This window comes from Lycium ferocissimum, unplaced genomic scaffold, assembly GCF_029784015.1.
Source record: "Lycium ferocissimum isolate CSIRO_LF1 unplaced genomic scaffold, AGI_CSIRO_Lferr_CH_V1 ctg473, whole genome shotgun sequence".
Classification (NCBI taxonomy): Eukaryota; Viridiplantae; Streptophyta; class Magnoliopsida; order Solanales; family Solanaceae; genus Lycium; species Lycium ferocissimum.
In genome coordinates this window covers 180,567-324,745 of record NW_026725757.1, presented here as the reverse complement: position 1 = coordinate 324,745, position 144,179 = coordinate 180,567, and the positions used below count along the sequence as shown (strand labels likewise).

The following is a 144,179-nucleotide window of genomic DNA, read 5'->3' as shown; positions in this document are numbered from 1 at the left end:
AGAAGTTATCACAAACCCAAAATATTGTAGGATTATCCTTTTGACATACTTTTTCTTGACTTTTGCAGAAAGTTTTATAGGTCCTTAGAGCTAGGACCTAACAATAAAAATCAAAACCAAAGTCTGATAATTCTTTCATGTTTTACAGACTGGTGTGTTATTTGCTACTTTTATATTTGCACGTTCTGTTGTCTTTTTTTCCGAACTAAAATATTGCTTGCTCCTGCATGTTTCAGTACAAAAGCAGAGATCTAAAAAAAATATAGTTCACTCCAGATTAGCAACAACAATAACAACATACAAGTATAATCACTCCAGATTAGCATGATTAGTAAATATAAGAAATTAAACGTCATTTAATATTGATAGAAGTTAGACGATATTAATGACATATAAATGATTGCAGATTTCTCTTTCCATATCCCGTTAGCAAGTTTTTCTCTCTTATTGTAACTTGAGAATAAGTTAATGCAAGCATACATTAAATGGCTTGCATATAATTAGTCTGTGTTTTTTATCCAGTTTGGAACCATTATCTAGGTTGATGTTTATCATATATATTCCATGGTGTATTGCATTTTTTTTTTCTTTAACTGCATTTATCTTATTATATGTTGCTATTACTGCCTATTATTATTGTTGTCTTGACACCTTCTCTTGAGCTGAAGGTCTATCGAAAACAGCTTCCCTACCTCCCAAGGTAAGGGTAAGATCTGCGTACGCTTTACCCTCCCCAGACCCCACCTTGTGGGATTATATTGGGTATGTTGTTGTTGGTGGTGGTGTATCGCATTTTTGTGCTTCTAAACATTCTTATAAATCTTATTGATATTCTTGATGTTGTTTATGTTGTACATGTGATGTTTACGGAGATGGAGATTCGAACGGTTGAACTAAATCTAAATGCATCTTAGCATAGAATAGATTTGATCATTGGCCTTTCTTGATCTTTTTTTCCACAACTCTATCAGCGGATTCCATTTGTGAGATGGGGAAAGAAGTCACTTCTAAAATCTCGGCGCTAGGGTTCGTGATATATCCTCATCAACCGGACGTTGTCTGCCACCTTTTGCAGCAAATTTTGAGAGCTCATTTGTATCTTCAAGGTAATTGTCCCTTTTTTTTTTTTTTTTTTGAGAAGGGAAGATAAAGAATTAGACAGAATTTCTATTCTGAATTGTTTTATGCACGTAGCATAGTGTAAATTTCAACCTCTTCCATGGATAATTCTAATATTGGGAGGTTTGTGTTTAGGTTGATATCGAAATACAAGCAATGTGACGTAGTATTTATTCATGAACTACTCTTTCAGCCCTATGATTTTGGGATTGATGGCCTGTTTGACATCGTTGAACCCATAGTCGACATATGAACAAAACATATTTTTTAACATCTATACATATCCTTTAAACTAAGGAAACTATCAACAAAGATGGAATAATGTGTGACCTACCCAAGAATGAAAGGACTAATCATAATTGGCAAATAAAATATGCTTCTTTCTCATTGAAGCACAAAGTTTTTCTAGATGCATGCTTGAAAATTTTCTATTTCTCTAAAAACATTAATTCAGATGGTGAAGTGTTTCTCTGTTTTTATCAAATGCTTTTATCACTTTAATAGCTATCTAGCTGAGATTTGAACTGTCTTAAAATTCTTTGTAATTATGACTCACACACCATCCATGTATTGGATAAAGAATATTCATTAATAAGTGAATTTTAGTATCTTGCTATCTCTTGATTGAGGTTCTTTCCATGACAACTTCAGTGGTACACTATACCATTGAAAAATGAAGCATTTGAAGCCAAACTTTGAATTTTGTTGGAATTCTTAAAAGGTTTAATGTAAGTCGATAATCGTTTAGGCATAGATTGCTGGATTGGCCAGAAGGCCGTCTTGAACAACCTTAAAAGGTTCTTCCTCTTTGCCTTTATTGAGCTCTTCTTTCTTTACTACGTAATCACCCCTTGTGTGGGATTGGATCATAGTCCTGGTAATGCATCATCCATTTCCAGAAGCTCGAAATGTGTCATCACAAGAAAAGGGTGATTCCATATTGTCTCCTAGAATATCTTCTTCGATTAATGAATACTTGGTCACTAATATAGGTATGTTCCAGAAGCAATCCATATAATGCTTTTCTTTTTCTTTTAATAATTGTGCGCATTTGTTTCCCTACATAAGCATCTTTTTACAATATAGTAAAATCAGATCTGAATCATTGCAAAGTTAATTTTAATGGATGAACTAACTAGATCAAATAGTAAATGTGTAGTAAATGAACTAAACTTACATAGGTTCAGAATCAGATATATACTGGTGACTTTTGCTTTAATGGTCATGGATGAGCTGGAATGCTTTCTAACGTGTGCCCTGATCAATGCAGTAATCTTCATACTGCAAAGAATATCATCGATCAATTTAGGCAAGTGGAACATAGTATGATTTAACCTTCTTAAGCATAACTGATTTGGTTATTCAAGTCCGAGAAGCATTTTTCACGTGTGTTTTTTGACCATTGAGAAAGCCACTGAAAATTCTACTTCTCATGCATATCTTTTTAACAAATATGATTGTGGTAAGTTTAATGCATCAAAGACCCAAATTCCTTTTCATTTCACCTGAATTGTGATGGTTAAGACTTAAGAGATGCCGATAAATTCAATTATTTCAGGGACCAGAGAGAAAATTCCAATTTTTGGTGATCGATTGAGAGATTTGAGAGGCATTAATTTTGCAAGGACGTATTGTATACTTCCACCGATGCAAATTCTATTTTTTTTTTATTCGATTGATGCAATTAATAGCTAGCAATAATTTCTGGAGTGTCTTAAAAATTCTTACTTTTTAAGTTGTTTCCAGCAACGTATGTTGCTAATTTAGTTAATGGTTTCTTTGTTACTTTTGTAACTCTTTTTCCAGTTTCTTTGATACATTTTAAACCTTCCAATTGCTAAACATTTTTGTTGGGCGTGACCAATTTTATTTGATATGATCGGGATTTTTTGGCTGACCTATAATCAACTTTCAATCCAGCAGTGATATAATTGTTGCTATTCTCTCAACTGAGTTCTTATCAAGTAAAAAGTAGTGATGATATGTGAAAAATCAGAACATAAAATGTGTTCTCTTGCAAGAACAGAATCAGCATCCACAGGAGCCATGCGCACGAAATGACAAAAGAGGCAAGTTTAATTGACTGTGGAAGTTGGTTTGCTATAAGATGATATGAAATTTTTATACAGCATGGTCAAATTGTACAGGAAAGATTGACGCACTAGCTTTCTGGAGAAAGAAGTGGGATTGATCCAATTAAGAAGCTGAAGAAATTTGGATACTATGCAGTAAACATTTGCAGGGAAGCAGAAGAGAGGCACACTACTTGGTCCGCCATGCGTCCTTAGTATCTATTGAATTTTTTTTTTTTTTTTTTTTTTGAAGTTCTGATAAAACTGAAACTTGTGTAGAAACCCAATTAACTATACTATCTTTAAGTGATATTTGATTATAATACTTATCTGTGATCTTAGGTAAGTGTATGTAGACATTTTGTGGAAGGACATGTCTCCCTCGACGCTAAATTACCAATTTTACTTGCTCAATTTGGGCCATTGGATGTGTCAATAGTTCTATGTTTTGTGACTGTGAAGAGGAACAATACTTTATGGTATATGTTTACATGTTTAAAAGTAATTAGGAGTTCTACATTTGGTTTTGTCGAAATAGACAGCTAAACACAAACATGAATGAATAGGAGGTGGAAAGAGGTCTAAGGTATACTATATATGGTTCTCTTTTGAATTATTGAGAAGAACAAAGGACAAAGAATGGAACTTGAAATCTGCATTATGAAGCATTTTCGTGTTTCAGTGAGAATATAGTTTCTCATTCTTTCTTTAGCTATTAAAATACAAGTCTATTTACTCTTTCACACTTCTTTAGGCTTTGAACGGTAGGTATTTTGAAAAACTGAGCCTCAACTTTTATGATCTATTTGGTTTTGTAATTCTCAAGTTCGGGCGAATACCCCAATTACCTTTAACTAATTGAGATTCAATTATAGTGCCAACTTATAAATGTCCATGTTGGGCCCTTGCTATGCACAGGCGTTCCACATCTAGTGATACTATGAGAATCGGTATTATATTCCTAAAAAAAATCGAAGTTGGTAAGACAACCTTCAAAACAATGAACTAATTGTGGAAATTCAATAGGCTATACAGAACAATTTTCAAGTTTCCTCGCAACTACGTGTAACCTCATATTATTGTCTTCGATCAAATATATCTTCTGCATCTCTGACTACCGTCATAGATCATCTTGGCTAAACCTTTAATTTTCGTATTTGTTTGCGTCGTTGTCTACGTCTCCGGTTGATCTCTTCAACTGGATCCACCCAATTCTTGTCTTCCTCTATAGCTCTTTTCCAACGATCCTTAAATATTTGTAGCTCATATGTAGACTGTCTTCTAATCTGCACCAATGAACACGAATCCAAAAAGGAAAAACTGATTACAATGAACACGAATTCGAAAAGGAAAACTGAAAGGAAATTAATCCATATATAGGAAATCTTGTTGCACACTCGGATAAAAGCAGCATCTCACCTCGGATCGCACATCAACAACGTGTTTCTGTAGGCCAAGAGAAAAGATAAACAGACAAACAGAGACAAGAATCAGCAAAACGTTTAACGTTGGAATCAAACTGCCTAAGCAAAGGAGAAATAGAATGTTATGCACCTTCGTAGACTCTTCAAGATTTGAACGCTGCACAAACATGAAGCAATATCAGTTTAAAGCAAATGAAAGGAATGCACACCTATAATATAAAATTAGACTACAATATAAAATTAGACTGAAATTTGAATAAATACCTATGTGTCATAGATTTGACTTCTAAACACCGACAGCGAAAACGATTTTTACACTATTAGTGCATTTTATCCCGTTCACAACAGGTGATTTACTTACAACTTTTCGATAACCAGATTAGCCGTTATTAGACGGTTACATTTCCGTGCATATCATTTTAACGTGTCGGAAAAAACTAGACACTGACAGCACCGCAAGTTCTCACTTGGGACAAAAGGAACTTTAGGAAATCCTTGGGGTAATGCACTAGGTGCCGGTAGCTAATCTAGTAGCTCCAGAAACATGTGTGCAATTAACAGATGCTCTAATAATAGATATAGTGCAGAACATTACCTTTTTCAACGATGGCCCTCCCAGAGTTTGAATGCCCTGGTGCACTATATATTCACTATCAACTACTCCAACATTTTTGGTTCGGTCTCCCTACAACAATTTCAAGTTTCGCATAAGCCAGAATCGTGAATGCACCCGCTACTTCCAAATAATAATGACAGCATTCTGAAAAAGTTCTTCTATTCTATAACATTAGCTTAAACGAATTCCAAGCAACTAGAGAAGTAGAGACAATATATATCATGCAATGCTCGAGTCTTATGGCATCACAATGATGTTTGGCAGTTAAGAACTTAAGGATTAGTTCGCAGTTCTGAAATGATATCCCTCACAAATCAAGTACAGACCCAACTTGTTGTGGGATGCCACGAACCAAAAACCTATGTTGCTCGAACTCTACATATATCCTGCCCGGTATGTGTCTGATCGTCCAAAAGCGATGCATTTTTGGAAGATCTGACATGTATTAGGCCGACATTGTTGGAGGGTCCGAACAAACATAACCAAAAACTATGATCTCATCGGTAAAAGCAGACATTTCATAAGCTAAACGTAAAGCAAACATGCGCATTCTTTTGGAGGAAGGAGGCTTTATTTTATAAGGAAAACCATATACTATGCAATTGACATCGAGGCTTCTAAATGGGCATGAAAACTATTACTCTTCTAGCAGAAAAAACCGAGTAACAAAGCATTTAAAGGAAAATTACAGGCCGACTCCATAAAATAATAAGTGAAATTAAAGTGAACCAAAACCCAAAAGCCATAAGTAAGTAATCTAACCTGTGCACAATAACCAAATTTCATGTCCATTCCCCATCCATGAACAAGATCATTCTGATAGGAAGAAGCAGTAATCAGGAATTTCATTGCAGTAATGAGGGAAAAAGAAAGCAGGTGACAAGCAAAGAGTGCCATATCATGAGATGTCAAAGTGTAAGTGAAACACAATCGTGCAAAGTCGTGGAGGATCCAAATAAAAATAAAAACACATCAACAAAAAAAGAGTGACCGAACTGACCACGAAATGCAACCAGACGAAGATGAGCAAATGCACAATTTCACGCTGATATTTTTAACTGTTGCGTAAGTTTCTAAGGAAAGCAAAGAAAGTTACGTCACCTCCCAGAGAACACTCCTTGGAAAATTAGGTTGGCTTACACAAAGATTGCTTTTTATCTCGACAAGAACTGTTTATTTCATAGTGCTATAACAAAAGCCTGAAAAATGAAAATTGGCATGTCCGCTCCGACGGAAACCGCATGTCTACCTGTATAAGATGCCAAACACAAGGCCAAGCAGATCTTGAAAAAACTGGAGCCATTCCTTCCACAAATCTGCAGATAAAGAGTGTTGATAATTACACATTCCGGAAGATTGTGAAACATCTCAAAAGATTTCATCAAATTCCAGAGACACTTGAAGCAAATTTTTTTAATCCAAATTGTTAAAAGATTTGCATTTATAGCATGAAAAATCTCGGCAATGTATAGATCAAGTGTATCACACTGGAAAACAGCCTCCCGCACCCATATTCCTAACCATCCCTGGGAGGAGAATAAGGATAGCTAGTCTAAGACAGTCATTAATTTAATTAATGTCAAGAAGAATGCAAAAATGCCCATGGCTAATAGCTTACCCAGTGCATGGAGGACCTTCGCTTTCACCTGAACATTTTGTACTACCTCTACTATCGTACACTCGTCTGCTTAAATAAGAAGTGCATTAATATTCGTCCAAAACATTCCAAACCATTGAATTTGAGGATTTGGGAGTATCACATCTCACCTGTGGAACCTTTTTCTCTTGCTTCTCATTGTGATTCTATGATGTATATCAGTTGAGTTCCGGTCCAAGGCTGGCTGCGAAATTTCCAATCCTTCTGATTTCACAATTTTTAGGTACCTGAATAAAAGAGAGGGTCCAGTAGGAAAAAGAAATTACCATCTGGCGAAAAGTTGATTAAATTTAAAAAAACAAAAGTTCACTGGGAGTAATGTAAAAGCTTGTATCAAATGTGTCTATCTTTCGTTTACATTTATCTAAGAAGACAAATTTAATGTAATGGTTTTACCTTCCAGGGTTGAAATTCTTCACACCTAAATCTTCATCCCAAAGGAAAATGTAGTCGTAGATTGAAACAACAGCAGGATGTAAGAACCGCTTCGCAAACCACCTGTCTCAAAAATTAAATCACACGACACAAATGGAATTTCGTAAACATACTAGCTGGACATACAGGTTCACATGATTTTTTTTTTTTGCATTAACAGAAGACCTAGACAGAATCATCGAGTGACAAAGCAATAATAAGTTAAAAGACAAGCTATATAAAATTCCCCCAAGGGATAATAGAAGTTCTGATTTCTATTACAGACACTTCAGGCTTCAGCTAATTGGAAATAATTGGCAATGTTCAATTGTTCATACCATTTCGTTTGGTTGTTTGCAACAATTTGAGTTGCTTTTTTACTCCATTCGAGGTCCCACCAGCCATCAACATGTCCGTCATAGTGGAACAAGACGACAGTAAAATTCTCTGAAAGAAACTGAAGTGAAGCAAATTAGCATCAGAAATGGTAGAACATCAGAAAAATTAGTAAACTACATTTTTTTCCCTAATGAAGACAAATAAAACGCTATACCTTTCGAACAAGAGTATCGACATTGCTCTTTTGTTTAATACCAACTGCCATTGCCAACAGGTTACGAGAACTAGAAACGTTAGCCTGAAAATGGGGACACAGAGGATGAAAGACAGAGAGAGGAAGAGAAAGTCTAGTTTTAATCCCATGTAACAATGATGATAACAGATACTAAAGGAGGTTGCTCTATTTAGTCGATGGTTAGGAGTAGAGAAACACCTCGGATTTTGAACTACTTGTCGACCAAAGAGGCTTTAACTCCAGATCTGTCTGTGCTTGGATAATACCACGAGGCAAACTGTTCAAACGTGTGATATCTACATCAGAATCCTGGATGAAAGAACAAAATGCATTAGAGCGACAATCGATATGAAGCGTTTTCAATGAATACTTTAGCTCTAGCAAGAACCGGAAGCTAATAAGTATCACTTCTCGTGCAGACAAATTACAAATGCAACAACAATTTACTCCCTCTGTCCTAACTGACACTTTTTCCTTTTTAGTCAGTCCCAAAAAGGACAACAAATTTCAATATTTAGTAACAATTTAGCTTTAAAATACCTACTTTACCCTTTATGAGATGATTTAAAGCCACACAAATATCTTTGTATTATTTTAGAACACACGTTTCAAAAGTCTTCCATTATTTCTTAAACTCCGTGCCCAATCAAACACCTTCAGCTAAGTTGGGACTGAGCGAGTATAGAACTTTCGCAATTCAAAAATACCTTCGTTGTTCAACGCAATAAGAAATACATAGAAAAGAACAGAAATGCAACTACCTTTGAAGAATAAAAGGGATCCAACTTCGAATCCATCTGAAAAGGTACACACGAAAAGATGATTGTCAGCAGAGTGGTCGGTTGTAACCGTTCTCAGGCAGAGAAGAATTAAAAAGTACTCATTATCTCTATTTTTTCACATTCAATCATCTAAATAAAAGGAAAAAATGTAACCTAACAACGGTAGCATCCTCATACCTCTGTCTGTTCATACTGATAATTCGTGGTCCTATACACAATAAACAACATAACTGTACATACAATCCCCATAAACGGTAGCTGTTTCACCTTTACTCCGCATGTTACCTGCAATTCCAATTCTCAAAAGTTCAACATACAATAAATTTGAATGTTTTCCAAAAGAGGGAATGGGTTATTCTGTGATATTAATTAGCCACTATTATGCATTCACATACCGCGTCAACCAAGACGTTCTTTTTCTTCATTGACGCCACCGTCATGACAGATGCCTTCATAGGTGACTGTGCTATGATATAACAGAATTGCTCATTACAAGCTGCAATAATTACAATTTGATATATACATTAGTGAAAAGATTAAACAGTGTTTAGGCAAAATAGCTGATTTACTCAAGGGGATTCAATATATACGACATGCTCCTTATTGTTTGACCAACATTTATCATTTATTGCCACCTGATTACCATATGGAGATAATTCAAATTGCACTCCTAATAGCCTTCGTTACTTGGTCTCGTTAATTGTCTGTAAGTGCAGAGCAAAGCAGTACTTCTCAGCACACTATAAAGAGACCAAAAGGCTTTATAATGGGTGCTATAGAAACATGAAGTACGTTACCCAAGCACACACCAAAGGAGGCCACTCCACCGACCATCATATGACAAGTCACATTTTGTATCGTTGTGGCATTGCTTGGCATTCTGCTTAAAGAGTACTAAAATTTCTAAATCAACTCCTCCTACAGAATAGCTGGTAATACCTCCAAGGGATAGATCCGTCCACATTAATGGAGGAGTAAGGATTTTCACTAAAGGGGGGAAAAATATTAAGAAGTAAACACATGAAGAAGCCAATGAGATCCAACATGTACTGTATATATACACATAAAAAATAATTATAACCTTATGTATCTCATATACACACTGTAATTTGACACCGAAGGGATGAGCCCCCTTTCTCCCACCCAGTAGCGGATGTAGCATGATAGGTGGGGGTTCAATTGAAATCCCAACTTTCGACAACAACAACAACATACCCAGTGAACTGGGGAACCCCAGCTTTCGACGCGGAGCATAAATTTATGTGTAAAGATTTATTAAAATTGCAATAAAAAGTAGACATGAAGTAACTTTTAAAATACAATGGGTTCAAACTAAGAATCTTAAAAGGTTGAACCCCTAGAAAATAAATTCTGGATCCGCCTCTGCTCCCCCCGCTCCACATAGTAGTTCAGAGTAGAAGGAGCTCTAAATTGGAATTCAATAGTCTAAGAAACGGTAATTGTGCTCACAGCTATCGGTGACATTGCGATAGCAAAGAGGTGCCGCTATCCCCTTCTATAAGGCTGGGCATAATACGAATAAAATACTTAGAACCAACAACTAGAATGACTCTCAAGCTTGGAAATGCCATGTTAGGCGCACCTATCAGAATTGAACCTTTAATGTCCTTGGCAGGGGTGGAGCCAGTAAGGTCCAAGGGGGGTTCTGAACCCCCTTCGGCGAAAAATTACACAATATATACAAGGTAAAAATTAATTTTTATGTATATATAGAGATGTTAAACCCCCTTGGCTTCTTCGTTTGTCTACTTCTTTATATTTTTGAACCCCTTTAATTAAAATTCTGGCTCCGCCACTGATCCTTGGAAGGCCTATTCAAGAAGCTTCTAAGGCCGAGGGGCGAATCCAAGATTTAAACTTGAATTCATACCTTTAAGGATTCTAACACTTTTTAACTCTAAACTGACTGTATTTCTAAAATTAAGGGTTCAGATCTAGTATCTATTACTCCTAGAATTTTAGTGAGTTTTACACAAATATCTATGGTCCGTGGTCGAAAATACTGGGCCAGTACCTAGACCTACAAGATAACTCATACACACGGGAATAAAAAAGAAAATCATATACAGAACTATCATCAAAAAGAGGAATCCAATTTCCAAAAAGGAGTTTGCATCAACATTGAACAAACTTATATTTTAGTTGTTAATTTTGGTAAATTTTGCATGCAGCCATTAAAAAGTATTTTGTTCAATTCACACTTACCACCTCGTTTTACTTGCATGCATACTCAGATTTGCAGAGGACACAAAAACAGATATACTCAATCAAAATTTTCAATCAATATCACTAAAAACTAACACTATTCCAAAAATCATCAAGAACCCAGAACTCAAAAAAAAAAAAAAATTAAATACATGAAGAAGAATAGTAATAACAAATATCCTCACCAACTTAGAAAGGAGAAAAAAATATAATTAATACTACCTATATAAAATATGGAAAGAAACGTAACCTATATAAGATAATAAAGGAACTGATGCTTGAACTGGATTCAAGAAACTTTAAAAATTCAAAATTTGGGAAGAATTAAATGAACAGCAAACGTTACTCGTGACTTTTCAAGATTAAAACTACAGAACCATAATTACACATTTAAATAACAATTAAATAGCACTCAAAATCAATAAATTTTGTCAGCTCATGCAACCAAAAGGCAAAAAAAAAAAAAAAATCAAACAGTTTCAGAAAAAAGAATACACCATAGAAGATAAGAAACAAATACCTCATAATTCAGATGAACCTTAGAAGTGTTTTGAGCATATACTAAAGCTTTTATATTTGAGTTTTTTGGAAGTGATAGGAATAACACTATTAGCTTAAAGAATAAAAAATAAGTTAGTATATCTATAATTATGTACAATGTGTGACTCTATATGGATGTAGCTGTATCAAAACACAATTATGGAGAGAACTGAGGGGGTGGGGTGGGGTGTTTGGTGGGGTAGGTGGGTGTTTCGGGGTAGGGGTATTTAGGGGGGTAGGTACAAGAAAAGGTCTTTGAGTTTGGACAGACAAAACTGTTGAAAGTGCCACGTTTAAGATGAGCTTTGTACACATGTTATCACTAGGAAAAACGCACCCCAAAAGTCCCCACCAGTTGCTTTGCTTTATTTTTTCTTTTTCAACTTCGTATTTTTTACATATAACGTATAGTTACAACTTTACACGTATTGACACACGGTATGGAATAACATATAAGCGATATACACAAGAAAGTGTTTATTAATACTGAAATCCACTTAGATACACAAGCTCTCTCCATGCTTATACATGGGCAAATACATACTTTATTATACCGATTCGATGTAATTCAATAACTTTAATTTAGTCCAAATATTATATATATATTAAGAAAATCATTAAATATGCACATACAAGATAAACTGTAAATTCAATAAACTAAACAGGTTGGGGTTTAGTGGCAAGTAAGTGGTCAGCATTGTCATGAGAATCCTTAATTAAGCTTCTAATCATGAATTCGTTTTTGCTTATCATCGCCTCATCTTTGTCCCCAGGACAAATTTACGGTAAAAGTTACGGATTTGATCGAACTCGGTAGTTTTGACTCAAGCTCTATATATATATATATATATATATTAAGAAATTATTAAATTGTGCAAATATTTAATTTCATATAATTCAAGTGATCAGCACATTCAGTAATTTCCACAACCCATAAAATTTAAGTCCTAAATATGTTGTTGTGACTGTCTTATATAGTAATAGACAGGTTCGAAATGTCAGGAAATGAATTTTCTTGACTTATAATTTAAATATATAATATGAAAACAACATTAACAATTAAATTTCACATGTCAATTTTATTTTTTTCTTCTAATTTTATTTTTATTTTTATACTAAATATAGTGCCATTAAAATCATGTCAATAAAAATAAAACAAATATTACGATATAGTGTAATCTTTAAATACATAAATATATATTCTTTGACAAATACACAGTAACAACATATTATTTGTAATTTCATAAGTGAAGTATGAGGAGAATAGTGTGTACTAGTCCTTATTTCTATCTTGTGGAGATAGAAGATTGTTCCGATAAAGCTTCAACTTAATAAAAGCAATTCAAAGCACTTTAAAAAAAAATACGAAAGTTAAAAAACCAGGACCGCATAACTATAATACGACATAGAATAAAAATAATAATTATGTGTGTATACTAGGAATATTAACAAGTTATGCACCTAGTACACGTGTTAGGGTCATCATGTTCAGTGTCACTGCTTTCTTTTTTCATCTTTTTCTTCTCCTTTTTCAGTACATTTTTTCTGCTTTTCTCTTTTTCTTTTAGGGGGCTCATTGAAAGCTCACAAACTTGAACCCTATAATCACATTAGCACGATATTTATTACTCTTCAACTTATTTAGAGATAAATTCTGTGATTAGCACGATATTTAGTACTCTTCAACTTATTTAGAGACAAATTCTCCCAACCAAGTCACTATCAAAAAAATAGGAATAAGAGATTCATCGCTAATCATGTGAGTTTAAATAGCTCATAGCTAACAAGTTTTTCGATACTTCATCATTAAATAAAATTAGCGATCAATTTTTAATGTTTAGCGATAAAGATTATATGTCGTTAACTTTTTATTATTATTTTGTTTTGTGGTGAGTGGTTTATAAAGATATTGGTTATGGTTTGGTTGGTAATCTCTTTAATTGACACGAATATTTCTTTTCAAAAAGGAAACAATTAATTAAGAAAACACAAAAAACAACAATAACAATGACTCTCATAGTCATACTTGATGTGAAAGTTCTCCGTGATTTGGTTGATTACCAAATATTTCTGTATTTGGTAGAAGGAATATTTGAATTACGATACAGGTTAGTTTTGCAACTAAACAACAATTGATTATAACTTAAATATTGCCATTATAAAATTAGAATATCTTTAGTCATTGTTCAAGATGATTTCATCTTTTAAACAACCCAATGTACGTAGTAGAATTAGGTTCAAATACCACTTAAAAGTTCAACTCATAATGTGATTCAAATTTTACTCTTTAAGTTCAAATCCTATGTCATCAATTGAATAAACATCGATGACAGGAGACGTGCCTTTTTTCTTTTTGAACTTGTTAATTTATTATTCTCTTTATTTCTTATCTAACTTTTACCAAATTCAAGTCATGTTACTTTTCTATTTATACGTTTGATTTGAAGACCAAAACTCATCAAAAAGAGTCTTTATTATACATTCCAATAATAGCCCACAAAAGAAAAAGGGAAAAGAGAGAGAAGATAGAGTGTGAACCTACAACAGCAAGAAGATGTCCAGCATAATTCCATGAGTAGGGAGAAAATATAGTGAACCACAATATTCTTAAAAACCTCAAATGAAAGTTGCATAGACAACAAAATATAAGATTATCATTTCAACCGTGTGAGTAAACAAAGCAAAGGCTAGATTAATATTTACTGGAGATAAAAGAATCTAAGGACTAGATCAATTAGCTAAAATGCAGAAGCAAGCACGTGGCTTTGCTGTCAAAATGCATACTTGATATATTAAGATCACGTTTACATAATTCATGTCGTAATTGAAGCATGCACATGTTTTATATTAGCATTATTTTTACTTGCTCTTTATGCTTGTATTTTGAGCATACATATGTTTTGACATGATCACCTGCTTCTATTTGGAAAAAGAGGAAAGATTAATTTTGAGGCAAATCCAAAATTTGAAGTTTATGTGGTTTGATGATTTTTTGCTTGTCACTGAATTTATAAGTTACTTATGATATTGGGTTTACTATTTATCATACATTTTTAATGTACTTCTCAACATATATATGTATATATAAAGTCCAGACCAAAGCTAGAGTTCTGCCACACCAATATCATATATCGCACATCTACCTTTGAAATTAGTCGTTGATTTGGGGTGTGTTTGGTATGAAGGAAAATATTTTCCTTGAAATCTACATTTACTTGGAAAACACCATGTTTTTTGTTTTTTTCTGGTGTTTGGTAAGTAAACAATAAAATATTATCTCAAGAGCATTTATATGTGTCTAGGAAAACACTATGGGGGGTGGGAGGGTAGGGAGTGGGGGTTAGGGGGTGGCGGGGGTGGGAGGGTAGGGAGTAGGGGTTAGGGGGTGGCGGGAGGTGGGATGGTCAAGGGGTGAGCGTTTGGGCACCGGATGGGTTGCAGAGGAGACAATGAACTTGACATGTCACTTATAAAACATATTTTCCCTACTTCTATTGAGGAAGTCATTCCTCATTCCTTTTAAGGAACTTGTTTTTCTAGAAAAATTTATTTCACCAACTACACATTAAAAAATCGAACAACATTTTCTCCATGCCAAACACACACTTGGCGTGTACTTCCTCACGAGGATTTTTTTATAAGCAACTAGGGGTGTCAATGGTATGATTCGGGCGGTTATTTTATAAGTTTTATATCATACCAATTTTTCGGTTTTTTTATTTTGTATAATCAAAATTAGACTTTTCGAAATCGTCCCATCATCTCGGTTTTTCTTTGGTATCGGTACAGTTCGGTTAATATTTTGGTATTTTATAAAAAAGCGTCGTATAAAAGTCACAAGTAGAAGTTGTACACGATAACGTGCATACTTGTATAAGACTTTGACAAATACTCTCTATACATTTTATTGTTTAAAAGATGAAGAATCAAGAAAGAATGAATCACAAAAAGAATATAGATTCATCCTACTAATATTAAATAAAGATAAAAAATTTAGATCACACGAGCGAGAACAAGTACTGAGTCTAGTAAATTCAGTATCCAATAAAGGAATTTAAATTATATGAGAGGAAATATATCTAATACCTTGTAGCTTCCTACTCAAGATCGTTGCAATACCTTGTAACTTAGTGGTTACTACTCGAGGTGCTAGAACTAATTTAGTTTCAATAGGGGTAACATAACAAGTTTCGGCGTTGGGACTTTAGTTTTAATTACTTGTTGCCAACTTGTAGTCATTTCCATCAACCCAGGCACAAGGCGAAAAATTTAATGTTTTATAAATTTAAAATTGATATATAAAATATATTTTACACATAAATGTATTCGGTACGGTTCGATATTTTTTTGATTTATTTTTCTAAAATAAAAAACCTACCAAATTTTTGGTACTGTTAAAAATTGATATAAAAACCGTCGGTTTTATTAAAAAATTCTAATAATCGATTCGGTACGATTCGGTTCAGTCAGTTAAGTCGGTTTTTACAAAACCATTAACATCCCTACACGCAACTGACTATAGATAGAAAGGTGCAAGAACATAAGTTTATCGTGCTATATATTTAAGTTATATATTTAATATATGTAATGCAGAGTTTGTTTTATAATGTTACACTATCAATATAAGTTTAATTGCTATAACTTACTTAATTTAAATCAGTGTTTTAAAAGGCGGACATTTTATATATGCCTCGGCGACACGTAAGTCTCGAGACATGGGGTGTAAGCCTCCTGGGTATTTAATTTTTAGTATTTCATAAAATAATATAATCACAATAAATATTTTTAAATAGGTAAAAATACATAAAAAATAAATAAAAGAAAATTGTAAATAAATGATATATATATATATATATATATATAGGTTTTGCTAACCTACAACATGAAGGTTGTATGATAGCAATGTACCCACTTTTTAATTCTCCAAAATGCCCTTAATATTTTATGCCATCACACTAATAGCAGTGACTTTTTTGTCTTTTGCCAAATTTTCCCAATTTCCTTGTCTGTTGTTTTGCTCCTACAGAATTCTCCCTCAAAATCTAAAGTTCCAAAAAGATCGAAAATTTTGGTGAAGAATATTTTTACCCATTTTAGTATTGCAAAATGCTTGAAATAAAGTCCATGATCTAATGAAATGAAAATAGGTATAAATTCTAGTTTCAAAGTCATTTTCCCCTTCCAGTGACATTGTTTTCGTCCACTATTATACCGATGGTGAATATGCTATTCTTCAATACTTTATTTTTGCCAACTTTACTACATTAATATATTCTTACTAATCCATGTTCCTCTTATCCGCCTATCGAAAGCAAAAGAAGATAGAAAAACGATCCATTTGTCAAATAGAAGACGCTGAATGATGATTCTTTAATTCTCTCTCTCTTCTCCTATGCAGTCATTTTCTGCCACAAACCAACGAAATTTTATGGCCACTGACCTATCGAAGATATTCAATGTAAACCCAAAAACATCATAAATTGATAAGATCAGATTGCTACACTCTTGCAGTAAAAATCAGAACAGAAGAAGAAATAAAATAGACAAAAGTCATAGATAGCCCCCTAAACTTCTACATTTTCATTGAAGTCTAAAGCGGGGTTGTCACTGACTCATTGCACCTAACCCTCTAAATTTGTACTCCATACGGTACTTTTTTTCACAATAATCGCAAAATTAAGAGAATGTATTACACTCTACGACGCGACAACTTTGGTCAATGAAAACGCGACACGTGACACTTTAGTTGAATAAATCAAAAATATATTTAAAAACTTTTTTTTTATTAACCCAAACACCCCCCCCCCCCCAACTAGATGCACTTCTTCTTCCCCACCGAACCCCATTCCCCCCTCCAGCAGCTGCCAACCCCCATTTCACCTTCTTCCCAACTACTAACCATTTTTTCCATCCCATTTCCCACCATTACGAGGAGCAAGAACGGACTTTCACTCGAAAAAAATAATTAATTTGTGTCAATCTTGCCGGAAAAAATGGAGCTTCGCCATAAATTTTTGAGACTTAAATCTGATACATATTCCTAATGAACAAAATACAAAGAAACTAAAAAAACAAAAAAAAAAAAAGATAGAAGAAGTCGAATTGAGAGAGATGACGGGAATGGAGGGGTGGTTAAATAGTTGGATGGAAGAATTGAGGAGGAAGACCGGTCCAGTTGTCTTCCTCCTTTTTTTAAGTTAATTTTTATGAATAAAATATAAAGAAACACTAAAAAAAAAAAAAAAAAAAAAAAAAAAGAGGAAGAAGAAGAAGAACTGAAGAAGACAAGAGTGGAGAAGACGAAGAGGGAAGGAGGGGAGGTGACTCAAGGGTGGCCAATGTTTTTTTTTTTTTCCTTCTTAAATTTAATTAAAGTCAAAAGGTGAGTTTTTAATCAAAAAAAGAAAAAGAAAATTAACATTTAAGAGTGGGCCACGCACCCAAGGAAAGTGTGCTTCATTTTTTTTACCACATCAGCAAAAAGTACCTAATGGATACAAATTCAAAAGAGTTTAGATCAAGAATAATGCGACAACCTCGGTTTAGGCCTCTGCGGTAAAAATGCCAAGAAAGTTTAGGAAATTTATCTATGACTTTTGCCAATAAAATATATCACAAAGAAAAATCGGATCACGGTCTTTCACTTCAGAAATATATATATATATATATATAGACACACACACATACACACAAAATTTCTTAAAACAATATTACTATCATACTATCATTTTATCTCCCTATAAGCATATAATCAATAAACTTTATAATTACCACGTTTTAAATAGCAAAATAATAAAATATGATAATTTTGATTCATTGGACAAAAGACCAATGACAAGTGAAAATGTACAATTCGGCTACGTATTTTTAAAAGAAATGTGAAGTGATATTTCACCCTCACGATGTTCTCAAATAGTAAATATGCAATCTTACGACTTGTTATTTGAGTTACACCCATTCTTCTTATTTCTATAAATGAATGTTAAAGAATTATGAGAGACAACAATTTTAATTATGGAATTTAACATATAATTTGTGTAAGAACGGTTAGGTGAGCCCCGAGCGTTGGGCATTAAGTGTAGCGCACAGTCGGGCGCTTAAGGCGTAAGCCTCACAGAAACTAAGTCCCGCATGTGAGCTCCGGGACGTTTTGCCAGTGCCTCGCCCCGAGGCGAGCCCCAGAGTAAGTCTCGAAACTGCCTTTTAAAACACTTATTTAAATTACTAATGAATGTTTGTTAAATAGAGTAGCCTTCAATTAGTTTTAAGTAATCTGATTGTGTAACCTACGCTTAAGTAAAGTTCTATACTTAATTATATTGGTACTTAAGAAGTTATTAGGGCATTACAGGATGTCATTAAGTCACGGGAGAGGAAAATGCTAAATTTTGACAGATAGGATTACAAGTTTAATAGACGTCTCAAATTCAAATTATAATTAATGACAATTGACTAGCCACCTTGTTCTATACTTCTATCTAGACGACGTTGCTTGTTATTGCTATATCTGTGGTTGGGATGTAGTCTCAACGTCTCTGTATTTGTATGGTTTGTTTTGTCCAACTCAATTTAAGTGTTACCATATAATTGATTGGGCGTAGAGTATGATAGACATAATTCTTTTCGAAGGTAATAATCAATATATGATATATGAAAATGCGAGATTGTATCTCATTATTAAATAGAGATCTCGAACTCGAACAATTCTTAATAAGAAGCGTATGCATAATAATACGGTGCGCGACACATAAATAGCCTTTGTTGGGGTTACTATTTCAGTTTTGTCCCCGTTAATCTAGCAGCTAAATTGATTTTGCAAAGAGAAATCATTCACGAATCACTTTTAAAGGCATAATTAGTTAGTCCATTGATATAATTTAAAAGAGCTTATAAAAAGGCCATATAGTGCAAATAATCTTGACCAAATCACCTTTAATTGATCTTTAATAGCGTGAATCTGAATTAATTGGCTCGATATATTTCAAATACGGATGATTAAACCCTAAAAAAAGAAAAAAAATGTCGAATGGATGAGAGAAATAACAGTGGTTGGGATAATTAATAGATATGAATTCACCTAATATATGTTTAGTTATAAGCTGGCAAGAGCAGCCACTATGATACTACTTGGGACAGTTTAGGAATGTCCTAGTTCCCAAACATACCTAAATCTTTATGCTAAACGCAGCCTTTACCAAGTGGTGTCTACGGAATTAATATATAATAATCTACACATGTGGACTACAATTTTTAAGTTCAAATATTCTGAATTATAGAAAGAAATTATACTTATATTGATCTCTGACATATAAAGATTCCACTTTTGAAACACGTTGAACAGGTGGGCTTACTCAGTGAGTAGAGTTTTGTTAAACTAATTAAATTGATTCGGAGATTCCCTTCTAAATTAACTAATTTAATCGAGGGTTACTTTCTTTAGTGTTATGTATTTTGTTTTTGTTCTTGTTCTTTCTATAATATAAACATATTGTGCTTGAAAGGATGTAACACAGTAAGCATTGACATAAAGTAAAGGATTAAAGTTAGTTATACACCGTGTTAGCATAAATATCCTTTATATTAGTTGTATATTTTATGAAAGTAAACTAGTTATCATTTTATCAAGATTACAAGTTAGTTTATATTAATTGTAAAAATTTATATATAATTATCCACACAAGTAATAATTAAATAAATATTTTTTGACGAAGTCATTACATAATAAAAGTATAAAACCTAAAGTCAATAATAAAATACAGACTACAGTATTTGTTAAATATTGTGTCTTATGGTTCGTTGCTTTCTTTGTAATTCAACTGGTCCAGAATCCCCTAGTTGTTCTTGGTTTTTGCAAATCTCGAATAACTTGATGGCAAGAATTACTGCAATTTTTAACTCTATGTAATTATAATTTTATTATTTCTCGAAATTTGAGATCCCTTTTTCTTTATCTTGGTTTTTTCTTTTGATCCTTCGTTAATATGGTAACAAAAGAAATTCCCGATGAATTAACTAGATTCAGTTGTATTACTTGTCTAGCTACCTTGGGATTCATTAACAAAACTGGGTCTATGCTTGTGTATTCGAGATAATACCTCATATGGTTACTCAATTATGACTAGTTCACCAGAGAAAGTTATTCAGTTTTGTTTTCTAACTAAAAATCACTCAACTATTGGTGTTTAACCTACAAGTCACTCAATATAATTAAGTGATTTTTTAATTAAATTTTATTGACATGAAATTTCTATTGAAAGCCAAAATTATAAAAAATAAAAAAGTAAACATTTTAACCATTTTATTGACCCGTTCCACTAAAAAAATATCGACCAAAACCTTTTATTTTACCCTCATTGCCTTCTAATTTCTCTTTTAACAAGAAAATTAAATGCATATTGGAATCAGAAAATTAGTATATGAAAAAAGGAACGATTTGATTCAACTTCATGTTATTTTCTTGCTTACAGTGGTTAATTGCTTAGTCTTGCGTCTTACTCTTTGTTATTAGACATTTTTGGTCAATAATGGAGGCTGTGTGATTTCCCGTCCACATATTCCCATTTTCATACTTTGTTATAATTATTTGCTGTCATGTATTTCTTCTTGTTAATTATCAGACTTTGTATTTCTTCTTCTTTTAAAATTCTTGTTAAAAGAGAAATCAGGAGGAAATGAGGGTAAAATAAAAGATCTTGATGAATATATTTTTAATGGGTTTGGTCAATAAAATGGTTAAAATGGATATTTTTTATTTCTTACCATTTTGATTTTAAATAAAATTTTCATGTCAATAAAATTTAATTAAAAAATTACTTAAATAGGTTGGGTGACTTTATAGGTAAAACATCAATACTTAAGTGACTTTTTGGTTAGAAAACAAAGATGAATGACTTTTTAAATGAACTAGTCAGAGTCCTAATTAGTTATCTTAGTCTTTATTATCGTTTATTAATAACTCGTGCGACGTCCTAAATTAATTATGAAAAAAACCTCAACATATTCGAAATAAAGTAATGCCTTGACTAAATAATAAAACGCTTAAATCAAAATCTTATAAAATAAAACACTTAAATCTAACGATAACAAGTTTCCAAACAAAACTTACTTCACGGCACTTTACAACCCCTAAAACAACAATCCAAACGTTTAGGTATACTTGATGTATTGAGCCTATATTATTATTCGCAGAAAAAGATATCAGATTCTATATAAAATATTGATGTTCCGAAATTTTGAGACATGACTAATCTTTAGTCAACGTATGAAAAAAACGTAAATTTCAAAACTTTAAAATTATACAAAGTGTCACAATCAGTGTTGCGCACCAAATAACAAGTTACTGACATATTTTGGAAGTCCTAAAAACTACAAGTCACTTCAACAATGGAACATAATTAAAATTTACAAAATGCAAGACATAATCAGGAAAGTAAACTTTATCTCTAATAATTTAAAGGCCTTTGTTCCTATTGAAAAACAAGAAACGTGAACTTAGAATGTCCACAACCACAATAATTATAGCAAATGATGGTAACCCCTATTGCGCACAAAATTAGTACACAATAGGAGTTAACGGCGGCCGTCACAACCCCTAAAACAACAATCCAAACGTTTAGGTATACTTGATGTATTGATTTTTTATATTATTATTCGCGAGAAAAAGATATCGATTCTATATAAAATATTAATGTTCCAAAGTTTTGAGCATGACGACGATCTTTAGTCGTATGAAAAAAACGTAAATTTCAAAACTTTAAAATTATACAAAGTGTCACAATCAGTGTTGCGCACCAAATAACAAGTTACTGACATATTTTGGAAGTCCTAAAAACTACAAGTCACTTCAACAATGGAACATAATTAAAATTTACAAAATGCAAGACATAATCAGGCAAGTAAACTTTATCTCTAATAGTTTAAAGGCCTTTGTTCCTATTGAAAAACAAGAAACGTGAACTTAGAATGTCCACAACCACAATAATTATAGCAAATGATGGTAACCCCTATTGCGCACAAAATTAGTACACAATAGGAGTTAACGGCGGCCGTCACAGTTAACTCCTATTGCGCACTAATTTTGTGGGCCAAAGGTACTTTTATAAAAAAAAAATTGTGGGCTATTTTGCATCAAAATCTCACTTTTGGGATCATTTAAGTTGCGAACTCGAACTAGTCATAGTTGAATGACTTAAAACATAGTTGAGTGACTTTCTGAGTGAATTAGTATGGTTAAGTGACTGTAAAAACTTACTCGCACCAGATGTTTACACCCGACCAATAGATAAATAACACGTGTCACTTCATTTAACTACAATTATTAGTACTTAACTATGGTTAAGTATCACGTGTTTTGAAAATGATTATTAAAATATATAATAATGTAAAGAATACTTAATAATTCTTGTAATTCTCTGTTATGTTCTAACGCTAACGTCAAGTAAATCGATCAAGGAATATGAATAAATTACATAAAACGAAGATGCAAAACCGTTCTACCCGTAGGCATACATTTCTATCAAATTATACAAATTGTACAACAAAACAAAGATGCAGTTTACTACTACGTATTATTGAGGAAAAGAAGAAAGAAATAAAAAAGAAGAGGAGGTAGACTACTTTTCCTTCCTGGCACTTTCGTGTACTCAATGAAAATATAAAGAAAATTCCACACTTCATATTATAATTTTGGTTGAGTTTTCCTTACTCTTTAGCAACAACTAATATCCCAAGCTTACCTGCAAAATGATTTATGTAGCACCCCGAGTTACCTGGATTCATTATATGCATTACAATTGATTACATTTTTAGAAATATTTTTTTTTACCATTCTTCAAATTCAAGTTTGATAATTGTCAAACTTGAATTTCAAGAATGGTAAAAAGAATATTTCTAAAAATGTAATCAATTGTAATGCATCTAATGAATCCAAGAAACTCGGGGTGTTTAATTTTTGTTCCTCAAATTGCTTGTTTCTAATTTTGCCCTTCGCTTAAAAAAGTGGCCGAAAATACCCCAAGGTTTTGTGTTCGAACCCCCGCTCAGTAAAAAAAATAAAGGATTTCGTAAGGGGAGGCTTTCGCGAAACCTCTGCCTTAAGGCCTAATATTTATCCAAAATTAAGATTATTCGGTGCAAAAGTTAGGTATTAAGGCAGAGGTTTGCCTTAAGGCATAATTTTGAACAAAAGTTTGCCTTAAGGCACACCTCTGCCTTAAGACCTAAATTTTGCCCGAATAGGCCTAATTTTTCTTGAAAACTCTGCCTTGTAAATTGTTTTTTCTTTTTGACTGAGTCGAAGTTCGAACCCAAAACCTCGGGATATTAGGCGAAGGGTCAAAATTAAAGACCAGCAATTTGAGGGGCAAAAATTAAAGACCACCCCAGAGTAACAGCAATCGTGCAAATTAGCCATTACAAATACCAAAGCAAGATTTAGAGACATTTCTTATGAATAACCAGAAGAATATAAATAATAACAACAATTAAAAAATAAGAATATTAGCCTTCAAAGAAATTTAATAATGAAACTAGGAAAAGTGAAGTCACTTAAGTGATACGAAACATTGATATCAAATCAAAATCCCTTTTTTCTCCCCTCTAATCAACCTAAAGCAAAAATCCAAAATTGCTACTATAAATATCGTTTTTCTTTCTTTATCTTTATAACCAAGCCACCATGAGGTCAATAATTCCATTTCTCTAAATTGATTCTGGTACACGACAAATGTCTTAGGACCAATAGAGTATGTTGAATTGACAATTATATTTTCCAATATAAAATACTCCCATCACAAAAAGTAATTAAAGTAAGAGCTACTATTTGCAGTAGGTGGAACAATTTTTTCAAAGGTAGGTGGAACATCAAATATAGAAATGTTTATTGATCAAGCAACTTAATCCTTCTTTCTTATTTTATTTTTGTTTGTAATTACAAGAAGCTATACTAACAAGATGATGTCATCATTTTAGCGACCTTCTTTTTAACTTGTTTGTTTAACTATCTTGCATATATTGTGAATTTATTCGTTCAACTAATCCAGATTCACATTGTAAGATTTATTAAGAAAAATAGTGTTTTATATCGGAATTTTTTTCATTTTCAAAGCTCCAATCTGAGTGGCCGAGAGTCCAGTGTTTTCAAAGGCGTCTCGTGGCAAGTCCCGAGGGGAGGCGTACTAAAAACACTCTGGAGTGCAAGTGAAAAGCGTAGATCCATAAGGCATATCTTTCTAGAATTTGGGCTGTAAGTCCTGGGCGTAAGGCCTAGGCGTAAAAGCATACGCCCCAAGTGTTAAATTTGATTTTTTTATTATTTTAAAGGTATTTTTGCTACTGATTATGACTTTTATTATTGATGTAATGATATTTATATTTCAAGTTATCATGTTTTCATGTTGTAGTGATTTTTCCTAAAATATATAAATAAAGAAAGCAACTCTTATAGAAAGTAACACTGTCATAAATAATTTTTTTTTTAGATGATTATGTCCCAAATTGATAGGATAGAAATTTCATATTATTATGTTCTTGAAGCAACTTTATCCATTTTTTTGCGATTGCTCTTACACTTGTTACACTTCTTCTACTTTGAAATATATTAATAAAAATCAGTGCAAATATTAATTGAGGGTGAGAAGCACTAATACTGTGGAGATTGATGATGAAGTGGATGAAGATTTCATTTTAAAGAGTGTCTAGGCTATTGTCAATTTTTGTGTTATTATCTTTCTCAAATAATAATTGTAATATTTTTTTTTATATTATTGGTGATTTATTTGAATTTATTTACAAGATTTTAATGAAAATTTTACTTTTGTTTATTTTTTAATCATAAAATTATAAAATTGACGATACATGAGACATAGGCTACGTAGATCCAAGGGATTTAAGCCCCGTGCATCGAGGCTTACGCCTCGCCCCGTGCTGCGTAAAACACTCCGCCTCACGCCACCTAATTTTAAAACACTGCCTGAGACACATCTAATTAAGAGTAATCTTTAGACGATCTAATTGTGTTGGAATGGCTTACTCAACAACTCATTTTGTGAGTGCAAGATTACTCTTGACTCCAGATTAAATCTTATGTTTGTGAAATTATAATAACTACCACATTTGAAAGCATGACTTAAGAGTATTTTTTTTTCCCTCTTGAAAGAAGATATTTTTTCTTCCTTAAAACTTGTTTTGTGTGAAGATCACATCCACATAAATCATGTGAGTTGATGAAAAACCACGAGTACATCTTGCCTTTTGTACAACGGATCAAGACTTTAGTTATTTTACTTGCTATTTTATGCTTAATTTTGGGCAAACATTGTTGTCATGATCACATGCCGGTATTTGACAAAAGACGAAAGGTTTTAGTACTTCGGATTGTACTTTTTGCAGTGAATGTGGGTTCCCTCTCCTGGCATTTACGGCAATATGCCTTGTTATAAGGGTAAAGGGTCAAATCAAATTTGCCTAGAATACCATTGTCCTTCATTAATAGTTGGATCACATATGTCCTCCTCGTTACTAGTCAAGATTAAATTTTCCCTTGAACTATGCGAAATGCATTAAATTTGCTTTTATTTTTAAACGGTGGAAGCTTAGCACACAGTGAGATCACGTGTCACGCAATTAAAAATTAAACTTTTAAAAAGGATGGTAAATAGAACCCTGAACTATGCGAAAGGGTTAAATTTGCCGCTGAACTATATGAGATGGAACAAATTTGACCCTTTGCCCTTGTTTTAATAACCTAAATAGTGTTGTAAAAATACATTTTTCCAGTTGAAGGCTAGCTTACTTGATAAGCTTTATCCTTTCCACAATTAAGGTCGAAGGTTAAAACTGCAGCAGTAGCATATCATCCTTTCTCTTTTCCAGTCTCCCCATCCTTAGATGTAAGAAAATGAAGTATTTCTGAAGTCTTTTTTAATTGTCAAGTTTGTCGTGTATACACCTAATTTATCTTTAGTTACTTTATATCTAGCAATTTATTATATTAATTTCTCTACGGTAAATGTTCACTTCATTTATTTGTCTTCTCCATCAAATTAGATTGTCTACGCTATATAGTCTGAAACAAACCTGCAATAACCAACACAACACAACACTAATGTATATTATAACCTTTGAGAACACAAATTACAACTGATAAAGGGAAACGATAAGCAAATAAAGGGAAACGATAAGCAATTAATGTGTAATACTCATTAATGAAAAACTGAGAAGAGGAAACCAGAAGGGGATGAGAAACTTAGAGAAAGGAGACGAGAGAGACAGACGGGGTTTTCTTCATAATACAAATAAACTCTTCTCTTTTTAATCCATCACCCTTTTAAGCATTTTGCTAATTGGCACTGGATCCCAAATAAAACTCTCCAACATTTTACTCTGCCCAAAAATACCAACTAAAGCAATTTCTAATCCATTGGCCCTTAAGGAATCAGTTTGGTTCACAACATAGCCAATGTACTTTACTTTCAGTAACAATGGAGTAATATGAAGTGGAAAGTGAAAAAATAATTATTTAATATTTTAAAATGACAAATGTTTTGAATTATTTTTAATAACGATGACAACTAAAAGGAATAGTATATTTCCTCCCTTAACACCATTTTGCAAAAGTCAATTCTAGTGTTAATTAAGAATATTCATGGGTATTCTTGGATGTCATAGCCACAGGGAAAGAGAATGCTACATGCTACACCTTGAAAATGGGATATAAGTTCTAGTATTCTTTTTCTTATCTAAAAGAATCTTTCCACGACCCTAGTTGGCTAGTCACCCAAAAAGAATCGCCATAGCCATTTCCAACTTGTACTTCCTTTTTTCTTCTTCTAACATTATCTGCTTATTAGAATTTGATATAGACCTAACATCATATGGTCAAAAAAATAGGACTAAAAGCCCAATGCTGTTGTAAGCAGTGTCCTAGTCCTAAGAAAAGATAAAAGGCTTAATGCATATGCAGCCCTCTAAACTTATTCTTTTTTTATTTATTTTGGCATCTCAACTAGGTGTTGTTCCTATTGAACCCCTGAACTCGTTCTCAAGTGTGTCTATCAAACCCTCTGAATTTGATTTTTATTAGAAGCAAAAATTAAATTGTGCTAATGAAGGTGAAGTAATATTTTAGACGTGTGGTAAGCTATTCTTTAAGCCATGGATGCGTTGATTTCTGCTGGTTCTGCTCTTACACTGCCAGCTTAACTAAGAACTTACTCTTTTTTTCCCTCTCAATTGCTGCTAATCTTAGCTAAAAGATGACATAATTAAATTAGAAAATATATGAGTGTGTTGATACATTGAAGATAGAATAGTAGTCAAGTCAGATTGTGTTTGATAGACACACTTGAGGACGAGTTCAGGGATTTAATAGGAACAACACTTAGTTAAACTGTCAAAATGAAAAAAAGGAATAAGTTCAGAGGCTGCATATGCATTAAGCCAAGATAAAAAAATACAGCAAGCATTGGCATAAAATAAGACTGTATCAAAGGACCATATATGTGATATGTCACTTGAGTCTTAAGTGGCAAATGACACTTCTTGAATCTGGCAATTCTTGGAGGACTAGTGGAGGAAATTAGTGCACCTCTTATATTAAAATATTTTAATATCTCAAAGTTAGTGCTTTTTCTTTTCTGCTTTCAAATAATATTGTTGTCACTTGTCACGGTAAGTCCTAAATAAAATAGCAATCTTAACATTTTTTAGCCAGCAAAACAATCTTCACCGGCTTAGACATAATCGCTTGTAATGTATACTTTAGTTTAAATAAGTGTATAATATATATCTGAAAATAAATTCACCAACCTAACTATAACAGTTTGACAAAAAGTAATTTAGTATAAAAAAACTGTTGGGCAGAACATCGCTTCGAATCAAGTGGCCTTCTCCATCTCGAGTATCCCATAAATTCATGGGTATTCACACAGAGATCAAGACATCAAATCTCGAAAATCCCGTAAATTCTCGAAATATTCACAAAGAGATCAAAGCATCAAATAATGCATTTATCAAACTGTCCGACGTTCTTGGAGATCAAATACATCACAAGGAGGTCATAATACGTTCGAGAAATACGCTACTAACGGCCCTCGAATTGTGAAGAAAAGTCAGGAGAGAAGAATCAAGGGAATAAGCAGAATTGTACCCACACTATTTATTACTCTAATAAAATATTCATGTTTCTTCAAAAAAAAAAAAAAAAAAAAAGAAGTGGTGATCTCCATGTTTTGAGTTTTTAGGATTTGTGTGCTCCATAATTGGAGCCCTTCAAGTTATACACTTCGTCACCCCTTTGTGAAAAATCGTTAGATATGAATATATTAAATATTTTTTTTTATTTTTATTTGTAGGAAACTCGTGTGTTGAAAATCTCTGATGATTAAATAAACCAAAATATTATACACAAGAGTCACTAGTATCTACTAAGTTTTACTTGTTATTGTATTTGAACATATGAATTTGAATCAATGACTCCAAGCAGTAATGCTTGTAATCGCCGCCGGTGTACATTCAGTATCCATAACACACAATTATACATTGATTATACTTACTGGGTAAATTTGTTAAACATAAGAACTACTGTTATTTTTTGCTGTAGACTTTATTAAGATATGGTATAAAACCAAAAAAATTGTGCGGATTGCCCTTCACATGGGCTGGTCTTTAATTTTTGTCTCTCAAATCGTTGGTCTTTAATTTTTACCCTACTTCTCATCTAATGAAAATTTATGGGCCAAAGTATTCTTATTCGCTGGTTTATGAAACCAGAGATTTAGGTTCGAACCCAGCAGAGTAAAATAAAAAAAAAATCGAAGGCAAGATTTTCATAGAAATTATGCCTATTCGGGGCAAAGTTAAGACTTAAGGCATAACTCTATAGTATATCCTACAGAACTATGACGAAAAAGACATACTGCAAAACTATGCACTGAGGCATAACTTTGCCCGAATAGACATAGTTTCTATTAAAATCTTGCCTTGTGAATTTGTTTGCTTTTTTTTTTTTTTTTTTTTACGTTGTTGGGGTTCGAACTCAGAATGTCATGAATATTTTTGGCCACTTTTTTATTACTTAAAGTGATAAAGGGCAAAAATTAAAGACCAGCATATACATTGATTATACACTTACTGGGTAAATTTGTTAAACATAAGAATTACTGTTATTTTTTGTTGTAGACTTTATTAAGCTACGGTACATTGTAAAAACAAAAAATTGTGGGGATTGCCCTTCATATGGACTGGTCTTTAATTTTTGTCCCTCAGCGGTCCGGTCTTTAATTTTTGCCGCACTTCTCATCTAATGAAAATTTGTATGCCAAAGTACCCTTATTTACTGATTTATGAAATCAAGATTCGGGTTCGAACCCAGTAGAGTAAAAAAGAAAAAATTCGCAAGGCAAGATTTTCATAGAAATTATGCCTATTCGGGGCAAAGTTATGCCTTAAGGCATAGTTTTATGGTATCCTACAGAACTATGACGAAAAGGACATACTATAAAACTATGCACTAAGGCATAACTTTGCCCGAATAGATATACTTTCTATTAAAATCTTGCCTTGTGAAATTGTTTTTTTTTTTTTTTACTTTACTGTGCTGGGGTTCGAACTCAGAATGTCATGGATATTTTCAGCCACTTTTTTATTACTTAAAGTCCCAAAGGACAAAAATTAAAGGCTAGCGTATACATTTATTATACACTTACTGGGTAAATTAAATTTGTTAAACATAAGAACTACTGTTATTTTTTGTTGTAGACTTTATTAAGATATGGTACATTGTAAAAACAAAAAAATTGTGCGGATTGCCCTTCATATGGACTGGTCTTTAATTTTTATCCCTCAGATCGCTGGTCTTTAATTTTTGCCTTACTTCTCATCTGATGAAAAATTGTGGGCCAAAGTACCATTATCTACTGGTTTCTGAAACCAGAGATTCGGGTTCAAACCCAGCAGAGTAAAAAAATAATAATTCGCAAGGCAAGATTTTCATAGAAATTATGCCTATTCGGGGCAAAGTTATGCCTTAAGACATAGCTTTACAGTATCCTACAGAACTATGACGGAAAAGACATACAACAAAACTATGCACTTGTACATAACTTTGCTCGAATAGACATAGTTTGTATTAAAATCTTGCCTTGTGTTTTTTTTTTTTTTTACGTTGTTGGGGTTCGAACTCAAAATGTCATGGATATTTTCGATCACTTTTTTATTATTTAAAGTGCCAAAGGACAAAAATTAAAGACCGGCGATTTGAGGGACAAATATTAGAACACACCCGAATAGGGCATTTGTTCGAATGACCCTTGTAAAAATCCATCAGTGTTAAAGAGGGTAAATCACAAGCCGTTCTGAGTCCAAACAAGGTAATGCAAGTAACCCACACATGCCCATCCCAGCCCACAAAAATACATGAGAGCAGCGAATGCTTTGTCTTCCAAAGAGCCCATTTTGGAATTCCATCATACTTTTGGGCTACTTTTTTGTTGGTGCTAGTACTTTTTTTTTTTTTTTTGTTAAATTTACTTGGCATAGCTTCCATTATTACTTATTTATGGAACATAACTAAACTTTTCAATAATTATATTTAGTAGCTAAAATATAACATATTTACTTCACATAGCTACCAGTTTTTTACCACTAATCTGATAACTTCCCACACCCCTAAATTTAAGCCAACAAAAACGTCTCTCTCTCCTATCCCACTAACTTCACGCCATTATTCACAATATCCCTTAATTTGCTCCAATTTCAAATCAGTTTTACAATTCTACAACTTCCTTTTTTTATCTCTAATTAACTACTCATTAATTTCACTCATGATTCAAATCTAATTCCCAAAAAAGGTAAGATTCTATACTGATTTTTTAATTTTCACCGTGTATTTAACCTATATTTTCGGAGTATTTTTTTTTTTCGTTTGAATCAGTAATGCAACTCTAAATAATTAATTATCAGTGTTTGTTCTTGGTTTTTTTGCTTAGATTCAAGTGAAATGGTTAAGAAAGCTTCTACTCCGATCAGAAATAGAGGTATAGAACCCGAATTTGAGATTCCTAATTTTTCTTTGGGAATTTCTCAACACAAAACTGCCATTGCAGGCTCTTATGCTGAGAATCGTTCAAAAAGAATTAACGATCCTAGGCGTTCGCCGATTATGTTGATTCGAAGAGTAAACAACAACAAAAAGTGAAAAAAGATTTCTCAAATGGAGAAACAAAAGAAGAGAAAGGTCATGACAATGTTGCTAATGTTAAGGGGAAAAAAATTGCTAAAGCCAAACATAATGTGGATGAGGATGATGATGCAGAGGTATATTTATCTTATATTTTCAAGATATTTAGTTCATTTTTTTTTCGTAGTTATTACGTATCCGTTAATTAACTAGATCTATATTTTATGTGCATTTTAAGTATATTTTCTCGTTATTTTTTTCACATGTTCCTTCAGTTAAGTCGTGTTTATTGTTCTTCACCATAACAGTAATTTTTAAGATTTTTAAGTATATTCGTGTGTATTTTGTTGACAGTTATTACAGATCTGTAATTTAGTCAATCACCAATATATGTCATTATATTTTCAAGTATATTCATATATATATTTATTGTTAAATTACATTATATTTTTTCATTGTCAATCATCGTTTTGTTTTATATTTGTATATATTTTTGGTTGATCTCTTTTTTAACCGATTGTGTTCACTATTTTTTGTCAATCACACGTGTTTTTTGGCATGTTGTTTGTGTATCTAAATTTTTGGTTACCAAGCACCCTCCGCTGTGGCACCATCTATGTGTAGATACACTAATGTTAATGTAATGCAAGATATTAGAGGCAAACTAATGCACTACGTATGGATATGTTTAGGGATTCTTGTTTTGGTAAATATCTCGAATGCAAAGATTTGGATGTACAAGCACAAATTTTTCTGAGCTTTATGGTCAAAGAACTTAGGGCAAGATATATAGGTGCTTTACATTTGAAATAAATGGTAAAGTTCTCGCGTTTCGGCCTTAGAGAATTTGCACTGATCACTGGGCTAGATTGTGTCTCTGATGAAAACGATTTTGTTTATGATAACTCAAAACCGAATAGGCTGATGGTTGAATATTTTGGTAGAAATGAGGAGAACCAACTGCCAGTTAAAAGACACGAGCTTATTGAGCGTTTCAACAAGACAGTTTGGGATGATGCAGTCAAGATGGCAATATTGTATTTCATAAATACGTGGGTACATTGTGGTGAGCCAAACTCAACAAATATACCAAGGATCCATTTTGATGTTGTAGAGGACGGGAGATATAATGAGTATCCTTGGGGTAAAGATTCGTTTAGAGAGTTGGTTGTAAGCATCGGGCAGAAATATGCTGATTTTAAAAGATATTATAGGATTCACGGGTTGCCACTTGCTATGCAAGTCTGGTTGTATGAATGTTGCTCGAAAGTCCCGTCCACCATTGCAGTTAAGACGGGGAATTTAGTTCCTAGAATTTTGAACTGGCGGACTACGGAAGGAAAACCAGAATTCAAGAGATTGATGGATGGCATGTTCAGAGACGACAAAAACCCGATAATCCAGTTTTTTAACAACCGAACAGCTTTACTTGTTTGTGTCCTTTACCATTTAACTCGTTTAAATTAGGTTGTTGTTCATGCTATATTTTGATTATATTTTGACTATATTGATGAAGTAAGTCATTTGTCATCAATATATTTTGACTATATTTTCCTCATATTTGTAGTATGTTACCAATGTAGATATATATATGGTGATGTAGTTTGTATATTTTGTTGTCCACAAGCCTTGTAGATTTGAGGAAGTAGTGCCAACACCCCATGAGTTGGAAATTCTTAATTTGCCTCCTGTTGCACATGATATACCAGACGTCAAACATGGGGTTGATGGTGTACATGGTACTGATTTGGTAGACGATGATTACGATGATTTTAGTACCACACCACCGCATCTGTCCAAAGGGCAAACAACAACAAAGAGTGCCAATCCCGATTCCCCGCGATGCAAGAAACGGATACGTATTCCCGTTTTCGTTTCTCCTTCCAGAAACAACCATCACGGAATGAATCTCGGATAAAAGGGACAAGGAAACCAGATGCACCTACAGGAACCGGAACAAATGAGTTTAAACTGATAAGGGAAGAGATTCAGATTTTCAAGAAAGAAGTAGGCGTTTTGTTTTCATTATGTTTTTGTTACTTCATATTTCTTGTGTCAAGTAATTAACAATTCTAATTCTTATTTTTGTGTTTCAAAACTGTAGGTCTTTGACTACATGGACAACAACTTCAAAAAGTTGTTAGATGCAATAAAGGGCAATCAAACACTAGATAAGGTAAAAATTAAAACTAAAAGTTATGTTCATTAAATACAAAATATAGCATTAACAAGTCGGTTTCCTTTTTTATTAATAAGATATTTTTTTTGAAGCTCGCTGATAGTAAAGCCCCGTCACATCAACATGATGTTGGCATACAACACTCACACGAGAAAAGCCAACGTCATCGTTCTGATAAGGGCACACCAACTGTCAACGACGTAGTCGAAGACAACATGGTAAATATGGAAATTATTAACTTTTTTAAGTTACTTTGATATATTTATTGGAAGACTTTATATTTTGTTTTTGAAAATTTTAAAGGTCGGAGACACAATGTTGCAAGCTAACTTACATACTGATGGTGGGATTTCTCAAGGCAATCAAAGTGGCGTTAAAGAAAGTTTTCAACCAAAGAGAATCAAGGTGGTGGTGCAACTTCCGCAGAGGAGTCATCCAGTTGGTACTCATTTTTTCTTTCACTTTGCTATATTTGCAAGATATTTTTCAAAAAAAAATATTGGAATTTTATTTGTGTTTAGTATTACCTATAGTGTATTTACATATATACTTTCACATAGTCATTTGTTAGTGTGTCCCATTTGCTGTATCTATTCGTGCTATATTTGTTATGATTGTGTTTATATATAATAGTAGTGCTATATTTGTTTCGGATTGATGTTTTAATAGTTGTTTTTCATATATATTTTTGCTATATTTTAATTGTATTTTTGATTATTACGTTCAAGGTCACTTATTCTGGTTTCTGTTGACTATATTTCAGATATATTTTTCATATATTTTGTATATATTTATATGAACCTGTTAACTTTTATAGCAGTGCTATGTATGTGTATATGTGTATTTGTTTTACTGATGCCTTTAAATTTAATTGAAGCATGTTTTTTATTGTTTTAGGTTGAGGCTGTTGGGTTGGCAGTTAATGATCCGGTTTCTGTTGTTGACGTGGATAAAGAAACCGGAGTTAAAAGTGATGCACAAACAGATGGAGTGCCCATAACACCAATCCATTTAAATTTTGATGTAAGTACTGAAATGTGGCTTTTAAGTGCCAATCACATTTTTTTTTATAAGCAATAATTGACAAAGACCAAAATGCGTTTTTTGTTTGTTTTTTATTTTTGAGGAATCTCAAAGAACTGGCGATATGGAGAATGCTAATGCTGAATTTACCGCATCAGAGGAAATGATAGCGGACTTGCTAGTCAATTGTCCTTTAGCATCTATTATTCCTCTCGGTCCTCCTCCGCACCACGCGATGATCAAGCCAATTTGTCAAGTTTAAGGACCCTCGTAATCCGGACGATAACCCGTAACGATCTCTCGGGATGATTCCCGATTCTCGTATACCAATCCAACTTGGAGTACAACCAACAACTGGACAAAGTTCAACTAATGAAACTGAACAGCAAGTTGGAGTACAACCGATCGTTGGACACAGTTCAAGTGATGAAACTGGACAACAAATTCCTGTTCAACCAAATGCGGGTCAAAGCTCAAGTGGTGAGACTGCACAAATTTTCGTACTTCGAAAAACAAATCATTGTCCACCTGTGGGCCGCCCGAGAAAGGAAACCAAGCAAATACAACCGTCCCCTCATCGTCACAATTTCAACTTTCACGGTTCTTCTGCCAAAAACATTAGTCCTTGCATTTATCAGAAAAAACACCCATTTGTTGAGCACCCTATCAATGCCCCGTTAGATACTTCGTTTCTTCAAGAATATCAAAAGTGACTTCAGAAGGATCTGTTGAAATCGCACGACAAAAAGTAATTATTTTCAAAACTTATTTTTTTAGTTTTACAGAAATCAATTCTTAATAAACTTAACGTATGTTCTTTCCATTGTTGATATACAGGAAACCAAAGGAAAATCATTACATAAAGAACAAGGAAGGACTAGATCCAGCGGATGCCGAACTTCGGTTGCATTTAGGAGTTATGTACTCGTATCCGACAAAAACTCGGTTCTACTTGTTATCTATGGATGGGCAAATTTGGACCGATGAGGTTTTGATGTCTTTCTCGCTTGTTATTTTAAGTTTTTTATGTTTTATAATAGTATTACAAGTGTGATGTATCTATAGTATATTTTTACTATATTTGACATATATATATAGATCACAATTTTGTACTTACATTAAGACTGTATTGTATTTTAAAAATATTTTCATCATTATATTTGCACTATATTTAATATAGAGACATTATTTTATTAGGGGTGTGGAGTACTGATTATGTATACAGAATTATATTCTTGCTATATTCAAGAGTATATTTCACTATATTTAATATATATACATCAATAGTTTTATTGAACATAGTATTGATTATAGTCACTGAATTGATGTTTTTACAACATATTGACGTTATTTTCTACTACCTACGCAAGAAGGGGAAGTATCACAATAACAACAATTATAGATTCACCACTGCCAGCTGTATTTTTCACACTTTAGTTGCTGAAATTTACAAATCTTGGGAAAATCCCGATTCATCCACATGCGTCGCCAGTAAGGAAGATAAGCTGTGTGAGTACATTAACGGCACAAAGCCGTTGGCTAATGTACCATGGTATATCGTTGACAACGTACTAATTCCTGTCAACGTAAAAGAGGAAAATCACTGGATTTTGGTTGTGATATCTTTCACTGACAGGTGTGCTCTCATACTTTGAAAAAATCATTCATTTTTCTACAAAATTTATATGTTTGTCTTTTTTGTATTTTTCCTTTTTACAAAAGTCCATCTACGTATACAACTCATACCGAGTCACAGGCATGATGCCGTCGTTAGAGCCGAATGAAAATGTTGGCTACTCTTGTCACGCATAGTCTACAAATGACAGATTTCTATGAGAAGAAGGCGGATATAGATTTTGCCACTCATCCTTGTTACGTAAATAGAGAAAGTACCGACAACTTTGACATTGTGAATGTAGACAATCTCCCGCAACAAGCTCCCGATAGCATGTAAGAATCTCTTCCAACAAAAAACACAATAAATACATCTATTTTTTTTTGGGTTTTGATCAAGAAAGTTTTTGATCATTTTTTTCAGGGATTGTGGTGTGTATGTGGCAGCCTTTGCTGAATACTTGAGCTCAAGTGAAGTCATCCCAACCGAATTCGATGCAAAGTGGCACCGTATGAGATACGGTGCCCTTTTATGCGACTATGCATGGGATAAGTCAAACAACAATGCATCAAGTGATAACGAGCAGCCTCCAAGACCAATTAGACCGGCCATTGATTACGATGCAGTTGATAAAGAGGATCTTGATTAGGCCACCAAGTCTTTTGTGTTTTTCATTTTCATGTTGAACAATAGCGTAGTTGGTTGCGACTTTTGTTGCTGTTTTTTCATTTTGGACATATCGTTTCATGTGTAGTAATGTTTTTTAGGATGATTAATGTTGAACACCACCTTATGGTTTTTATATTGTTGTTTCTTTCAAGTATGTTATTTTTTCAATGTATAAATTCCATTTTTCATTTTCTGTGAAATGTATTCATTTAACAAAGTAGTATATCTAACCAGTTAAATACAAATAAATATACATAAAATATATCTGAGATATATTCCATAAGTCCATTTTTTAATGTACAGTGTGTTACAAAAGTTAAAATTTCATCTAAATACACTTCAAATATATGAAAAAAATATATGAAATATAGTTAACAGTAAACCAGAATAAGATTTATCTACCAGATCAGACAAAATGCAACTAAAATATAGCCCAAATATATACGAAATACAAATATTAAAGCATAATTCCAAAACAAAAGGCCAAATCAGTTTACATAGAGTAGACTTTCCAAATCCCATTAAACCACCAATATAGCATAACATCTAAAATCCCAAATATGAAATACAATCATACTAAAATAACATAAATTTAAAGTAGAATTGTCTTAACAAATAAAATCAAAAGGACTTATTTATTCTTCTTATTGAGGGGCGGATTATCACACGAACGCCCGTTATGACATAGTTTACCAATCATCAACTCCCGTACCTCTTCTTTTTTCCAAATCCCATTAAACCACCAATATAGCATAACATCTAAAATCATCGTCAAATTTTTATTCTTCAATACCGATGTTCAACCGTGTGAAATACAATCATACTAAAATAATTCACTGTGTAAACATATTCGGTTGACGTTCAACCTCGAGAACCATTTAAATTTAAAGTAGAATTGTCTTAACAAGATTAAAATCAAAATACCCATTCGTTCGTATTGATTTGACTTATTTATTCTTCTTATCGGTGTTGTGAACCATTATCACTTCAAGGAAATCAAAAATATGAACGCACATCGTTATGACCAAGACGTCCACATTTCAACACCGCAAGCATTCGCTTTGAATAATCATCAACTCCCGTAATGGCTTGTCCCTCTTTATTTTTAATGTACAAGTTGCTTATAATTTTGTTGGTATGGAATATTAAGGCGGGAATTATAGATCGTAACAAGGCTTGGCCAAATTTGATTGGCATAACATGTGTTCCGATACTATATTTAACTTTTAGGAACATTCCGTCCATCGGTCGTGAACTGTGAAAAGACTCGGTGATCAATTTTCTTCTAGCACATCATATGTGTTGGAGCAACAATTCGTTACAAACCCTAGCCAAGTTGGCTTGAATAAGGTTTAATCTCTCTTTCGTAACAATATGTTAACCAATAAATGGATGAAATTCATAAAATTTTTTATTCTTCAAGTACCATATGATGGAAATATAGATAAATATACATTAGATATAGTAAAATATAGATTAAAATGATGTTGTTAACGTGTGGAAATCATGAATTTGGAATTCTTCTTCAAATCGATTTGAAACGGATTGTTTGAAGTGTTTTTGAGTTTTGTTTCATCATTCAGTCGTGTAAACATATTGATGTTGACGCTTCAACCTCGAGTTGAACCATCTAACCAATAAACAAGCATTAACGTTAGAAGGCGTTTTAATTACTCGTTGATGTTGTTAGCATGGTTGTAAAATATAGTAGTGATGGTACCATTTTTTTCTATTTGTGCAATTATACATTAGATACCAAACATTCTAATTCACTTCTTCAAGGAAATCAAAAATATGTAACTCTCATTCGTATTGATTTGTACTCATTTGATACTACGATTCTTATTCGATAGTCATTGTTGAAAATGTAGATACCATTTTTTCTATATAAAGCCATTAGACCATTTACCAAACATCTTCTAGGTACTTTTCAAGGAAATAAAAACATACTCTCCATCAATTTATCAAACTCAGTCTCCATCGTAATCTTCACCGATAAGTCCCTACAACAGAGGGCCGGAATATATAATCGAGGACTCAACATCTTTCCATCGCATTTAAGATATATACATTCTATATATATGAACATTTTTCATCCTATATATATATATGCCATATACAAGCCATGACCATTTATCATATTCCAAGGGATCATTTTAGGTATCGTTTTACCCGAATATCAACATTCCCAATCTTCTCCATCAATTTATAACACTCTAAGCTTCGCTTGAATAAAATATAGTAACTCAACACCCCGTTCCATGTATTACTTTGTCACATTTTTCCACAAATGCCATATACAAGCCAAATGAGGATACAGATATATATACACCTTAGAAACTCGCCTAGGTATTATGATACACACAATGTGTTTTTCGGACACGACACACATATTTTTCCTAACACCATAAGCTTGCTTGAACAGATGTTCAAAGAACCATCCAGGACTTATTATTCTCTTTAATCTATCACACCATACGCTAGTGGTAGGATATTACCTACAAAAGTTGTATATTTATAAGATAATCAACACATATTCTAACTGAATTTTGATCTCACAATGTGTTTTTAGCAACATTATTGTTAAAACAACAAAGATATATTTACAATATATTCACCACATATTTATGTATTTCAAATCATATATTATTCACAAATTAACACAAGCAATATATGCAGTATGTTTTTATTTTTTATTTGCAAATCAATAGCATATTGTTGTATTTATAAAAAAAAAAATTCATACAATAGAATTACACATACCTGCTCCATCCAAAGTACTTGCCGACACAAATGTACCATTATACGTTGATTTAAGGTGTGCACCATCCACTACAACTATTGGTCTACAACACTCGAACCCCTTTATGAATGCTTTGAGTGCTACAAACAAATACATAAACTCATTTTCGGTGATTTATGCATTTTAACAAGCGATCCAGATACGTTTTATCAAGGATGTATATATACGCCGCAACTTCTTGTATGAATCACTCGGGTCACCTCTCGAAATCTTTTATAGCCTTCTCTCTAGCTCTCCATGCCATCATATAAGAAACATCTACGCCAAATTCATTTTTGACATCGTCTTTTATATCCCTGTGTGTGACCTTCCTTTTATGGTTAGTTATTTTCGCCTTGACAACCGCTTCTCCAATAAACCAACTTGTTGCTTGTCGTTGCGAATACACCTTGTCCTTCAACGGGCATGTATGTTCGTCATCGAAAAATCTAACCCTGAACATTTCGTAATCCCCAATTCTCGACGCTCTGAACTTCCATTTACATTCCGGCGACCAACATGCCAGAGTATAGCTACATCATACAATGCAAATAGTACATACTATATCAATTAAATATAGTAGAAATATACAAAAAATATATCAGAAATATATTGCATCAGACTTTTTTTAATAAAAAATTTGGTTAAACAAGTTAACAAATCATCTAAATATAGTACAAATATAACAAAAATACATCTGCACTTTCGCTATCGTAATACATTTAGAAAGACATACCTTATAGCATTCGATCTCTCTCGTTTTGAAATTGAATCTTCCACGAATTGCATATTTCGTCATCACAATTTTCAAAGTTTCCTTATCCTGGTAAATTTGATCGACAAAAACTCCTTTCGCTTCCGGTTTCGAAATTACCAAATTGTTATCATTCTCAAACAAAAGAACAGCCTTTCCTGTAGAATCACAAACTTCCATACCATCCCGATTCTCGCTATATCCAATTTGCAGCACATCATCTCCAATAATACGATTACCAGCTGCATCATCTTCAACATCAAAATCATGAATACTAACGCACATTGGATACATCCCCAAAACTCGTTTTCTCTCTTAAGCTCAACGTACACACGAACTCCCATATCGTTGTGTATTTCAATTGGTTGAAAATCGCTTCAAAAAGATATTTTATTGAAATAGTTTTCCCGACAAGATCCACGCCTAATTGATTTGTAATCGTAGAAACTAACTCATCGTAATTGCAATTATCGTTGAATACAACAAGATCAATTTTTTAATTCACAAAACAGCTTTCCGATCGTTCCAAAACCGTAATGACGGATCAACGCAGTTACGCTAGTCATTATCCTGTTGTTTTCGAATACAACAATGTGTTATATTCAATTTAGCTGATAAAATTATATGTTGAATCTATGAATCTGAGTTTTCGTATATTCAAAAATTAAGAAAAGGCGAAAAAATAAAAAGGTTGCAGTGAAAACATTGTTACCTCAATTATGAACTCAACTTGATTTCGATATTTCAATAGATGAAATCAAATATATATTCGTCGTTCTAATCGAGCTCTGTTCACTGGTTTGATATTGTTATTTTTTTTAAAAATTTGATGAACTAATTGTTGAATCTTTTATTTTTTGTTAAAAATATGAATGTACTTTTTTTGAATTCAAATTTTTTTGAATTTGTTAGCTGTTTGAATGCGATATGGGATCAGATATGGAATGGGAGGATATTTGCGTGAATCGGGAACAATAAAACCGATTTTAATTAAAATTGGAATAAATTTTGTTTCCATAAATATAGCAATTTCAGTTAGCCCCGCGTCTGTATTTCCGCTATATTTGCACTATATTTTAGTATACCAGTCGACTAGCTAAATATAGAGAGATCTAGCTACGAATTGTAAATATATAACATGTAAGTTATAGGTTGTTAGAAGGAGCTGTCTTAGTTATGCCTTAAGGTAACCTATGCCGCATAAGGTAAATTTTTCCAAAAGCCTTGCCTTGCGAATTATTTTTTTATTTTTATGCCTGAACTGAGGTTCGAATTCAGAACCTCAAGGTATTGTAGGAGAAGGGCAAATATTAAGGACCAACAATTTGAGGGGTAAAAATTAAAGACCACACCGAATAAGGGGCACTCCTGCGAATGCCCCTAGTACTTCCCTGAATATGAATTTCAGAATTTAGAAAAGGCACACCCAGAGGTCTCCAAGAACAATGTTGAAACATGAGGTGTCCAAGAATAATGTTGAAATGTTTCAAGTCTTTGATAATCGTTTTGGCATGACTCGTCTGCCAGCAATATGAACCGTTAGACCATAATTAAGTGATATGTATCGTAATTTAAATTTTAGTTAAATAAAAATAATTAATTGGTGGGTGTTCACACGGATAAATATTTTTTTTTTAAAATATAAACATTTTTAAAAATAAATTTTCAAAAATAATTAAAAAAAGAGTTAACAATGTTTTGTGTCTTTTATACTTACAAAAATAATTAAAAAAGAAGTTAATCATGTTTTGTATCTTTTAGACATATGAATGGAGGACAATTAAAGAGTCAGTTTGGGCTCATTTAATGGGCCAATTTGGGCTGATTATTTGTGATGAGTCAACTTGGCTAGCTCAAATAAGCCATCTTTAAAATCACTCTAGCCCAAATCCACTAAAGCTTGAGGCGGATCAAATGAATTTCGACTAATTTTGCCACCCCTAAATCAGCCCAACAATTGTTGAGTTAGTTTGTAATAAGCGTCTTAAATTATAGAGATATGTATTCATCAAAGAGAGTAACTTTTCAGAAAAATCACCTCTTAAATTAATGAGATATGTATTCATCAAAGAGAGTGACTTTTTAGAATAATCACATCTGAAATTCTATAATATAAGGACTCTTTTGAAATAGTTGAAGTTAATATGCAGAGGCTTTACTAAATGCTGAAGAGAATTGCTTGTAACCCTCCTAAAGAGAATACGGGCAATAAGCCCGTCAACCGATTCTGGTTAATCGGTTCAAATCGGTAACCGGACCGGTAAAATTGAAATCGGTGGAATCGGTTTACCGGTTTCGATCAACCGTTTAATATATACTGGTTCGGTTTTAATTTTTTTGGGACAGGGACCGATTAAGTTAAACCGGTCATAATTAAAAAAAAAAATGTAGCCGTTGGACTGTGGGCTGGACCGTTGGCCAACGGTCCATTTGCAAAAATGGCCGTTGCCAAACGATTCCAAACCCTCATTTTGGCCCCCCCAACCCCCCAATTTTTTTTTTAACACTTTAACCCATCTCCCACCCCTATATAAACCCCTCTCCATTTTCATTTTAATCCACACCAATTCACTCTTCTCTTTCTCTCAATCTCTCAATTATAGTTACTTGGCAATAATTAGCCACTTTAAATTTCTCTCAATTAAATATTATAAAGTCTTATTATAGTTTCAATTATTAATTTTGCAATTATAATATTATTGGTGGAGTTGGTGATTTTGCAACAATCCGAAGTAACTTTGGTGGATTTACAATTCTAGCCGCCTTCACTTTATTGGAAATTAGTCCGGTAATTTGGTACCTTCGTTCCAACTCTATCTTTATTTTTCGCAATTTAATTTACGCAATTTAATTCTAGCAATTTAATTTGTTGCAATTTATTTTCTTGTGATTTATTTGAGTGTAATTTAAATTAATTCTATTTAATAATGGCGAAGAGATTAGACGTGGTGCCGGTAGTAGTGGTATTGTTAGGGGTGAGTTTAATGAGGAAACATTTGTGGAAGAAACACCTAATTTAGGTATTGATGTTGGTGGAAATAATCCACTTTTAGATCATGAGGCAATGCAACATTATTATACCGACACTTTTAATGAAATTGATGATGATGATGAAACACAAGCTCCAAAAATCTCATAGGAGATACAGGTCTTGCACAATCACATACACAAGACAAACCGCCTAGAACTCGTAAGCCAACCGCTAAAATTTGAAAATTTATGACTAAGGATAAGGAAAGCCAAACAGCTAAATGTAACATATGTAAACAAATATTTGCTTTTAGACAAGGAACTAGTAAGGATAGTGGAACAGGTACACTAAATAGTCATGTGAGAAAGATACATATGGATGTTTGGGGAGAGCAAACGGGTTCAAATGTGGGAGGTATTCAAATGACGATAGACCCACGAACCGGTAAAAATTTTAAGTATGACAAGAAAAAAGAGCGTATAGAAATAGCTAAAATGGTAGCTTGTGATTGTTTACCATTTTCCTTTCCTTCGGGTTTGGGGTTTGTTACTTACATTCAACGTTATTATAATCCGTTATTTGAGAGTATTTCTAGAAATACTTGTAGAGCGGATGTTATAAATTTGTATAAAAAATATATATTTTATTTGCGCCATGTATTTAATTTTTTAAATTGTAATGTTTCTCTTACCGCTGATTTGGGTCTTAGTCTTAACAAGTTAAGATTTTTTTTGCTATTACATGTCATTGGGTTGTGCAAAAAAGAATTATAGCTTTTTTATATGATGAAGGGAAAGGTCGTCACGATGAATTTTTTTTTGCGAATTCAATGTCTACTATTATGAGATTTTTTAACATTTATAGAAAAACACTTTGTATTGCTTTAGATAATGCTTCTAATAATACAAAGGCGGTTGGTCTTTTAAAAAGGGCATTAAACCCTCCGCTAAAAAATATTTTTCATGTGAGATGTAGTTATCACATTTTAAACTTAATTGTTAAAGATGGTCTTGAGTGTTTTGAAGATTCTATTCAAAAAGTTAGAAATGCGGTTGCGTTTCTTTTTTGTAATGTTAATAGGAAAAAATTGAGAGATTTTAAGAATTCTTGTGTGAAAAATAGCCTTAGACTTAGAAAAATTCAAGTAGAAGTTGAGACTAGGTGGAACTACACTTACATTATGCTACAGCAAGCATATGAGCATAGGGTTCCCATACAACAAGTTCACAACCATTATAATACGAATAGTGATGATTGGTTAAATATTACCGATTGAAAAGATATTAAGGAATGTGTTGAACTCTTAGAAATTTTTTATAATGCAACTCTTGCTTTTTCTAAACAATTCTATCCCACGTTAACCGAAATTTTAGCCTACTTAGCGAAAATAGCTAGAGTTTTACAAGAGTATAAAAATAAATCCGATTATTAAGCAGCTATTTTTAATATGACAACAAAATTTAAGAAGTATTTTTTCCCATCCCAACTTTATTTATATTGGGTTCTCTTTTACATCCTTGTTTACAAATGTCTTATACAAGAGCATTGGTTGGTCAAATTTATACCTTTTTAGAAATTGAAGAGGAAGTTGAACCATCTTTAGCTGACACCGAGCTCGCGATTGATGCCGAGTTTAGAAATTTTTTTAATCATTATTCTAATTTGGAAGAAAATGCTACACCCGTTACTCTACGCCCTACTACTTCTTAAAGTAGCAAAAAGGGCTTGTCGGGTTTGTCGCTTTTAAAAGTTTTACATTCACATCCAACTCCTTCTCATAATGCAAACTTTGATGAATATCAATTTTATTTGATGCAGCCAAATGTGGATATCAAGGAACTAGATGATTTTGACGTCTTAGCATGGTGGAAGAAATACAAGGCAAGTCATCCGATACTTTCAAGAATGGCTCGAGATATCCTTACGGTTCAAATATCAACCGTGACTTCGAAGAGTGCATTTAGCCAAGGAAGACAACAAATTGGAAACCATAGACACTCATTATCCGGATTTAACTTGCGAGTACTAGTGTGCATTCGCGATTGGATTAGATCGGAGCGACGCAACCAAAACTTAGAAGCAGTGGAAGGTGAAGATGAAGAGATTGAAGATTTGATAGCAAGTGGAGCGGACCAAATGAAAGACTTTGAAGATATCTCTATGACCGAATATGATATGGGGGAAATTAACCAAATGATTGACAATTGGTGATTTTATTATTCTACTATTTCTTTGCAACTCATGTATTATTTGCAAGTTAAAAAAAATTACAACTTACAAATAAATGTTATCCAAAAATGAATAAAATATATAGCTCATTGAGCTTTCTTCTATTTACTTGTGTTCATATTTTTACTTATATTAAATTAGGAATATACCTAAATATACTAAAAATATACTTATAATATACATCTACTTAAATTAAAAACTAGAAAGTTATATACTTGAAAAATAACTAAAATATACTAAGAACATACTTATAATATAAATATACTTAATTTATAAAATATGAATTTATAAACTTAGAAAACTTAAGCTATAAATAACTTAAGTTATAATATATAAGTTATAAGTATACATATAATTTAAACATATATATATATATGTTTAAGTTATATAACTTAAGTATATTGATATATATAAGTATATTCTTAGTATATTTTAAGTATATGTAGTATAACTTAAGCATATAACTTAATATATATATATACGTATATGCTGTATTCTTTGTTAGTTAGTAAATATATAAACTTATATAACATATGTAAATATACCTACAATATACTAATATATACTATAATATATATATATTATACAAAAAAAAAAAAAAAAAGAGATTTTGTACAGTTTCGAACCGGACCGGTCCGGTTTCCATTTTAAAACCGGTAAACTGGAACCGGTGAAAACAGGCCGGTTTATTAACCGGTTACCGGTCCGGTTCAAACCGGTTGACGCGCTTAACGGGCAATATCTCTAAGGGCAGTGAATTTGACACAACATCATCTTACTTCTTCAATTCTGTTCCTTTTTTTTTTTTTCTCTGAACAACTTGTCAGCTTCAGTAGATGCCACTTGAAATGACTTTCACATCACATAGTTCAGTTGCAAAATGATCATGAAAGATAGAGGAGCAAAAGAAGAAAATTTGTACACAAAAAAGAGGACTATGCAACCTGCAAATCACCTTTGCGAGCTCTTTTTCTTTCCTTCATTACTACCTCAGACCGATGGTCCTCCTTAACCGGAGTTTTACGTCGTGTATCTTCCTTTCCTGGTACGTTAGTTCTTCTATTAACAGATCCATCAACCGATCCATACTTGAACTTCCTATGTCCCTTTAACCCTTTCTTAGCAGCGAACAATGACTGCAAAGGAGCCTCGGAATCAGCATTTCTATTTACATTGTTGCAAGACTTTGCTTGAATTTTGAATTTGGAGGGGTGAAGGCGAGCACTTCTTGGTTTCTTAGCTGTGTGGTAAGAGCTTTTATAATGGTCCCGATGCGCTTTAATGATGATGTCTCTGAGGGCCATTGCCGCCTTGTATTCTCTCGTCCGCTTCGAGTAAAACACAATGGCGTTGGTTGCTAGCAAAAGTAAATCTCTAAAGAGTTCACCTGGTGATTTGATGGAACACCTGACTAATCTTGATCTTACTGTTTCAATATCCATATGCTGCTTGATCATTTCCTTATATCTAGCTCTCTTCTGACTATCGCGACGATGCCTAAAGACCATAGCCTCTTCGTTCTGTATAATGGAATTGAAAATTGCCATCAAATCATTATCCATCAATCTAGATAATCCTCCTTTACTATCCTCTGTGGTGGAGATGCCACTGATTGAACGCACATTGTCACTCTCCTCGATGCTTCCTTCATTGCTATCCAAAATGGAATCTTTCCGTTTTCTCTTCCTCAAAGCCCCACCATTTCCATCGGCAATCTCTGCTGACTTCCTTGGAATTTCATTTCGCTCATCAGGCTCGGAATATTCTAGCTTTGAATCTATCTCTTTAGCCGAGGCTACTGCAGGACTCTCAAACTCGGGGGAATAATTGGTCCCAGTGTCTATTGTGAAGCTGCCAGCAGATATGCCATCTTTGCCAAATGATTCCGTGTATTCCGACTTTACAAGAGCAGTGGGCGGTTCAGTGTGACTGGAACCATCTTTCTCAGCCTTCAGGCTTTCAATCTTTGAGAGGAGAGACCTGAGATTACACACATAAAAAGCTAGAAAACTTGAGTGAAAGGATGTCAGAAACTGCCTGTTAAGCTGAGGAAATGTAGATACACACTCAGTACGGTCAAGAAACTTAAAACATGATATATTTGAGAAGCACCAACTTAAGACAGAGAAGCATTACACTAACCCGATTGAGCTTTCAGATTTCTCCAATTCTCGCTTCAGTTCTTCAACTCGTCTCTTTCTTAGCTCTTCAAACCAAGCACTAACAAAAGAAGGTAAAGAAGTAGGGTATTGATTAGTGCAAGGATTAGATCCTAATTTGCAAATTTTTCTCCCAATTTATATTAAATGAATGGAAACCGTGAATTCAACCCGAAAGCTAGGACCTAGGCATAAACTCAAAAGCCAATTTTTTTGGCACGTGACACCAATAGACTAGTAGCGTATAATGACTCCATACACGATCATAGAACTTTCATAAGCATTTTAGAAGCCATAGCTGACATGGTTACTGACTCAATGCACAAAATTAAATTAACTCGTGAGTTTGAGGAACTTGACTCACTTGCAGCCAGAGTAGCGTTTTTGCAAATCCTCATACTTGGCTTTGCAAGCCTGCACATTAAGTATTTTTGTCAAATCGGTTCTTGATAAGAGTAGAAGTAATAGTCTGCTTGAAGATATGGATGGTGAATACAAGGAGGCGAAGAAAGACAACGGGGAAGTGAAGTAGATTACTTTCATCTTCCTATCGGCTAACTATATAGTTCAGCATAAAGCTAAATTTGTAAAACTAGTTACTCTCCTCATACTGTCAATTTCGTGTATGCTATGTTAATTAATGAAAACTATTTCTTTATTAGTCCTCCTTATTCTTTAGTGTGTATGTTTTCATTAGTTACCAAGAAACTATGATCTTTAACTATAACTCTTGAAACTCAAGATATAAAGGATTTCCTAAATGCACCACGCTTCTATAGTTTATCTAGAAGCATGTCGGCCTAAAATCTTTCAAATCAGAAATGGAAATGTTAACAAAATAGTTGAGGGAAGCAAACACAATACTAATTGAGAAATTAGTGAGGAGCGAATAGTGTTTTTGGCAAAGATTTCCAGTACTCAATAATTAGGAGTACAGAAACACAAGAGTCTGCTATTTTTGGCTTTTACCCATCTTCTTCACTAGTAACAAGCATGGAAAATGATTTATTTTACTAAACATACTTCAATTATTATGATACTTTATCATATTAATAGTTCAATTTCACAATCAACAAAAATAAGCTCATCAACAGGAATGATCTCCGGAGCAAGAGTAAATACTATTTTAGAATTCAAACACCTAAAAATTTGTATACATGTAAGGTGAGAGGTGAAGAACCGTAACAGTGGCGGAGCCATAAATTTTGTCAAGCGTGTTCGAATTTTAAAGAAATATATATATACATATGCCACTAGAAACAGACTATTTAATCATAGAAACAGATGGGAGTTTCGAAGGATGGGGAGCAGTATTAAAAGCAAGACCAAATAAATATAGCAATAAAAGTGAAGAAAAAATATGTACTTATCAAAGTGATAAGTACAGAGAAAAAGGAAATATGAGTAGTATAGATGCAGAAATTTTAGCTATAATATACGGATTAAATAGTTTTAGACTATATATTTTAAACAAACCAAAAATATTAGTTAGAACAGACTGTGAAGCTATAGTTAAATTCTATCAAAAGATTAATGACAAAAATAGTAGTACACGGAGATGGTTAAATTTTATAGATACCATTTCAATTTATAACCTAAAGTTTGAACATATAAAAGGAAAAGTTAATAATTCAGCAGACCAATTAAGTAGACCAATTAAGTAGATTAAAGATTACTGTTAACTAATAATATGATTTCCTATTTGAAAAGCATGAGACCATCAAGTTCTCAGACAGCAGACAAGGAAAAGGCATACAAGCCTCAACCCCAGACCCTTACACACAAATGGTATTAGGTAATCTTCATTTTAAACCTATATCTTCATTAGAAAGAAAAGCCCTAGAAAGAATACAATTTGGAACTAAGCATAATTTAGTATTTTTTCCACCATCAAATATGACTTTTAGAATGTATAATAGATAAACAACAGACATGTTTAGTAGATAATTTATGGATATCACATAATAAAAAAGATTCTAAACATTTTTTAGCAACTCTAAATGCACTTTGTTAGTATTTTTCAGACAACCACCTGGACAAAAAATTTAAATTTTATGTTGTAGTTCATGGTAAAACTACTGGTATTTTTCAAACCTGGCTAGAAGTCATAGACTCTATTAAAGATATACAAAAATCTCTTTTTAAAGGATTTAATGATTTTACTGAGGCATTAGATTACGCTAGAGGAATATTGGGTCCAAATTACTATATTTCTCCAGCACTCAGACAAAATTCCTCAGTACAACATACAAAAAGACACAGACAAAGTAATTTTTTGTGATCATTGTTCTTCCATGACCGAAGCCTTCAAAAGATTAAACCAAAAAAATGAGACATTAATCCAAGAAAAAATGAAACTCTTGGAACAAGTGAAGGTGTTAGAACACAGACTACAGGCAGTCAAGTTCGCGTCAGCACAATCTCAGAGTTTTCCATCTCAAACCAAAATGGATGAGACGGGTGTGCATTCCCCAATGAATGCGATTAGATCCTTGTATCGGATAAGGATACAGCTAGTCCGGTTCAAACGGTAGCCGGTAAAGACTTATCAAATCCGTTGATGGCTGTCACTTGGCTAAAAAGTGAAGATGAGGGAGGTTCATCCCTCCAGACAAAACGAAGACTACCAAAGACACTAACGCAAGGAGCTATTTCTACAAAGAAAAGCATACTTGCCAAAAAGAAAAAGAATGAAAAAATAAAAAATATAGTTAAAGAGACATTGGAAAGATTTTTTCAGACAAAAGAAGAACAAGATAAACACATAGTCAGAAATCCTAGTCGTAATTATCTCCAAGTCCAGTGATGTCACCAATCCATAGTTCAGATCTTGAAGGAGATATGGTAAATTTTCAGAATAGTGCATTTCAAGACTCGCAAGATCCAAATGATGTAGTTAATGGAATCTAGTGCATCTAGTTCTAGTCATTCCAAAGAACAACTCCTGAACAATACACAGTAGACACAAGTACAGAAAATGTACCTAGAAGAAGAGTTTCTAGAACAGCAGGAGAACCCATAGAAAATGTAAAACCATCAGGAAAAAAAATACCTATAGAAGAACCTATTACTCTCCAAGAAGGAGGTAATAAAGGTAAAATATTAAACATAGCGGCTTATGATCCATAGAGATGGAATTCAGTAATACACCTTTGGAAAGGAATAGTAGTAGCAGACTACATAAAAACTTATAATGACACATATTCAGAAACAATGTATAAATATCTTGAGACATTTTTAGGAGAATCAACAAAGGCTTTATGGGAAGCATACAAAGAAAATTTCCCAATGGAATTTCGATATACCAAAGTGAGAGGGAGGTTATGTTTATTCGATATTTTAGAATTTCAAATAAATTTCAAAGAACTCAGTAGAAAATATAATGTGGTTTTTATCAAATATTTAAACAATCCTACTTGGTACTTTCTCACTCCTAGGTGTCCTCTTATCATGTAGTTATATTTTTAAGTTTCTGTTTATCTCCCATTTTTACGTTTTTTTTTTTTTTTAAAATAATCTTGACTCTATCCAGTCATAAATCTTGTTACATTGTTCGTCTCTTTCTCTTAACCTTTGTTCTTAATAACCTTCTTCTTTAACCACACCCCGAACATGGCCAACAGTTAGTCCTTTATCATTTTTGAACATTTTAACGGCCTCTTAGATTTACAGGTTAATCCATCGAGTTTATTAAGAAGTTAAGAAAATAACCATATACTAAGAGTAACAGATTCATAATAACAAGCAATTACTTAAAACATAGTATTTATATAAACATGGACATTATTTACATAATAGGGAGAATAGTATAGAAACATAGTTAATAAAACTTACATGACTCGAAGATGGAGGGAGGTTTCCCTTTCGGGTAACCCCAAAAACTACTTCACACTAGGAGAAACTTATTGAAAACTTAATACTATTTTACAATAGAAGTTTATATTACAGGGATTTTGGACTGAAAAAGGGATGGAGGCATTTGATGAAAGAGAAGCGAAATATGGAGTTTTTTCTTCAGAGGTGTTGTTGATGATGTCTTTACTTCTCAACAAATGCTCTTATTTATAGGCGTCTAGCGGACTTCAACTTCAGATTTCAAAATATTAAAGAATCTTTTGAGTTCAGCCGAGTGCTCTTTGGGCCCCATCGTCATGCGAAACTTTTCAAAAGAAACTTTATATTATTGTCCTTTTGCTGATATGTCCTTTAATGTGGCTACTTTATTAAAGCTTACTTTAATAAAGTTACTTTTTCTGAAATGCCTTCTAGCCGTTGCTTTTCCTCAATTAGTCTTTGTCTATCATGATGACTTCTATTACTACTATCTTCAAGTGTCTAAATATGTAGTGCAATGGAGTCAAAACTCATTCCAGAATCTACATCATTTGGATCTTGCGAGTTTTGAAATGCCCTGTTCTGAAAATTTACCATATCTCCTTCAAGATTTGAACTATGGACTGGTGACATCCCTGGACTTGGAGATAATTCTGGCCTAGGATTTCTGACTATGTGTTTATCTTGTTCTTCTTTTGTTTGAAAAAACCTTTCCGATGTCTCTTTAATTATATTTTCTATTTTTTCATTCTTTTTCTTTTTGGCAAGTATGCTTTTCTTTGTAGAAGTAGCTTCTTGCGTTAGTGTCTTTGGTAGTCTTCGTCTTGTCTGGAGGGATAAACCTCTCTCATATTCACTTTTTGGCAAAGTGACAGTCATCAACGGATTTGATAAGTCTTTACCGGCTACCGTTTGAACCGGACTAGCTGTATCCTTATCCGATACAGTGGATCTAACTGCATTCATTGGGGAATGCACACCCGTCTCATCCATTTTGGTTTGAGATGGAAAACTCTGAGATTGTGCTAACTCGAACTTGACTGCCTGTAGTCTGTGTTCTAACATCTTCACTTGTTCCAAGAGTTTCATTTTTTCTTGGATTAATGTCTCATTTTTCTGGTTTAGTCTTTTGAAGGCTTCGGTCATGGAAGAACAATGATCACAAAAAATTACTTTGTCTGTGTCTTTTTGTATGTTGTACTGAGGAATTTTGTCTGGGTTTTGTCTGAGTGCTGGAGAAATATAGTAATTTGGACCCAATATTCCTCTAGCGTAATCTAATGCCTCAGTAAAATCATTAAATCCTTTAAAAAGAGATTTTTGTACATCTCTAATAGAGTCTATGACTTCGAGCCAGATTTGATAAATACCATTAGTTTTACCATGAACTACAACATAAAATTTAAATTTTTTGTCTAGGTTCTTGTCTGAAAAATACTGACAAAGTGCATTTAGAGTTGCTAAAAAATGTTTAGAATCTTTTTTATTATGTGATATCCATAAATTATCTACTAAACATGTCTGTTGTTTATCTATTATGCATTCTGGTAATATTCTAAAAGTCATATTTGATGGTGGAAAAAATACTAAATTATGCTTAGTTCCAAATTGTATTCTTTCTAGGGCGTTTCTTTCTAATGAAGATATAGGTCTAAAATGAAGATTACCTAATACCGTTTGTCTGTAAGGGTGTGGGGTTGAGGCTTGTATGCCTTTTCCATTGTCTGCTATCTGATAACTTGATGGTCTCATGCTGTTCAAATAGGAAATCATATTATTAGTTAACAGTAATCTTTAATCTACTTAATTGGTCTGCTAAATTATTATCTTTTCCTTTTATATGTTCAAACTTTAGGTTATAAATCGAAATGGTATCTATAAAATTTAACCATCTCCGTGTACTACTATTTTTGTCATTAATCTTTTGATAGAATTTAACTATAGCTTCACAGTCTGTTCTAACTAATATTTCTGGTTTGTTTAAAATATATAGTCTAAAACTATTTAATCCGTATATTACAGCTAAAATTTTTGCATCTATACTACTCATATTTCCTTTTTCTCTGTACTTACCACTTTGATAAGCACATATTTTTTCTTCACTTTTATTACTATAATTATTTGGTCTTGCTTTTAATTCTGCTCCCCATCCTTCGAAACTACCATCTGTTTCTATGATTAAATAGTCTGTTACTAGTGGCATATTTAAGTCAGGAATATTTTTTATTTTATCTTTAATTTTTTGTACTAATTTAATGTCTTCAGTATTAAAATGTTTTTGATCATTAGATCCCGTTTTCGAATACAATGGTCCTGCTATTTTTCCTAAGTCTTTTATAAAATTTCTAGCATAATTTACTATTCTTAAAAAATTTTGTAATTCTTTAACATTATCTAACTTGTCTGGTATTTCTAAAGCTTTTTTAGCTATATGAGGTTGTAATTTTATCTTACCATCTCCTAGTATTACTCCTCAAAAATTAATATAGTTTTTACATAATTCCATCTTTTTCTTACTAATTATTATTCCATTTTCTACAAATAGTCTGACTACGGTTTGTAGGCGTCCTAGCTGTTCTTTAATATCTATACTAAGTACTAATATGTCGTCTACATATACTAACACAAACCTTTTGTATTCTCCAAATATACTATCCATTTTTCGTTGAAAAATTGGTGGGACTGTCTTTAATCCAAATGGCATTACTAACCATTCGAAATGTCCTTCAGGACAGGTAAATGCAGTCTACTCTATACTTTCTTCGTCCATTCGTACCTGCAAATATCCTGATTTACAATCAAATGTACTAAATATTTTTTTACCTTGTATCCTATTTATTAATTCTGTTTTATCTGGTAATTTACATCCATCAATTCTGGTATTATCATTAAGTCTTTTATAATTTATTACCATTCTGGCTTTTCCTCTTACGATCTCACTATGATTTCTTACCATAAATGCTGCAGATCTATGTTTAGAAGTGGATCTCCTTATTACTCCTAGATTTAGTAATTCTTTTATTTGTATCTTAAAGTCTTCCACGTCTTGGTTAGTTGCTTCTATAGAGGCTGTTTTAATTATATATTCTGGATTTATTATATCTAATTTACAAACAATTTTATTATTTTTCCAATGTTTTAAAGGTTTTTTTCCTATGATTTCTATTTCATCTAGTATTTTTATTACATTGTCTAGATCTTTTTGATTTTTTATTACTCCTATTCTTTCTATCCCTGTTTTAAAATTGTATAATTCTGTTTCTATATCTATCAAAGTATAATCTTTTTCTATTAGATCTTCGTCTTCTGGTATTTCTTCCTCTTCTAGAATTAAATTCTTTGTTTCTGTCTTGCTTTTGCAGCATGTATTATTTTCTTGACAGTCTTTACAACAATTATCTTCTTTCTTTTGCAAGTTTATTTGGTCTATGGTCGGGATTTTCTTATGTCGGATTCTAGTTTCAGTCTTAAGAGCTTGTCTTTGGTGTATGAGTAATATTTTTTAAGAAAATTACTCCACCTCTTGTAATCATACAACTACCATTATTATGTAACATAAAGTCTAAACCTATTACAAAATCTACATTTATATTATGGTCTCTTACCCATATTTTATCTATTTTATAACTAGGCTTGTAAAATTCCGAACATGTATTTATAAAGCTAATGTATGCTTTATGAACATAATGTCTATATATGTTATGAGTTCCATCCATTGGCATAGCTGCAACTAGTTTGTCTAGGGCTTTTATTAAGTTTGGTGGGACTACTCTTTTATTTATTATACACTTTGTGCACCCTGAATCGACTAATGCTAATGTCTCTATTTCATTATCATCTATTTTAATTCTTGCAACTTGCAAGTATCTTTATTGTTCCTAATTTTTTGTCTTCATTTACTAGTGCTTCATGATCTGCTACACTATTAGTTCTTCTTGAGAATCTTCGGGTATTATTTTTAATGGTCTCATTATTGGTTGTATATTAGATAGACTTACTTCTTCATTTTCGCTATCTTCCTCTTTTTGTTTTCCTTTTTCTAATTTATATAGTCTAGTTTCTAATTCATTTATTCTTGTTTCCAATGTTATTATTCTTAGGTTAATAGTAGGGTCTTCTATGTTCTTATGTTTTTCCTCTTTATTTATTTTTGTTTCAAATTCTTTTTCTATACACATTATACATCCTTCTATATAACAATTTTTACATTTAACTATACACATTATACATCCTTCTATATAACAATTTTTACATTTAACTCTTTTTTCTCTACTAGGGTACCATTTACAAAAGAAACATGCATTACTATCTAATCCTTTATTTCTTCCGAACTCATGATTACAGTTTTCAGATATATTTGCTAGATTATCTATTTGAATTGATTCTAAATCTAATTTTTCTAATCCTATTTCATTAATTAATTCTTCTGCATCTGAGTCTGATGAGTCTGTTTTGATTTTTTCCTCATTAACTACACTTACTATGGAATATATACTTTCTGTGACTGACATGCAATCATCTACATTTATTAAAGTTTCTTGAAAATCTTCAATCAGCTGTGAATTTCTTGTCTTATTATTTATTCAATTTTGGACATGTATTTGCTAAGTTGTTCTATACTTCCACAAATAAAACATTACAATCTATTTTTATAATTTCTTTCGGTTCTATATTTTATTACATGTCTATTTCTGTCTAAATAAGGCTTTCTAGTTGTTGACTTTCTAAGATAATATTTCTTTTTATTGAGGATAATTTCTATTATATTGAGTTCTATGCTTCTTTCTTTTTGTAATTGTCTTTATCATAGCTCTGAGTAGTGTAAACCACACTTTTACAAAAATTCATTTCGTTTTGTTTTAATTGTTTTTGTATTTGTCTATGTGTACATTTTTCTTGTAGTATATCCATTATATGTTGTATTCTGTGTCCTATTGACCATTTTAAATTAGGATTTTGTACTACTCCATCTCTTTTATTCCATCTGTTTTCTATTTCTCTTCCTAAGGCTCCTAGTAATTTATTAAATAATTTTTCAGCAAAGGGTGTTCAACTAGGTTGTGGCTCCGCCACTGCACCGTAACCTTACTGGTGATAAAAGAAGTAGCACAACTATACACGACATACCAGAGGTAGATCTTCGAGTGATTTCTATGGGCTCAACTGAATATACTACTTTTCGCTTGAACTTTGTATACATATTGAAAAAATATTAATTTAAAAGGTATACATATAATGAGAACACTGACTCTAAACCTTGAATTCGCTTCTAGAAATACCGCTTCTAGAAATACCAATGTTCTCTTATGTATTTGTGGCACTACCAGACCACCACTTACCATGGTGAAAGCTTAATAGTTAGTGATAAGTAGCAACTAAACCATAAACCAAATATATTGCTCAAACTCTTAAAACTGCCATCGGACGCGAGTCGGATCCTCCAAAAGCAGTGCATTTTTCGAGAATCTGACATCAGCGTGGCAACATTTTTGGAGAGCCAGAGCAATATAGTAAACCAATCAAGAAACAATGAAAAAAGCAATGCGTTAACCCACAAATTAAAAAAAGCTCCTAACCATATACTCCTGCAATACGATTTATGTGACATGACTTATTTTTAGTGTACGCCCCGAAAAGAATGTCGCGCTTACATATTTAGAAACGATTTAAGCTTTATGAGATGATTTACAGTACACATTTATATAAAGCTTGTTTTGGCCACACACATTTCAAAAGTCTTTCTTTCTTCTTAAAGCTCAGGTGTCGAGTCAAATAGTCTTATAAATTGGACGGAGGGAGTATATTGATTGGTAAAGGACAAATTTTCAGCCTCTGGTCCACCAAGGTGGGGAATCAAAATTTTGATCAAATTCTTCCTGCCCACATAATAAAATAAAGGATAATCTTAATTATTCTCCCTAACGTAAAATTAGGTACTACGTGGTCAAATACATAAACGATTAGAACAAACAATAGATTTTTATCGGTTAAATAAAATACAGGGGCACAAATGTAAATTAATGTGAACCTGAGGGGTGAAGTAGCAAGGATAGATAGTACGAGAACGAAGTTCCGAAGCGACGACGTTCCAATCTTGTGTTCCATGCCGTAGAACAGCGCCACCTAGGATTAGTTCTTCCCACGTGCCCCACATCCTCACACGTGTACGGTTCTCAGCACTCTCAGTCTCCACGTGTACGGCTCAAATTATTCGAATTTTTAAAAATCACAACGCAACCGCTTTTCGAATATGAACCGAACAATATTTCCTAATGACGCGCACCCTACGCACGTTAGTCTCAACCCACCGCTGTTACCACGTTGGAAACTCCACCGAGCAATAATAGTTACTATCACGCGCACCTGGCGCACGTTAGCATCAGTTCCACCGGTTCCGCCAGGTCAGAACTCCATCCGACGAAACTGACGAAGTTACGAATTTGAACCGAACAATATTTCATACCATCCGCACCCTGCGCATGTTAGCATCAACCACCGGAAAAAAAGAAATAAAAGGTGGTCGGGAAACTTGGAAAAAAAAAAAAAAAAAATCACGAGAACAAAGGGAAATATAGGGTATGTAAAAAAGGTGATTTATTTGAAAAAAAAAAAAAAGTATTTTTTTATCAGGAGAAGAAGAAAGAAAAGATAATAAAAAAAAAAAAAAAAAAAAAGGGAGCAAACTGATTATAGAAAATGTTTTTTCCGTAGGGAAAGAAGGTGGAGACGAATATAGAAATTGTTTTTTTTTTTTTGGGGGGGAGATTTCGGTGTGTGGCGAAATTAATTTTTGTTAGGCTGGAAATCTTGTCTAGGAAGAATTCTACTTTGCGACTGAGCAGTGTCAGTGAAGGAACTTTCTGGAAGCCTACTTTGAAAATGACAGGAATATCCTTTACGTCTCTTGGTGGAATTGTCTGTTATGAGTTGACACGTGGCGATACGAAAAAAAATATTTTATTGATAAAACTCAAGGAATCTCTATAATCTCCACAATTTTTCTCGTTATAAAATAGCTAGCAACACTCGTATTTATAATAGTCTGAAAATCTATTTCTATGTGAAATTGATTATAAATTTTATTAGAGATAAATTAAAATAACAAATCATAATCAATTTTGATTTTCTATAATTTTAAATTATTTTTTTCACCACGACGTAGGAAGTAGTGAAAAGAATGGCCCAATTAGATTACTGGCATTGATTAAGTACTTATTACTACTTATAATAGTAACTAGGTGTGTCATAAAAACAAAATCAGTAATCAGACCACACACAATCCAACCCAAAAAGGCTATTGATGTATTTCACTAACTCGTTACTAAATTACAAAGGAATTTACAAATTGAAAGGGGGATCGCTAGGAACAAATATAAAAGGTCAAAAACACAATAAAGAAAGGAATGAGAAGCATAACTCAAAGAAATGGAACGAGGGAACACGTACTTTTCTCAACAATAGGCATAACCCGTTACTTCCAACTTCTAGAACTTTTTGACCAAATTCTAATTGGGACTGAATCCTAAATAAAACTTTTTAACATTTTACTCGGCCCATAATCTTAATTAGAGATGTCTTATCACTTTATGTACCACTTCTAGCCTGTAGATCCTTATGAAGTCGGCTTGGTTCACAACTGTCATTATGTTTGAACGAGGTGTGATTATGATGACGGGATAGCAATTCTGCTATCCCTTGTCTGACCTTTTACTGGTCCTGATTAATTCAAACGTCGGCATAAAGTTTTTAAATGGAAAAAATGTTCTCGATGATTATTTTTGATTTTTAGGGCTTGAATGCAAGACTTTTTTTGTTGTTATTACATGCAAATAAAGGAAAGGAGATGGAAATCGATAAAAATCGAAAGATTAATATAATTACGCTTATTGTCAGAAGAAAGAAAATACTTGGCGCCCCGAATTCTTTAATTGACTGACTGACTTTAGAGGGCATTTCGCAATTCTCCTAACATTCCCAATTTGAAATGTGCTCACGAGACTCTAAAATCTCAATTTGAACACCAACTTTATTCTCAACCAACCCAACTATGTTAGAAAAACCACTATGTGGCACAAGCTTACGCTTTTTAGTCTATTAACAAAAGAATGTCGCGATTTTCGTATTTAGAAGCGATTTAGCTTTTATGAGATGATTTGCAATTGCGCATTTATATAAAGGCTTGTTTTAGATAATACGTTTAATCTTTTTCTTTCTTAAAGCTAAAATCTTAAGTCGAATAGTGCCACATAAATTGGGACGGAGGAAGTATATTGATTGGTAAAGGACAAATTTTCAGCCTCTGGTGCACCATGGTGGGGAATCAAAGTTTTGATCAAATTCTTCCTGCCTTGTCACAAATAAAATTCGTATCTGAAGTGACCCTCCACGTCAAAAGACAAATTCTTAATTTAATGCTACTTCAATTTGAATAAATACAAAGCGACAGACCATCTAATAAATTATTAACAAAAATGTTAAAAATAGAGGCTTCATTAATTTATTATCTTAACATATTTTAATACCCTATCTCAAATTTCCTTTCAACTTTTTTTTTTCTTTATTCAGTTCTCTTATTTTCCTACAAATTGGACATTTCTTATTCCATATTAGGTTCCTTAGACCTTTTTATATGGGAAACTTATCCTCCTACCAAACGACTCCTTAATATAATTTTACCCGTTAGAGGTCTTTATCAAAATTTTGGAGTTACTTTTAAATAATTTAATGTGTAAAAAAGAATGCTATACGGTATAGAACTAACTAAAGTCTTATTCTAAAACATTTATACTTAGTTGACTAATCCCAATTAGAGTAGTTATTTATCATCACAAATTAAACATATGGGCCCCACAACATCCGTTCCACATATAATATAAGATAAAATAATTTTAAAATACATAAACAACTAGACCAAACAATAGATTTTTATCGTTAAAATAAAAAATATAGGGGCACAAACGTAAATTAATGTGAACCTGAGGGGTGAAGTAGCAAGGATAGATAGTACGAGAACGAAGTTCCGAAGCGACGACGTTCCAATCTTGTGTTCCATGCCGTAGTACAGCGCCACCTAGGATTAGTTCCTCCCACGTGCCCCACATCCTCACACGTGTACGGTTCTCAGCACTCTTAATCTCCACGTGTACGGATCAGATTATTTGAATTTTTAAAAATCACAACGCAACCTCTTTTCGAACAATAATTTCCTAATCACGCGCACCCTGCGCACGTTAGCCTCAACCCACCGCTGTTACCACGTTGGCAACTCCACCGAGCAAATAAAATTTCCTACCACGAGCACCTTGCGCACGTTAGCATCAGTTCCACCGGTTACGCCACGTCAGCACTCCCTTCGACGAAACTGACGAAGTTATGAAATTTGAACCGAGCAGTATTTCATACCATGCGCACGTTAGCATCAACCACCGGAAAAAAGAAATAAAGGTAGTCGGAAAACAAGAAAAATCACGGTAACGGAGTGTATGCAAAAAGGTTATTTCTTTGGAACAAAAAAAAGAGTTTCTTTTATTAGGTGAAGAATAAAGAAAAGAGAACTGATTTTTTTTTTTTTTTTGGTGATTTCGGTGTATGTGGAGAAATTAATTTTTGTTAGGCTGGAAATCTTGTTTAGGAAGAATTCTACTTTGCGGGTGAACAGTGACAGTGAGGGAACTTTCTGGAAGTCTATATTAATTTGTAACTTCTTAAATGACTCAAAATGTTCCTAAGCTTTTGAAAGTGACAGACTGACAGGTATATCCTTTACGTCTCTTGGTGGAATTGTCTGTTATGAGTTGACACCAGTGACGGAGTCAGGATTTTCGTCGATGGAGTTCAAAATATAAAAAGTAAGCATCTGAAGAAGAAGCAGGGGTTAAATAATCACAATATATATATCGTCAAAAAATAATTTTAACCTTATAAAAACAGTATTTTTTTAGCGGGGTTCGGATGAACACCCTCGGCTATAGGTGGCTCCGCCACTGATTGACACGTGGCGATGTGAAAGTAAAATATTTTATTAATAAATTTATGAATCTCTCACAATTTCTAAGATCTATCTTGTTATCAAAAATCTATTTCAATATAAATTGGAAATCCTAACTAGACATGAATTAAATTGGTTAATCGATTTTAATTATAACTTTAAATTATTTTTTCCAACATGTAAGATATAATAATGAAAAGAATGACCCAATTAGATTACTGGCATTGATTACGTACTATTTATAACAATAACTAAAATTTGGTGTTGTCATTGAAACAAACTCAATAATCAGACAAAACACAACTCAAATCCAAATAAGCTATTGATGTATTGCGCTAACTTGTTACTAAAATTACAAAGAAATTTACAAATTGAAAGGCGTATCGCTAGGAACGAACATGAAAGGTAAAAAATACAGTAAAAGAAAGGAATGAGAAGCATAACTCAAAGAAATGGAATGAGGGAATACTTACTTTTCTCAACAATAGGCATAACCCCTTACTTCCAACTGACCAAATTCTAATTGGACTGGACCAAATAAAATTTTCTAACATTTTACTCTGCAATAATAATCTTAATTGGATATGTCTTATCACTTTGTGTACCGCTTCTAGCCCGTAAACCCTTATGAAGTCAGCTTGGTTCACAACCGTCATTATGTTTGGACGAGGTGTGATTATGGCAACGGGATAACGATTTTGCTATCCCTTGTTTGACCTTTTACTGGTCTGATTAATTCAAACGTCGGTATAAAGTTTTTAAATGAAAAAAAATGTTCTCTATGATTATTTTTTGTTTTTAGGGCTTGAATGCAGGACTTTTTTTTTATTGTTATTACTTGCAAATAAAGGAAAGGAGATGGAAATTGATAAAAGTCGAAAGATTAATATAATTACGTTTAGGGTAAGAAGAAAGAAAATACTTGACGCCCCGATTTCTTTAATTGACCGACTGGCTTTAGAGGGCGTTTCACAATTCTCCTAACATTCCCAATTTGAAATGTGCTCACGAGACTCTAAAACCTCAATTTGAACACCAACTTTATTCTCAACCAACCCAACTATGTTAGAAAAACCACAATCCAGAATTATTATCCTAAAATACAATTTCAACTGATTTCACTAAAATAATCCATTTGTGTGATAATTAGAATAATTGTTTTCTCAATGTAGCCACATATAGACAGTTCAAAGCATTCAAATGGCTACATACAAAAACTTGCATTAAATGTGATTAACTTCTTAAATGTGATTAACTTAAATTGGGACTCGCACAACTAAACGAGTGTCGGAAGATTTAAGTTGTGGTGACAAAAAAGTGTGATAATTAAATGGTGACAAGTTTATAATTTTTAAAATTGGGACTCAATTACAATTTTTAAAACTTATAATCTTTTACAAAATACACAAAAACCCATACACATTATACAAAAACTTCTTCCAACCCACACACATTATACAAAAACTCTTTCCAACCCCAACCCACTTCCCCCACGACCCACTTCGTTTTATTCAAAAAAAAAAAAAAAAAAAAAGCGTTCATTCTTCGTTCATCTCATCTCTCTCTCTCCGTTCTTCGCATTGTTCAAAACCGGTGATCACCATTGTTGTTGCTCGTTCCTCTCTCTCCATTGCCTTGTTGCTCATTTTCTCTCTCTCCATTGTTGTTGCTTGTCTATTCATTCTCAGGTAAACTTTTTTTTTTTCACTTGGTTCAAAAGTTAGGGTTTTGAAATCAGAGTATGAAAATGATGATTTTGGTTAGAGAAGATGAAGAAGAGCATGGATTTTTCTTGAATGTTGTTTGTTTTGTTGTAGTTTCGTGTATTTGTTGCACTTGTTGGGGTTTGTGAGTTTGTAAATAGTGGTTGTAGTTGTGAAATTATGGTATTTGGTGCTGTTTTTGTTCTTTTTCTCCTTGTTATTTCGAAAAAAAAGGCTTGCAATTTTGTTGATATTTTCCAACAGCGAGGTTACTGTTGCGGCAAATTGACACTTGTTTGAGTTGCAAACATCTATTTGAGGTTGTATGGTTTTGGTGTATTTTGTTTAAGTTGTGAGTGAGATTTGTGATGGTTGTGTGTTTGTAGTGAAATATAGATGTTTTGTAGTTAAATTTAGATGTTTTTTCTTGTTGTTGTTCTTTGTCATGCTATGGTTTAGGAAAAGGTTTGATTTTATCCAACATTTCTTTTGGATAAAATCAAAACAATTGTTGAGGTTTTTGCAAGAATGAAGCGATTGTTGTAGCATATTAACAAGTTGTTGTAAAAAATCAAAACGATTGCTAAGCTATTGCTCATTTTGTTTTTCTATTTCAACGATTAAGATTATAACGCAACAAGTAATAAGTTGTTGCAACAACTTCGTATTTTGTTGCAACATATTATTAATGTTGCAACAACGATTACTTGTTGCAACATATTCCTTTTCCCTTTTTACTTTGAATGTTGCACTAACCAATTAAAAACTTTTTTCTATCTCTTGTGTGTAGATAAAATGTCTCCAGTTAAAAGAAAAGGAGAGAAACCAACTGAGGGAGAAAGTAGTAAAAGAGCTAAGGTGCAAACACCATTAGATAAACTTGTGACTGCTATTTGTCAATCAACAAATGAGGAAAGATTTAGTGAAGCGGGGCTTGAAAGAGAGGAAACCCACGAAACCTCTGTTGGGCATGAAGAAGAAAGTGGTAAAAATGAACAAAGTGAAGAAACTAGAGAAGAAAGTGAAAAAGATGATGAAAAATGTTTGAAGGAGATGAAGAAAATGAAGAAAATGCTGAAGGAGATGAAGAAAAAGGAGATGAAAAAGAAGTAAGTGAAGAAGAAGGAGATGAAGGGGATGAAGGAGGTGAAGAAGAAGTAGAAACTGAAAATGGTAATGAAGAAGAAGAAGAAGAAGAATCAACAGATCAGATCTTGGCTGAGTTAAGAAGAAAAAGGAAACATAATGTGGATGCCAATCTTGTTGAGTCTTCTAGTATTGCCATAGATCCCAATAGACCTTCGATTGAGGAGGTCGTCAAGAGTTTCAGCATTGAAAAGTACGGCGTGACGATGCCGCTGAATGAAAAAAAGGATTTGTCTGGTGATTTTGTGGTTAGATCAACCATGGGCAAGGGCTTTGACACTTTCAGGGGCATTCTCCGGCAGCAGGGGTTGGAGAATTTCTTTAGGGCTAGCTGCTTTGGGCTCTATTTAGATTTGCCCGAAGATACTAGTGCTCGATTTCAAATGACAATGGTTTCGAGCTTTTGAAGCGTAAGATTATTTGTGATAGAAAGGATGAGATTTGGATCAATTCTTGTGGCATGCGATTTGCTTTGGCATGAAGGAGTTTGCCATAGTTACCGGATTGAGATGTTATCCTTATGAGCCTCTTCCTCTTGTTGTATTAACAAAGCCGGCCGGACGCCCAAGGCGGACAAGAAAGCGAAAGGTTCCAAAGCTAAGAATAATGTCTCTTTGGTAAACTTAGTGGGAAGGAGCTACGCTTCAAAGAAATGTTGCAAGACTTGGAGTCCAAAACTTTCTCAAAAAAGCACAAGGAGGCAACGTGCTTAGTTTGGTTTGTGCATAGTGTTCTTTGGGCAAGAGACGTAAACTACAACATACCGCTTGGATTGATTAAACTTCTTTGAGGACTATGATGCCTTCAACAACTATGCACAGGGTTTTCAAAGCTTTAACTTGACTATTGAATATTTGATGAAGGATTTGAAGCCAACGGGGAAGACACAAAACCTATATGGCTTCCCTTGGGCTTTCATGGTAAATTTTCTTTAATGTTTTACCTTTTTTTTTTTATTTATTTCAATCACTATTTTGATTTTTGATGGCATCTTTTTTTTCTAGGCTTGGGCATTTGAAGCCATTCCTCGCCACCGGCATCAAGTCAAGGAATACTCCAAAGAAGTTACCTTTCTAAGAGTTCTTAGATGGTTGACTGCCAGGAACAACACAAAATTGAGCGTTGACCTTTTCAACCCACTAAGGAAGTTGTAAGCATTAGAACACAACAGAGATGACTAGGTGTTGCAACAACTTTTTATGCTGCTACAACAACACATTTATCTGTTGCAACAAGTTATGCATCTGTTGGACAATGTCCAACAGATAATTAACCTGTTGCAACAAGTTACCCAACAGATGAATCTGTTATAACATGCAACTAGTTTTTTACAACAGATGAATAACCTGCTGAAACAAGTTACCCGTGTTGGAAAATGTCCAACAGATGATAAACCTTCGCAACAAGTTGACAATCATTGGACAATTTCCAACAAGTACCACATTGTTGCAACATATCACTTTATTTACTAATTTGATAACTTGAATCTATTACGGTAAGTTTTTACAACAAGTACAATAATATTGCAACAAATTACTAATGTTGTATAATATCCAACATATGAGAAACCTTTGCAACAAGTTACCCACGTTGGAAATTTTTCAACAGATGAGATACCCTATGACAAGTTACCTATCTGTTGGACATTGCCCAACGGATGTGTAACCTTTTGCAACAACTGTTAACTTGTTTTAAATAGGTTTTGCTTTTTATGATTTAGAACCATTATGATATATCTACTTTTTTGTTGTAGGTTGTGAACCCGTGGCTTGTTCAACAATAAGAGAGTTGGAGATGCCATGCCTTGTCACCTTTGTGCCCGTAGAATCTGTGCACAACGGTTGATTAATGGGTTCAAAGGGGAATTACTGAGTGACAGCCATCACTAGGGTTGATAATGTTATATTAGTGGTGGTGGTGGTGATGTTCTTTGGTGGTGATGTTGTTGTTGGTCTTGGTGGTGATGTTCTTGTTGATCTTGTTGGTGGTCTTGATCTTGTTGGTGGTGGTGTTTGTTGATGTTGTTGGTGGTGGTGTTGGTGATGATGTCCCAGCAAGTATTGCTGGGGAAAAATTAAGAGATGATGATGCTAATATTCGTGGATTTATTCCAGTTACTGGATTTAGTGATTTTCCGGATTTGGTGGTAATTTTAGTAGTGGTGGATTGAGTGGTAGAAGATTTGTTGATGTTGGTGTCGGTACTTCTAAGGTCCCTTCATGTGCTTGTGAGTGCACCACTTGCAAGGACACAATGGATAATTTGATTAGAAAGGTGGAGGAATTGGTGCGGCCCGAAGCCACAAACACTTCTATCGAGAGGTTGATATCCAAGAGGGGTATCAAACCGTCAAAGAATCTTTCCTCACCTTATACTCTTGTTCATGTTCGGAGGAGGGGCAAAGCAATTGCCAAGGCACTTGCATCAGTTAGATCAAGAAGATCTGTTGCTACTCCTAGTAAGTCAATTGAGACTCCTCTTCTTGATGTTGGGCCAAAAGTGCTAAAAAAGGTGGACATTTTCAAGCCTGTACATGCCCAAAGAAAGAAAAAGGTTGAGGCGCAATCAAGTCCAAAAGAGTGGGAGAACCATGTACTCAATGCATGAATTTGGAGCGACGGACTTCAAGGCTCGACAAGCATGGAAATATGGTGGGAGGATTGGGTAAGTTTCAATACTTGTATATATCTATCTAATTCGGTATGTTGTTGCAAAAAGTAGATAATACATTCCTTTATTTTGTTGAATCGATACACCAAGTTAACTAGTTGGTGCAACAAGTAGATAATACTTTTTGCAACAAGTTAATTACTTTTCATTGCAACAAGTAGATAATCTGTTGCAACAAGTTAACTAGTTATTTTTTGCAACAAGTAGATAATCTCGTTGCAACAAGTTAACTATTTGTTGCAACAAATTAGTTCCTTTATTTTGTTGAATGCATTTGTTGCACCAAGTAACTAAGCGTTTTACTACTTTTACTTTAGTATGTAGATGAAGTCCTGCTTCTAATGCGTATGAGGCAAATCAATTTCCCCGAGTACTATGATTCTACGACATAATCCTGGACCTCAACTTTTATAACAACGTCCAAGAGGTACGCAGAATTGACAAAAGAGAGTACGGTTCCAAATGCCGTGTCTACGAAGGTTAGACTTGCGAATTCAAGTGGGATGATGATATGGTCGATTATTGTAGGGGTGTCGGACCACCGGGAGAGGCTACTCTTGGGCTGGTGCAAAGAGGGTTTTAACGGTGATGAATATTAATGCCACACATTTTGTCACTCTCGAGTTCATGATTGAAGAGGGAGTGGTAAATGTGTATGATTTGCAACGTTCTGTCTATGAAGAATCTAATTTCTTTTGTTTCATGGAGCCGGTAATGGAATTGTGGCCCAAGTTATTGCAACGAGTGGAATGTTCGCACACTTGCACTGCAAAGTTACTCGATGAATCTTGGGAATTCAATAGGCTACGAGAATCTCCCCCGCAATGTCACTTTGGTAAGGCATGTGGTTCGTGGTCAATTGCTTTTATGGAGGCTTTGCTTACACGGCCTGCTGTGACAAAACCCGAAAGTCTAATCAGCGACAACTCTGTAGGGAGGATGCAATGGAGATGGGCATTAGGTGTCATTGAAAAGGTGTTGGAGCCCTAAGATGGGTTGATAAACAATTCATTGATTTTGCATTTTTTGGAGCCAAAATGTGGCCTGTTGAACAATTTAAGTATATATTAGGAGTTTTTTTATGACATTGTGTAATTTAAGTATATATTAGGTGGTCAGTACTTTTCTAAGACATTTTGTTAAGTATATATTAGGTGTTCATTATTTAAGTTGTGTTCAATACATTATGTTCAGTGGTTTCAGTAGTTTTAAACAAGTCACAAAATCTAACATTTTGTTGAAGAAGGTTAACAGTGACCCATCCGTTGCAACGAGATCTAAGCGATGTTGAAGAAGTTGCAACAAGTTGCCGTGCAACAAGTTTGTCATAATATGTTGCTAGATAAGTTGTTGTTTGCAACAAGTTTGTAAATTGTTGCAACAATGGTTGTTGTTGCAACATATGGGTCAAGTTAATCATTGCGACAAATCAAGCGATGTTTGTTGCAATGCAACAAGTTTGTCATCATTGCAACGGATGAGTAAGTTGTTACAACAAGTTTGTAAATTGTTGCAACGGATGGTTCGATTGTTGCAACATATGGGTCGATCGTTGCGACAAATCTAAGCGATGTTGAAGAAGTTGCAACAAGTTGATAATCTGTTGCAACAAGTTTGTCATCATTGCAACGGATGAGTAAGTTGTTGCAACAAGTTTGTAAATTGTTGCAACGAGATGGTTCGATTGTTGCAACATATGGGTCGATCGTTGCGACAAATCTAGCGATGTTGAAGAAGTTGCAACAAGTTGATAATCTGTTGCAACAAGTTTGTCATCTATTTGAGATGAGTAAGTTGTTACAACAAGTTTGTAAATTGTTGCAACGGATGGTTCGATTGTTGCAACATATGGGTCGTTCGTTGCGACAAATCTAGCGATGTTGAAGAGTTGCAACAAGTTGATAATCTATTGCAACAAGTTTGTCACGGATGAGTAATTGTTGCAACAAATCTATCAATTGTTGAAGAAATTGCAACAACTAACGATTTAAATGAGATGATCATTGTTGCAACAAATCTATCAATTGTTGAAGAAATTAATCTGTTGCAACAAGATGGTTAGTTAGTTGTTGCAACAAGTTACTAATATGTTGCAACGATTGGTTAGTTGTTGCAACAAGTTACTAATATGTTGCAACAAGTGCATTATCTGTTGTAACGGATGAGTAACCTGTTTAAAAGTTTCACATTTAGTAAACAATAAGTATCATTGGTTTTCGTTGTTTACACCTAAATATGGGTGAATCAAGTAGTTCTCATCAAATTACACCAACGATCGCTCGATTTGGGAAGTATACGCTTAGTTGATCATATGTCGACTCGAATACCATCAAATTGGTTAGGAACATTTAATAAATAATAAATATCATTGGATTTTCGATGTTTACACCTAAATATGAGTGAATCAATTAGTTCTCATCAAATTACACCAACGATCGCTCGATTTGGGAAGTATACGCTTAGTTGATCATATGTCACGACTCAGGATACCATCAAATTGGTTAGGAACATTTAGTAAACAATCAATATCATTGGTTTTCGTTGTTTACACCTAAATATGGGTGAATCAAGTAGTTCTCATCAAATTACACCAACGATCGCTCGATTTGGGAAGTATACGCTTAGTTGATCATATGTCGACTCGGGATACCATCAAATTGGTTAGGAACATTTAGTAAACAATCAATATCATTGGTTTTCGTTGTTTACACCTAAATATGGGTGAATCAAGTAGTTCTTATCAAATTACACCAACGATCGCTCGATTTGGGAAGTATACGCTTAGAATTTCCCATCAAATCAATGAAATTACCGTCTAATCCATTAAGGATGTTAGTAGATATATATATATTGATCACTAAATATCATTGAATCCCTTTGTTTAACACTAAATATCATTGGTTCCCTACGTTAATAACTAAACATATGTGACTTATATCTAGTTGTTAAAGCAATTTCATGATGTTGCGCAATTACATAATCTGTTGCAACAATTGCATAATCTGTTGCAACAATTGCATAATGTTGCAACAATTGCATAATCTTTGTTGCAATGATTGCATAACTTTTGTTGCAACAAGTACATAATCATTGTTGAACAAGCAATTATTTAACTTTGTTGCAACAAGTATATAATCATTTGCGATGAAACAAGTTAAGCTGTTGAACAAGTCATATCACTTGTTGGATGAAACAACTCATTCTACTGTAACAAGTCATGTCACTTGTTGGAACAAGTCATGTCACTTGTTGGAAAACCAAATTAAGTTAGTTGCTGCAACAAGTACATAATCTGGTTAGCAAAATCCCAACAAGTTACACAATTTGTTGCAATGAATTTTTACTTGGTGAAAAGCTGTTCGAAATTTCAAAACCACGAGAACATACATTGGTGATTTGAGCAAGATCAACATATCATTTAAACCAATTTTACTAACAGAAACGACATAAAAATGTCATAAAGTCTAATTTCACAAACACAAAAAATAGTAATTATTATTACAAGACATTGCAAATTTAACAACTAGGGAACAATTCGGTTCGGGCATGTAGTTTTTATGGCCAGCTGTTTTGCATATGGAGCATTTGTTTTTCCTCGTTGCAAGTGATTCCCCGATTCCACGCCTCCTCTTTGTCCGTCTTCTTCCCGGTTTGCTCGGATCAACATGTGGAGGAGGTATTTCTCTCTCTAAAATCTCCATAGGAACTTCCCAAGATTCTTCGAAGGCACGGGATTCATTTCCTCACGGTATGCAATTATGTAATTCTCCACCCTATAATATGGAGATGAGTAGTCATAAATCCGCCTTCCAAAATCTTCACCATATTGGACTCGAAGCGTTGCCATAGCATGTGGGCAAGGTATTTTGTCCGGGTCAAAAACTCTACAAGTACAAGATCTTCTTTGCGGATCGTTGCGTTGCAACCGAACCGTGGCCGATGATTTGAACTTGTAGTTAGCAATTTGATGGGCCAATAACTTATTACCCAAGTTGATAAATTTTGATATTTTTTTTCCATTAAGGGAACAAAGATGGTTGGTGAGTCGATGAACTCCATACGCCTCTCATGAAATTTCTCAGTAAACCTCCTGTTTATGGAATCAAATAGAGCGATAATGGGAAATTCTCTTTCAACATTGAACATTGAGTTTATCGACTCGGCGGCGTTTGTCGTCATAAAATCATACACGACAAAACAAACATATTAGTGTTAGAACATGTGGTCGAGGCTGTGTCAAAAATCACAACAAGTACAATATGCCGCAACAAGTTACCTATTAGTTGCGGCGGATACGTTACTTGTTGGAAACGAAAATGTGAAAATACCTATTTTAGGGGGCGAATGCCTGCTCCATCTGTGGAATCCGGCACGTTCAAGATGTTCGGCGGCCCCGGGAACCAAATCTACGATTTGATTGAAATGGTCATTGAAGACATCAATATTGTACGCTTTTCTTGCTTTATAAAATTGAGATACGACCGCCCCATTGTGAAAGGTGGTTCTCGGATTTTCCCCTAGGTGCCTCATGTACAAAAACCATAATGACATGTAGGGAAGACAATTGAAACCGCCTTTTTGATACTTGGATGTCTATCGAAATTATGCACAACTCGGGGTATCCTCTATATAGCTTCTCATTTGTTCAAAAAAATATTTGTACGAAGCATCACACTCCTTGTCCACCACACAAAATGCCCTTTGGAAAAATATGATTCTCCGCGTCTTGTGCAGCTGCCGACAACAACACTCCTTCGTACTTGCTCCTCGAGAATGTCCCATCGATGACTATGACTTTTTTCATTTGTGCAAAACCAAGCATCCAAGCCTTATAGGCTACAAAAAAGTACTTGAACTTCCCATTTTCATCAACTTTCAATGCGTCTTACTTCTGGATTTGCGAACGAAGCATATAACGGTACGCGTCAAGCACCGCATACCCGTGCTCGTGTCCCCCTTGTCAAAGCCTTTGCAATCTCCATGCCCTTTCAGACCTTTCAATAACTTACCTTACAACCCAAATCCTACAGATTGATTGACTCATATCTTTTGTAGATGGGCCTTTACCGTAAGGAAACTTATCTTTGAAGTATTCACCAATGACTTTCGCAATAGCGTGTGGATTATGGCTCGTAATGTGCTCAGAACCACATGTGTGATGCTTTATGTAAGTTACGATACAAAAATGTCGAACTTAAAAGCTTCACGACCCTAAGCCACCACTTGCACTCCGGATGTACACATACGAAGCAATACACAGTACGCGAATTAATCACCTTCTTGATTCTAAAATCTTTCTTCAAGCAAGCAAGTTTCAACCAAGTGGCTAGTTCTTCCTTGTTCTTGAATGACATTCCTTTATAAAAACCTGTTTCATCATCTTGAACATGGCTAGATTGTATTGATTGTGTAGTGCCCGATGTATTGCTCGCAACTTCGGGTATAGGAATCGGGTCGGCCCCACTTCCATTATACGGGATATGCACATCCACCCCATCTAATTCATCATTTAACACATCTTGTTGGTCTTGAGATAAATTGTGGTTCTCTATCGGGCTTCCAACAACGTATACCCTTAAAATGGGCCTAGCTACATCATTCAAATAAGCACGCAAACGAACACGATCGGTTATCTTAAATGGCAAGACCCTACGATTTTCAAAAAGGTGCATGTAAGTGATGGCAAGATCTTTTGGTTCACAAGTTAATTCGCAATAGGTGATGATTAGGTTCACAAAATCATCGAACATAACATCTCTTTGGACGATCATCGCTATCGTCTCTAATGTGTCACTACCCTTCCATCGCCAAATATATCGATTGTTCTTCTCGATCCATTCACCATGGCAATCAACCCCTATTGTTATTGAGTCCCCCATTAGTGGTGTTCGAGGTACACGAAGATATTTTTTTTAACAAAAAATTGGTCATGAGAGTACATATCAATCTATAACAAAATGAAACAGCTACGGAGTTGTTCAATGATTATTGACTTGTTGGAACAAGTGGACTACTTGTTGCAACAAGTAATAAAATTGTTGCAACAAGTCACTAATCTGTTGGAGTCGGCTTCGGTTTTTGGGTCAATTTCAAACAAAAATTGAAGGCGACTCCAACAGATAGTTGAGTTGTTGCAACAAGTGGAACACTTTGTTGCAACAACTATACAACTTGTTGCGACAAGTCAATAATCTGTTGGAAGCGACTTGATTTTTTGGTTTTTGAAAAAAGAAGGCGACTCCAACGGATAGTTGAGTTGTTGCAACAAGTGGAATTTGTTGCAACAACTATACAACTTGTTGCGCAAGTCAAGTACGTTGGAAGCGACTTCGTTTTTTTTGACAAAAGCGTGGTTGATACGCAGTTGAGTTGTTGCAACAAGTGGAACACTGTTGCAACAACTATACAAATTGTTGCGGCAAGTCAATAATGCATTTTTTTTAGAAGCGGCTTCGGATTTTTTGGGTTACATTTCGGACAAGCGAAGGCGGCTCCAACGGATAGTTGAGTTGTTGCAACAAGTGGAATTTTGTTGCAACAACTATACAACTTGTTGCGGCAAGTCAATAATCTGTTGGAAGCGGCTTCGATTTTTTGGGTTGTTTCGGACAAAAGCGAAGCGGCTCCAACAGATAGTTGAGTTGTTGCAACAAGTGGAACACTGTTGCAACAACTATACAAATTGTTGCGGCAAGTCAATAATGCGTTGGAAGCAGCTTCGAGTTTTTGGGTGATAGTTGAGTTGTTGCAACAAGTGGAACACTTTGTTGCAACAACTATACAACTTGTTGCGGCAAGTCAATAATGCATTGGAAGCGGCTTCGGTTTTTTGGGTTTGTTTGACAAAAGCGAAAGCCGACTCAACAGATCGTTGAGTTGTTGCAACAAGTGGAATACTGTTGCAACAACTCACTAGTTGTTGCAGGTTATTTATTTAACAATTACAACAACTTCATAATCTGTTGTAGAAGTTGCAACAACCATATTATATGTTGCAACAACTACAACAGCTACTGTAAGTTGTTGAAAAATCAGTAGATTTATACCCAGGTGAAAAATTGAAATAAAACAACGTTGTTGTACTTACCAAATGAGCGGAAAACACTTATGAAGTAATTGCCAGTGCTACACCAACAAAATTCGATCAAAAAATTGCAAAATCGGGTGGTCACAGTTTTTTCTTTCTTGAGCAACAATGGCGGACGAAGAAGAAGAAGAAGAAAGCAAAACAATGGAATGAGTTATGAAGTAATTTCCGGTGCTACAAGAATGAAATCCAGTCAAAAAATTGCAAAATCAAGTGGTCTTGTTTTTTTCTTTCTTGAGCAAAAAAAGAAGAAGAAGAAGAAGAAGAAGAAGAAGAAGAAGAAGAAGAAGAAGAAAAGAAGCAAAAAGAATAAGAAGAAGAAGCAAGAAGAAGAAGACGTCAAAGTGTTAAAAATAAACGAAGCAAAAAAAGCTTGGGGTTAAAATGTTAAAAATGGTGGAAATCACTAATCCAAAGTTTATCACCTTTACAATTAAAAAAATAAAATATTTTGGCGCGTTATTTTGGCTCTGGTGCTAGGGTTTATATGGGTTGGGTCAAAGTGTTAAAAATAAAACTTGGGGGCAAAGTGTAAAAAATAAAGCTTGGGGTTAAAATGTTAAAAATATAACTTTACGGTTGGTAGTGAGTCAAATTTCTCTAATCACTAATCCAAAGTTTATTTATTTGATGTCGCATGCATTTGAATACATGCAACCTTATTTTCTTTGAATACATGTGTATTCAAAATGATCGTATTCCAGTATTTAAATACACGAAGGATCTGTATATTCTAGTGTATTTATATATTAATGTATCCTTTTGTTTTGGTTGTATTTGAATGTATTCGAGCTCTGATTAGCAAGGTCATCGCCGGACGTCACAAAGTTGAATGTATTTGACTGTATTTGGATCTATGTGAGCTGTCGCTGGTAGCATTTCGTTGCTATAGAGTGTATTCGGGTATTCAAAAACGTAAATCGGTTGTATAAAAAACAATGATAGGGGTAAATTTGTACACAAATAACAAAATTTTAGATTCACTGTATTTACTCAAAATAATCATATACAAACATATGTACATAGATCACTCAAATAACATATACAGTCAAATACATCTAGTTTGCCCAAAAATACAATCAGTCAAATACATAACTTATATCTACACTCAAAAAATGACGAATACACACAAATTTGAGATACAAGAAGGAGAAGAAGCCATGAAATCGGGTCAGAGATATAAAAATTCCTCTTAAAATTGAGAAAATGCACTCAGATGGATGAATACAAACGGTGACGGTAGTGGTAGCGCCGGTGGTGCGGATGGTATCTTCGTCCAGATCCAATGATGAGCAGGTATTACCGAGAGAGAAGAGAGAGGGAACCGAGAGAGAGAGGTGAGAGCCGAAGGAGAAAAGAGAGGGAACGAAAAGAGAGAGAGAGAGAGAGAGAGAGAGAGAGAGAGAGGTGAGGGAGAAGAGAGATCTGGAAGCGTGTAGTTTGCCCAAAACGTATAGCTACGAACGGTAAATTGAAAATTCACTGTAGCTACTAAAAGTAATTAAATTAAATAGCAGTTATTAACAATAAATACCTCTTAGAGTTAGATATGACATGTAAAATTTCCAACAAAATATTTATTTAAGATTTTTAGTGTATAAAAATTAAACGGCAATTCATCAAACTGGCATGGAAAGAAAAAAATTTGTGCTACTGGACGCCATTCTGAGACACTATAAAATAATGTTGCGTGTTACCACCAATCTGGTCCCGTGGTCTAGTGGTCAGGACATTGGACTCTGAATCCAGTAACCCGAGTTCAAATCTCGGCGGGACCTTTTCAGTGTCCTTTTTTTCCTTTTTTATGGTTTTTGTTTTTTTAATGCATAAAACAAAGATTATCATGCAGCAACATAATTCATAACAGTTGTAAAACTATCAAAGATAAGTAAAGATATACAATCTTGATAGGTTTACCTAGATTTGCCAATTATTAATGTGAGCAACCTGGGAAACCAATCTGTACTAATCTCTCATTTTCTGGAGTAAATCTAAAGAAACAAAACCTACATGAGGCTACATCAATCACTAAACATTTCTTTTAACAAATTTGCCTATTTTATAAATAGATGTATGGTATCAGATGTGGTATTATTTTATACCATGTTTGGTTAACATTTTGGGGCATGTATAACTAATACATGGATTATTTAATACACCAAAGGATGTATTATCTTATCCCACCACCACCACCATGGGATAACTTATCCATGGATAAAAAACTAAAATGACAAAATTGGCCTTGTTTTGTTCGTGAAACCTATAAAGGTCAAGCATCTAAGGGTATAATTGTAACAAATTATTTTTAAGCTTTAAAAATAAATAAATATTCAAATGGTATCTTTTGTGTCCAATTTTAGTGCAATGAACCAAACACCCAACAAAAATAATCCTTGTATTACTAATCCCTATATTACTAATTCTTGCGTTATTAATCCATGTATAACTTATCTTTGAACCAAACGACCCCTAAATAGCTCAGCTTGATGCAAAATTTGTAGAGGGTTTCAAAATTATGTATTTTCTTGGCTAAAGAAAGAGATTACTCGATCTATTTTCATACCGCTTATGATGTATATGTTAACGCAGACATTCATTTCATATATTGTCCACTTAAAGATTGCTAAGAATGCTACGTTTTATAATCACTCCATCCACATACAGTTACACAATTTCCATAACCATTAATTATTATCACAAAATCATCATCATCAGCACCCACCATCATTGTGCAACCTCCATCAACCGCCATGACCATGTAAATTAAGACTTCATTTCTAAGAAGGAGAAGATGCCCAAGGAATAGAGGTGGAGTACAATGGTTCCATTGTACAAGAACAAAGGCGACATTCAAAGTTGCAATAACTATAGAGGTATCAAGATGCTAAGCCACACTATGAAAGTGTGGGAAAGGGTGGTGAAGATGAGGGTGACGAGAGGCGTGTCCATTTCAGAGAACCAGTTAGAATTCATGCCGAGGCCCTCAACTACAGAAGCTATTCATCATGTAAGGAGACTGGTGGAGTAGTATAGGGAGAGGAAGAGGGACTTACACATGATTTTCATCGACCTAGAAAAGGCTTACAACAAAGTATCAAGAGAGGTCTTATAGAGATGGTTAGAGGCTAGAGGTGTACCTGTGGCATACATTAGGGCGATCAAGGGCATGTATAAGGCAGCCAAGACCAGGATAAGGACAGTGGGAGGAGACTCGGAGCACTTCCTAGTGGAGATGGGGTTACACCAGGGATAAACTCTTAGCCTATTTTTATTTGCCTTAGTGATGGATAGTTTGACGCGGCAAATTCAAGGTGAGGTGCCATGGTGTATATTATTCACAGATGACATAGTTTTGATTGACGAGACTCACAGCGGAGTGAACGCTAAGCTGGAGGTTTGGAGATAAACTCTGGAGTCTAAAGGTTCAAGTTTAGTAGGACCAAGACAGAGTACTTGGAGTGCGAGTTCAGTGACGTGACACATGAGGCCGGCATGGAAGTGAGGCTTGGTACCTAGGCCATCCAAAAGAAAGGAAGTTTCAAGTATCTTGGGTCTATTATACAAGGAAATGGGGATATTGACGATGATATCATACATTGTATTGGTGCAGAGTGGATGAAAAAGAGGCTCGCTTCAGGAGTGCTGTGTGATAAGAAGGTGACACCAAAACTTAAAGGCAGGTTCTACAAAGTGGTAGTGAGCTGACCTTGTTGTATGGGGTGGAGTGTTGGGCAGTCAATAACTCTCACGTTCAAAAGATGAAAGTTACGGAAATGAGAATACTTCGATGGATATGTGGGAGCACCAGGAGAGATAGGATTAGGAATGAAAACATCCGAGATAAGGTGTGAGTGGCATCGGTAGAGGATACGATGCTAGAAGCAAGGCTGAGATGGTTTGGGCATGTGAAGAGGAGAGACACAAATGCCCCAGTGCGGAGGTGTGAGAGGTTGGCTATGGATGGTTTCAGAAGAGGTAGATGTAGGCTGAAGAAGTATTGAGAAGAGGTGCTTAGACATGACATGACACAGTTTCAGCTTAGCAAGGACATGACCTTAGATAGGAGGTTATGGAGGACTCCGATTAGGGTAGAAGGCTAGTTGGTAGTCCCGAGTAACCCTTCGTTCTAGTAATCGTAGTTTTGATCTATAGTTTATTGTCTTTTGATTCCTGCTACTATATGTTGTTTCTTGTACTTCGATTATCTTATTTATCTGTGGTAGCCACTGCTCCTTTTTTTAGACTGCTTTATCATGGCTTTTTCGCTTTCACTAGTTTCATTTTCATGTTGCTTTGAACTGCTTGTGCTTATCTGACCTTTTTTTAGTCATGTTTTCTCTTGGTAGGGTCTTTCGGAAAAAACCTCCCTATCTTCCGAGGTAGGGATAAGGTCTGTGTTCACTTTACCCTCTCCAGACCCCACATTGTGGGACTTCACTGAGTATGTTGTTGTAATATTTAATTTAAGATTAGACATATTCAGATATGCGAGAAAACAAACCAGCTTAATATTAAATGTTTAGTTTTAGCTATCTTAGTTAAGCTATGCGTTTGGACGTGAATTAGTTTATATTTGAAAAAGAAAATAATCAAAGTTGAAAATGTGCTTAGACATTAATACAAATAGAGCTGTCAAAACCGACTGGCCCAGTCCATCCGGGCTAGCCCACGCGTGCTGTGGAATTTGACGGGCCAGGTCGGGTTGGCCCATCATTTTGATGGGACTTAAAACAACTATCCCAGCTCAGCCCATCACCATGTGGGCTGCGGACCTGGTCAAGCAAATAATACATGGTGTTACTACTTGCTAATCAAGTCTCAAATCCACAAATGAAATAATTCTAATAATACTTATTCAGTTTGGCTTCAAGTAAAGATTTGATTGTACAATCAATATGAAATCTCTGCCATTCTATGCAAATATCTTGGGGACAACCGCACGATAAAACGATGTTGTTGGACATAAAGGTTCTGTTAAACTGAATGACTTTTAACATTGTTAACATACCAATAACTGATATTACTCGAACCAAATAAAGATACTCCTTACGTCTCAATTTATAAGAGGCTGTTTGATTGAGGACAAAGTTTAAGAAAGAACGAAATAAAGACTTTTGAATCTTGTAGACATTTAAAACATGACAAAGAAATTTTTGTGGCTAGAAATCATTTCATTAAGAGTAAAATGGGATGTTAGAGTTAAATTGTTGCTAAATATAGAAATGTGTCATTCTTGTTAGGACAAACTAAAAAAGAAAGAGTGCCATATAAATTGAAACGGAGGAAGTATTAATAAATATATGATGGTTTAAGTATACTCTGAGTTTGAACTCCTCTTGTTATTTTTAGTACTGTACTATCTTTTTATTTTTTATTTAATTTTTTGTTTGGCCAACCCATTATCGCTTAAGCCCACGGGCCAACGGGCTTTTCCGGACCGGGCTAAAAAGCCTCGTTCTTAAATGGGTTCCAAAAATCTTATCCCAATCCTATTAGATTATGGATTGGGTTGGGTCGGCCCAACGGGCCTAGCCCATATTGACGGCTAGGGGTGTACATGAACCCGGTTGGTTCGGATTTTTCAAATACCAAATCAAACCAAATGCGTTGGGTTTTTAAATTTATAAACCAAACCAAACTAATAAAATTCGAGTTTTTCAACTTCCATTTTTCTCGGGTTATTCGGTTTTTTCGATTTTTTCGGGTTTTTTCCCAAAAAAGTCTTCATACAAAACATATGACTTTTACTTCAAATATTTCGTTAGTCCTTGTAAGATTAAACTATATAACTAAGGTGTTTCTTAAGAAAATAATTCAAAATGTGAGATGGGTGATGACATCGTATTGAAATATTCAACAAAAAAGATACTAAAATCGGTTAAAATAAGTATTGCTAATTAATAAGCCATAAAGAAAATGACTTTAATCTAAATACTAAGTTATGCTAAAATAAGTACGGCTAATAAGTATTAATTACATGACAAAGAAAAAAATTAAGCTATGTATTTTTATGCTCTAAATCAATTATGCAAAACTAAAGAATAGATATCCAACATTACTGTTATTCCTAGTGTTAGAATTGAATTTCTTTTGTTAGCATTAGTGTTGAGTTGGTTTTGAGTTGGACTTTATTTGAGTTACTAACATCCATGGCATATAAAACTTATTGACATTCAAAATTCTAAGTTCAAGCTTAAAATAATATGATAAAAGACAAAAAAAACTATGAAAAAATTTAGGAAATATTTACACATTACATTACAAATAAATATTTTTATGTATAAAATATTTTAAAAATCGAATACACGTAATGTCGGGTCGGTTTGGTTCGGTATGACTTTTTTTAGCTAAAACCAAACCAAACCAATTACGGTCGGGTTTTTTTTTTTTTCAACACCAAACCAAGTCAAACCAAACCACTACTTGGTTTTTTTTTCTCGGTTTGATTCGGTTTATCGGTTTGGTGCGGTTTGTCGGTTTGCTTTGTACACCCCTATTGACGGCTCTAGATTCATACAAATTTGAATATATGAATAAAAATTTGAAAAGCTCCTAAAACCTTTTTTTCAAAGTTCAAATATTTGACAAACAAACGTATTTAATATAATCTTCAAATGTTATTTCATAGGAGTTTTTTTTAGAGAAAAAATGATCGAATTTAGCATTGAATCCCCGGAAAATAAGCAGCTTCTGCCTAAATAAAACACTGAAAAATAATTTCAAGAATTGACTTTCATTTCTTTCTCTCTCTCTTGGAAACAAAGGAGAAAAAAGGAAGCTTGTCCATGGGGATCATTTCTACAACCTTCAGAGGCTTAATTCTACTAATTTTTTGAGTTTTTAAGGAGGAAAAAAAAAACATTTTTCTCTCATTATTTGAGTGTTGAAAATTTGAATGTTCTTCATCATCTTTTTCCTCCTACATTGTTTGAATTTCATCTATTCATTTATTGTTGCTGCTCAACAATTTTTTTCTTCAGAAAAATCTTGGTTTCTAATTTTCATAACCAACAAAGGTGCATTTTTTATTAGAACTTGTTATTATAATTGGTTGCAAATGCAATCAGGGGAATGTCCTGTTGTGGCTCCTCATTTCCCCCCCGGGAAACTCTCTACATTTGAGGTACATTATTCTTTCACTTTTTTCCTTTTAATTTCTGACATTTCTGCATTTGACATGAATAGAAAAAAAGAAAAAAATAAACATCTTAATGGTTCTGTGTTTAATTTCCATTTATGCTTCCCAGTTTTCTGGGGTTGTGAATTGTGACTCTCCTGACCATTGTTCATAATCAATTTTATCATATGACCAAAACGCATTGAAAACGGAATGTTCGAATTATGTGATCACCTCATCTAAAAGCTTAAATTGTTAGACTAGACATAACACACTTTTAATTACTTAATTATGTTTTTAACACGTCCTCTTTCATGGAGGCCTGACTCTTTTTCTTAGGCCAAGCACGTTAAAGTTCTTTTTGATAATGAGTGACGATGAGGCTACCATGTACTTAAAATCTATGTCTACTATAATATCATGGTGAATTTTATCATTGCCTTATATAAAATCTTAAGCTGCTAAATAAAGCATACTTTTAATTATTTAATTATGTTTGGACTCGGAAACTTCCACGCAACCATAGTGTAGGACTACTTCGATAAGAATAGTCTGTACCTCAATGTTTTTGTTACATATTTACCTCAAAATATGAAAATGTTCATCTTGTATTTGGTCATATCAATGATCTTCCTGTCATAGAGTAAATTCAACAGATTAAAGCACTCAAAAAGTTGCATTTTCCAGAATTGATACCACATCACTAACAATAACTTTTATATTTCCAGGAAAATGACATGCATGAAACCGGAAAAACATCCTCCATAATAGTATCAAAAAGTTCTAATGCAAGTGCAACAAAAGGCTCCAGAGTTCACAATTCATGTGGGGTGGCGGACAACTTTGTAATAATGACAGCCCTCAGGAGCAAGACCCTCACCTTGAGAGACTTGCTTGACCTATCGCCTTGTTTTGGCTCTGCATCTGTAAATGAGGTAATTTTTCTGTCACTACTGATGCAATTCGCGGAGTTTAAACTACAAAAAAAAAGATGGATTAAATACGAACTTCATCGCTAAATTGCTCGTAGCTAATAGAATGTTTTGATAATCCATCGGTAAGGAGGATTAGCGACGGATTTTGTTGTTCAGCCGCAGAATCGTCGCTAATTCCTATTTTTTAGTAGTTACTAATAACTTCTCCGCCTCTCTACCCCACAAAGGTTGGGTTAAGGTATGTGTATATCCCACCTTCCCCAGGCCCCACTTGTGGGATTACACTGGGAATGTTGTTGTAAAAATAACTTCTTCACTAAAACCTCCGCAAATAGACGTTTGCTGTATTTGTAGCGTTCAGACAGGAACATTGGCAAAGTCTTTTTAACTCCTCTTATGAATATTTTTTGACAGCTACTGATATTGACCTTGAAGGATCTACATAAAATGTACCCTTCCATCACTCCGGATATTCCATTGTCCAATATTGATGGAGCAGGAATGGATCAGGTTATCTATTTACTCGTTGAGTTGTGTATTATACACCAAACTGTTTTTTACCTACTGCAGATCGTGACCAACTTTGATCACTAAATTATCATGTATATATCAGGCACTACAATGCTTTTGTGATACTCTAAAATCAATCGGGGCAATATGGACGCGTGATGATGAATTCATAATGAGATTGAATGAGGAATACAGTCAACTACATAACGATCTAAGGCGTTATGGTACGTCATAATGTTACGTAGACATTTAATGGCAAATGTTGCGCCTTTTTTATTCACCTCTTTGCTCTGAGTACTATTGTTGACTTGTGTTGTAGCTATGATGTTTTATCTACTTAATTATATCTATAACAATTACTGTTCAGGATTGGTATTGCTTGATGAGATGATTAAGCTAGCCACTGAAAGGGTGTTTGATTTGATGGACGAGGATGACCAGACAAGAGATGAAAGTTCTCCATCGGACGCATTAGGCAGGGCTCAGTCGGAGACTCACTCGAGCAACGGGTCCTCCCTCTCAAGCCCTCCACCTACGCCAACTTCAGTCCTCTCCGAGCTAGTAACTAGTGCTTCACAGAAGAGTAAACTCAAGGTTCAAGAAACTGAGAAGCTGAACCCTATTGATGTACAACGCCTCTATTTCAACTTGCTCCCTTATGCAATAGCTCAAGATCCAAATTATGTTGTTCAGCTAACAACCAACTTTAGTGAACAAAAATCAGAAATACAAGCAAAGCTAGGTTCTGAAGTGAAAGCAGGGGATGATTATGAATTTGGCCAAGATTTTGAAATGCTGGACTCACCAGATATTCTACTCGCTGATATGGACAATGTATCAGAAAATAGAGGAACATCCACATTATCTTCAAATGTCATAAAGTCACCACCTTTGACATCAAGAAACATAGTAACACCTCCGTCTCCACCCCCACCACCACCAATGACATCAAGAAACATAGTAACACCTCCGCCTCCACCCCCACCGCATCCCATGATGGCGCCTGAACCACCTACGTCGCCACCAAAGGCAACAACAAATATAGTAACAACACTTCCACCTCCACCACCTCCCATGACATCCAGAAATGTAATAGCACCTCCGTCTCCACCACCACCCCCATCACATCCCATGATGGTGCCTCCACCACCTCCATCACAACCTAAGACAACAGAAAATATAATAACACTTCCACCTCCTCCACCCCCGCCTCCATCGCAACCTAAGACAACGACAAAAATAATAACACTTCCACCTCCTCCACCGCCACCTCCATCGCTACCTAAGACAAAAACAAATATACTAACACTTCCACCTCCTCCACCACCACCTAAGACAACAACAAATATAATAACACTTCCACCTCCTCCACCACCACCTTCATCGCCACTCAAGACAACATCAAATATAATAACAGTCCCACCTCCTCCACCGCCACCTCCATCGCCACTTAATACAACATCAAATATAATAACAATTCCACCTCCTCCACCGCCACCTCCATCGCCACCTAAGAAAACAACAAATATAGTAACACTTCCACCTCATCCACCGCCACCTCCCATGACATCCAGAAGTGTAATATCACCTCCGCCTCCACCACCACCTACCATCGGATCAAAGGGTATGACACCTCCACCCCCACCTCCACCGATGGCTTCAAATGGAGGTGTGCCAGCACCACCTCCACCCATGCCAATGGGAAAAAGACCTGCACCTCCACCACCACTAGGGTTTATGGGTGTGTTACGAGTTAAGAGAGCAGCCACTAAATTGAAAAGATCAACCCAAATGGGTAATCTTTATCGACTTCTCAAGAACCAACTTGAAGGCTCTAGTTTAGATAGTAAATCATATCACCGAATGGGAAAAGTTGGTAACTCAGCAGGAGGTAAACAGGGAATGGCTGATGCATTAGCAGAGATGACAAAGAGGTAATCTTGTTAAAAAGCCTCACCTGTTATTTGGTGGGACATTGCATTTTTCAGAAGTTTAAGTTGTATTTTAAAATGTGCAATGTTTGTATCAGGTCAGCATATTTCCATCAAATTGAAGAGGATGTTAAAAATTACGCTAAAACAATCAAGGAGATAAGCACAGCCATTGCTTCTTTTAAAACTTCAGATATGTCCGAGCTCATTAAATTCCACGACTATGTAGAATCTCACCTTGAGAAATTAACTGATGAATCGCAGGTTCATATTCATATATATCTACTTTCTTCATATTTCTGCCATTATCCCCATATCACCTGTTGCCTATAAAGTTTTCTTGCTACAGGTGCTAGCAAGATTCGAAGATTTTCCTACCAAAAAGTTGGAAGAACTGAGGATGGCAGCAGCATTATATTCCAAGTTAGACACAATCGCCACTACTCTGAAAAATTGGCCGATAGTCTCACCTGTTGGCGAACACCTTGACAAAGCTGAGAGCTACTTTAACAAGGTAAAATTACTAAGTTCCTGAATCTAAATACCCTCATTTCTCAGCTGCTTATCACAACAGCTCTTAACAAATAGTTCTGTCACGTAGATGAAAGTAGAAATCGACACACTGGAACGAACAAAAGACGAGGAGGCCAAGAAATTTATAAGCCATAACATTCATTTTGATTTCGGCATCCTCGTGCGTATCAAAGAGTTAATGGTTGACATTTCCTCAAACTGCATGGAACTTGTCATGAAGGTTAGTAGAATGTAGTAATATGTAGTATGCAGTAATTAAGGGTAAAAACTTTGCGGTACCCGGTGTTTATGCCAAACCAATGAATGCACCACATCTGAGGGAACATACACAATTATCACTTCAAATGATTAATTAATGTATATTTTAACTTCATTAAATCATTTAACTATAGTAAGTTGCATTGATTTGGTGTAAACACCTGGTGCGGGTAAGTATTTACCTTCTGGTAAAAATTGTTGGCCCTGATAGTTTGGTTAATGTTTTTTAAAATAAATACCGGAATGTCAAATCAGGAGAGGAGAGAAGAAGAGACAAGGGAAGACAGAAGAGGTGGATCGAAAAATGATGGGCGCAAAAAGGAATCACGTAAACAGCTATGGAAGGCCTTCCAGTTCGCGTTCAGAGTCTATAGTTTTGCAGGTGGGCAAGATGACCGCGCTGACAAGTTGACAAAGGAATTGGCTCAAGAGATCCAAACATATCCTAATCAATAGACATATAGTTATGCCCAGAGGCAGATGGAGCTTTTGAACGATCGGTTTGACAAACTGAACCTAATATTTTTGACAACAACAACAACATACCCAAGATAATCCCACCAAGTGTGGTCTGAGGAGGGTAGAGCTTTCGACATGGAATATAAATATTTACTGGAAAAAAAAACTAAAATTCAAGAAATATTAGATTTTAAACGCATAATTTTAGAAGTACAGCGAGTTCAGTGGTTAAAATATCAATTTTGTTTAGACTGCTAGTGGAATTGAGCAAAACTCTATGCTTATGATATACGTCCCATCTTAGTAACTGTTTTGTAGCGTGTTAGTAGCATCAGATTGTCTATTCTTTTGTAATGAAATTATAAGAGAGACTTGTAACTTCAGTATTTGCCTAGTTTCTGCAAGATATATTCTTTTCTAGTTTAGTCACAGTATTTGCTATGAGTATGGAGGCGAATGTTATATATCAATTTTCTATTCCTCAAATTATGCTCTTCGATGTTTGTGGGAAGTCCTGAGCGATTATAGATTGATTCTGCAAACTCTGTTTTCAGCATTTGCTACTTGATGCAACTAAGAATAGTATAACCAGTGTTGGCAAACTTCACATAAAAAGGCTGTCTGCTTCTCCACAGCTTCTTCTTTTTCTTCAACTTTGCTGCTAAAACCTGCAAGAAGAATTAGAAGAAGCGCAAGTGTTGTCATTGAAGTTCAGTCGGAAGCAGTGAAAGGGGCATCATTCTAATCAGGGCTATGCCAACTTCAGACATTGCGTTTGAAGTTAGACTTGGTAGTTCAAACTTCATAGAGGTCTGAAGTTGGGACTGTCCAAGCCTAATTTCAGTCTAAAAAGTTTAAAGTTCGAAAGTGCACAAGCAATATACCAACTTTAGACATACTGAAGTTAATTCTAAATTGGCTAAACATTAAATACTTTGTGATTTTCCGCTATCCCTTCAATAGCAATCCTCCAAGTAGGCATCTGTGCACTTCCCAAACCACTAATAGATATGGAATGGATGAGATCTCTCCATCATTAATCAGAGGTCTAAAGTTCGAGCCCTTTGAATGGAGAAACTCCTGGTAGGAAGTTGTTTCCCTCTTTAATGGGCTCCGGGGTGGGGCGTGGGGCTGGGGGTGTTGCGAATATGGATTAGTTCCCGGATAATTCATTCTTTTACTAGGGGGACAAACCAACGACGGATTTTTTAAATCAAGCGCTTTCCTTGTTTCCACTATCAAAGTTGGGTGGTTAGTGTTGACACCCAATTTTGTCCCTCCTTTATTCCAATTTATTTCCTTGGGTTTTTAAATTTATTAAATCTAAATATTTTATTTTCGCTACTATTTTTATTTTTACTGCTATTTATATCATTACTTTCATTTTTACTATTCTACTATCAACATTACTTTCGTTACTTTATCATAAATTTTAAATGGTTCGTCATCGTTTCATTTTTAAGATTTGTACTCGTTAAATTAATTTTACTCTATTAAATCGTTTATTTTCTACATACTAATTATTAATCGTTTTCACATAGTATATATTGTACTAGTTATTAAATTAGAAGCCCAAAGAATAATTAAAATGAAGGAGGAAAAGATCCATAATTTGCAACCCAATTCGTCAAATTGAGCCCAAATGAAACCTTTCATCAGCAGCCCACATCCCTTATTAATTCGCCCAGCCCATAATCCCACTACCCGACCCGACCAGCCCAACCCCTACATCTTCAACTCCACTAACCTAAACCTAAATGAATACAGCCGCATACAGATTTCTTTCCTTTTTCAACAAACAGTCCTTTTTTTTCTCAATGATGGCAGACTTTGCTATCACCATTTTCGGAGTAAACTTAATGCACACACAGCCACGTTTTTTGGTCTTTCTTCTTCCCCTTTCCATTTCAAGGAAAGGTCCAAACTCGTCTCAGCCGTGGCAGATGTCGCCATGCCATTTCTATACAAGTTTCACCTCTCTCCTACCTTTAACAATCCGGTCAACACAAATGGCCAAAATACTTTTTGATTTTTCTGAGAAAATCAACTTTAGAGAGTCGACTGTTGAATTCAAACGGCTCTTTTAGCTTTTGTTTGGAGCCAAAAACCTCGAATTCAAAAAAAAAACCCTAGTCATTTTGTTACCCATAAATATTATCTTATGTCCTCAGCCGAGAGGGGGGGGGGGAGCCATTACTTGCGTTCTGAAATTATTTGAGAATCAAACCAAGCTTGTGGTAAAAAGAGTATTCTTTCTATCGGGATTTTTAAGATTTTCGGGTTTGGAGTTCGTCGAGTTCGAGCATAGATCTGGACCTCGCACCCCTGTTCACTGCACCCGCAAGAGGTAAACCCGATCCCTTTATCCGATTCTTTCTTCGCTTGAGATCGCGGCAAAATGAAATAAATGCTAATGAAACATGGCTACTTTATAAAAGGCTCATTATAATGTTTAAAATTTCCTCTGTGACTAACCCTTTATTTTGTTTTTGTGATTAAGATCGACGCTAATTCATAATTTATAATGAAGTTTCCTTTAAGGTTTCACTTTAGTTACTAATAGACTAATTAGTTCTTACATGTGATACGTCCTTAGGCGTAAGAGACTTGAAACCAGTAATCAGTTTATATCTATCTAGCAATATTTGGACCATAGGTAAATCATATTTTTCAAGACCTAGACATAAAACAGGAGTCTAAAACTTTTTTTCAATCCTTTTCTATTTAAGTCCGCTTCAAACTATTCAGGTTTTGGTCGTTTAGTTACCATTGTCTGCGAATCAACTTTTGCAAACTCAAAGGACTTGACCTTTTACAAATTGAAATCAACTCTCTAAAAGTTTCTTTTAGTAGTGTCTTAGCTGCTTTATACTTTAAATTTATATATTTTTTTTAAAAAGGTCTAATTAATTTTAGTCCGGTCGGTCAACCATTGTTAATGGGTCTTAAAGGGTGCCTAATACCTTCCCTTTAGACTAATTGAACCCTTATCTAGAATCTTTTTGGTTTCGCAGACTTTAAAACAAAATCAATTTTAGATAATTACTTTAATTAACTTTAGGTGCCCTAATTCACCGTAAATAATTAGGTGGCGACTCTTAACTTTAAATAACCCCGGAATTACCGGGATGTTATAAACTATTTTGACCCCGGTTAAAATAGGATATGACAGTTAAGCAACCATCGAAGACTGTGAATGCTTAGCATCAGGGTGATTTACTTAACCGGTAAAGACATACTTCATCGGAACATTGTTGTGTATATAAAAAATTATCTTTTGCATGTGCAAGTCAAACATTACTTTTTATTCATATATATTAAATCTTGAATAACCCTGACTTCACCGGTCTCTAAAATAAAAACACTCTCCGTACATTCACCTAACGGTGAAAACAACGACTAAATTTCCCCTCTTTCTGGGCGAGTGGTGTTCACGCACCAGCCGATAGGGACACCGGCAGACTCTCAACCGGCGCGTCTAGGGGAGATTTATCTGCCATCGACCTCTGCTTTATCACCGGGGGAAACAATTCCCCAAAAGGTTATGCTTCTGCCCTAATTGTTCCTATAAAGCCAAAACCCATCGAAAAGAGATTGGGTGACCCGACGGTGATAACCAAAGTTATATCGCATAATGGCGGACCGGGGGTAGTCTTCAAATCCTCTAATTTCTATGGAGTTAAGGCTGAAGAGTGTAAGTACACTATTATAGGTAAGTTCCTTTGAACTCGACCTCAAATTGAGAGAGTAAGATCTGTTTTTGATGAAAAAATTAAGATTAACAAAAAAGTGAGAATAGGGGCTTTTGATTACCGGACTGTTTTCATTGATGTTTTTAATAATGAGGACCTTCAAACTATTTGGTTCAAACGATCTATCAAGATGGATGGAATGGTCATGTGGTTGCAGAAATGGACACTGGATTTCTCTCCTAATGAGGATTCACCAGTGGTGCCGATTTGGGCTCTTCTACCTAATCTACCATTCCATTGCCACTCATGGCACTATGTAGATTCTGAGTTAAGTAGGTGCACCTCTTTCACTTGATAATGCTACAGAGAACGGGGCAAGGCCAAACATGGCAAAGGTTAGGGTTGAGGTCGACTTAACCAAACCTCAATTAAACCAAATCTGGATTGGTCTGGACAACACTAACACTTTCCTCAAAGGTTTCTATCAAAAAATTGAATATGAAGGAGTCCTTAAGTTTTGCAAACATTGTAAGATCTTGGGACATAACATAGCTCAATGCAGAGTATGGGAAAATTGAAAGAGAAAGAGAAGGAGGCCAAAGCAAAACAACAAGAGGAAGCTAAGGCCAAGGCTGAAGACAAGGTTAATAAGGAGGAACAGGGAAGTGATATTACTAATGCGGTTTTTCAGGGAGGAAAAAACCCTATAGCACCAGAAAATAGTTCTAGCAATGCTACTACAAAGGCTGTAATCATAAACAGCAAGGAATAAAGAGCAAAAAGAAAGTTGCTACAGTGGCCAAAATAAAGGAGCAGGAAAAGAAGAAAAAAAAAAGCTAGAAACCTGCAGGTGAAGAAAATCACGAGCTTCAAGGAACCCATGGAAAAGGCAAAAAAGATTGAAGAGGGAAAGAAAGCCAAACTTCAAGATAGTAGCCAGAAAGAAGAGAGCAACCAAGAAAAAAAGACCCAAGCTCAACCAGATGAGAAGTGGAGGAATCAACTGGCTACTCAGAAAACAAGAGTCAAGATCTGCAAAAAGAGGAATCTCAAGTGGTAGAATATCAAAATGGAAAAAAATGTAGGAAGGAAGGATAAAAACAAACAGGGACAGCATCAACAAGGTGGAGGAACCATTGATATCACTTTAAACATTGACAACAATGAAAAAAATGGAGCAGGAAACATAGGAAAGAAAAATCAAAGTGCATCAAGTTCCGATTTAGAAAGGCAGAAGGAAGAGGTCATATCAAACAGAATCAGAAGATGCAGTGAGCATGGAATTCGAGGAAATCACTGAGAAAGGGGGCTTTTCACTAAGAGGCAGATCCAAAGCAAAGAAAAAGAGACAGTAAACTAACTCTGATCACTCTGCTAGCAGAGTGAAGGATGTCAAAAATTGATCCCATCCCTATTAATTTTATGTTTAACATCACAAATTGAAATATTAGGGGTGCAAAATCTAAAAAATCTTTTGAAAGACTTATCAAGTTAGTCAACTTAAACAAATTCCATCTGGTTACTATCCAGGAGCCCTTTTTAAAGCTGACAAACTTGAACTTTTTAAAAGAAAACTTGGTTTCACTAATGCTTTTGCTAACAAAAATGGTAAAATATGGTGTTTCTGGAAAGACACTATAGAAGCATCAATTCTTTCTAACCATAAATAACAGATATCTTTCAATATGAAATTTAGTCCTACTAATACAAGTTTTTGTTTTACAGCTGTTTATGCAAAAACTAAGGCTAGAAGGAGGAAAAGATTATGGGAGAATCTGAGAAAAATTAGTGAGAAAGTTGACTGCCCTTGGGTAGTCACTAGAGATTTCAATAGCATCATAGCAGCAGAGGAATTAAAAAAAGGGGGCATTCCACAAAGGGTAAAGCATAGTTTAGATTTTATAGAATGTATGGATGACTGTAAAATTTTAGGGAAAAGGGTTCAAAACACACTCAAACTATGGCCAAAGTTGCCATAACACACCTCAACTTTGCGGGGGTCCTATGACCCCCCTGGACTTATTTTTTGTGTATTATTCACGCTTTTATATGGTGACCTGGACAAGCAAGTGGGCCTACTCTCTTTGAGCGCATAAGAGTAGCTAGAAACTAAATGGACCAGTCTATATTTGCCACGTGGCAGTCTAAATAACGTAAATTGATTAAACCCACCAAATATTAACCCCAACAATGGCTAGAACTTGGATTCTTACCCAAATTTAAACCCCAAGATTGGATTCTTCCCCAAATTTCTATTTATATTTCTTCTCTTTATGTTTGAAGAGGTAAGATTGGATTCTTATAATTTCTTTCCCCAAATTTCTGTTTAAAAATTTGGTGACTGTAAATGGACTAGTCTATATTTGAGTTCTCACAAACATTCTATCAAACATTTTACGTGTAATATCCATTACCAACATGAAGATGATTTCGAAAAGGACCCATTTTTATAACATGGCAATGCACTATACTACAAACATGACAGTGACCAAACATACCACATGCCCTTATAATCAATGGAAAACCAAACCCATCATCCAAATTACCAAATTCACATACGTTTACCTTTCAAAGGATAACAAATTTTGAACAAATCTGCTGAGTGTTCCTGATGGATTTGCCAACTTCCTGGTGCCCCCAACATATATATATGAATCTCTTAAGCAGTGTGCGATCAACCAATACAATCCAAAAGGTCCAAAACATGCTCCATGTGTCACTTGCAACTGACTGTGTAGAAATAGATGGAGGTCTTCTGCTTCTTCTTTGCATTTGTACATCCATTGCACTTCTGTTTAAATTTTCACGAATAAGATAGGCTTCCAACAAGGATACCCAAGTGAAATAAGCCAACTTTTGTTGGAACTTCAGATTCTCCAATGATATTCCAGGCCCAATTTTCAATAAATCTACTAGACCGTTACAGTACATAGTAGCAGATTTTGACTCAAAAATTTCCTTTCCCAACCCTTCTTCAATCTCTCTTTCCTTTGGGGGTTAATTGATATTTTCTAATTTGGGTAGAAATCGAGTGGGATGTGGAGAGGTTTTTGGGTTTCAATTTTGAGAAAGTTGAGAAATGAAACAGACACGTCTGATTTTAAGTTTTCAAGGGCGCGTGCATACACTCGTTTGAGTTTGGGTGGCTTTGTCCATATAAAACCATAGATAATACACAAAAAATAAGTCCAATGACCCCCACAAAGCTGAGGTGTGTTATGGCAACTTTGGTCATAGTTTGAGTGTGTTTTGAACCCTTTTCCCAAAATTTTAATTTGATGCAGGGTTCAGTGGTGACATTCATACATGGACAAATGGATGGGAAGCAAACAGAAGAGTATACAAAAGACTGGACAGGCTTCTTATCAATGACTCATGGGCATCAGTAATTCACTTGGCAAGGAAAGACCCTGATCATAAAGCCCTTCTCATCAAGTGTGTCTCCCCTAATCAGAACCACATCTCTTATTTTAAGTTTCTAAACTTCTGGATTGGGTCAACCTAGATTTGATGAGTTGATTGCAGAAATCTGGGGCAGATCCTATAGTGAAAATCCAATGAGAGTTCTTCAGGAAAAACTTAAAGCCTTATTCAAAGAGCTTAGCCATTGGTCTAAAACTTCTATAGGTGACATTTATGAGAAGGTTAAAATCCTTAAGAAACTAGTGGAAGATCACGCAGTTTTAATGGACTCAGACGCTTCATATCACAATAGACAAAGCCTTAATAAGGTGGCTGCTGAATATACCAGATATCTAGGGTTTCAAAGTAGTATTCTCCAGGAAAAGGCTAATCTACAATGGAGGGAAATAGGGGACTCATGCTCTAAATATTTTTTCAGTGTAATCAAACACAAAAAGAGGAGGAATTACATCCATAGAATCCAAGATGAGAATGGAAACTGGTTGGATGATCCAAATGAAATTGGAGATCTTTGCAATTCAGTTTACAGTAAACTGTTTAGCACTGATAGATTTCAAAGTGATGAGGATTTTGGAGCTCTTAATCAGCTACAAAGCAGAATCAACTAAGATGAAAATAATATGATGACTCAAATCCCTGAGGAAGATGAGATTTTTTAGGATATTAAGGATCTTAGCCCTGAAAGTGCTCTAGGGCCAGATGGTTTTAATGGCTTCTTTTATCAAAAGTGTTGGCGCATTATTAATATTATTAATTTTGTTCATGCTTTCTTTTTAAGGAAAAAGCTCACTAGATTCTTTACCCATTCATGCCTCATACTAATTCCAAAAGTGGAGGCCCCCACCAGTTTATCACAAATGAGGCCAATTAACCTGAGCAATTTCACAAATAAGATTTTGTCTAAAATAGTTGCCTCTAGATTAAATTCTTATTTGCCTAGTCTTATTTCTGAAAATCAAACTATATTTATTAGTGGTAGATTGATTACTAAAAATGTTACTCTTACTCGGGAAATTGTTCATAACATGAGCAGGAATAAGAAAAAAGAAAATCTGGTCATTAAACTTGATATGGAGAAGGTCTATGATAGAGTCTCTTGGGTCTTTCTGTATGTTGTTTTAAAGAAAATGGGTTTTAATGACATCTTCATTGATATCATCAGGAGGCTAATGGAGGATAATTGGTACTCTGTCTTGATTAATGGGGATAGAAAAGGGTTTTTTTCATTCTACTAGCGGACTTAAACAGAGAGACCCCTTATCTCCTTCTCTTTTTGTAATTTCTGCTGAAATACTTTCAAAGATGCTTAACAATCTTTTTTATCACAGGAAATACACTGGATTCACCATGGCAATGAAGGGGCCACAGATAAACCATCTTGCATATGCAGATAATGTGGTCGTTTTCACTTCTTGAAAGAAAAAATCATTGAGAAGAGTCATGAGGCAACTATGTAGATATAAACAGATCTCAAGAAAAAAGATCAATATGGACAAAAGATCAATTCGTAAAAAAAGCTGTTTTATAACAACCACTCACACAGACAGAGAGATTAGGAAGAAAATCAAAAAAATTCTTTGGTTTCTCACATAAGACTTTTCCTTTCACTTACTTAGGAAGTCCCATATTTACAAGAAGGAAGAAGATTTGCTACTTCACAGATATCACCACTAAGATATTGAAGAAAGCTGGAGCATGGCAAGGCAACATGTTATCTTATGGGGGAAAAGCAGTAATTATTCAACAAACACTGTAGTCACAAACTATGCATATGCTTGTAGCCTTAGTTCCACCAAAAGATGTACTAATCCAAATAGAGAAATACTTGCAAGATTTCTACTAGGGTCAAAGAGATGGAAAGAAAAAGCATCACTGGGCAGATTGGGATTATATGTGCTACCCTAAAGATGAAGGTGTTGTGGGTTTCAAAGGCCTCCAAGACATCCAAACAGCCTTTGCTATGACGAGATAGTGGAGACTAAGAACCCAGGACAACCTTTGGACCAAGTTCATGAATGCCAAATATTGCTTGAGAATCAATATGGTTGCCAGGAAGTGGACCTCAGGACAGTCTCAAGGTTGGAAAGAACTTATGCAGATCAAGAAGTACACAGAGCGTCACATGCTATGGAAAATTAATAGAGGTCAAATCCTTTTTTGGTGGGACAACTGGACTGGTATTGTTCAATTAGCCCACTATATATGTCAACAGAGATCAGAATCTGGGGAATATCCAAGTCAAGGGTTTTCTTAATGAGAATAGGTGGAATAATGATTTGCTTCAAGATGTTGTACCTCTCAATCTTCAACAGTACATCAACCAAATACAAATTTTTTGACAGAAATGGGCCTGACAAGTGCTTTTGGATGCTCACTCAAGATGGAGCTTTCAGTTGTTCTACTGCCAGAGAAACAATTAGGCCCAAAAATGCTAAGAATGACACTCTTAATGCTATCTAGCATAAGTACATTCCCTTCAAGATCTCATTTCTCAATTGGAGAATCTTTTGCAAAAGACTCCCGCTGGATAATACTACGATCAATTTTCAATTGGATAACTCCAATACCGGGTCTCAACAGAACCAACGGGACCCTAAATATACATGCTGTCCTAACCCTGGTTACGAAACAGCAGACCACCTTTTTGTGGAAAGCTACTCAGCTAAAAAGATATGGACTTTCTTTGAAAATTCCTTTGGTGTTCCTAACCGTAGTTACAGGTATCTGAAGGAGCTAATGTGGAGTATTCAAACTAACAATCAAGTGCTCAAACTCATCTTCAAGCTAATCCCTCCACTCACATGCCGGGAATTATGAAGGATAAGATGTGATGCAAGATTTAGTAATATTAAAAAATCCTTTCCTAAAGTGTTACATGAGATCATTTTGAATCTCAAAATAGCTTTAAGGAAGGAATTTCACTTTATACCTAGGGAAGTCAACTAGAAAGATTTTTGCATCTTGGTGGAAGGGTACAAGCTTATTTTGAGGTCTATCCCTGTATGTTGGAAGAAGCCTTCTCACATGTATGGTTCAAACTCAACACTGATGGGAGTTCTATGAGCAAGGTGAAGAAAGCTGGAGCGGGAGAAATATTTAGGGACCATAGCGGAGACATGGTAGTGGCATTCACCGTGTCTATGAATTTTTGCTCAAATAACATGGCAGAAGCTCAGGCAGCAGACTTTGGCCTCAAATGGTGCTTACAAAATAATGTCAACCATGTAATTTTGGAAATGGATTCAAAGATAGTGGTTGACATGATCAATGGACTGTGTAAACCATCTTGGAAGTTACAATACTGGATCAATGAGATTCAAGAGAAGATCAAAACACTTGAGGTTACAGTTATGCACTGGTATAGGGAAGCTAACTCCACTTCTGACTCGCTGGCAAAGTTTGGAGCCATTGAAGAATCTTCATTGATTTTTCTACATCCTTCTCACCTCCCTGGTGGTAATTATCTTATGGAGAAAGCTAGCCTGGTAAATTTCAAGATTAGAACTCAGAAAAAAGGAATAGGCTAAGGTTTTTGAGCGTCTTAAGGATTCTGTGTTGTAGAATCCTTTTTTGGTCATAGTACCTTTTTGTGGGCTGAATGTGAAGGGAAAGCCCCTTCTGACTTCTATCATATATACGTAATTTACTTGAGGTTAGGCTTTATGTCCCCCTTATTATAAACCTTATGAGTAATATATATGATGGATGAATTCATTAATAAAAACCTGGCTTCACCACTGTATATGTGGTGTCATGTTTCTGGTCTCGCATTCTACCTATATAGATGTACACTTAGTTTGTTGAGGTAACGAGAGGCAGTATATTATGTCGAGAAAGCTCAAAGACATTTACTTCGAATGGTGAAAGCGTCTAAGAAGTTAAATAACATATTGGGTAGTGAGTACCAATGAATTTAAGGTGTTTACTAGTGATCAGTTCCTTGGAGTCAGTTAGAATTACAGAATATTGCACATACGTCCAAACATATACAAGGACATTCGATGAATCATATACTTTATGTATCAGGATAATGTACTAAAGTGGATATATAGTATAAGTATTCATGTGTGAATGTAGCTCTAGACCTTACCTTGTGTTGCCCTACCACGTCTTACTGCATATGGAGAGATATGGATATATTCAGGCCGGATCTAGTCAACAAGCTATGGATTTATCCAGTGGCAAAATTAGGAATTACGTCAAGGTTTTTCAAGATTTAATATATATATATATATATATATAATATTATTTACTATATGCACATTATAATTTTCGGTGAAGGGTGTTCTACCGACCACCCTTCGATCTATGTGACTCCTCCTCTAGGTTCATCCGAATCCAATAGTTTTGGTTTAGACTCAGTATATGTCTCCTAATATATATATATATATATATATATATATATAATATTATTTACTATATGCACATTATAATTTTCGGTGAAGGGTGTTCTACTGACCACCCTTCGATCTATGTGACTCCTCCTCTAGGTTCATCCGAATCCAATAATTTTGGTTTAGACTCAGTATATGTCTCCTAAAAGATAAGTACAAGTAGTATACTTCTAACCAGCTAAATCTAGATATGGTCATATGGAGCATGATAAAAATTCCAAATCCAAACCCATAAAATTAAAATGAATGAATATATCTTTCAAGCCTAACGCTTAAGAACATGGCATGCACGCAACAAAAGGTCTGCCTCAACCATGCTATACTACCCTCACGCGAAGACAAACTAAACCCTTCATCTCATGTTCCTTTCCAATAAGAGAATGCTTTGAACTTTGGACTGGATGTTAAACTTCTAAACAGTACTCAAACGCATTTTTTATATAAAAAATAAGTTGGACTGATTACAGCCTATACAAATGTTATCTTAGTTATATGACTCTTTTAAGTGAAAAAGGTAACATCGAAGATCTAGACGTAATTAAAACATAAAAAATTTGTGTCGAATCATATTCTTATATTCAAATTGTAAGTGGGCATAAAAGATAATTTCCTATCATATACATGCTATAATATTTTAATAAGAAAACCCGGTTTCACGCTTCAAAGTCTTTCTTCTTACTTTATATTACTTTATTTCATAATAGAGACAATCACTCTCTCTGTCTCTCATCCTCACCCTCATGACTCCAATCCAAAAAAAAATAAAAAAAATATATATATATATATATGAGAGGAAAGGAGAGATCAGTATATCAAACCAATTAAAAAAGATTTAGAGAGAACACAAATATTATGAAAACATTATTTGTACTCTTGTGTCTACACACTTAAAAGTGTCAAAAGGATTTCTGTATAAAGAGAGAGTGACCATTTTGAGTTACCAACACTAGAGCACGTCTATACAACTCATTGACATCATCTCTTTCTCTTAGTACTCTCTTATCCATCTTCCATGGCATTCTTTGTCAATCATTTTCATTTATCCTTCTTCTTCCTCCTAATTACTCGCTTATCTTCATTGCAAATCCATGCAAGAGACAGCCAATTCTTCAACAAAATCTCCACCAACAGCAATTATCATAATGGAAAAGAGACAAAAGTAGCAACTCCAAACAAAGACCAAGAGCCAAATTTCATACCTGATGAGAATGAAAAAGGCTATGGTATTTATGATCCAAACATTAATAGTCATGAAAAAGAGTCGCGTCAACTTCCACAAGCTTCCACCAGTGCCAACACCAATTTGGAACAATCCTATAAATCTACCACCGCCAATAACCTCATTCCTAACAACAAGTACCTTCCAAAAAATTACAACCCTGTGGCTTATGTTACTGCCCCTCAGGACAACACTGATGATACCAACTTCATAAATAGTGAGTTCACCACCACCGATAACAACCAATACTATAATAATGACATTACTTATGACAACAACGATAACATTAACAATCAGTATTATAATGGTGACAACATTTACCACCACTACTACAGAGGTGACAGTACTTATGACGACTATGACAACAACAACAATAATCAGTACTATAGCGGTAGCAGCATCTATAACGATCAATACAACAATGGTGGCAGGGCCGCCTCCAAGGTAAAGTCATTGGAGTAAAAAATAGTAAGGCCTCAATAATACTATTATTATATATAACATATAATTTATATATTTATCATTTATAAAAGGTTGCAAATTTTATACTTTTTCATTTTGGATTTGGTTGAAAGTTGATCGGGTGCGTGGATAAACTACGTAAATCTTTGGCCTCCTTCTCATCAATTAGTACATTACATCCTTTTAAATTTTTTATTTTCCTCATCTATGTACATACATTCATTTCTTCTTTCTGTTTCTGACAATTCCATTTTTGAATTTCAACTCAATTTTCCAAAAGTAACTTTTTCCTTGTCTCGTTTGATTGATTCATAAATCATAAGTACGTCCTACTGTTTCATTAGTGTATGAATCTCCTGAAATAAGTTTAAAACCTCTTATTATGATTTGGTTTTAGGCCATCAATTCCATTGAACCATCCCTAAATGGTGACAGTGGCGATTACTACAACAACAACAACAATAACAATCAGCTGCAGGACTTGAGTGAATCAAGGTTAATGGACAAAGGCTACACCACCACCCCAACAACCACCAATCCAACTAACACAAAAAATTATCCGTACAAGGACATTGGAAAAAGTTACTACTACAACAATCAAGAACAAATTAACTATTCCACTAACTATAACCACTACAATGGTGGCAATGGTTACAGGGTGCAGCACCAGAGCATGAGTTACACATGGGATCCATATGAAAATTCAAGAGAATTTGCAAACTCCTATGCTAACAATGAGTTAAGCAACTACAATAACAATTTTGTGAACTATGAGAATGAAGATGATCAGTTCCAAGATGAAGAGCACATGCCTTGAGTTGTCATGATCAGTTCCAATTATCATTAGTATTTGATTTCCAGTTGTGAGTTATGTTTTAATGGGTAAAATGTTAATGTTAATGTTTTAGTATTGTTACCTGAGGTAGAGTTAAGGTCTTCGTACACTCTACCCTCCCCAGACCCCACTTTGTGGGATTCAACTGGGTGTGTTGTTGTTGTTGTAACGACGATATAGATAATGTTCACATAATTAGATAACTTATCTGATAATTGCAGGTAGATTTTGTATTAATTGATAATCTATTAAAAATGGTAATTAACCTGTAAAATTCACTGATAAGTTATGTGTATTGGCAGCAGATAAAGTATCTGATTAGTTATGTGTATTGGCGGTGGATAAAATATTTACAACATATGGTAAAAACTGTAGAAAAATATAGCAGAAGAAAAGTAAATCGGAGAAACCTTCTGCTAGCCCAAGATCGTTAATTAAGATCGGAAGATTCAACTAGAGAAGAGGAAGCTTTGGAAAAGGAAGTGTTTACTTGAATTGGCTTGAATTGTGTTTTTATGGGTTGTGTTGGGTTTGTATGGGTTGATTACAAATGACTAAGGCCACCCCTATTTATACTTGTATAGGGATGGTTCTAGAAATACTTCTAGATACATCCATTAGAAAAATCTAGTCATCTTTATCTCCTACCACTACTCTAGAATATCTTGATATTATTCTAGATAATTCTATCCTCAACTATAAATATCTAAGTGTCTAGAATTTCTAGACATTTCCTAATATAATATATATCAAAGATATTACATTATAACTTTCTAGAAACTCTTCTAAATATCTATGATATTTATTCTTCCAAAAAATTAACTTTAGTTTTTCACACTCCCCCTTAAAGTAATTTTTTGGAAGCTATCCTGAACTTGTCGCGGAAGAACTCAGACGAAGCTTTTGGACGTGCCTTGGTGAAGATCTCAGCAATGTTTCCCGACACTTCTTCCTTCTTCAAATGATGATGGTTTTCCGTTGATAATTGGGCCTCCAAAGAAACATGAATACATCTTGATAAAATTTTCATCTCTGTAGCGGGCAGACTTGCTACTATTTCTTTTGGGCCTTTGCGAACCACGTGAATCATCTTCATGCTGAATTTCACATTCTTGTATTTCCAGACTCCCCTTTGTCTTAGCTCCTTAACAATTGTGTTATCTAGATAAGCACCTGAGTCGGTGACGATCTGACTATGAATTTCCTTCGAAGCCTCAATACCAGCATAGGATCCACCACTAGATTTCCTTTCCAGCTTCCCAATAAATTGTTTGGCAGCTTCAAAGCTTCCAAAAATCATACTGCTTGTATCTCCATATGAAATTGATCCTTCAAGATCAACCTCTTCATTTATTTGACCGCCAGCTTCTCCATCTGCTTCCAGTATTTGATCTGAGGTGGTGATTGACTCTGATACGGAAGATGATTAACCAGAGACTTCAACTTCTACTACAACTCCCTCAATGCTTTCTCCGGAATGGTCACCGTTGCCATATATAGTTTCAGACACTTCATGATGAGGTTCTACTTCAATACCCTCTACGTCCATACTTTTATAACCTGTTTCAGGATCTGCTTCGTTGATTTCCCCGGTAACAGCTACCACGTCACTAGTCTGAACGTCTTTGGAATCTTCTTGCTTTTTGTTGATGACACCAATGCCTTCCTTCTCCATATGATGGACCGTATTATCTCTTGAATCCATGATCCAGTCTCTTTCGAAATTTAAGGAAGCGTGGCATCTACTACTCGAGCCTCAGCTATGAAGCACCTTCCCCAGTCCTCTTCTTCTTTAACAGCTTTCTCAACTTGAGCCATGTTACTCTCTTTTGTTCGGCAATATCTTTTTATGTGTCCTATTTTACCACACCTGTAACATTTGAGATTCTTCTTATAATTATTAGTAGACTCTCTCTCCTTTTCTAGCGAGCTGGAAACACTTTGAGATCGAGAGTGTGGCGTATCTCTAAATGTTTTTCCTTTGAAGTTCCTCTTGTCGGCTACAAGAGCATTTCCTTCCCCTTCTTTATAGCATACACTAGCCATTTGTTTGGCTAGTAGCTCCTGTGATGATAATAGATTCTCAAACTCCTCCAAGGATGGTTGTTGAGCCCATCCTTGAATTGATGTAACAAAAGGAATATATTCTGACTTCAAACCACAAATGCTAGTTCTTCTCATTCGTGCTTCAGAGATAGCCTCATCCAGATTTAATAAAGAGATCTCTGGAGATCTCTGAACATAAGTTCTTAATCCTCAAAAAGTACTCGGCAATAGAAAGATTACCTTGAGTGGTGTTCGCCAATTCATTCTCCAATATTTGTAGCCGGGCTTCATCCTTCTTGTTGAACAAACGATCAAGGGTCCTCCAAATTTCATGAGTTGATTTGCACCTTATAATACGATCAAACAAGTTGTGCGAGATGTACCTCTTTAGGATGAACTCCGCCTTCGCATTAATTTGCTTCCACTTCTTGTATGCGCTGCTATTTTTCAGTCCGTCAATAGGAGGACTTGTGTAACTACCATTAAAAACATCCCAAAAATCCTGTTCCACAAGGTATGACTCCATACATGTCTTCCATACCTTGTAATTGGACTGATTCAACAACTCCATCCCCAGTCCATTAACACGGCCGCTTAAATCCATTTAGAGAAACCAGTTGAATCTACCACTAACCCGATCTTGAAATAAAATCCAGAAGCCAACTACGGCTATGGCTCTGATACCATGTAGAGAAATATAGCAGAAGAAAAGGTAAATCAGAGAGAAACCTTCTGCTAGCCCAAGATCGTTGACTAAGATCAGAAGATTCAACTAAAGAAGAGGAAGCTTTGGACAAGGAAGTGTTTACTTCAATTGGCTTGAATTGTGTTTTTATGGGTTGTGTTGGGTTTGTATGGGTTGATTACAAATGACTAAGGCCACCCCTATTTATACTTGTATAGGAATGGTTCTAGAAATACTTCTAGATACATCCATTAGAAAAATCTAGTCATCTTTATCTCCTACCGCTACTCTAGAATATCTTGATATTATTCTACATACAAAAGGATCTAGATAATTCTATCCTCAACTATAAATATCTAAGTGTCTAGAATTTCTAGACATTTCCTAATACAATATATATCAAAGATATTACATTATAACTTTCTAGAAACTCTTCTAAATATCTATGATATTTATTCTTCCAAAAAATTAACTTTAATTTTTCACTATAATAATAGGTAATTCTTCATGTCAAATCTAACATGATAGCTAGAAAAATAAAATGATAACTTGCTATAATAAATTAAATCGTACTGATAGTGTAATTTTTTTTCACACTATCTATTAGTGCAAAATGTATAACATGCATACGATTTGCCCAGCTCACAGTTGGAACATAAATTCGGAGAGAAAGAGTGTGACTATTATTTATATCCAACATGGGTCGTTTGATTGGTGGGATAAGGAAATAATTTCAGGATAAAATGTGAGACTATTGTATTCTGCGTTCGGTTATGGGTATTAATTAATTCTAAGATTATTTTATCTCACCATCTGCGCTAAAATAATGGGATTAATTATCACATATAGAAAGTGGGATAGCTAATCCTACATATATCCTTATCTATCCCATCCCACCAGGTACCAACCAAACGACCTTTTAAGTGGAGATAAGCAGACACCTCATGGTCAACATGCTTGCCAACTGACGAGTCATCGGCGTATATAAAATTTCAACTCACATTCGGTTAAATAATAGTATAGAACGAACTCACAAAGATTGGTTATCCATTCTACGGACGTTTCTTGTTTTCATTACTCTTTGAGAAAAATCAGAAAGAGTTGAGTGGTGAATTAACTAATTAATATCAGTACGTAAATAGAGAATTAGACAAAATATTTTTGTTTTTCGCAAATATGATAAAAAGGTATTGGAATCCCGACTTCACTTGATAATTCAATTATAAACTAAATTCTTTTTATTCCTCAATTTCTATATCTCACAAATATATTAACAACTCTCACGATTATATTTATACATTATATTACTGATCAAGTTCAACAACTAAACATACTCCTATCGGTTATACAAATTAATCGTCAAAGTAGTAATATTAAAGAAGTAGAAATATATGCTTGAACTTAAACACACTAAGTCCCTTTCGGTTAGCTTAGTTGTTATAACTGATTATTACACTATTAGCCTCTTTTGATTACAAATAAGTGTAGAATCAACTGTAACATAAAAGAGGTAGATGTCACAAAATAAATACTAACAATCTATTAATACCACAATTAACGGTATTACTTTTTTTGCCTCTCTCGATTACAGAATTAGTAATATGTTAATATGTAGTACAAAAAGTTAGATGTCAACAAATTAAATAACAACCAATTCTCAAATGAATAAAAAAATAAACAGAAAGCTTCAGCTCAAGCACGTAAAATTAGAAATAATACTTACTGTTATAAAGGAAATATCAAGATCCGTCATTTTTCCAGCACAATAAAAAATTACTCGAACTGGAGGAGTTAGTACAACTAACAGAAATATTCTTATCAATTAAATTTAAAAAAAATGAAAAATTATCCAAGAAGTAATTTCGCTATTTAATTAAAAGCATGAACTAGAATAATTTTCAATAGTAGAAGAAAAAGAAACTTAAGAATGGAACAGTATATTTTGATGCTCTCCTCTTGTTATAAATATGAGATTATACTAATCTTATTGATGATCACAAACAGAAAACTATAGAAGAATGAATAAGGAAGAAGATGAACCATCGTGTAGATTGAGAGAGAAAGAAGTATATTATTCTTCATTGATTGTGATGATTTGATAATGTGTACAATGCTTCATATATATAGCTCTGATTAGCTTAGAGTTAGTTATAACTAACTTTGTGAACCCCTCATCCTATAAGACTTATCCACTCAACTAACTCCAACTAACTTGACATTTGTACAAAGACTGAACTGCCCTCATATGTTAACTATTATTTAACACTCCCCCGCAAGGCAGGTAGTGTAAAAATATTAAGAACCCGTAGCTTGATCTTCAAATACTCATGTTGCACTTTGGTTAGACCTTTTGTATTAATATTTGCAGGTTGTTCATTTGTGTTGATGTACTAAGTAGTGATAATTCCTTGTTGAATTTTCTCCCCAATAAAGTGATCTCTATGTGTTTTGTCCTCGCATGGAACACTGGATTGGTAGCAATTTGTATAGCTGCTTGACCGTCTGTGTAGATAGTAATAGGGTGATTAACATTTGAATCTAGTTCCTTCATTAAGCCTAATAACCAAGTTAATTCAGATGTTGTAGTATCTAAACTTCTGTATTCTGCTTCTGCGAAAGTTCTTGAAACACTGTCTGTTTCTTTGATTTTTAGGATACTAGTGAATCACCAAACTTGATCATGAAACCTGTCACTGATCTTCGAGTTATAGGACATGAAGTCCAGTCTGCATCACAATATGCAATCACTGTGTGATTGAGATTACTTGAGAGTAATAGACATTGTCCAGGCTGATGTTTGGCATATCTCACTATCCTTAGTGCATCTTTCATATGTGAAATCTTTGGTTGTTGAAGAAATTGACTTAGGCTTTGAACAACAAATGAAATATCAGGCCTTGTTATAGTTAGATATAGTAACTTCCCTATCAGTCTTTTATAGGAAGCTTGATCATTGGAGGATCTTCTGCATTCCTTCTTCAGTCTGCATTCCTTCTTCATTCTTGTCTTTAGTGTTTATTTCTTCCTTATTCCTGTCTTCAGTCAGTATTCATTCATCATATCCTGTTGAAGTAAGCTGGATATTTGTGTCAATTGGTGTGACAACTAGTTTTGCACTTGCAAGTCCAACCTCTGAGATTAATTCTAATGCATATTTTCTTTGGTGTTTTGTGATATCTTGACTTGATCTGAAAAATTCAATGCCAAGGAAATATTTCAATTCTCCAAGATCTTTCATCTTAAAGGTATGTCGTGGAGATGTTTTTGTTTCCTCAATCAGTGCCAAGCTATCTCTTGTAATCAACAAATCATCTACATAAACAAGTATGATTACAGTGCCTTGACTGTTTTTCCTGACAAACAATGAATAATCAAACTGACTTTGCTTGAAGTTAAAACTGATTAGGGCCTCAGCCAACTTTTCATTCCATTGTCTTGGGGTCTGTTTCAATCCATAAAGGGATTTGACCAATCTACACACTGAATTATCCCCTCGAGTGGCAAATCCCTTAGGCAATTTCATAAAGATCTCATCATGCAAATCCCCTTGAAGGAAGGCATTATATACATCCATTTGATAGACGTTTCATTTCTTTAATTGTTACTGCAAGTGACAAAACTGTTCTTACTGTAACCATTCACTACAGGTGAAAATGTTTCTTGATAATCAATCCCTTCCTTTTGGCAGTACCTTTTTGCAACCAATCTAGTCTTGAATCTCTCAACTTCACCATTTGCTTTGTACTTGATCTTATACATCCATTTGCAGCCTATGGTTGTCTTTCCTTGAGGCAGTTCAACTATGTCCCAATTGTGGTTGTTTTTTAAGGCTGAAATCTCTTCTTTCATTACTTATACCCACTTTAGATCTTTAGCTGCTTCTGGGTATCTAGTTAGCTCTATTAAAGATGGAAACATAGCAATGTATCTGTTTGGAGCATGTTGTGCATCTTCATGAATATTCAAACTGACAAAATCCTTCATCCAAATTGGTGGTGTTTTACCGCTTGCCGATTTCCTTTGATCTTGTACTGGTGCACTTGGAAATAGTAAAACCAATTGTTGTTGACTTTGAGTCTGTAATTCTTCAGAATGTGGAATCTGATTCTATAGTTCTGCAGACTCATCTTTTGTTGGCCTTTCACTTATCATAGTCTCTTGATCTTTATTAGTTATTTGTTCTTGTGATACATCTGCTCCTTGATTATTTACAGTTTGAGTGAAATTATTTAAATTGAACTGAATATAATTAGGCCAGTTTGCCATGTCATCTAGTGCAGTATCTGGGAATACATATGTGGATGTTGTATCCTTTTCCTGAAAAAGGAAATATATCTTTCTTTGAACATCTCTGTTGACAAAGAAAGAATTATTAGTTAAGTCATATTGCACATAACCTTTCTTTATATCATACCCATGTGCACTGCAAATTTAGACCTTGATTGAAGTTTATCAGGTTGAGTCATATCTTTGGCAAACATAGACAACCTAGCACTCTTTAAGTGATTAAGAGATGGTTTTTACCGTCGAGTCTTTCATATGGAGAAATATTATGCAGCATATTAATTGGTAGTCTGTTAATTAGATATACTGTTGCTAAAATGCAGTGCCCCCAAAATTCAATTGGTATATGTGCCTGAAACCTTACAGCTCTAGTAACTTCTAAGATATGACTATGTTTTCTTTCAGCCAGACCATTTGTTGTGGTGTATACACACAAGTCCTTTGATGAATTATTCCCATGTTTTGAAACATGCTTGAGCATACAATATTCAGAAATTCTAATCCATTGTTAGTCCTGACAGTTTTTATAATTTTGTTAAACTGGTTTTTGATTAGTTTGAAGAATTGTTATAAATAGTACATACATCAGATTTATTCTTAAGTAAAACTACCTATGTAAATCTTGAGAAGTCATCAACAATAGTTAAGAAGAACTTGTTTCCATCAAAAGTAGAAATTTTATAGGCACCCTACATATTCACATGTATCATTTCAAGTCCATTACTGGTTTTGATGCTACTAGATTGAAATAGTAATCTTGTTTTGCACAAGGACAAACTGTGCAACTATCTATACTATGTTTCATATCTTGATAACTACAAGGAAACATCTTATTTAGAACTGTTTATGACGTGTGATCAAGTCTCTTATGCCACAATCTAATGTCTTGATTGAACACTTCAGTATTAGGATACCAGGCATATTCATTCCCAATGATCTCGCATAGAGTCAGGATATTTTTCTTTACTGCAAGTTCCATTAACCAACCCCAACTTATTTCTTCCTAATAAGGCAATTCTCATCGACCTAAACCAGATGGAAAAGTTTTCAATTCCTATTAGTTGAAACGAGATGATTTGAATCCTACTTACATCTACTGGTGACAAGAATAGTAGGTGGTTGTAGTCAATTCCTGCTCCTTGTGTACCATTTTGCGATCCAATTCCACCACCAGAGGTTTGTCCTGGTAGTGCTCCATTAGTGATGTCATTTAGAGAGATATTTGACTCATCTCCAGTTGGAGTACAATTTCCAGTCGTCATCTCTTTTCTCAGAACAGAACTTTCTAATCATTGGAAAGACTCACGATCTTGAAATTGAAAAAACTGTAAAGATTGAAATCAGAAATTTAGAATCGAACAAGCTAATGAGCCTGCTCCGATACCATGTTATAATTTGAGATTATACTAATATTAATGATAATCACAAACAGAAAACTATAGAAGAATGAATAAGAGATGACACAGTCGTATAGATTGAGAGATAGGTTGAGTGAGAAAGAAGTATATTATTCTTCATTGATTGTGACGATTTGATAATGTATAAAATGCTTCATATATATATATATATATATATATATATAGCTCTCATTAGCTTAGAGTTAGTTATAACTAACTTTATGAACCCCTCATCCTACAATACTTAACCACTCAACTAACTCTAACTAACTTGAATTTGTACAAAGACTGAACTGCCCTCATATGCTAACTATTATTTAACATCTCTTCGTTCCTCTCCAATTCGTCCTTCAAAGCAGCTCAATGCATATCTGTTTATAGAGTCTTCACATGAAACAATGTAAATAACTTTCTTCTTATAACTTGCAACTTGAAATTGCTATAGTAGTTTTCAGAATCTCTCCCTTAATTTGGCTAGTTGACAACTTGTGCCAGTTTGCCCACTTGACTTATGCATAATATCTTTTAAATTTTTGCAAGTGGCTTATAAGCTCGAAATTAACTTAAGTGTGCGAGAGCTAATTCTAGCGGGAAAGTTTGTTAGGTTAGCATTCTCTTTTCCTATTAATTTTCCATTTTCTTTTATTTCATTTTCAACACACTTTTGCGTGAGCATAGCTGGTAGTATAAAAACTCAATGTAACACTTGTATGTGCCATGACAAATGATAATGCAATCTGTCAGTTTTCTTCCTAAAACTTCTCTTCTCATCTATACTCTTTTCTATCATTCTTCTCTTCTCTGTTAGTCGATACCAATAATTTGATATCTATATGCTTAATTATAATATTTAAAAGTAATATGGAAAGCCTGCAAATGGAGATACAAAATAGTTGTACTTCTTTTTCTTTAACTTTGCCTTCTTCCTTTCAAATAAATGCACCAAAAACCATTTTCATTTTTTACTAAACTTGTTATCTACATAGAAAATGAATTATTATTTTTACAAAAATATACTTCGGTTAGACTAATAGATTTTGTATGTTTTCAAGTACTAGTAAGTTTTTTGGTTGTTTCAGTCCTATTTTGATTCCATTCATAATTTTTGACTTTGTAATTATTTCATAAATAATTTTAGCTTACGTCGTTTGTATTTTAAATTTTCATTTAATTTCCCACTGCTTTGTTAATTAATCCTTGGTTCCCAGAGATATAGACTCCCACATTGATTTCAGCTTATTCTCAAAGATAACTTGTCAATATCATATTGATGTATTTAGGAATTCCCCAATAACCTCACCAAACAAATTCACTTTGACTTAAAAGTTAGAGATATCTTTTTGTTAATTAATATAGCACAATTAGAGCTCTAGACAAAAGAATTAGGGAAAAGGACACTGTATAGCGAATAGGCCTTTCGGCCCAAACAATTGACAAACGCTAGCCCAACGGCCCAATAAATACAAGAGATTAGAGTTTTTTGTGGCGACTAAAGTCGCTGCAAAAGATCAAATAGTTGCCACTAAAGATCATTACATGTACTGCAGTTGCTGAAGGTAATTTGTGACGGCTCCAGGGGTTGCCACAAGAACACCACATTTTGTGGCGAATAAGCTTGCCACAAAAAGAAAATAAATATGTGACGAGAAAAATTCACAAACGAGAAAAATGAAGAAGAAAGGAGAAGAAGTGGTGGAGGAAATTGAACCTTCAAGAAATATCCCAAGACATATATAGTATGTGCATAATAATTGTATAATATGTGTATAATTAGTAAGTATACGTTGATTATGCATTTATTAAACACAAATTATACAATGATGGTATATTTTCTAAGGGATACACATTATATACAATGATGATACAGTTTTTATACGTGTTATACATTTTGTGTACATATACAGTAGTGATACATATTCTATATAATAATGATATAATTTTTATACATATGCTGTAATTAGTTGAAAAAAGGCTACGAAATGAAATTATTTTAAAACAACCAAAAATAATGTCTTTTAAGCTTCTTGGGGCGTCTGCGTGCCAATAGTTTAGGCCGGATAGCTACTTGTACCTTTTTGCAAAGAATTATTACATGGTTCTCTAATTATACTAGTTTAGGGAGCGCTCTCAAGCCCAAGCCCACTTGGATAAAAGGTTGGGTGATTTGCACTTTTGTCCCTATTTTGTGCTGGTCTTTAATTTTTATCTTTCAAGACAAATAATTTTTTCACAGAGCATAAATTTATATTTTTGCATAATATCTCACAAATTATGTCTCACACCTTAAAGAACTCATGCCCCGCTAGGCATAAGTTCAATTTTGAAGGAGAAAATTTAAAGTCCCACCCATTTGAAGGACAAAAATTAAAGACTATCCAATTTGAAGAACAAACTGTGCAATTTCTTCTTCTCTAATTACATACATTACTAGTTTTGAGGAGCCTATTTTAAGCCCAAGCCCACTTGAAAAAAGGTTTCATCTCGGTCCATTTTTATGAGATTATATTAATAATGGAAAATAAAATGTTCAAATAACGTTCTCGAAAGCACACTATATGTTTATTAATCCAACTTTATGGCTTGAGCCTTGTAGGAAATGTAACGCTAGACTCAAATTTCATCTTTAGATTAATGACACACGGATAATAAATTGAACCATGATATTAAAAAAAAAAAAAAAAAAACACGGAAGGCAGCAATGAAAGAAAAAGAAAATTCACAATTCCAACTTGTCAACAAAAAAAAAAAAAAAATTAAAAAAATAGGTATACTTCGATATCTTTGAGCTCCAGATTCCTTGAATACTGTAAATCCAGCATATGACCAACTTTAGCTATTCTCTTAACAGTCTAATGTAAAAATATAAGATCTTTCTTATATAATCTTCTTTGATAAATTTGTAGATCCTGAGAATTTATATATATATGCTTCTCAGTCTTTGTTATTGCCTTCGATCAAATCTTAGTAACAACCTCTGTTGCTGAGACTCCTCAAAAATGTCGATGGGTGAGTGTCAGATTCTCCAAACGTAGTGTATTTTTGAAGGATCCGACACGGGTGCGACAACAATTTTGGAAAATCCGAGCAATTTAGGTAACAACTACTCTGCAGTCTTAACATGTCAAAAAAATTCTTAGAGAGGTTATACTTGAAAATCTTTAAGAATAGTGCATCTGCTAAACTAAAGTACACTAAAAAGAAAAGCACAAACTATGATTACAAATTGTTATGCCTAACCTAAAAAATGCACACACTTCTAGAGATCGAATATGCTAATTAATTACTGTATATATGAACAGGTAATGAAGGGTAATGAAGCATTTTCAATAGAATTTCTGGAGTAGCACCCATAAGATCATCAACACCCTTCAAAGAAGTTCGTAATTAAGAACAACCCTAGTACTTTTTATTAACACGCAGAAGGTAGACTTAACTGCACAAGCCAACTACTTTTGTGGGAGAAACCCATCATCTGCAATTCTGTAATTGCATTACAACATTATATGGAAATTTGTAGCGCAAGAAGTAATAAGAAGGCTACTAAATTGAATTCCTTTCTCCAGAGAATAGCTTTCTCAGCATCACAAAAACTTCCTCAACTTATAACCGAACTAATCAGCAGCTCTAATGCTTTTATTTTATTTTTTAGCATTGAGAAAAGGCTAAAACAATGCATTACTAGCAGAAAAAGCTCAAGGCATGGAGGAGGGCTCTTCAGCTGGGTTATCTACTACATTCCCGCGATAGGTGCGAAAAGTTTCATGTCCCATATCATCTAACTGAGAACTCTCTGTGTCATTCGTGCCCTGCTGCTGCACCCTTTCAGCCTTGCCACTATTGTCAGTTGAGTTGGTGGTAGCATAGCCTTTCTCCATTAATCTTCGTTCACTCGAGTTGCGCAGCTCATCTTTATTGTTGTAGTGGTAATCGCCGCCATCGGATGGCTCAATGAAGTCGGTAGCCTACATTCAAAATCATAATATACGACTTTTAAGCTTATTTCATAAAAGGCCGAATAACCTGATAGACACATCTACTTATCCCGCTTTGACACGCAGCTCCTTTTACTTAATCAACTTAACAAATACTCCCTCTACTTTATAATAAGTGTCATCTTAACCAAAAAAAAAATTCTTATATTTTTTTGTCCCATAATAAATGTCATCTTAGGAAATTAAGACATAAATTAGCTAGTTTTTTCAATTCTACCTTTAGGCAATAAAATAACATCTAAATGATGATTGAAAAAGCCACATAGTAGCTTGGTATTGTTGGATTCTCAATATCAAAAAGATTTACTTCTTGTGGAGGTTAAAGTAAATTGTTTTTATTATATAGGAATAATTTGGTAAACTTCATATTGCATTATTGATTTCTTAATATGCGTATTTTTTGCTAAGATGATACTTATTATGGAATGGAGGGAGCATAACGAAACCCAAATCGGCCACAATTGCCCGATTTCAATTGTAATTACACATTTCGAATGCAGCTGCACCGCGACCCAAGAACAAGACAAAGGTCATCAATCCGAAGCTCAGAAAACTAACCTCAATTTAAGAAGCTACTGAATCAACCCTGACTCCACCCAGAAACCAATCCAACCGAAAACACAACCAAATTGATTCAAAATCAACAGTGACTTTCCACCCAGAAACCAATCCAACCCAAAACACAACCAAATTGATTCAAACTCCAGTATAAGTTCATTATATGTATATTACACGCAGGGGAGGATCTACTTGGTGCCTAGGGTGTTCACCCGAACACCCTCGTCAAAAAATTACAGTATATATATAGGGTAAATTTTCTGTATTTATGTGCATATATTAATTTTTAAACACCCTCTGTAAAAAATTACAGTGTATATTTAATTTATTTTTTTTTGAACACCATAATATTATATGTATAATGAGTAAAAATCAAAAAAGACTTTTACTTTTCAACTTTAGTAGCCTTACCCTTGAGCCGACCGTCCTGGATCTGTAATTGTTGCCGTTGTCGTCATGAATAGTGAATTCACTATTCATGAAGTTGGTTTCTTGAGGGACAGTAACATAAGCCACAGGACCAGATTCATGATGACCATGAACACCATACTCATTTTCATTTTCAGGCATGAATTTTGGTTCAATATCACCATTGTTGTTGATGGTGGTGGTGAAGAAGTTGCTCTCTCTTGCATGGATTTGTGATGAAGATAATAAAAGAGTACTTAGGACGAAGATGAAGGATAAAAAATCCATTGATGACAAAAAAGAAAAGAAAAAAATGCAGAGAATGTAAAAGATCTCTTGGCTTTTGAGGCGGTGAGGGGTAAGTGATGGATTTAGTTTCCGTCTAGACTCTCGCGCCGTTATATAAAGGGGTCGGTTGCTAGCCGAAATAGTCCCGGGATTATAATTCCGGGGCTAATTTATCCCATATAGTGGGATTATTTTATACCATCTAAAAGATGATATAAAATAATCCCAAAGTATAAGTGGGTTAAGAAAAAGGTATAAGGTGATATTATTAAATAGCTAATTTTTATCCACATTTGGTACAAGGTATAAATTTATTCCGGGATTATTTTATACCTTATACCAAACGTGGTATAAAAATTAGCGCTGGGATAACCCACCTTATACCTTGAACCAAACGACCACAAAGAGTTTTTAAATTAACTTCTTTTTTTTAATTGAAATTTTGCGTGTGTCTTTTACTCCTCCGGCCAATTTATTCAAATTTATGTGATATAATTTGATTAGACATGAAATTTATGAAAGGAATAAATCACTTTTAAAACTTATGGTCTTTTAAAGATAGAAATGTATCATTCTTTTTAGTACAGATTGAAAAAATATATCACATAAATTGGGACATCGAGAGTAATTATTTTGAATTGTCAGTTATTGCGATTTATAGTACTTGATTTTTAAATATGTAAACTCTATTTTTAAGTAACTTAAATTTTATATTTTAGGTCATAGTCAAAATTAAAACATTTAACCTCAAAATTAGAAAATATATTACTTACTACTAGCATGCTAGTTACCCTCTCCGGTCGATAATAAGTGTTCTTTTGGCATTTGATATATTCCTTGAGAAAATACTAACTCCTCAATAAAAAAATATTTCAATTAATTTACATTTAAATGAATGATACCTATTTAATATAGTTTCTTGATGACATAAAACATCACTTATCTAAATAGGGTAAGTTCGAAAGGACAATTGGCTATGTAAAGGATATTGTTTCCATCTCAAATTACATGATACTCTTTCCTTTTTAATCAATCCCAAAAAAGAATGACACCTTCTTATATTCAGTAACAAATCAACTTTAGATTTACCTTTTTACCCTTGAAGAAATGATTTCTAGTCACACAAATTCATATGATTTGTTTTAGACTACCAATTTCAAAAGCCTTCCTTTATTTATTAAATTTCATGTCAAGTCAAACACGTTCACGTAAAATGGGAGTGAAGGGATACAATTTTGGACCAGACTAAAAGGACCAAAAGAACACTTATTACGGAACTGGAAAGAATCAGTTTGAAACATACTAAAATAGGTTCACAACAAATTGAAGCCTAGAAATCGTGTGATTTTAAGCTTTGCACTCATGCCACTCAAACGTGCATGCAATTATAATGATTTAGTTGAGAAACATTTCTTTACCATACTTTCAAACTCATTTGAGTTAAATGAGATTTTACATTATTTAATCACCTAAAAATAGATATTTATATACTCCGTATAATTTATTTTAAAATATGAGATTTGTAATTTTAAAGATAAAATAGATTATTTGTTATTTATACAATAGATGAAAAATGATCAGATGGTATAAAAGTTCGAACTCCCAAAGAATATAGCTATTACGCTTGACAAATTTGTAGGTATTTAGCAAAGGATCCAAGAGAGTAAGGTTCCAAGTTGTTCAAGCTTATTATAATCCAATTCTAGTAGAATTCATCATTTTGACTTGTTAACATAAACGGATAAAATTTGGTTTTTATGTTTATTTCGTTAGTGATAATAATGAATTTCTTATTAAATCATGGGATAAGGCACTGTTACCCCCTGTACTATACCCAAAATTGCTACGACACACCTTACCTTTTCTTGAGTCCTATTACCCCCCTAAACTTATTTAAAATGGAATAATTACCCCCCTAAACGCTGATGTGGCAAGGAGAGTGTGTTTCACTCTCTTTGAGAGAGTGAGAAACATAAAAAAGGGGAAAACTTAATTTTTTTTTCTTAAAAATCTGCATTTTCTTAAAATTTGAAAATAAATCTAGTCTTCCACATTTAGTTTTAAAAAACGGGTTTTCCACATGTTAAGAAAATAATTAATTTTTTCAAAATTTTATAAAAATTCAATTTTTTTCACATTTTGGCAAGAAAAACACTTTTCCGGATTTTATTTGAAAAATAAAAGTGTACTAAGAAAATGAAATCATGAAAATCAAGATTTTTAAAGACATTTTAAAAAAATAATCAAGTTTTCCATATTTTTAACAAATCCATTTTTCCATATTTAAAAAAAATAAATCATTTTTCAGTTTTTTTTTTCTTTTTCAAAAACGGGTTTAAAAAAAAAACAAATTTTCAATTTTTTTTTTTTAAAAGGGTTTTAAAAATCATTTTTTTAAAAGAAAATTCAATTTTTTAATCCATGTTTTTATTTTTTATTTTTTATTTTTTTTAGATGGGTTTAAAAAAAATCAAATTTTCAAATTAAAAAAAAACGGGTTTTAAAACTCATTTTTTTTTAATGAAAATTTAATTTTTTATTTTTATTTTAAAAAAAATTAACACGTAAGCTGAAAAAATTAAAAAAAAAAAGAAGAAAATAAATAAATACACATGTGGCAAGGAGAGTGTATGTCACTCTCCCATATGAGAGTGGGAATCAGCGTTTAGGGGGTAATTATTCCGTTTTAAATAAGTTTAGGGGGGTAATAGGACCCTAGGAAAGGTAAGGTGTGTCGTAGCAATTTTGGGTATAGTACAGGGGGGTAACAGTGCCTTATCCCTTAAATCATTATAAACACGAGTTATTTTTCACTCTGACTTTTTTGTTTATTTTTTCAAAATAAGATATGTATCGGGAAGGAACAAACTACTTGTATTTATTTAGTAGGTTTTTCATGATAAATGAACTTAGAGATGGAGCCACATATATTGAAGGGTGATCAGTGGAACGCTTTTTATTGAAAAATTATAGGTCGAAATTTCTAATTTTGCTACTGGAAGAACCCATAACTTGTTGATAATTATATACAGTAAATAATATATAATAACAACAAATTCGTGTTTGAACATAGAGAAAGGTCTAGAGCTACATTAATTTTTTTTTTTTTTTTAAAACCAAATAGAGCTACATTAATTCACGCGAGTAGTTTATACTATATATCCACTTTAGTAGATTCGTCTTTGAACATGAAGTCTTAGATACATCGAATGTGTCATGAACATTCATGAACTCCTTTTAAATGCAACTGGAACAACTTGCATGTTTCAAATTTTCCCCTTCGTCCTCCTTATCAACAAAATTGTTTGGGACTATATCTCAACTTTTGTCTAGAGCTCTAATTAGAGAACTTTTGTCTCGAGCTCTAATATTACATACTTATATTAATTAATCAACAAAAAAAATATATCTATGTAATTCTCAACTTTTTAATCAAAGTGGATTTGTTTGGTGAGATTATTGGGGCATTCCTAAATATGATATTGACAAGTTGTCTTTGAGAATAAGCTGCAAGGATCAATTAACAAAGCATTGAGAAACAAAATGAAAATTTAGAACACAAATGATTTGGACAATAGATTAAGTCCTTGTCACATTAAAAACATTCCGATTATTCCTCCTTTTCCCAGATTTCTTAACTTCCACAATTTCATTTCTTTTATCCTCTTCGTGCCAAAACAATATTTATTGTAAAAAAATAAAATTAAAAAAAAAACTTGGCTATACCAAAAATCATGACCGCGGAGAAAATTTCTTTTCGTGAATATGAATTATTCTAGCAAATTATTATAATAACACAATTGAGCATCATCAATGTTGTTATAAAGATAATGAATTAGCATAATTAAAAGGAACTTAGTTATTAAAAAATATCGAAGTGTCGTCATCCCTAATGAAGTTAATTTTAAAGAGAAAATGTCTAATGATCAAAATGAAATCAAAAGATTTACTGAAAGAAAAATTGGAAGATACATTGTGAGGAAGTACGAAAATGGAGAAGGGTGTAGATAAAAAAAATAAAAAATAAAAAGAAAGTAGGAAGATAGAGAAGTTTTTAAATATATTTATTTATGGATAAATTAATCTGTAGCTAAAATTATGGGATTATTAATAGCACTTTTAGTCTCTGAGTTATTGCTATATTCCACTTTTAGTCTTTGTGTTATCCAACTCACAACATTTCACCTTCAATCAAATTATGCAGATAAAGATCATACTAAGATATTTAGAACTCCACAGCTGTCAATATTTGCCCCAATTTCTAGATGCATTTTGGTCAATTTGTATTTGACCATTGAATTTCTAGAATAAGCTTTCATTACGTGATAATGTTATCAGTTACGAAACATTAATTCTATAATTTTTATATCTCAAATGTAATATTTAGTAGTAGTCAATTTCTAAAGTTGGCTTTTGGTCAATTTGTATCTGACCATTGAATTTCTAGAATAAGCTTTCATTACGTGATAATGTTATCCGTTACTAAACATTAATTCTATAATTTTTATATCTCAAATATAATATTTAGTATGAAACGGAGAAATTAGAGCCCAAGACTTTTATAACCCCAAAATAAATTTTTGGAAGCAAAATAACCCATTAAAAAAAAATAACGTAAATAGGCTTCACGCACAGATTATGTGCGTAAAAGGACCAAAGTGTAGTTTTACACTAAAGTCCTTTTACACACAGAATATGTGCGTAAAAGAGTCAAATATATCGGGCCGGTTGTCTTCCCCACTGGTCCCCCCGAATTCGAAAAATAAAACGAAAATCAGCCATTAAAGGTCCCTTTCTGAGGTCCCACGCGATCAAAAACATCGTTTTCTTGTTGATTTCCAACCCAAAAGTGGTATATTGAAGTTTAGGAATAAGTTTCTTCGCAATAAAGTAGTGTATAATTCAATTCAAAAACTCAAAATCAAAGCTTCAATCTAAGTATTTCACAACGATTTTTCTATTACATTATTAACCTAAGCATTACTATGTGGACGAAAAAATTCTTTTACGCACTTTTTTTGTGCGTAAAAGGGCTGTTTTCAGCCCGTTTTTCATTTTTTTTTATTTGTTTTTAATTTTTTTCTTCATTTGTTGTTAATTGTTAATTTATTAACCTAAGCATTACTATTGTGTGAATATCGACAAAAAAAAAAATTACGCACTTTTTTGTAAAGGCGAAAAGGGCTTCTTTTTTCACTCGTTTTTTCATTTTTTTTTTTTTGTTTAGTTGTTGTTAATTTGTTAATTGTTTATTAGTTGCTTATTTAGTATTTGGTAATTGTTAGATTAGTTATTTCAATTGTTAGACTAGCTAATTATTTTTTTAGTTTTTGTTAAGCCAATTGTTTATTTGTTAATAATTTGTTAATTATTTGACTAGTTAGTTTCTCGCTTTATTTAATAATTATATGCTAATTAATTTTTTATTATTTGATTAGTTAGTTAATTGTTTATTTATTAATTATATGCTAATTGTTTGCTAGTTAATTGTTAATTTTTTGATTTGTTAATTATTAATCTTTATATCTTTAATTGTTAATTTATTTATTTGCTAATTAGAAATTGAAAATCCTTAGTTTAGGATTCAATCCTTTGTATAATTTCTCGGTAAAAGATTACATAACTAATACTACGTATTAGAGATTAATTAAAAAAATAATGATTAATTTAAAATGCGTAAAAAATATACCACTTTAATCCTTACTTCATTTATTAATGATTAATTTAAAATGCCTAAAATAGATAGGACACCACCATGGAGCCGGGACCCTTCGACAACAGAGAGATGCTTTATCTACAGCATGAGCATAGGTCCCAGTATGTATGGGATGCACCGGTATCCTCTAGTAGAGTGGTCCGTATCTGTTTGGGGGAGTCAGCATGGGATATTCTAGAGGCTATTCCCCCACATCCTCGTGTCATAGATATACTACGTCGGGGCGGTATCTACCGGTGCATCGAGGTTGGTCGGCTTGTGCACGATAGGGCTCTAGTGACGGCCATAATTAAGCGCTGGCGACCGGAGACCCATATATTTCATCTCGGCATTGGCGAGGCTACCATCACCCTGCAGGATGTCGAGGTGATTTATGGTCTACAGATTGATGGACAGGCATTGTATAGAGTGGAGCCTCTGGAGATGTTGCCGTATCGCCAGGAGATGGCTAGGCTCACTGGTTTCGAGCCTCTGCAGGGGGATATGTGTGGACGGAGTCAGTTGTTGCGGTCCTCCCTCCATGCTCACTTGCGCCTCGTAGATCTGCAGCATCCGATTGGCGACGCGATGCTACAGGCTGATGTTGACCGACGTGCTCGTTTATATCTTCTCATCATATTCGGGGGCATCATGTTCCCGAACACGTCGGGTGCGGATATAAGCATTAGGTATCTGCTCTTTATTGAGGACCTAGAGCAGCTGGGATGTTATAGTTGGGGCGCCGCTGTCCTGGCTTACATGTACAGAGGATTTGATCGAGCCTCTATGGGCGAGAGAGTTGAGGTCGCTGCATTTAGCCCTCTTCTTCAGGTAATATATTTAAATGTGTGTAGATAAAACACTAAATATATTTTTTCGAAACGACGACTGATAAATAATTTTTTTGATGACTATGACAGATATGGGTGTTGACTAGGTTGAGACCTTTTCTGCCCATAGCTGCTCACCCTCCCGATGACTATGTTGCTGAGGATATGCCATACGCGCAGAGATGGTCTCGAGGCCGTACCAGAGGTGTGGAGACGCACCATGTCATTCTCCCGTTTAGGGATCAGTTAGACCGCATAACGGCGCCCGAGGTAAGTTTTTTTATTTAACATTAGTTTGTTATTTTTGTTAGTCTTTTATTGTTAACTAGTTGAAATCCTCTTATAGGCTTTCATATGGACACCGTATGATCATATTTTAGGTCGGTACCGGCGGCGTTTTGTAGGCGGTGAGCACATGTGGGATGGTACACGGTGTCCATTGATCCATATGGACATCGTTGAGCATCACGCACCCGACCGCGTATTACGGCAGTTTGGGCATGTGCAGAACATACCCGTGGCTACACATTGGGAGCACTACACTACACCAGGGACGAGCGTTCGATCGACAATGCGGCATAACGGGCGCATATGCACCAGGAAGTCAATGCATGGAACGCGAGGATGACGACACTAGCGGCTGTCGGACATGACACTCCGGTCCATGAGTACATGACTTGGTACATGCATATCACTCGCTCCTTGATTGCCAACCCCTCGACGCCGCGTCCTGATGGCCGAGGATATGCATCACTCTCAGGAGCGTACGAGGCGCTGGTAAGTTTATTCAATCGTCGTCTTATTATGTATTAATTTATGAATTTATTCAATTCTTAAAATTTACAAATATATGCAGCTACAGATGACTCTGATGATACGCCATGAGAGCATTCCCCTTACGAAGTCCACCGACCCCGGGATAGCGGCATATGCGGCACGGATAGTTCATCTTATTGACACTGGTATAACACAGGCACAAGAGTGGCATCGTGTCGATGAGGATGTACCAGAGGGTGTTCCTGAGGGTGGTAGAGCTGATAGAGGTGGTCGGGCTGGCAGAGGTGGTCGGGCTGGCGGAGGGCGGAGGTGATCTGGCTGGCGGAGGGCGGAGGTGGTCGGGCTGGCAGAGGTCTAGTAGATGAGCCTGACGATATAGCCCATCAGGCTCCGTCGGCTACAGATACCCCTTCTCCTTCCAGGGCGTCGACTTCACAGAGACCTGCATATACGCCAGAGATGTTCCCACATTATGATCCTTGCGCATCATTTTCGCAGGTGCCAGTTGGTGATCTATATATGGGAGGCGGAGATGAGGACTTGGATATTATTTTCGATGACTACTTTTTTCGTTCTACAGCCGGGCCTACGGCACCATCTGCATCTCCTGCTCCGCGGGCTGCTTAGGAGCCCTCTCACATGCCATCTCAGGAGCCCGTCGACACACAGGTTTATTTTTTTACAATAAAATAATGTATTAATTAATTATTTTATTAATCTAAACTAAATTATTTACATGTATTATAGGTTCATTCTTCGCGCCCGTGGACCCGTCTCCTTCGTCCATTGACCCGTCTCCACCTCCGGCCTACAGCCTCCGGGTAGCGCTCGGGAAACGATTGAGGAGCCGGCCTAAGGAGCCCTCGACCCAGCCATCTCAGGAGGCCGTCGACACACAGGTTTGTTTTTTTACAAAGAAATAATTTATTAAATAATTGTTTATATGTTATTTCATGTTTAGTTTATGAAACATTAAGTTGTTTATATGTTATTTCAGGTTCATTCTTCTGCTCCTGTGGTCCAGTCTCCTCCGATTGAGTCATCTCCTGGGGAATCTATTGAGGCTACTCAGGTGGAGACCGCCACCGTCTCCCACAGGAAGCATATTTTCACCAAGGGCCTGAAGAAGGGAAGAAAGGATGATCATGGCATTGATCATCCTGTCATTAAGAGGAGGAGAGTAGGATCCTGATGATAGTGAGGGTGGTGGGGTTGGCCTTAGGCGTTAGGAGATTGTGTATTTGTAAATAAAATGTACATTTTATGTTAATATTATATATATTTTTGGGTATTATTTTTTTTGGTATTATTTTTTTTAATGATAATTAGTTATTTTAATATTTATTGTCGATTATTAATAACTCATGCGACGTCCTAGATTAATTAAAACCCTATAAAATATGACAATTAAACCGAAAGATAACAAGTTTTCAAACTTACTTAGAAAGACTTTTTTACAACCCCTAAAACGACGATCCAAACATATATGTATACTTGATGTAATGAGACGACATTATTGTACGCTAAAAAAAATATTAAGTTCTATATAAAATATTTATATTCCGACGTTTTGAAACGTGACTAATCTTCGGTCAAAGTACCAAAAAAAACTTAAAGAAAACAAGTTTCCAAACTTACTTCGGAGCACTTTACAAACCCTAAAACGACGATCCAAACATATAGGTATACCTGATGTAATGAGCCGACATTATTGTACGCTAAAAAAGATATTAAGTTCTATATAAAATATTTATATTCCGGTGTTTTGAAACGTAACTAATTTTCAGTCAAAGTATGAAAAAAAACTTAATTTTCAGTTTGATTTCCAAAGAATAAAGGCTGGGGTGGGGTAATTTTCAGCCGAAATTTGCTTTCTTTTTAATCATGTTTGATTAATCTATAATTCAGAAAGTACATCCTTCTGTTTCAGTTTCATTACTATATGAATTTTATGAAATACATTAGAATCTCTTAGTAGGCGTTTGACCATGAAAATTAAATATTTTTCATTTTATTTGGAATTTTGAAGTTGGAGTTGAAGATGGAGTTGTGTCTGGTTATAGTTTTTGCAAGGAATATTTGTTTGTTTGAATGTACTGAAAGTGGAATAAGTGAAAACAGAGTTTTAGGTGTTTTTCAAATTCTGAAGTTGTATTTGAAATTTTCATAGCCAAATACTGATTTTCAAATAAAGTGAAAAAAGAATATGGAAAAAAGTAAAAAAATCTCATGGCCAAATGGGTGGATTCTGGTGAGTATTGCTCCCTTCTGTAATTTGTTTCTCAAGAATTAATTGAATTTGGTGGACGTGTTAATTTTCCAATTTTGAATCCTTTCTTGTTGGGTTTTATAAATGCATGTTAGTAGTTCACTTCATTTTTGTTTCTTACGAGTTATATTGAGAGTTAAATGAGAAGGTGTTGTTTGATTAATTCCAGGTTTATCTAATTCTTCTGTATTCTCCTTTTATTATTCGTTGAATAATCACTTTCAAACAAGAGCTTTTTTGTTGTCAGGTTTGAGATAAACAAATATTAATTGATTTTCTCCAAACTAGAATTCAATAGAGCACAAACAATTATGGAATCTTCTTGTTTTTTTTTTTTTTTAAATTATAAGGTAAAAAGTTTTATTAAAAGGGTACCAAGTAGGTCTGTGGTGTACTCATTGTAAGAGGGATTTATTGTTTTGGGCTAATTCTAAATTACCAATAGCATAATCAATGTCGCATCTTATATCGCGTTGACACTTCTCCAATAATTAAATCAATTGATGAGTTCTGTAGTTCAACAATTTTAATTCAATCCAATTGAGGGAAATTAAAGAATATCGTAAAAATAGACATTCAAGATAAATGATAACCTTTTTTTTTTTTTTACTAAGAAATACACGAAATCGGAAGTTATACAAAACAAGAGTATAAAAGCATGACTCTAGTACTAGGGGTGGGCGTTCGGTTTTTCGGTTCGGTTTTTTCAAAGTTCGGTTCGGTTTTTCGGTTTCGGTTTTTTGAAAGTGGACACCGAACACCGCACCGAATTAGTTCGGTTCGGTTCGGTTTTTTGAAGTTCGGTTCGGTTCGGTTTCGATTTTTTAATTCGGTTTTTTTTTAGCAATTACACATCTCTCCATTTATTTCCATTTTTCCTTCTTGATTGCTTCGAGTTACGGAGGTTTACGCTAGACTAAATGTTTGAAGGTTTGATGACTTTAGAATTCAACCATAGTGATTATCTACACATACAAGATAATATCTTCTATATACAAAATATAATGTATTATACAACGTATAATAAAATCATACGAGGTATATAAAATTTTATATAGTGTATAATCAAATTATGTGAGTTATATCTAATTTATTATAATAGGTAAAACAAATTATATGAATATTATTCTATGTATAACATTTTTATTATACTATATATAATAAAAATCAACACTCAAATTATTAGTATACTTGTATTCAATATCCTATAGTGTTAAATGAAAACCGAGATTTTATTTTTATGGAACAATGAAAGAAGTTGAGAATAAGGAGGAAGTAGAAAAGGTAAGAAAAAAACGCCGGAAAAAATCTTGCGGAATAAGGAGGAAGTATGAAATTGTATAAAAACGGTTATACTATGAACAACAAATAGGTATTGGAGTTATTCACGTCCGAAGGGTTTCGTTATATATAGCAATTTGATTTACTATAAAACATTTAACTTGTCATGTAATGTTTAATAACATTTAGTTGCTAAGAGTATGTAAATATTATAATATTATTGTCTACTTATGTTTTTTTCCCAAAAAAAAATTGTATTCATGTAGTAAATTTTCAAAAAAAAAAAAAAAAAAAAAAAAATTCGGTTTAACCGAAAAACCGGTGAACCGGAACCGAACACCGAAATTGTTATTTAAAACCGAACCGAAAAACCAAAAAACCGAAACCGAAAAACCGAATTAATTCGGTTCGGTCCGATTTTTCGATTTTCGGTGTTTATGCCCACCCCTATCTAGTACTGCAGTGGTAATAAGGGCATTACTTTGGGAAAACTAGAAGCCCTATTGGTTTTGGGCTGTAATTTTCCCATTTAAGAACTACAGCTACAGGGGCTTTGTTTAAGTTAACAAATCCCTATTTACCTTAGCAGCTTTTATTGTTTTTTTTTTTTTTTTGCGTGGATTCCCTTCAAAGAAATTGGTCTTTAATTTTTTTCCCCTCAAATTGTTGGTCTTTAATTTTTATCCTTAGCTTAAAAAAGTGGCCAAAAATATCTTGAGATTTTGGGTTAGAACACTTCCAATTCTCCGAATTATCTATAGCAATGAAAAGGTTGGTTAACACAAAATTGATTAATATACTAAATTATGAAGGGCTAATTATGTATTTACTGAAGGGTATTATTGTCTGTTAACAGTGAACAATTAGAGCACAATTAAGAAAGCAAATTTTGAAAATGAATTAGCATATACTGATGTCGTTTTACTTCTATTTTAGAAACTTGTTCCATCGGACTGTCTTTTTGTAGCACCCTTTTGATGCAGCACTCTTTTGATGCTAATAAAATAACGACTTCAGGTCGGGCATTAAACCTTTTTAGGCAATGCATTCTGTTCAAAGTTTTTGATATTTATCGTGACACCTAAGTTAACGCTCGGTATATATACTTTTAATTTGGATTTGAACTTTAAACTTTACTTTTTAACTTTAAATTTTATCTTTTACGCTTAATGAAATGATCTATAATCACACAAATTTCTTTGGATTAGTCTTTTTTTATTTCTTAAACTTCATGCCTAGTCAGACTGTATCATATAAATTAGGACGGAGAGAATAATTAATTCTGAAGTTTTTCTATTTCCCCTGTTTCCTGATCATAAGTTAATAAGAGTAATTAATTAAACTTGTGCCTTGTTTTATTGTTAAACTTATTTAAGCAGATGTGAGGTTCTTCGAATAATGACCATCCGTAATAGCAACAACCGCAACTTTTTATCGCAGTTTCTTACTTGCTGCATTTGTAACTTTGTCTTTGTGGCCCATTTTTTAAATTAAAAACACAAAATAGCTCTGCAGTATTTTGTTAGTGTTCAGTTCATGGATTGAAAATTGTAGTAGGTTTTTGGCCCTGAAAATCAATTTTTTTGTCACTTTATTTGAAATTTTGAAGTTTGAGTTAAAGATGAAGATGTGTTTGGTTATAGTTTTTGCAAAAAATATTTGATTATTTAAATGTATTGAAATTGAAAAAGTGAAGAAAAAAAGTGAAAATACGGTCTTAGGTGTTTTTAAAATAAAGTGGGAAAAAGATCCGAATTAAAGTGAAAAATTCTCACTGCCAAAGGGGTCAGTAAATTTCAATCATTTACTTAAACCTTGTGTTGACCCAACAATAGGTAAAAAGAGAGAGTGAAAAATGGAAAAAAAAAAAACAAAGTACAGATGCTGGTTTGTTGAAAAGATTGTTTTATAAGTTCTTTCTCTCTCTTGTTTCTCCCATGATTTTGGGTGGGTGGAATTAAGGATTGCTTAATTTTTAGTTGTTAGTATTATTTTCATCCTAGCTTTTACTCTTATATTTCTCAAATTTATTTTGAAAAGGGCTTTTCTTGAGCTGAGGGTCTATCCGGTCTCTCTACCATGTAAAAGTAGGGATAAGTAGGATCACACACGGTATACTGTTTTTGTTGTATACATATAATATTCATTTCTTTTTTTTGTTTCTAGCGATTTCATTTTTTGACTTCAATTCCATTTCTTGAAATTAATTTTTTTTTGTCGTGTTTGATTGATCTATGAATCATAAAGTACATCCTTTTTGTTTCATTAGTATATAAATTTTATGAAATAAGTTTAAAGTCTCTTATTATGATTTGAATTTTAGGTCACCAATTTCGTTGAACCAACTGGTAACAACGATTACTACTACTACAACAACAACAATCAGCTGCAAATGGACAAAGGCTACACCACCACCTCCACCTCAACCACCAACCCAACTAACACAAAAGATTATCCCTACAAGAATGGTGGAAAAAGTCACGACTACAACAATAGATATATGCTAAGTGAGGAACATGAGAATTTTCGGTCCTATCATGGCAACGAAGACGATTACAACGATGAAGAGGAGCCACACATGCCTTGAGCTTATTTTTAATAGTTCAATAATTTTAAGTTAATACAGAGAGCATCATGAGATGAGTTGCAATCGTTTTCAATTTTCAGTTTTGTTTTAGTGGGTGAAATGTTTTCAATTTTCAGTTTTGTTTAAGTTGTATGCGCTATGGTGTAAATGATATTTATACTATCAGATAAAAGTGACCTACAACAATTGGTTATTTTCTATATGTCTATATGGGGTTGTCCGTGTTTTCTATAATTAATTAAGTTCAAATACTGAAATATTGCAGTTGAGTCTATTATTTGGTACTTTGATTTTCTTAAATGAATAATCAATATGGTGTGATTTAGTACCAAAAAGATTATCCTACGTGCTTACGCGACCTTCTAGTTTAGTGGAGTATTTACAACTTGCTAATGTGCAATAAATTGAGTGTTCTTTTTGTTTCAATTTATGTGATATCTTAACTTCTTTTTTTATAGTCTATGTCAAAAAGAATCTTTCTATTATTAGAAATAATTTAATTATAAAATTCTCTTTTTACTCTTAATGAAATGATTTATAATCACACAAATATTTAAGATTTATTTAGATCACGAATTTTAAAAATTATTCTTTCTTTTGTTAATTGTGTCAAATTAAATGAGGCCACATAAATTAATACGGAGGGAGTACCGATTATACTGTACTGCATATGTTAATTACTACTATATAGAAAGGTGGGTTGGGCACTTTTCGTCGTCAACAATAAGCTCACTTTTTAGAGCACCAACAGAAGAGGAATACGTGTGGTTTGCTAAAAAATAAAGAGCAATACACGTGTTTAATAGAAATAGGTCAAAGATATGTACTAAATAGGTGGGCCAAACACAAAAGTACCATTCATATTACTCTTGGTACCATAAATGAATGCAGTGTTCGTCCCACCCAAGTCTCATTTATATTAATCGTGTTTTGAACATAGTATCTCATATTGACAAAATCAAGCAATATAAAAAAAAAAGTGAATTTCATATTAAAAAAACAAACAATATCAAAAAAAAAAGTGCAGACTTTGTATTCGAAGCAAACACTAAATATAATAAAGTTTTAGATACGGAGCACAAATTACAATGTTATATTAATCGTATTTTAAACATAGTATAGGGTGTATATATATATATATATATATGCATAAAAATAATGCAAACTAATAATGTCCAAAAGGGTGGGGCCCATACTAAACAACACCAAGCAATATAAAAAAAATAAAAAATAAAAAAAGAAGAAACTATATAAAGCATGGGTTTAGACCCATGCTTAGTCGTCCGTTGTCTCTTAAAAAAAAGGGTGGGCCCCATACTAAATAACACCGAGCAATAAAAAAAAGGGAAAAAAAAAGTGGAACTCACCATCTCCAAACTCATGGGAAAAAAAAAGTGGATCCCATATTATCAAAATCAAGCAATATAAAAAATAAAAAAAAAACTGAACCCCATATTAAAAAAAATATAATGTTAAAAAAAAAAAGTGCTGACTTTGTATTCGTAGCAAACACTAATATAATAAAATTTTAGATACGGAGCACAAACTACAATGTTATATTAAACGTGTTTTGAACATAGTATATGTATATATATTATATGCATAAAAATAGTACAAACTAATGTTATATTAATCGTGTTTTGAACATAGTATGTATATATATATATATATATATATATATATATATATATATATATATATATATATGCATAAAAATAATGCAAATTAATAATGTCCAAAAAAAAAAAGTGCACTCCATATTAAAAAATCAAACAATATTCATGTAATTTTCAAAGTATCTCATTAAGTCAATAATGATGGATTCATTGCCACGTGCGTATCAATCCATTAGTGGGAGCAAATGAAATTGCTTTTTTTCAAAAGATTAAGTAGCCAAACCATACAATTTTCTTTCTTTTTTTATATTAGCCCGAGATCTAATTTAGATATTAAGCGTTGTATCTGTTTATTCCGCCATGTCATTTATTTGTTATGTTTACTAAAATAAATATACTTAAAATATTTATATTTTAAAATAAGATAGAATTTAATTATTTTTTTATTTTTATTCTTACTCTAATAAATATGAAAAGACATTAATGTCGTAAAAAAAAATATATCAAATGGAGATCAAATAATGAATAAGGTAGATTAGTCAAATTATAATTCTAATCGACCTTTTCTTAAAAAACCATACAAAAGACAACATGACAAGTAAAATGAGCTAAACCAAGAATATTTACCAAAAATTAAAAAATAGTATTTCTTCGTTTAAATAGAAAATCAATTTCTACTTTGTTTCGTTTTAAACATGTAAAATTAATTTAATAATTTGAATTAGAATTAGAATTATCAAAATCAAAATTTGATAAAAAATAATAACTATTTTACACCTTTAAATTAATCGAATTAAAATTGAAAGTAGCAACTAATGCTTAAATATTGTTATTATTTTATCTCAAAGAGAGGAAAATAGTTTCCTTTAAAATAAGTCTTCTCTTTTAAAAAATATTAATAAATTTGCCGATTTTGTATTCGTAGCAAACATTAATATAATAAAATTTTAGATACGGAGCACAAACTACAATGTTATATTAAGGGATAAGGCACCATTACCCCCTGAACTATACCCGAATTTGCTACGACACACCTTACCTTTCCACGGGCCCTATTACCCCCTAAACTTATTTAAAACGGAATAATTACCCCCCAAACGTTGATGTGGCAAAGAGAGTGTGTTTCACTCTCTTTGAGAGAGTGAGAAATATAAAAAAGGGGAAAACTTAATTTTTTTTCTTAAAAATCTGCACTTTCTTAAAAATTTGAAAATAAATCTAGTCTTCCACATTTAGTTTTAAAAAACTGGTTTTCCACATGTTAAGAAAATAATTAATTTTTTCAAAATTTTATAAAAATTCAGTTTTTTTCACATTTTGGCAAGAGAAACATTTTTCGGATTTTATTTGAAAAATAAAAGTGTCCTAAGAAAATGAAATCAAGATTTTTTAAGACATTTTAAAAAAATAATCAAGTTTTCCATATTTTTAACAAATCCATTTTTCCATATTTAAAAAAAAAAAAAAAAAATCATTTTTCAGTTTTTTTTTTCTTTTTCAAAAACGGGTTTTAAAAAAAAAAAATCAATTTTTTTTTTTAAAAAAAGGGTTTTAAAAAGCCTTTTTTTAAAAGAAAATTCAGTTTTTTAATCCATGTTTTTAGTTTTTTTTTTTTTTTTAAATGGGTTTAAAAAAAAATCAAATTTTCAAATTAAAAAAAAAGACGGGGTTTTAAAACTCTTTTTTTTTTTAATGAAAATTCAGTTTTTTATTTTTATTTTAAAAAAAAATTTACACGTAAGCCAAAAAAAAAATTAAAAAAAAAAAGAAAACAAATAAATATAAGTGTGGCAAGGAGAGTGTATGTCACTCTCCCATATGAGAGTGGCATCGGCGTTTAAGGGGTAATTATTCCGTTTTAAATAAGTTTAGGGGGGTAATAGGACCACGGGAAAGGTAAGGTGTGTAAAGCAAATTTGTGTATAGTATAGTTCGAGAACGGTGCCTTATCCCTTATATTAATCGTGTTTTGAACATAATATATATATATATATATATATATATATATATATATATATATATATATATATATATATATATATATATATAATCACTATTCAAAGACAACTACATACACATAGATGCACTATAATCTAAAGTGTTGGGCCCGTGCGCAGCAATGCTTTGGATTATAGTGTATATTTTAAACAACTACTAATATTTTTTTTTTTAAAATGTGGGCCCCATATTAAACACCATGCCCCATATTAAACACCAACCAGTAATAAATAAAAAAAAAAAGAAAAAAAAGTGAAACCCACCACATCCAAACTCACCGGAAAAAAAAGTTGATCCCATATTAATAAAATCAAACAATATTAAAAAAAAAAAAAAAAAGTAAATCCCATATTAAAAAAAAAATGTTAAAAAAAAAGTGCTTAGAAAATCAAACAATTAAATCAATAATGATGGATTCATTGCCACATGCGTATCAACCCATTAGAGGGAGCAACAACATACTCAATATTTTACTTAAAATACAAAAGTGCTTAGAAAATCAAACAATTAAATCAATAATGATGGATTTATTGCCACATGTGTATCAACCCATTAGTGGGAGCAAATGAAATTATTGCACAACAACATACTTAAAATATTTATATATTAAATCCGTTTTCCAAATTTAAAAAAAAAAAAATTGTGGGCCCATATAGCCTGATGGATTCATTGCCACATGCGTACCCTATATTAAACACCAACCAGTAATTAAAAAAAAAAAAAAAAGTGGAACCCAGCACATCCAAGCTCACAGAAAAAAAAAAGTGCATCTCATATTAACAAAATCAAGCAATATTAAAAAAAAAAAAAAGTGAATCCCATATTAAAAAAACAAACAATGTAATAAAAAAAGTGCTTAGAAAATCAAACAATTAAATCAATAATGATGGATTCATTGCCACATGCGTATCAACCCATTAGAGGGAGCAAATGAAATTATTGTACAGCAACATACTTAAAATACAAAAGTGCTTAGAAAATCAAACAATTAAATCAATAATGATGGATTTATTGCCACATGCGTATCAACCCATTAGTGGAAGCAAATGAAATTATTATACAGCTACCATGTCCAAACTCACAAGAAAAAAAAGTGGACTCCATATTAACAAAATCAAGTAATATATATATAAAAAAAAAGTGAATCCCATATTAAAAAAATAAACAATGTCAAAAAAAGAGTGCAGACTTTGTATTCGTAGCAAACACTAATATAATAAAATTTTAGATACAGAGCATAAATTACAATGTTATATTAATCGTGTTTTGAACATAGTATCCCATATTGACAAAATCAAGCAATATAAAAAAAAAGTGAATCACATATTAAAAAAAAAAAAAAAAAAAAAATGTCAAAAAGAAAGTGCAGACTTTGTATTCATAGCAAACACTAATATAATAAAGTTTTAGATACGGAGCACGAACTATAATGTTATATTAATCGTGTTTTGAACATAGTGTATATATATTATATGCATAAAAATAGTGCAAACTAATAATGTCCATAAGAGTGGGCCCCATACTAAACAACACCAAGCAATATAAAAAAATAAAAAAAGAAACTATATAAAGCATGGGTTTTCATCCGTTGTCCCTTAAAAAAAAAGGGGGGGGGGGGGGTGGGCCCCATACTAAATAACACCGAGCAATAAAAAAAAGGAAGAAAAAAAATAGAACTCACCATCTCCAAACTCATGGGAAAAAAAAAATGGACCCCATATTATCAAAATCAAGCAGTATAAAAAAAAAAACAAGAACCCCATATTAAAAAAAAAAATATCCGCATGCGTGTCAATCCATGAAATTGCTTTTCTTCAAAAGGTTAAGTAGTCAAACCATACAATTTTTTTTTTATATTAGCCTGAGATCCAATCTAGCTATTAAACTATTGTATTTGCTATTCCGCCATGTCATTTATTTGTTATGTTTACTAAAATAAATATACTTAAAATATTTATATTTTAAAATAAGATAGAATTTAATTACTTTTTTAATTTTTATTCTTACTTTAATAAATGTGAAAAGAAATTAATGTCGTTAAAAAAAAATTATCAAATGGAGATCAAATAATGAATAAGGTAAATTAGTCAAATTATAATTCTAATCGACGTTTTCTTAAAAAAACCATGCAAAAGACAACATGACAAGTAAAATGAGTTAAACCGAGAATATTTACCAAAAATTAAAAAATAGTATTTCTTCATTTAAATAAAAAATCAATTTCTACTTTGTTTCGTTTTAAACATGTAAAATTAATTTAATAATTTGAATTAAAATTGTCCAAATCAAAATTTGATAAAAAATAATAAGTATTTTACACCTTTAAATTAATCGAATTAAAATTGAAAGTATCAATTGATGCTTAAATATTGCTATTGTTTTATCTCAAAGAGAAGAAAATAGTTTCCTTTTAAACAAGTCTTCTCTTTTAAAAAATATCAATAAATTTGCCAATTTTGTGTTCATAGCAAACATTAATATAATAAAATTTTAGATACGGAGCACAACTACAATATTATATTAATCGTATTTTGAACATGATATATATTTTATATATATATATATATATATATTATCACTATTCAAAAACAAATACATACACATAAATGCACTATAATCTAAAGTGTTGGGCCCGTGCGCAGCACGGGCATAGGTCGTCTAGTATTATTAATAATCTGATCACTAGTATCGAAAGCTACTTTTCTGCTACGCGAAAAAAGTACTATATAACTTATCATTAAAACATAAGTGGTTTGAACTTTGAAGTACCATAAGCCCACAGCCAATCTTGCAAAAGTACGTATCTTTTTAATTAACTATATATAAAGAAAAAATTTATGATGGATGAGGCTCGACCAATAAAAGTTGCGTGAGACTCCACCCATTGCTTAATAAGTGAAATTTCGGGTCCTACAAGTAATTTTGTTTGTCCACCCTTTCTCTCTCTTATAAACTCTTTTCACTTTATCATTTACCTTCTTTTTTTACCCCAGGTGGTGGGGTTTTTTTTTTTTTTTTTGATTGAGCCATACAATTTCATAGTTCAACCAACGGACATTTAGTTTTCAGCAGTTAGTTGATTGTTCATCTGCCTTCCAGTTTTCACCCTACAAAAGAAAAAGAAAAAAAGGAAGAACTTTTTTTCCTTCAAAATTTTATATATATGCAAAATGTATAATTCGTATAAGTTAAAGTGGTTTATATACAAGGAATAATTAATGCATTTTTGAAATTGCTTTTAATAAAGTGCGTTTTTGACATGTAATTTAAAAATTGTATTTTAGAAAGGTGATCTATAAATTATATTTTATGAACCCGTTTGGTCATGAGAATTATTTGCTTTTTTTGGAATATTTTTTCACTTTATTTAAAAATCAGCGTTTGGCCTAAAATTTCAAATACAATTGTATGAGGAATTTAGAAAATACCTAAAATGTTGTTTTCACTTTCGATACATTCAAACAACCAAATAATCTTTGCAAAAACTATAACCAAAACACTACTCCATCTTTAACTCCAAGTTCAAAAATTTCAAATAAAGTGAAAAAAATTTGATTTCTATGGCCAAACGCATAAGTGCAAATGTGAGTTAAGATAAACATTATTTTTCAAAAGGTTTATGACCTCAATTAAATTAAAATGCATGTATGTAGCATTTCGCATATACATTTTTCATATTTCAGAATTCTAAAAAAAAATAAAAAATACTCCATCTGTCTCAATTTATGTGGTATCGTTCGACTCTACAGAAATTAAGTTTAAGAAAGAAATTAAGATGTTTGAAAATCGCGGTCTAAAAAAATACCATATAAATTGAGACATAAGGAGTAAAAAAATATCACCGTGACTTTAAAAAAATAAGTCTACCCATTTTTTAAAACGAACCAGACGCGACCCACCAGAAAAATAGTGACTATGTTGTTTTAGAAAAGTATGTCTACTAAAAATAAGTGTTAGACTTTTTTTTAAAGTCACATGGTATTTTTTTTAATTAAAAAATAACCTAAATGATTTTTTTTTTTAATCCCGTCAGCGAAAAGGGTATATTTGCACCATTTTATAACAACAGAGGTATATTTGCATTATTTTGTAACAGCAGGGTTATATATACACCACTTTTATAACGAGAGGTATATCTGCTCTAAATCGCAAAGTTGAGGGGTATATTTGCACCTCTGCCCTAGAAATATAGTTGTGTTTTGTGTTCTTCTATTTTGTAGAACAGTCAAAAGGTTCAGCAAGCTACGCAAATGCTTTATACACATAATAACATTGAATTAAACAAAATATAATATTATCGGAAATCTACTTATAAGTATATTTTATTTAAGAAGCCTGATTGTCGATACACAAGATATGATATATCAAAACGACAAACAGAAAGAAAAGAGTAAAGATGACAAGGTCTAATGAAATTATTAATGCCCTTCCGAGCAAAACTAACATAGTAAAAAGACATTACTACCCCTAACCGTTACATATAAAACACAACAACTCAAATCCTTCTATCGTTAACCCAGCCCAACTTCGTTCCCAAACCAGATTTCTCAATTATTCAAATCGTTGTTTCAAGCCAGATTTCTCCATTGATTTTGTGCTACAATATCAAGAAAAGGTACAAATCTTAATTCAACTCAATTTAACGATTTTATGGAGTTTAGATGGTTAATATTTGAAAAAGATCATCTTCTACGATTCGATTATTAAGAAACAGATGACATACAAATTTCGTATTGAACATTACGCACTATAAAATTATTCAAAGAAAATAGAATCGATTGGATTTAATGCTTTGTTCCGATTTTAACTACTTTATACCTTAATTAAATTAGTATACAATGCTTATTTACTTGAAATTGTAATTATAGTAAATTCAATTTAAATCACCAATGCTTATCGATTTAAACTTGAATTAAGGTAAACCGTGTGCAAATTTAGAACAAGTATGCCGGAGGAGGCAAAAGTTCAATTTACAAAAGAGTAGATTATGCCGTTAACGCAATGTTTTGAACCAATTTCATAACAAGTATGCCGGAGAAGGCAAAAGTTCGGTTTATGTAGAAGTATAAATTAGTCCGCCATCGCATTATCATCAAGAAAACAAAAATTCATTATGCCGGAGGAGGCAAAAGTTCAATTTACAAAAGAGTAGAGTATGCCGTTAACGGCAATGTTTTGAACCAATTTCATAAAAAGTATGCGGAGAAGGCAAAAGTTCGGGTTTATGTAGAAGTATAAATCGGTCAGTTGAGTCAATCCTCTAATTGGAATAATCACAGTGCATTTGATTTTATTTGGATGAAGGTAGAGGAGGTTTTCATTTTTTTAATTTTTTTTAACCAAAAACAATTACCGCATTATCATCAAGAAAACAAAAATTCATTATGCCGGGGAGGAGGCAAAAGTTCAATTTACAAAAGAGTAGAGTATGCCGTTAACGGCAATGTTTTGAACCAATTTCATAAAAAGTATGCCGGAGAAGGCAAAAGTTCGGTTTATGTAGAAGTATAAATCAGTCAGATTGAGTCAATCCTCTAATTGGAATAATCTGTGCATTTGATTTTATTTGGATGAAGGTAGAGGAGGTTTTCATTTTTTTAATTTTTTTAACCAAAAACAATTACTGCATTATCATCAGCAAAACAAAAATTCATTATGCCGGAGGAGGCAAAAGTTCAATTTACAAAAGAGTAGATTATGCCGTTAACGGCAATGTTTTGAACCAATTTCATAACAAGTATGCCGGAGAAGGCAAAAGTTCTGGTTTATGTAGAAGTATAAATTAGTCCGCCATCGCATTATCATCAAGAAACAAAAATTCATTATGCCGGAGGAGGCAAAAGTTCAATTTACAAAAGAGTAGATTATGCCGTTAACGGCAATGTTTTGAACCAATTTCATAAAAAGTATGCCGGAGAAGGCAAAAGTTCGGTTTATGTAGAAGTATAAATCACCAATTTGAGTCAATCCTCTAATTGGAATAACTGCATGTGCATTTGATTTTATTTGGACGAAGGTAGAGGAGGTTTTCTTTTTTTTAATTTTTTTTAACCAAAAACAATTATCGCATTATCATCAAGAAAACAAAAAGTGCTTATGTCGAAGGAGGCAAAAGTTCAATTTACAGAGTAGAGTATGCCGTTAACGGCATTCTCAACCACCTTAATAACAAGTATGCCGAGACGGCAAAAGTGCAATTTACAAAGTAGTAGAGCATGCCGTTACATCGGCAAAGTTCGAACAAACTTCTCGAACAAGTATGCCATAAAAGGCAACATAAAATCCTAACTTCATAAGTACCAAACTACCATCATCGCTCTAATTTCACGTGTACCCATTCCAAATTGCCCCATCGTCAACTTCGCCTGGCAGGTGTCGGAATAACCTCTCGCCTTACAAATCGTAATTCTCTTCACAGATCATCATTTTCTCTACTTAGAGCACCGTAAAGAGCCCTCGTAAAATCTATATCTCTTTTGATATCAAGAATTTCATGAGTAATTTGCAAATTTGCAATATTAGGATGGATTTGGTTATGAGGACGGGCATGTTCACGTGCTTGCCCGTGGCCACCATTAACATGTACAATATGTTGGTTTTGGTTCATTTTGTATGTGATTATATCTGGTTTTCAGAAGTAAAGTGTTTTTTTTTTTTTTCCTCTTCAAAGTTGTGTTGGTTTATATAGAAGTATAAATTAGTCCATTTTAAATTGGAATAATCGTTGCATGGATTTGATTTAAATTGGATAAAGACAGAGGAGGTTTTTCATTTTCATGAAAATAAGCTGTTGCAATTTCATTGGAATAAGCTGTAGTAAAACAGTTATTCCGTTTTTGAAGAATGCTGGTAGCGGCAGAACTTTTGTTTACAAAATGGTAGAGTATGCCGTTTCAGGCATACTTCATGACATTACATACAAAAGCCTGCTGGGAAGGGCAGAACTCAAATTTTCAAAACTAACAACTTAAATACATTTCATTTTGGTTTTTTCTCAAGTGAATCTCTCTTTACGCAGAAGTTTAACAAAAAAAATGACACCAAGATGCATCTACGTAGCCTTCAACGGCAAATGGGACGCCGCCTACAATTATGTTAATCATGAAACCAAGCTAATACTTGTCAATGATGGTGTAAATTTTCAACAATTCACTCAATGTATATTTGCGGGGCATACACAACATACTCAAGCAAAAAGAGGCCAACATATGGTTTGACACCGGTGAGAAAACATCCAAAGGGACGCGTGTAAAAAACGACATTGATCTTCACACTTGCTGCGTACCGCTCAACAACAATGACAACTTCGTAAATTCCCGTTTCATATTAGAGTTCAATTCAAATTGATGCGGAGAACCACCCATTACAAGAACAACATAATGACTCTATCCTAATGACGTAAGGACAAACCATAGAGGAAATTGACAAACAACTTTGCATTGCTTATGAAGAAGACATGTCTGAAATTGGCTTGGATGATGAACAACACAGCCCTATTGGACATAACCTTGGGATTCCACATGAGCAGAGCGAGATAGTAACTCCTAACCAGACACCTCAGCAGCTACAATGGCAATCGCCAAACATTGAGCAAGTTGTAAACAATGACCTTTCTCAGAGATCCAACTTCAATGAATTCACTTACTCCGAGCATGACAACAAGAGGCGTAAACACACCACGCAACAAAAGAAAGACACTCAAGAGGAAGAGGATACAAAATGATACACAAATTTTGACACCTAGTGCATCGATTGATCAAATAGAAGTTGGCATTTTATTCAAAGACAAAGATACCGTGAAAAAGTGCATGAATAACATTGCAATTACTCGTCATCAACAAGACAAGGTAGAAAAGTCATGCACGCAACGGTATTACATCGTATGTGTTGAACCAACTCGCATTTGGCGTTTCCACAGCTCAAGGTTCGTAGATCGAACTTTTCAAAGTAGTTAACTTTGAAAAGAGACATAGTTGTTCAATAAATTTCATCACCTCTCGATACGAGGAATGCAACTTCAAAAGTCATAGCGGAATACATTACGTACCTAGTACGCCATACACTACAAGAGATAACACCCAAATTTGTCATTGAAGAAATGAGAAGCAGATATGGCTTGCACATTGGTTACCACAAAGCATGGCGTTCCCTCCAACACGCTTATAATGTCATAAGAGGAACCCCAGAAAAATAACTACACACTTCTACCGCAATATCTTCACATGATGAAATTAAGAAATCCCGGGACGCTTGCTAACATCAAATGGACCGCCGACAATAAGTTTAAGTATGCTTTTTTCGCTTATGGAGCATCAATCGAGGGTTGGAAACACCTGCGACAAATAATAATGGTGGATGCAACCTTCTTGAAATCAAAATACCGCGGTGTGCTCATGATAGCCGTAGCAAAAGATGGAAACAACAAGATATTTCCACTAGCATTTGGTATTGCGACTCGAGAATAATGAATCCTGCTGCGTGGTTCTTCGTACACGTGAAAAAGGTGTTTGGCACGCGCAAAGACCTATCAATTCTTTCCGATCGCCACGCATCAATTGCAACCGCAATCAAAGAATCGTATCCAGATACCCAAACATGGAATATGCATCTACCACATGGAGAAGAACTTGCAAAAATATTTCCCATCTGAAGCGATCCTATCACTGTTCTACAATGCAGCAACTACCTACAAACAGGCAGAGTTTCGTACCTATATGTCACAGATACAACAAATCGACCCAAAAGCTGCAGAATACATAAGAAGAACCACCGTAAAGATGGGCACGTTCATTCCACACCAACAAGCGTTACAACATGCTCACAACGAACAATGTCGAGACAATGAATTCTGTATTGAGGAAAGCAAGGGAGTTGCCAATAATGGCATGTATTGATTACATCCGTAACAAGCTGCAAAATTGGTTTTACCAGAGAAAATTGGATGCAACAGGACCGTCCCATGACTCGACATGTTGGGGCCGAAAAGATTCTGCTTGAAAAGATAAGTAGAGGCTTCACAATGAAAGTAAGTACATTTTCCCAACATACACTTCAATATTAGTTTGGTGAGCAATGCATAGTTTAATTTTAACCAAACAAAAAAGTTATCATGTATAAAGGAAGAACTATGACCCCATTTTTATACTTCATTCTGCCGGAAGGGGCACATTCTTATTTTAACTAGCATGGAATTATGCCGGTAAGGCATAATTATGACACTGTTTTTATACTCACAATGAAAGTAAGTAGATTTTACCAACATACACCTCAAATCTTAGTTTTATGAGAAATGTATAGTTTAAAATCAAACAAACACAAAAGTTATGCTTGACAAAGGAACAACTAAGACCCTATTTTATAAATAGTTCGCCTTTAAAGGGCGACTCTTATTTTCATCGTACAGGAAGTATGCCGGAAAGGGCATAACTCTCACATAATCTGAAAATTGCCCGAAAAAATATCACTCATTTATATTATCAATTTCCACAGGTAGAAAACATAACTCCCGTCAAATTTGTTGTGAAAGATGAAGGATATCAATACAATGTAGACCTGAAGAATATGACTTGTGAGTGCTTGGAGTTCCAAACCGACGAGTTACCGTGCACACATGCCATGGCGATTATAGATAAAAGAAGTTTGCCAAAATCTACATACCGTGCGGATCGGTTCAAGAAACAAGCCTCGCCAAGAGACATACAAAGGTGAAATACTATCGGTTGGAAATCAAGACTCATGGATTATTCCACAAAACATTATGGATATTAAAATAATGCCGCCCGATGTTAAAATAAGACCCGGAAGAAAACAAACAAAAAGGTATCGCCCAAGAAGAGAATCGACAAAGTACACATACGTATGTGGTAGATGCAAGTTCTTTGGACACACTAGGGCAACTCCGTAACCAAATCCAAAGGCTCTCAATCCATTTTCAAGACGATACAGGAAGAGGAAATTGTCATCCTAACATCACACTCTTATACATGGTTTATATGAATTTATCTTATGATTCTTGATGCATAATGCGCACTCTGCCTGAAAGAAATGGCAAAACTTTGGTAGTACTAAGACTGAGACTTCAAGCATCAATCACACATTTATTCTTCTGTCCATTCTTTCTTTTATTATTTTCTTTTACTAAGTTGTTATCTTCTTGTTGTTGATAATAAAAAACTATATAAGAGAAAGAGATAAATGTCCCTACATGAAATCTACAATTCTCTACCATAAAACATTGAGGAAAAAGAAAAAAAAAATCATCAAATTTAATTATCCAGTTTTATAATTTATGCCTCCTGTGGCAGGTATAACAGTTTTTGCCGGGGAAACAAAATTGGTATCTCAAATACTACATCCTGGTAAGTTTAATAGATGTATGCCTTGGGACATAACAATATTATTCTCTCTGTTGTTTTCATGTTTCAAATTTATGCCGGAACCGGCAGGTCTTCCGCTTAAAAAATAAATAAGTATGCCGTTAGCGGCATACTTATGGGCTTTGTTGCTTATAAAACATTTTAAAATGCTGGAAAATTGGATAAAACATTCGGCACAATACAATTAACACTAAGTTTCACTCTTTCTTTTATTATTTTCTTTTATTAAGTTGTTATCTTTTGTCTTTGTTGCTGATTGTGGCAAGTTCTCTGAACTTAATTTCGCCCGAAAGGGCGGAACTCTATTAATAAAATGACAAAGTATGCCGACCCGGCAAACTCTTATAACATAACCATCATAAAGTTGTGATGCAAATGGCATAACTTTTGTTTTCAACAAAATAACAGCATTACGTCACAAATAATCCCCAATAAATGCATTTTGTCTGGTCAATAACTTCAAAGGGTTTGTCTTTGTTGCTGGTTTTGGCAACTTTTCTGAAATTAAATTATGCCGTAATGGGCAGAACTTCTATTTATAAAATGAGAAACTATGCCGACCCCGGCAAAATTCTATTACAAAACCACCATGAAGTTGTGATGGAAAGGGCATAACTTGGATTTTCAACAAAATAACAGCTTTTATGAACAGGATAAGTTGAGATTAAAAATTAACACCATCAAATTACAAATTAGAGGGATTAAAGTTGAAATTTATAACACAAACAAACTATGCAAACTTAATTTATACGGAAACGGGCGGAACTTCTATTCATAAAATGACAAAGTATGCCGACTTTTGCGCATTAAACTCCTATTACATAACCACCATAAATTTGGTTTTCAACAAAAAAACAACTTCCCGTCACAACATAATCCCCAATAAATGCATTTTGGCTGGTCAAATAACTTCAAATGGTTTGTCTTTGTTGCTGGTTATGGCAAGTTTTCTTAACTTAATTTCTCACGGAATGGGCGGAACTTCTATTTACATAACGATTTTTTTTTTTTTTTTAAAACTATGACGACTACTCAAACTTTATTATATAACAACCATGAAGTTGTGATGGAAACGGTATAACTTGGATTTTCAACAAAATAGGAAATTTTTATGAACTTATTCGAGAAGTTGAGATTAAAAATGAACACCATCAAATTACAAAGGTGGTTAAAGTTGAAATTTATAACACAAAACAAACCTGTACTTTGAAAAAGTGAAGCTTGCATTTACAAAAAACACAATTTAGCGCATCAAAAAAAACAAAATTACATAGTGCAAAAATAACTAAGACAAACTATTTTTTCCTTTCTTCACAGTATACTTGCTCAACTAAAACTATCTATTTTTTTGCTTTCTTAACCAAACATATTGCTCTCTTTTCATGTCATATTCACACTCCATATCGTTATGCTCATGATAATCATTTCCATTTACATTTGTGGCGTGTCATAACCCTTTTTCAGCATTATCTTTCCCATGACAAACCAAATTGATTGACCACTCTTTCATGTAGTCCATCAAACGAGAAAATTAAAGTTTTATCCCAATCAAAGCAGGATTTTCACCACTAATCAAGATATCATTTTTGTAAACTTGATCAAAAACCGACCACAATTATAATCTAAATCGAAAGTCATAAAGAGAGAGATGTTTTAGAACAACGTAAAACCAAAAACAATAAACAAAAATAAAAATCAACAAAAAACAATGGAAAAAGCTAAAAAAGATAAGAATGAAACGTACGATCCTTGCTTTGGACAAAAATTTTTATATGTCGGGACTTTCGAAGTTATTGTATGATGGCACGAATAATTGAAAATCATTGACCTCCAACAACTTAGGAATCATACCAGTAGGCCTCGAGAATAACAAACTCAAATGATCATCATTATGATTGAGTGAGTTATAAACTACCAATTTACGCTCATCAATCATAAAAACGGCAAGTACATAGATGAGAAATTGCTTTAGGATCATCGGATCTACAGGCGAATAGGAATTAATACCACGTCGACATTCTCCCACGATATACCATTTTCTCTTTGCCCATACACAATATTACTCAACAAAAATGCATCATCATTTCCAAAACCAAAAGCAGAGAGGCGCAAAATGTGTTACCTAGTAAAATAAGTCTCAAAATGAGAACAAGGTATGCGGTAGAGAGCAGAAGCGAAATATGAAAGAGAGAAATGTATGCGGAAGGGCGGATTCTACGTTTGCAAAACCAAAAAGTATGCCCAAGGGGCATAAACTTTAATTTCCATAACCAAAACAGAAAAGACTACAAAAATGTCACCTACTAAAATACTCTACCAGAAGGCCTCTAAAAAAATAAAAAGCCATACGTTTACTTGATTGACAATTGTAGATCGTTCATCATCAAGTTGATTCTTCACACTAGACAAAACACCCTGTATAACAGATCAATAAAACAACACATTACTTTTGATGTCATTAAATTAATGTTGAATAAGTATGCCGGACCAGGCAGAACTTAAGCCTGAAAATGAAAACAGTTTGCCGGTAGCGGCAGAACTCTAATATGAAAGGAGAAATGTATGCCGGAAGGGGCAGATTTTAAGTTTTACCTACTAAAATAAGTCTCAAAATGAGAACAGTATGCCGGTAGGGCGGCCCGAAATATGAAAGGAGAAATGTATGCCGGAAGGAGCGAGATTCTACGTTTGCAAAACCAAAAAGTATGCCCAAGGGGCATAAACTTTAATTTCCATAACCAAAGCAGAAAAGACTACAAAAATGTCACCTACTAAAATACTCTACCACAAGGCCTCTAACTCGGAAATTCGGTTAAACAACCAAAAACACAAAAGGCAAAGTACAACTTACATCAACTATTTGAAGTAACCCAACATGGAAAAACCGCACGGGAAGAACAAGGGTGGTTCGAAT

At 33.8% G+C, this 144,179-nt stretch overlaps 8 protein-coding genes and 1 non-coding gene across 10 annotated transcripts; 5 read left to right on the top strand and 4 right to left on the bottom strand.

Annotated features, from left to right (window-relative positions):
* Positions 1–4,127: 4,127 nt before the first annotated feature.
* Positions 4,128–11,554, bottom strand: LOC132044525 (uncharacterized). The gene is made up of 16 exons (XM_059435026.1): positions 11,405–11,554; positions 9,054–9,154; positions 8,836–8,943; positions 8,638–8,673; positions 8,075–8,185; positions 7,856–7,939; positions 7,641–7,759; positions 7,285–7,386; positions 6,999–7,115; positions 6,850–6,915; positions 6,481–6,547; positions 5,994–6,047; positions 5,211–5,300; positions 4,746–4,772; positions 4,611–4,637; positions 4,128–4,477 (listed from the first exon to the last, which is right to left on the bottom strand). Exons 2-16 carry the CDS (start codon positions 9,111–9,113, stop codon positions 4,328–4,330), a joined length of 1,218 nt encoding a protein of 405 aa, XP_059291009.1. The 5' UTR covers positions 9,114–9,154; positions 11,405–11,554; the 3' UTR covers positions 4,128–4,327.
* Positions 11,555–46,597: 35,043 nt separating this feature from the next.
* On the bottom strand, positions 46,598–58,668 carry LOC132044527 (uncharacterized). Of its 2 annotated transcripts, XM_059435029.1 has the most exons (4): positions 57,844–58,668; positions 48,346–48,395; positions 47,965–48,042; positions 46,598–47,802 (listed from the first exon to the last, which is right to left on the bottom strand). In XM_059435029.1, exons 1-4 carry the CDS (start codon positions 57,967–57,969, stop codon positions 46,758–46,760), a joined length of 1,299 nt encoding a protein of 432 aa, XP_059291012.1. In that variant the 5' UTR covers positions 57,970–58,668; the 3' UTR covers positions 46,598–46,757. The 2 variants fall into 2 exon arrangements, with proteins under 2 accessions (XP_059291012.1, XP_059291013.1); XM_059435030.1 differs by lacking the exon at positions 48,346–48,395.
* Positions 58,669–76,115: 17,447 nt separating this feature from the next.
* Positions 76,116–76,187, top strand: TRNAQ-CUG (transfer RNA glutamine (anticodon CUG)). The gene has a single exon. It is a non-coding gene; the product is annotated as a tRNA-Gln (tRNA).
* A 4,969-nt stretch (positions 76,188–81,156) lies between these two features.
* Positions 81,157–86,573, top strand: LOC132044538 (uncharacterized). The gene is made up of 9 exons (XM_059435041.1): positions 81,157–81,532; positions 82,255–82,461; positions 82,876–82,971; positions 83,075–83,195; positions 83,339–84,905; positions 85,001–85,166; positions 85,252–85,416; positions 85,504–85,656; positions 85,950–86,573. The coding sequence occupies exons 1-9, from the start codon at positions 81,305–81,307 to the stop codon at positions 86,148–86,150; spliced, it is 2,904 nt and encodes a 967-aa protein (XP_059291024.1). The 5' UTR covers positions 81,157–81,304; the 3' UTR covers positions 86,151–86,573.
* A 7,552-nt stretch (positions 86,574–94,125) lies between these two features.
* LOC132044534 (uncharacterized) lies at positions 94,126–94,684 on the top strand. The gene is made up of 2 exons (XM_059435036.1): positions 94,126–94,451; positions 94,597–94,684. The coding sequence occupies exons 1-2, from the start codon at positions 94,126–94,128 to the stop codon at positions 94,682–94,684; spliced, it is 414 nt and encodes a 137-aa protein (XP_059291019.1).
* A 3,990-nt stretch (positions 94,685–98,674) lies between these two features.
* LOC132044533 (uncharacterized) lies at positions 98,675–100,160 on the top strand. The gene is made up of 2 exons (XM_059435035.1): positions 98,675–99,325; positions 99,741–100,160. Exons 1-2 carry the CDS (start codon positions 98,675–98,677, stop codon positions 100,158–100,160), a joined length of 1,071 nt encoding a protein of 356 aa, XP_059291018.1.
* Positions 100,161–102,378: 2,218 nt separating this feature from the next.
* LOC132044532 (uncharacterized) lies at positions 102,379–102,828 on the bottom strand. Its single transcript, XM_059435034.1, has one exon. The coding sequence runs from the start codon at positions 102,826–102,828 to the stop codon at positions 102,379–102,381; it is 450 nt and encodes a 149-aa protein (XP_059291017.1).
* Positions 102,829–112,282: 9,454 nt separating this feature from the next.
* LOC132044530 (protein E6-like) lies at positions 112,283–113,836 on the bottom strand. The gene is made up of 2 exons (XM_059435033.1): positions 113,552–113,836; positions 112,283–112,552 (listed from the first exon to the last, which is right to left on the bottom strand). The coding sequence occupies exons 1-2, from the start codon at positions 113,834–113,836 to the stop codon at positions 112,283–112,285; spliced, it is 555 nt and encodes a 184-aa protein (XP_059291016.1).
* A 5,755-nt stretch (positions 113,837–119,591) lies between these two features.
* On the top strand, positions 119,592–120,690 carry LOC132044529 (protein MAIN-LIKE 2-like). Its single transcript, XM_059435032.1, has 3 exons — positions 119,592–120,362; positions 120,452–120,631; positions 120,673–120,690. Exons 1-3 carry the CDS (start codon positions 119,592–119,594, stop codon positions 120,688–120,690), a joined length of 969 nt encoding a protein of 322 aa, XP_059291015.1.
* The last annotated feature ends 23,489 nt before the right edge of the window (positions 120,691–144,179 follow it).

Excerpts from the sequence above, each read along its gene's own strand:
- LOC132044532 (XM_059435034.1), bottom strand. The coding sequence starts at position 102,828 with ATGGATTTAAGCGGCCGTGTTAATGGACTGGGGATGGAGTTGTTGAAT.
- LOC132044525 (XM_059435026.1), bottom strand. The coding sequence starts at position 9,113 with ATGAAGGCATCTGTCATGACGGTGGCGTCAATGAAGAAAAAGAACGTC. Across the intron at positions 5,301-5,993 it reads AATTTGGTTATTGTGCACAG|GGAGACCGAACCAAAAATGT; the intron begins GTTAGATTACTT and ends AAATTGTTGTAG. Across the intron at positions 4,478-4,610 it reads TTGTTGATGTGCGATCCGAG|ATTAGAAGACAGTCTACATA; the intron begins GTGAGATGCTGC and ends TCATTGGTGCAG.
- LOC132044534 (XM_059435036.1), top strand. The coding sequence starts at position 94,126 with ATGAGGCCAATTAACCTGAGCAATTTCACAAATAAGATTTTGTCTAAA. Across the intron at positions 94,452-94,596 it reads AGGCTAATGGAGGATAATTG|GAAATACACTGGATTCACCA; the intron begins GTACTCTGTCTT and ends TTTTTATCACAG.
- LOC132044530 (XM_059435033.1), bottom strand. The coding sequence starts at position 113,836 with ATGGATTTTTTATCCTTCATCTTCGTCCTAAGTACTCTTTTATTATCT. Across the intron at positions 112,553-113,551 it reads CCAGGACGGTCGGCTCAAGG|GCTACCGACTTCATTGAGCC; the intron begins GTAAGGCTACTA and ends TTTTGAATGTAG.
- LOC132044533 (XM_059435035.1), top strand. The coding sequence starts at position 98,675 with ATGGCATTCTTTGTCAATCATTTTCATTTATCCTTCTTCTTCCTCCTA. Across the intron at positions 99,326-99,740 it reads GTGGCAGGGCCGCCTCCAAG|GCCATCAATTCCATTGAACC; the intron begins GTAAAGTCATTG and ends ATTTGGTTTTAG.
- LOC132044538 (XM_059435041.1), top strand. The coding sequence starts at position 81,305 with ATGTTCTTCATCATCTTTTTCCTCCTACATTGTTTGAATTTCATCTAT. Across the intron at positions 82,972-83,074 it reads ATGGAGCAGGAATGGATCAG|GCACTACAATGCTTTTGTGA; the intron begins GTTATCTATTTA and ends TGTATATATCAG. Across the intron at positions 83,196-83,338 it reads TAACGATCTAAGGCGTTATG|GATTGGTATTGCTTGATGAG; the intron begins GTACGTCATAAT and ends ATTACTGTTCAG.
- LOC132044527 (XM_059435029.1), bottom strand. The coding sequence starts at position 57,969 with ATGTGGGGCACGTGGGAAGAACTAATCCTAGGTGGCGCTGTTCTACGG. Across the intron at positions 48,396-57,843 it reads CTTGCTACTTCACCCCTCAG|GCTTGCAAAGCCAAGTATGA; the intron begins GTTCACATTAAT and ends CTTAATGTGCAG. Across the intron at positions 48,043-48,345 it reads AAACGCTACTCTGGCTGCAA|TGCTTGGTTTGAAGAGCTAA; the intron begins GTGAGTCAAGTT and ends TTCTTTTGTTAG.
- LOC132044529 (XM_059435032.1), top strand. The coding sequence starts at position 119,592 with ATGGAGCCGGGACCCTTCGACAACAGAGAGATGCTTTATCTACAGCAT. Across the intron at positions 120,363-120,451 it reads CATTTAGCCCTCTTCTTCAG|ATATGGGTGTTGACTAGGTT; the intron begins GTAATATATTTA and ends TGACTATGACAG.